Source organism: Hoplias malabaricus, chromosome 8 (assembly GCF_029633855.1).
Source record: "Hoplias malabaricus isolate fHopMal1 chromosome 8, fHopMal1.hap1, whole genome shotgun sequence".
Lineage (NCBI taxonomy): Eukaryota > Metazoa > Chordata > Actinopteri > Characiformes > Erythrinidae > Hoplias > Hoplias malabaricus.
In genome coordinates, this window is record NC_089807.1 from 30,616,622 (window position 1) to 30,760,800 (window position 144,179).

The 144,179-nt window shown below is 41.0% G+C and overlaps 1 protein-coding gene and 1 long non-coding RNA gene across 3 annotated transcripts; both read right to left on the reverse strand.

The window, feature by feature from the left end:
- Nucleotides 1-21,791: 21,791 nt before the first annotated feature.
- Nucleotides 21,792-26,950, reverse strand: LOC136706136 (uncharacterized). Its single transcript, XR_010804123.1, has 3 exons — nt 26,875-26,950; nt 22,671-22,722; nt 21,792-21,898 (listed from the first exon to the last, which is right to left on the reverse strand). It is a non-coding gene; the product is annotated as an uncharacterized lncRNA (long non-coding RNA).
- Nucleotides 26,951-50,865: 23,915 nt separating this feature from the next.
- meis1b (Meis homeobox 1 b) lies at nt 50,866-120,967 on the reverse strand. 2 transcript variants are annotated; one of them, XM_066678540.1, is made up of 13 exons: nt 120,229-120,964; nt 117,822-118,042; nt 116,162-116,303; nt 115,929-115,979; nt 115,483-115,533; nt 114,274-114,420; nt 106,984-107,095; nt 89,505-89,650; nt 71,357-71,433; nt 57,729-57,787; nt 56,472-56,561; nt 55,812-55,905; nt 51,553-51,693 (listed from the first exon to the last, which is right to left on the reverse strand). In XM_066678540.1, exons 1-12 carry the CDS (start codon nt 120,238-120,240, stop codon nt 55,847-55,849), a joined length of 1,167 nt encoding a protein of 388 aa, XP_066534637.1. In that variant the 5' UTR covers nt 120,241-120,964; the 3' UTR covers nt 51,553-51,693; nt 55,812-55,846. The 2 variants fall into 2 exon arrangements, with proteins under 2 accessions (XP_066534636.1, XP_066534637.1); XM_066678539.1 differs by lacking the exon at nt 55,812-55,905 and having other exon boundaries at nt 50,866-51,693; nt 120,229-120,967.
- Between the last annotated feature and the right edge of the window lie 23,212 nt (nt 120,968-144,179).

A 144,179-nucleotide genomic window follows, 5' to 3' on the forward strand; every position in this document is an offset into this window, starting at 1 on the left:
CTGTTCGTACAGATTTCTGCACTGTGCTTGTAGTATTCACTATGGGACATGTGCCATTTATATTATTGTCTTAGAGACAGGAGCAACTCAAATTCCCAGACCATAACCTAAACTGCTGTATGAAGAATTTAAACTGAGGCACCTTACTACTTGGTTACATTACTATTTCTTAACACTTTGCTACAGCTAGAAGCAATCACATTCATGCTGCACATTACTTTGTGTGCCCTAATCCCCCAACACTGTGTCTAGAAGATTTCCTTTCTTCAGTTTGTGTAGTGTACTTTGTCAGTGGCTGTTTTAAGCACGGCATGGGACTTGCCTCTTACCTCTTCTCCCAGATCTGTGCCTTTGTTCGTGCTTGGCGGGACAGCACGGCTACAGCTGTAATACAGCCCAGAGCGATCGCAAGGCCTTTGTGCAGTGTGTTTGTAGCACATAGTGTAAGGAAGCTATTATTACAATCAAGGTGCTCTCGTCTTCCTCAGTGGAACAGACAAAACGACATATTACTCCATGCCCACGGAGCCATACAAAAAGGGCATTATAAGAGAATGTTATAAGATATGAAAATGTGTTTGTGTTGTGTTGTGTTTTTCCCCCTTTGCTTTCCTCTAAATGCTACAGCCTGAACTTAAGAGGCTGTTTTAGGTGTCTGTGAAATCAGCTTATCTGATGGGACTGAGTCAAGAAGTAGCAGTGCACTGTTTCTCTCTCTCTCTCTCTCTCTCTCTCTCTCTCTCTCTCTCTCTCTCTCTCTCTCAGAGAGAGACAGATGGTAGGGTTGATGACCTCCCCCTGATCTGCTCAGGTAGCTCTGGGTGTAAATGAGCCTGCTTGCTTCTCCTTCACGTGGCTGGGTGTTGCTAGTGCAGTCACACAATATACAACAACACTATAACACAGAAAAGGATCCGCACACACACACACACATGCACTCTGACACAGTACGTGCCAACATTAGCCCGCAGATCATTAACTCCAGCTCTCTCTCTCCTCGCTAATTACCATAGTCATGCTAACCTTGGCTATTGTTTTAATTAGCCTTTAAAGATCCAATTGTTATTAAGGATTCCAATTAAAAGTGCAAGCACATTGTGAAGGAGGTGTTACTCCATGCTCTCTAATGCATCCCCCAGTTTCATTATGCTCTCATGTAATAATAGTGTAGCACGTCACAGCAAAGAACCATGTCACAATACAATATCAGACCCAAGGAACAGGAACTCTCTCTTATTTGGTGGCTTGTTTTTTAACCTTGAGAATTCAAAAGCAAGTAGATAGTAATGTATTGTTGTAATATTATACTATTTTTTCCACTGGAAATAATTCTGTTGATATGATGGATTTTCTACTTTGTGTGGGATTTATGTTTGAAAAAGACATGAGATTGATTTTAGATTAATGAAAGGTTATTGGGCTGACATGTCTTGTTGTAGACATGTTTTATATATTATTTGCCACCCCTGCATACACTGTGTGAAAAATTCACAATAAATAGACTAATACAAAAGGTCCAGAATTATTTGGAAATAATCTCATGTAAGCATGCATATTAAGTTTTCATTTTGAAGATACAAGGTTTGATGATATTCATCACACAAGGATCTTCATATTACAGATTCAAAGCCTCAGAGGTGTTGAAGCACAATGTGTGATAATTTGATGCAGGACTGTCATTCTATTACTAACTGGGTAATGTACTGATTATTTCGATGATTAAGAATAAAAAGTAAAGGCCATACAAATTGACTTACCTGGATTTAAACAACTAGCACTGGAAAAAGTTGTCTATATTTGAAAATGATGATAATGTATGAAAATGATAACATGACAAGTTTCTTTTCTACATCTGTCTAGTAAACTACCAGAGAAATGACCTGAGAAATGAAAGTAGGACAAGAACTTCTTAAAAGAAATACCCCACTCTTCTTCAACATGAACGCCCACAGCTCAAAGGTCCTTTGGTGATGTTGTGCACTAATATGAAGAGTGGGGAAAAGTGGCTAGCGAAATTTTACTTGTAAATTTTTACATGATTAAACCTCACTGTGTTTATTCCTCCATCTAGCTAGGATTATTTAGCATAACTCTGTGAGCCACCCCGGTGCGATTAAACCTCGTTCACTGCATAAACTTGTAAAGCTGTATATTGTGTTAGTGCTGGTATGATAGAATGTGTTAACAATCAGCCATAATTACAACCTTTTGCCGGAAATTTCAGAGACATTATTTTCCTAAAAATCAAAAAAAATAAAAAAATAAAAAAAGAAAAGAAATGATTAGGAAGCTTTCAGTAAGAACATTAAAGGTGTTGTTCATGACTGCAATCATAAAACACTTTTTATTAAATTCAGATGATAATTCCTCACCATTTGCTAACTCTCAGATTTGTTTGCATGCTGTAAATGGTCTAATGTGTTTATGAAGCCACAGTGTCAGTAAATGCCTAAAAAACAAACGGTCCAGTATGCTAGGATCTCTCTCGCTCTCTGCTAACACCAGTGAAAATATATCAATTTATTAAACAACAGATCGATGTTTAAAATGTTGAAAAGCATGAACCAAAATGAGGATATTGCTCTATTCCTGCACCATAGGTGAGTAATTTTAACTTATTTGTGCTATTTCAGATTACTTAAAGTGGAAAAATCTCAAAATTCAGGGGACAGCTAACTGCATGAATGTAAACAGATCAAAAGTACAACAAAACTAAACAACTGATATTCTGTGGTATTTCAAACAGTGACTAAAGACAAGTTAAACTTCATCCATGTACAAACAATAGCAATTTTATTTCCCTCAAAAATATCATTCCACATTAAAATACATGGTCCTTCTGAATGTAAACAAACCAGAGAGAACATTCCCATTTAAGCTCTGAAATGATCTGACTGTTTCTGTCCATGCTTCCATTGTAAGGGAGCTCGGTGCTAAGGGTCTGAATGATATGAGTGCAATGGTCAAAAAGTTGTTACTGAGAAAAAGGGAAATGGACCAAATACATTTTTAATAAACTCTCAGCACTGAATGTGTTTGGAATGAATGAAAAACAGAAAATGCTAACTATTTCTAAGAGTGAACTTTGAGGGTGTGGAAAAATATAAAAATGAAATGAACATCTTGTACTTAATGGTACAATAAATGTATTGGAAATTAAATAAATGAAGGGTACATTACTTGTGCACAGGAGTGTGTGTGTGTGTGTGTGTGTGTGTGTGTGTGTCCATCCATCAGGCTGTTTTTTAAACTGTAAAAGAAAGCATTTGTGTTATCATCATTCAGAGTGTCAAGTAATCAGTGTGGATTAATCGAGTAACCGGGACAACCCTGATTTGTTGACAGCGCATCAGTAGGTGAATGCCCAGTCTGCAGCTGTCGGATCTTCCTCTCCACAGAGCTGCAGAGTTAAATCTGGGCAGTGAAAGGTCAGAGAAGGCATGTGGGGGGGCAGTTTGACAACAGTGTTAAAGTGGTGCGCTCCTGACCGCTGTGTTCAGTGAGAGGGGGCTGTTAGGAGCCTCAGGGCCCCGTGCCGAGTGGGCAGCCGCCAGAGAAGGAGGTCACATACATATTCATCACATTGGACACGCACATGTAAACTGCTTTTAATAGGCCATGACAGCAGAGGTTTGGGCTGAGCCAAGTGAGGCAGCGAGAGAGAAAGCTGGCCACACGTGTGTGTGTGTGTGTGTGTGTGTGTGTGTTTGTTTCTTTCTATGTTTGGGGTTTTGCTGAGGTCTTCTCACTATGGTTTATCCATGGATTTGGCGGCCCACTTTACCACACACTGTTCTTGCGCATACACACATACTCTGTCTCACACTCACATTCAGACCAGACCTTAGTGCCCAGTGGACACATCTCATAACAGGCCGCTCAATGCTGGACTATTTTAGTATATTGTGACTGTCCAAAACATATTTAAAATTTTGTTCCAAGAAAAGAAACCCTTAATACCTTAAACATGTACTACCCCTTTTCATTGAGCTTGAGCCCTACATGCTAACAGGATTGGTTCCTTAGGTTTGTGATGTCAGAAACCCTGGCTGTCTAAATCCGCCCACTCGTTTTTGTGACACTGTAGAATCAAAGCTGAAATGCTCTGAATATTTTAGTATATAAAACACACCACAGAGACATGTTTAGAAACAGCTTGATTTTCACAGCAGACTGGCTTTAAATAATGTTTTGATGTCATACAAAATGAAAAACATCTAATGGTTAATCTTTTAAACTCTAGGCAATATGAAATTTGCATTCTTTAATGGTCATATAAAAATTCATAATTTGTTTATCCTTAGTTATAAATTTTGAGGTTAAATGTGTTGGCCTTTTTTCATGTTTGTTTTGGTCCCATATTAAGCACAATTCATTATGTATATAATCATCATATCAAATGCAACACTGTAAAAAATGCCTATGAATTTTACGGTTGAAATTTGTAAAACCATAACAGTAAATGACTGTAAACTCTAAAAAGGTTGAAAACAGTTTCTGCAACAGTGAAATACCATAAATACTTTTAGCAGCCAAAATATAAACTTTTTACACATCTTTACTGTAAAAAATACATTATTTCACTGTTAAACGCACAAACCATTAGGGGCGGTACAAGTGTCCAGGTACTGGGAGGAGCTGAGACTCATCAGGGAGCTCCCAGCATGCCTTGTTTCTCCATATTTTCTGTGATTTTCAGAGTTTCTTTGTTTTTTTCTATCTTTGAGACTTTTTGATTTTGGGCTGCACTGGGGTGATTGTGTTTTTGTTTTTTATTTACAGTGTATAGCTGTTTTTAACAGAAAAGTACTGTAAACAAAACAGTTCTTAAATGTAAAATTAATGATTGCCAAAAACGTGACCGTATATTTTACGGTGAAATTCTGGCAACCACAGCTATGAACATAGTTTGTCTTTGGGAGAAAAAAGCTGAGCAACCTAAATAAAAAGTTAATTATCTTAGATAATATTTCAGTCAGAAATATTATGCCAGGATAGGAAAATGCATTATTGTTTCTGATTCATGTTGACTTAAATTTTAATTGTAATTATTATATTATATAATTGTAATTATATATATATATAGTTAGATTAGTTTTGGTTTACACTGCATCAGCTCACCCCAAATGTAATTGATGGTGCTCTGTCAATCCAGAGTTCCACTGCTCCATAGCCCGGTGCTTCAGGGGCTTTTACCACTGTAGACAAAGCTCAGCATTGGGGTATGGAGGACTTAGTCTCATGTGCAGCTGCTTGAGTGCATCACATGCTGTTGGTCAATACTTTTCTATGGAGATTAAACATGTTGTGTGTTAAGAGATGAGGGCCAGTGTCACAAGCAGTGCTTAAAGTGGCAGAAATCACTCGTTTGAAAGAGAACAAACATGACATTCTCTAAAAGCATGTTATCTGTTATTGTCTGTGTTTATGCTGAACTTGTTTTCACTTGTTCTGCAGGATGAGCAGAGGCCTCTGCACAGGCCTCCCTCCCTCCAAACACACAAAACAACACTGGCATTAAAGTGAAAGGAGTATAAACACTGTGGTAATCGGATCAGATGAGACAGATAATCAAAGTGTTTTGTTTCTGCTCTTTCTCTGTGGCTTCTCTGAAAGAGCAGTTTATCTTTTGTATGGTCCCGGGCGATCGGCATTTCAAAGATCTGGGGGACGGAGGGGAAGAAAACAGAAGGGAGCCCCGAGCGTCAGCTGCCTGCATCCACAATAGCCGTGCTCCCTCTGTCTGGACGTCATAAAGCAGTTTGTTGATGGGCTACCTGCCCCTGTCTGAGTGTCTGGTGCAAGGCTCTGACACCTGATCCTGTCCTATTCAGGGGAGGGTAGTGCACCCCGGGGCTCTGCACTGTGCCCTTAATTATGACAATAGCAGGAGATTGGACTCCGATTGCACATCAGCAGCCTTCCTTCAGATCGCTAATTATGATATCGGTTTTCCCTCTGCCCTCTTTGGAAAGAGAGGAGATTCCAGGCTGGGCCTATGGAGTCCAAGGGAAGTTTATCATCTCCAGCAGAGTTGGAGAGCTGCAAATTCCCCCACCATTCCCCATAACCTGTATTTGCCACTAGCTGTAGGGAGTAGTGCTCAATCACCATAAGAAGCACTCCAGCACCATCATATTTTAGCTGCAGCTCATGTGGACCACGCTACACTAAGCTGCCTGAAACTAAGTGAGGCAGTGTGTAATTCTAGTGCTCAATCGCCCTTTGACTATGTAACCAATGTTGTTCTAAGACACCCCCCCCCCAAAAAAAAAAAAATCCCCCACTTCTCCCGACCACCAGCAGCAGGAAAAAAATGATTTAATCATTTTTCTCTTTCTCACTTATTTTCCCAGCATGGGAGCCTAGCAGCATTCCAAAACAGTGAGGGAAAGACATTACAGCAGACATTTCCTGAGAGCAGGGGGAGGAAAGCTCTTACAAGGCACTTCTTAATAGGATCTCGGAGCACTGAGACCTTAAGCAGACTACTCGTCTCCAAACATCTTCAAGCACTAAAATACGGCCTGCTTTTCCTGTTGGGAGCCAAAATACTTACAAAAAGACAGGCAAATTCATTTGAGGAGTTTCCTTACATAAAGAGGTGCCCTGCATTTGTGTGTTTTGGCTTTATCCATTTTTTTTTCAATTATTATGATATGATGTATAATAAGAAACACAATATTATTTCTTTACCAAAGGTGGCAATAATCAGAACATAATGTAGTGCTGGTATTTCTGGTATTCCCCTATAAGCAGCTGCATATAAAAGGAGAATCCACCAAAGTTTAAGTCTTGTAATCAAACAAAGTCCCCTGCTGCATCAAGAAATGCAACCTCAAGCCCAATTCAATGAGGAAAAAGCCATGAACCTCATAAGTTCTCTGCGCCTGAGCTCACCTCAGATGTGTCAAGAGAAATTTGTGCTGTGGTCATATAAGTCTTGTATCAAGCTGTATTGAAACATAGAGGAACACACACGTATACCATCTCTACTGCACAGCCCACATGTGAACATTTTATGATGAATGTTCTACAGAAATGTTTCAAAATTACTTGGAATAAAATCTCCTTTTTAAACTGACTTTCACTGAAAGTTAAGGAGGTTTTTTCCTTCTCCTGTTAAGTTACTATTCTGGAGTTACATGTGTTTCTTTGGACAGTGACGATCTATTAAACACCATTAATTTTTTCATTAAATGTGTGGGAGTGGATTATTTGTAGATAATATATTAACTAATTTTCACTTCAGAAATATAACACGTCAAATGAGTTATGACATTAAATGATCTATTATGTATTTTTTTATTAAAGCCATTTCACTCACTGAATCCAAACATTTGAGAGGTTACTTAGAGTTATTACTGCTTTACTGTACACTGGCTCACACTGCTTTATAATCAAAGGCACATTACAATAAAATGTCCTTGTGATGAGCAGAGTCATGTAGTGAAATAAAGACAGACATTTACTGTAAAATTTCAGAAGGTATTCTCCCGTGCCCATTGTCCTGAACTCTCCATAGACGCAGAGTCTCCTCGCTGATAGCCTTTGGTAAATGGAGAGTAACAGAGAAAAAGAGAGAGAGAAGAGCAGCTCAGGGAACGTACTCAAAAGATCCTGCGTCCCTCTGGACATGAGGGGCAGCCCTCGAGGTCCACTCTTCCTGAAGCACACATTGTCCTGCCATCCAACCGCCATCAATGGCTGACATCCACTTGAGATCTTTGAAGTAGTGTGTACATACGGCACAAGTGGTATTAATGTTACAGCGGATCGTCTTACGCCAGCCCCATTACTTATAGTTTGACATGGCTTCACCAGAGGTTGAGTGGCATGTTGACTTGTGGAGCTCACTGTGATCAGACAGCTTCAGAAAGCCAGCGGTAATTATACATGCCACAGAGACGGGGGATTAGACACTGATGTTTAAATGCAGGATGAATTGCTGGAGCAAATTAACACCACTCTAATTGCGTCGCCCTTATAATAACTAGGGCTCCGACCCTGACCCACACGACTCCACGCCATAAAACCCCACACTGATTCAATCACACCAGCCTTAATGACCACTATTTTTAGAGCAGTGTAAAGTCACCGCCTGGAGAGAGTTCACCTGCAGTAGCTCACACTCCGAGAGAAAGAGAGAGAGAGTCTCTGATACAAGTGCTGATTGATGGACAACCGTGTCCACTCTGAAGGGCAAAACCACAAAACGGTAAACGCTGCTGTATTTCCATCGCCTTTCTCTGGCAGTTTTAGAAATGCCAAATTTATTTCTCTATGATTTAAGATAATGGCAAGTATATTGACTTATTTCTTGACTGCCCAAGTTCATTCAGCCCTACCTGGGCTGCTGCAATCTGATTTGTCCAGGCCCAGGTATTGATCTGAGTGCTGGGTGCATTTAGAAATAAATGGTGACTGATATAATCTCGCTTGGTGGAATTAATCACAGTATGAATCTAAATGTCATCACTGTCCAAAAAAATCCAAAATGGGTTTTTCTGCATTGATTTTTCATGTGTGATTTGAATGCAGCAGCTATGTGGAATATTCATTAGGATGGGGCAATAGTAATGCTCCATAATGAACTGGAATACAACCCTTTAACGCTTACTTTCACTGTTCCTCGTTTTTTTTAATCAGCTCTAAAATTTAAGAAAACTTTTGCATTCTCCTGAAAACTTTTTACATTTTTTTATCATTATTGACACAGCAGCAAATCTGTGAAGATCACACTTTTGAAAATCACATTTTGCAGCATGTCACAAAATCATTCCACAACTGTCCTGTCTTTACATAAGTCCCGACACAGGCAACGTGATAATTCCACAGAACATCATTTATGTAAATGTAATTAGAGGAGAAACATGATAGTGAGATGCAGGGTGCCAGAGGAAATTTATTACTCTGAGGGGGTCGGCTCTAAACATTCAATTAAAATATTGAGTTTCTGCAGATTTAATCTAAACGTAATAAATTACAAAGGGCAAATGGTCTTGGGTAGAGGGGCTGGTGGGTGACTCTTGTGCTGTGAGTTTTTGTGTAGCCAGTGAGGGCTGAAATAAGGAGAGGAGCGGCTCTGTGCAGAGCTTTGGGCCAGTGCCATGCAGACTGGGGCGAGCGCCAGGGGAGTAAGCCAACACTCAGCGAGGTAGACACAGATGTACAACAGTGGGAACCTCTGGACCCAGACGAACATCAAAGGCAAGGCCCAGGCTTAGGTTTCAGCCTCTCCGCTCTCTAGGCCTGTTCAGCAGCCTTGCTTTCAGCTGGCAGCCTCAAAGCCTGAACACTTGTTTTATGGTGCTCAGCCTCGCTGCTTAATTTCGCACTATTTATCCAGTTTGGACGTGAGCTAAATTTTCACATTCAAAATTGGCTTCATTTCTTCGGAGCATAGAGTGAGCCTCTGTTGAGGAACACAGGCTGTACGCTGGTGAAGGATCATCTCAAAACAAACCCAGAGGTGGGTATAGCAGCTTAAATCAATAGTCACCCAAGTGTTGTTGCTTAGTATAATTAATTCATTGTCTGTAACAGCTTATCCAGTTCAGGGTCGTGGTGGGTTCGGAGCCTACCCGGAACCATTGGGCGCAAGGTGGGAGCACACCCTGGAGGGGGCACCAGTCCTTCACAGGGCATCACACACTCACACATTCACTCACACAAACACCTACGGACACTATTTTTGAGTCACCAATCCACCTATCAACATGTGTTTTTGGACCGTGTGAGGAAACCTGAGCACCCGGAGGAAACCCACATGGACACTGAGAGAACACATTAAACTCCTGCTTGATATAATAATAATTCAAATTATAATAATAACACAAATATATTTAAATGCCCCCAACTTCCCCCAAAAAACACTTGAGTAGTAGTATAACAGTAGTAGCTGGACAGAGTATACTACTTTAATACGGTAAATCTATTGTCACTGGTATTAAGTGAATGACCCAGCAAAAAGACCCTCGCAAAAAGAGAGTAGAGGACCAAAAGAAGTAGTTCAAGAACTACTTAAGTGCTGAGTAACTCATAGAACTGTGGTGGAATCTGAGGTGTATAAGGTTTTCTTTTGCTTTTTTTTTTGTTGACACATTTATTTTAAATAAAATTATATTCTGAGGTGTTAGCCAATCACAAAACACTACACCAAAAGATCATAAGGAAACACAAGTCATTAAATGTGACTGAGTAGAAGTAGGTTACTGAATACAAGTATAGGTGGGTATAGTATTATAATATGAGCTGAAAATACTCAGGAAAGTACAAATCCATCAATATTTTTAGCACATGTTCTCAAGTAAAAGTTTTTAGCTATTACCCACTTCAGCTGTTCGACTATACAATCATTTACCTACAGCACTGTAGTGGTACCCTGAAAGGCACATATCCAGTACTTTTATTTAGAGAACAAAATGGTACTATATTCTATAATAATATAGAATTTATTAATATAGATGAATATAGATACTAATATAGATTTTATATGCTCCAATTCATCCCCAGGAATTATATCTTATTTTACATTACAATGTAAAGTACCTTTAGTGAACACAACTGGACTTTAATAATGTACCTGTAGTGTACCTATCTTCTGAGACTGTAGCAATGTTTTATTTTTTATGTTTTATCATCGTCTTGCATTATTTGAGACTAATTTACCCTCAAAAGTAAGTACTTTTTGTATGTACAGGGCACAGATTATTAATTCAAGAAGCTACAGAGATAGTATTTTCTTATGACAGCAGTGATATTGGTTAAGCACTTTATTCTTCCTTGATCTTTTTTCCTCTAAGATCATCAGTATAAATAAGTGGGCCAGTCGACATTCTGGCAGTAATAGATGAACAAAGGAGACACGTTTATTTACCATTTTTATACACATATTTTAACACGTTCTGGATGCTTCACACACTACACTCTGTGCTTACAGATGTGTTTCCAAGGTGATAAACTTTTCACTTTGCCTGTGACATGTGGTTGGAGCTGTGCTTGGTGATATCTCTGAGGCAGAGACCTGAGTGGGTGGAGGCCACCCCCAATCAATTTAGTGTCACAGCCCAGAGAGAGACAGAGAAAGAGAGTGAGAGCTGAACCATGGCACCTTTTTAATTACAATAGCTGTATTTTCATAGCGCCAGCGAACCCACACTCTGTCAGGTGATGAAACAACAGCAATGTGAGAAGAAAAAAACAATTTATCAACTCACCTCCTCATCAGGAGCTCCCATATGTGCCTCTGGCTTTAAGACTAGGGTTTTGGTGAGTTATAGTTTAATTATTGTGGAACGGCTCAAATGCTGTATTCTTATATTACACACTTTTATGTGCTTTGAGCTTCTGAGGAAATAGTTTAGTGTTGCTTCATGTTCCAAACCTAATTACACACATTTGTTGGCATACCTCAATATGTTTTAATTGTGTTGCTTTATTTGGTAATTTTTTTTTCTATTGTAACCTTTCTCAGGCATGCAGGTTAATGAGCATGAAATTCGCTCGGAGCATGAGTTGGTTTAAATCAGCAAAAGTAACAGATTCGTTAGGCAACGCCTTTAGTGTCATTATGCCTTTAATAATTCAAATTTATTGTTAATTTTCTGCATGCTAGATAATTAATAGCCTCTCACATGATCTTTATTTTGTTTGTTTATCTTCTAAAATACAACACTCATGCTTTTCTTTCTTTGAAATTAAAGTCCCCTGCTGGAGATAATGAGCACTCTGTCCCAATTTCTTCAAATCTTATTTGAATTTCATCTCAAAGGACAATTCAGCTGGCGTGTAAAAAATGAATATGTCTTATGAATAATGTTGTACCAGTTGTGAGTCAGTTTGCAGTTTCCCCTCCTTTACATTATGTGCATAATCTAAAAACATGACCCCATTCCTGCAGCTTGTATCTGCCTTGCCTGTGGTGGTCTCCAGAGTTTCTCTGAATGTAGCACAGAGCACACAGCACACCCTCCTCCCCCACCTCCTCCCAACAAAAAATTTAAATCTCATGTAAATAATAAATCCAAGAGCTTTATGAGAATGCAGTTGATGCAGGACATCTTGTACCCTTTACATCCCCAAACCACTTATGCAGCTTTTCCAGTGCAAAGTACATGCTCTACTCGACTATACATGTTGGTACCTGGTTGATTCTCCACTATAAAGCCACCCACCCCAAAATGTAGCCTGTGACATCGCAAAGGCCTTTTGAATCTACAGCAATGTCAGTAGTAACGTTAAGCCCTGTTTACATATCTTGTATGTTGTTTTTTGTGATTGAACACAGCTCCGCACACGAGATTATACAGAGCAGTGGATTTTTCTGTTCGTTGTTGTTATATCCAGCTCTTGTTGGAGTTTTTCATCGGCCACCAATCCAAGGAGTGTTTAAACCTCTTCAAAACACCACGGCGTAATTTTACAAGTCAGATAAAAACCAATGTGATCTCTACTGTGGCTTGGAGATTTCACAAGCAGCTAGTTTGTGCTGGATGTCTGCAGTTTGACATGTACGCAAGTCTCTTTGGCCAATCAGAGCTCTGCAACATCACACTTAGTCCCTACTTCACTTGCTTGTAACTGCGAACAAGCAAAGACTAGAAAGAGCACCCGTTACCAGATTTGCCTAGTGGAAAAGTAAAAAAGCCAAGCTGAGTGGGTACTTTGCAGTGGGAAAACGCTATTACTGTGACTGTCCAGGTCTAGAATGAGATCTGAAATGTCATTTCTGGACAGGAAAGAGAACATTACAAACTGCTGTCAATGAGTACTTTAGTATATTAATGTATGCAAGTCTCAGGTTTAAGACGTTAAATTGATTTGGATTTCAATACATGTTTTTAAAGCCAGAGGTCTTTACTTTAGGACTGGATACATTTATTATTCCTACTAAACTGTTCTGATGTTTGTTTTTTAAGCCGAACTGAAGATAGTCTGAGGTTAATCCATGCTTCTCTGACTGGATATTCAGTATGGTCATTCAGTCAGCTTCCTGTTTTGTTACAGCACTGCGTTCTTCTGTGTAAAGCCATCGTTTTCTCATTAATGGCTTCTGACTTCCTGTGGGTTATATCCCTGTCTAGTTCAGAGTAATCTGAGCACTTTGGAATAACCTTGATGTGCAACTCACTGTGTGTGTGTGTGGATCCCCTGACGGCCACCTGATCCCAACACACTGCTACTGATAGCGCTACCATGTTTTATTCATCTCCAATTAACCGCTGCTCATTAGAAATCCTGAAACTATAGACTGGGGCTTTATGTGAGAAATTACCCACTCCAAATTCTGGGAAAACTTAGTATGACACTTTTGAAATAAACTTTTTAATCTTTTCACATGTAGCTTTAGTGGTCTGAAGGGTAGTTTAATTTTATCTAGTGGCTAGGCTAAGTTAGCATTAATGCCTCGGATGTGTTGTAAAGTTGGTTGGGAATCACACAAGGAACGTTGACTGTAGCATTCCCAAATGTGAGCATTATTTCTTCAGCACAGCATAATATTATGGATTATAATTAATTATTACTTTATTCATTCATTCATTCATTATCTGTAACCATTTATCCAGTTCATGGTCGCGGTGGGTCTAGAGCCTACCCGGAATCTTTGGGCGCAGGGCAGGAACACACCTGGAGGGGGCGCCAGTCCTTCACAGGACAACACACACATCCACTCACATGCTCACACCTATGGACACTTTTGAGTCGCCAAACTACTTACCAACAAGGTTGAGGAAACTGGAGCACATTAATTATTACTGCTTCATTAAAATATATATTCTAATCAAATATGATATTAATTTATAAAACTACTAATCAAACTGTGTAAGTTGTAGGGAAAATAAATGAGCTTTGAGTCTGCACAAATAATATAAATATATTAATCTTTATATATTCTATACATTTCAAAGTTACTCTTTCTTATATATATTTTATTGAAGACAAATTTTTACAATCATATTTTAATTCGAATAAATCAAATGCTCAGATTGTTGACACATTTAATCCCCGTGGTGTGTGTGTGTGTGTGTGTGTGTGTGTGTGTGTGCATGTGCGCTTGCTCTCTCTGAGCTATCTTGCTCATTAATGTCTGTGCGCACAATATCAATATTATGGAAATGAGAGCCATCCATCAGGCTCATTGAGTGTGATCTGACAGTGCAGGGCTTCGGTGAAGCAGCAGGAGGTCTACTGCCCATCTCCATCTCCACACACAGCCTAATTGCTCTGTCTCCACTAATTAATGTCCATTTTATTCTCACCACCAAGGCCATAATAAGGTGCCTTTTATTTCTTTTAGTCTTACTATATTTCATGCACCTGGAGTAGGAGCCTGGGACCTGCTGCATGTATTTGGGCCTGTATGTGTAGAGAACAGAGTGAGGAATACTGATGTAGGATCACACTCATTATCGATAATAATGACAGATTTACAGGAATAATTCCAAGAGGAGATAAATGGTTTGTGACTTGCAGACATGGTCTATAGACCACTGAAGCTGTGTGACCATTCTGCAGTCTCATGACCATATTAGGAACTCTGGGTCTGAGCTGGATTTCTCTGAAACACAAACAAAAACACTTGCCACTATCACACAGAGTTAAAAAAAATGTTCCAACCCTGATACATTTTGATGTTTGCTCATTTTTTCTGAAGAATGAGGGCATTAAGGAGAAATAGAAAAGTCTGCTACATTAGCTACATGAGTAGGATGTTATGGGAGTGTTTTGTTTTGTTTTGAATTGCTCCATTGTAAAGTGTCCTTAGGTGTGTAAAAGGTGCTATGTAAGTGTAACTTAATTATTATTATTATTAGTGTTTATGTTAAACGGTACAATTACGTCTGTGTTACTTCAGTTCAGTATGTAAGAGAACACTATGTACATCTGTGTGTAAATTTTAACCCCAAACAACCTTAAAATTCTGTGCAAAAATTTTCCATTCATTTTACTTATGGATATATCCAGCCTGGTCCCAGTATTCCTAATATGGCCATCACACACACTACACTATGATGACACAACCTTAGTGGTCTGTACTTAATGTACAGTGATTGGGTGGTGGGTACGTTAACTGCATTCAGACCTGCCGCATGTTTTGTTAGCGGTGAGGACACACCAACTTCCTGTTTTTAGCGACCTGCTTCACAGCACAGCAGGGGAAAGTGCACACATACTTCATCCAGCACTCTTTCATCACACACACACACACACACACCTCCCCATACGCACCCATAAATCATTAGCAAGTATGCTCTTAATACAGCTTGGGTAAAGACAGCCTCTCAGCGAAAAAAGTGCACAAAACACCTTAAATCTGTGTTTTAGCTATGCATGTTAACATGCACCTTGTGCACTTGCTGCTGGAATAAATGAATGGGTAATTGTGCTGCTCTGCGTGTCACAGCAGGTCGATGGAAGCGCAGAAACGTCAATATTGTCACGGACGGTGCCGCTCTCCATACAATGGCATTGCTTTTGCCTGCCAGAGCTGTCTTCACCTGCCCTCACTATAGCACATTTCTCAATGTGTCAGTACCACAGTGCCAACGCAACCACTAATCACATGCTAACTCAATCTCTCATTTCCTGTTTGCCGTTGTTTGGAACTTTAATTGCGCTTTAACTCCCCACAAAGCACACCAAAGCAACAGTGTTACTTTGTTGTTAAGTCTTCCTTTCACTGTGTGAATCATGTTCTTGCCTGGCGACCGTTTGTCATACTTTTCATTTCAGCACAGGACACTGTGTTACATATGAAACCAGCAGAAGTATAGATACAGTGTGTTTTTGAAACAAAATGAAATGTCAAATTTATTAAAATGTTTTTAAATGGATCATTTAAGAAAAAAAATATATATATATATATATATATATATATATATATATATATATATTTGTTATGGTTAATTTAAATGAGGTCCAATGAAAATGCAGCCTAGTGAATGCTTTAGCCCTTAAAAAAAGGTTTTCTCAGGACACTTAAAATGTGAATTTGTATTATAATGTTCTTGTCATTTTTACCATGTAATCACACAGTTACATTATTGATTACAAAGTTGTGTCATTAATAAAAATATGCATTAATTTTACATCCTATATCAACAAGTTCAAGTATATCCTTATGGTTGTTTCAAGTTTGGATTTTAAATGAATAAGTATAATAAACTAAAACTGTTCATAATATCTGTCATTTATATTTAACCCAGTCCTACTTATGAACACAAATGGGTCATAGAATGGCAATTGATCAAAAACATTTTTTTAATTAAAAATGTAACTATTATAGTTTTGCTTTTTCCTGGTGATAACTGTAACTTGTAAAATTGAAGTGACTTTTATTTAATATTATAGATAAACTGTAAAATGTAAGATTCATTCTTGCTTAATGATTAAATGAGTTCTTGTTAGTGGTCTTAATCTTTCAGGAGCCTAGTGCAGGAGCTGACAACAGTCTGACCAGCAGTGGGCAGCTTGTTGGATATGACCACACACTTTCAGACAGTCACACACTCTGCTTCCCTCACTGACACTGCCAGGTCTTATATGCAGTAGCGTGGTATTAGTCTGCTCTCCACTAATAGCCAAATAAGGGCATGGGGCTTGGCAGGGCATTCATAGGGCTTCTGTTTACTTCTGATCTGCAGATGGAGTTACCTGCGTCCAGCTCATTTGTGCTACTCCATCCTGAACCTCCACTTCAAAGTGGTGATGATGGCTCCACAGCCAGGAGGCCACTGAGTGAGTTATGGCAGGCTTATTAAAGCAGCTCTGCTATAAACACTGTAGCCGTTGTTCTCTGGTGCCATTAAAAAAAAAAAAAAGAAAACCATGGCTGCTGTTTCCACACTGTAGGTGCTATGCTATATAATGAACCAGTTAAGATGAGTAATTGAGTCTTCGCCCAAGCTTTACTGCACACTGTGAATATAAGACATCTTTACTTATTCTCAGATTCCAACTTGTAGATTTGGTTATGAAATGGCCACATTTCTCAGAATTCAGCTGGACTACCTTGAGTAATGGTTTTATCAGCTTAAGATGTGTTGGGTGGTTTTGTAGTGTGGTTCTCCTGCATGTGCATGTATGTGTATTTACAGTGTGTCTGACATTCTTTCCCACTGAGCCAACGTTAGCAGGGCCGCAAAGTGCCAAAAGGGGTTCTTGCTCCAAGCCAAAAGTGCAAGGGTGCTGTCAGCTTAGCTTGGGTTGGACTTCAATTAAAACTCCGGAGAGCTGGCGAGAAAGCTGTTGCTCTCTGGCCAGTGGGGGGAAATGGGCGAACGAGCCAGAAAATGACTGAAATGTGCAAGACTCTAACCTTTCATGCCCTTGTGCTTTTAATTCACTGAATTGTTGATAACAGTTGAGAGATATATGGTAAGTTCAGTGTTTGTCTAAGGACATCAAGACAGCTCAATGGACAAATTTTCAGCACTCCAGCAGCCCTCACGGCCACAATAACAAACCGTGATTACCACAATCGATATGATGAAGGCTATTTCGCCGACCTTTTCCCCTCCGTGTCGTATTTCACATTTGTTATTTGTACACTCTGCCCTCCAAACACACACTCCGCTCCACTAAACATGAGACTCTACAGATGTGTGGGACATGTGAAAAGAAAAGCAAAGCCTTCTTCACACGGCAGTCGTGTTTGTGTAGGTCTGGAACTCTCTGTCTTTGTGAGAGGAGCGAAGTCATGATAGCAAGCTTATTTAAAGCTCTGCACTTTCTTTCTCACTCCCATTTTCTCACCAAGTTTCACATTTTCACTCAAATATATTTTATCAAACATCCCTGGCCACTGCTTTTTCTTTTGCTTTCTGCGCTTAACTAATGGAACCCATTTAATCTTTGGCTTATTAGATTTATATGTATAATGTCCCTTTCGTCGTTATGGAAACCACACACTACAGACAAGCACTATTTTTCTGAATGTTTTCAGAAATGCTATTATAATTTTTTAGTGGGTATATTCAATTAGAAGCACTTAAAACCCTGGGAACCCCTTATGAACATGCTGGTAAAGTTCAGCCATCTTGAAGACTGACAATTAAATTGTAGTTTCTCCACAGGACATTCATTAATCTCAACTTGTCATCTTTGTTTAGGCTGGTTATCTTGGTGGGTGGAAGCATGTGTGCGCGCCTGTGTGTGCTTTTCACTGCTTCTGCCACCACACAGCCTTTTGGCATCATTAAGGCATTACCTCATATGTCCTTGGGATATTTTCGGAATTACTAAGAAGTTTAAGATGGAACAGCCATGACTTCCATAATTATACTGTAATACAGTATAATCGTTACTATTTTAAAAAAGATCACATTAAGTACAATTCAGATTGAGCCTTTGTGTGACATTCCCCAGGAGGAAGAGGGTTCTCCTATTCCAGATGTGTCTGAGGTGTTTCTCAGTTTTTTCCACTTACTCCAAATTCAGAAATATTTTCCATCCTCTATCAGACATCATATCTATGGGTCGATATCTGGTGGTCAATCAGCCAGAGGCTGTGAGATTAGAGGATGATAACCATGTAGGTGGTGACCTGCTCCATCACCCACTCCTAGAGGCTGCTGGGTAATTATCCACCGTCCTCCCACATCCTTTCTCAGGAGGCAGCTCTCCTTCATTCACATGCCAGGTAGTCTTCAAATTAATCATGTCCTCCTCTCCTTTCTCTTTCTCCTCCAAGATGGCTTCTTTTCATGCTAATGGGCGCTCCCCGTGGCCAGGGGCCGGCTGAATGGCCTGGACTCTGCAGGACAGACTCTGTGGGGCTGACATGCTGCCAGTGTCTGAGACGGATCTTCGGCGGTGACCCTCGCAGCAGGAGGGGAGCATCCGTCACTGCGAGCCGGCCCAGCGCTCCAGGGCTGCCGCATGCTAATTCCACTCATTGTTTCAGGGTGACTGCTTTCTCAGTGCCTCTGAACAAAAGGCCTTTGCGTGGGGCTCTGTTTCGCCTTGTTTAATATTTACATTTGAATATTAGCTCAGGTCTGCCATGCCAATATCAAAGCTGCATGTGAGAAAGGAATTTCTACTTTTTGTTGGCAAGGGTTTTTGAAGAAGGATTTGTGTCTGTGCTCTGCATGCTTTGGCACTTTCCATTCTTGATGAAGACTGGTAACAGTGAACAGAATTTAACAGCTGATAAAGTCCAGCTCATAAATCAGAATATGTAGGAAATTACTGTTCCTTTCATGCGCTTGTGGTGGTTTTCTTAGGGCATTGATGTTAATTTATTAAGGATTAACAATATTTTTTATTTAATATTTTGCATGTGCTAGATTCAAACTCATATAAAATATTTCATTTTAAAACATAACATTTGGAGAGACTTCAAAATATACAAAACTATGAATTCTTCATGAATGTATTTCAGACACTAAAACATTGACCCTTGTCTTAATAAACATAGCTTACTGTAAAATACAACAGTTTGCCACAGGAACAGTCTGTTTGTACTTATTTTTTATAAATTTAATTACTGAGTATTCAATTTAAATGTAGTATGCTTGAATTTTTTTAATCATTATATAATTTCCAGTTAGTGTGTTGCTAGGCATGGAAAATGCTTTTTCTGTCTATGTTATATGCCTAATCCTAGACATTACAATCCGACATACATATTTTTTATCTAGCAATAAATATCTAGGGTTTTTTCCTCAGAGAAATGCACTGCTGCTTAGCTTGTCTTGTATGCAAATGAAGCTCCTTGGAGAAGAGAGATCTTGCACATGATGCATCCCACTGGCCATCAATGGGCCGCAACTTAGTTACCCACAGAGGGTCATCCTCATCGGCCAAACAAGTCTGATCATAATTAATGAGAACTCTATGCAGAGTGTCAAACTGACACACTGACCTGGTGAGAACTGGGGCAGCGTGTAGTTCAGTGGAGAGTGAACAGAGGGAAGCTTTAGCAGTTTAAGAGCACTCTGCTGTAGCTCTGGCTGCAGCTCTGCTGTCTGATTGGTTTATGTATGTGTGTGTGTGTGTGTGTGTGTGTGTGTGTGTGAGAGAGAGAGAGAGAGTGAGTGAGTGAGTGGGTGCTGAGGCTTCACTGAAGCTCCTCTGTCATTTCTGGAACATGTCCTGAGTAGACAGATTCACGGCGGGAAGCAGCTCGGTAATTGGAGATTCCCGGAGTGATTAAAATTCATTTTTTTTTTAAAGGCTCCTCTCTCTCATCTGCATAGCCACAGGAGAGCCCTGGAGCCATGAGGGTCTGCAAGTTTGGGATACGTCTGAAGGATGGGTCACTAGCTAACTCCTCTTCTCCTCCCTCCTTTTTTTTTCTCTCCTGAATGAGGAGAGCGAGACCAGACTCGCCATTTCACCCCAGGGTGGCAGCGGGGTCAAAGGTCACTTGTAATGGCTTTTGCTGTGCATCTGCAGAGCTGCAAAGGCACACAGGGTGCCGATCCACTCCACTAAACCCTGTTCTTCACTCCACTGCCTAAACCACCCGGGCTGGACCCACACTTGCTAATGAGGGGGTGTGAAAGTGTTTTGATGTTTTACTTTTTTTTCTGAATTATTCTTGTCTCTGTACTACTCATTGTATTAAACCAATTGAAGTCATTTTGGCAGTGTGTTCTTAGCAGTGATTTGTCTCTTTCTGTTTGGTTTCAGTTGGTTTAAACCATTAAGATTTCACCTTTAGTTAAAATGTTTTGCGCTAGCTAAGGTAATTATATTCACAATGTGTTATTCAGTTATAAAGATGTAAAACAATGTAATTAAGTGTGTTTGCACATAATATACTCCATTCTAGACAAACTTGCAGAGTAAAAAATATTTGCAGCAGTGGTGATATAAACTAGATATGCCTGATGCTTCTAAAATGCTATATTATAATGTATTTCAGGAGAAATTAATGCTAACTCTACCATAGCTAAACAGTACCAAAAGAAGCCACATTTTATCATCATCATATACAAACTCAAAAGCCATGTAGCTTCACTGGTGGTTTGAGTAATATATTGACTTATATATATTGAAAATATTGAATTAATTATGCATTATGTACATTATATACATGTATTTTTATTTCTATATCTTTCTTTTAAGTGCCATCATCCACCTAGGTGAAGAAAAACAATGGATAAGAACTAGGGAAAGCAAAGGCCCTGTTAGCACTGTATTAACTGCATAATTCTTAATTGGTGAAGTGGTTTTCATCTATTATAGAATCATTAACATTTTGGAAATTTGGGCTAGTTTTGATGACTATAGTTAAACAAATATTTTGAATATCTCTTTTTGCCTGTGGTGAAAATCCTAATTTTACGTTAATTTATATTTATGATTTTTGCTTTATAAGTAATTCATATTTATGATTTCTGTATTAGTTATTTTTGTATGTTTAAACTATTTTATTACATCAAATAATTAAAATTAATTATTAAAAAGGCTGTGATTAATTACTTCAGCACTGGAAGCTTGTATGGCCTGACAAAACATCATATGCGTTATACATGCTTTCAGTTTTCATTCCCTGTGTATCTCTCACCCTAAGCAATCCCCAACTTGACTAGACTCCTACGGAATATCAAACCTAGCTATTTCAAAACGAGATCCGATATACGGCACAGATGCAGGGCTTTTTTTAATGAATCGATCTTCGCTTGACTTACACTATTGACAGCATCCATCATGGCTTCATGTGGCTCGGTGGTAGGTGGTGCTGAGGGCGAATCTCGAGGCTGACTGTATGTATGTGTGTGCCTGCGTGTGTGTTGTCAGTTGCGGATGTATGGGCTGTCATACAGCGAGGCTGTGGTGTGCTGTGACCGTTGCTGGGTCTTTCCTCTACGGAAGCAGCTCCTCCTCCAGCTTTTGGAGAAGACGACATGCACAGGGTCTTACCCTGAGAAATAGCCTCCCAGCTCTGTCACACGGAAAAAAAAAAGCACTTAACACAATTTATTTGAAGGGAAGTCCAGCTCAACAAAACTGATAGCAGTAATACTTCATATCTAATTTCAAAACCTATATTACAAAATAAAAGTGAGAATTCAGCAAAATCACTAATTTGTAGTTTTTCAAATCACACTGTATACTATTAATATGGAAGCAACATTCAGGCCTTCACACACACACACACTATATATATATATATATCGAGACAAGTGTGAGATTTTGAGAATGAATGTACTTGATATTTAATTAATTAAACTGGGTACATTGAATTTTTCGGTGAACTATTTTAGGCTAAACACAGCAGGGTGTTTAAAAAAATAAAAATATACCATTACCAGTGACTACTTTGCTTTGTGATTATTACTGAAATTCTTATTGTATTTTATTCACATTCCTCATATAAGAGATGGCCCTACTCATGTTTATTTTGGTCAGCATGTAGTTAAACTAAACATAAGCTGAAATATAAACTATAATTAGTACAAATTGAAAATGACCCCATTGGTGAGGCTATATGTGTAAAGACTTCATGTAACACAGTAATGGTAAGGCTGTAGCACTTTGAAATGTGTTCAGCAACAGCAGACTGCAGACCCTTCTTACACAGGGCCACGGCGAGAGCGCCTCAGTGTTTATGTGACTGGGTTCAGTGGCAGAGGATGTGTGTTGGGGAAAGTGATCTTCTCTGTGCTGTTTTATTTCCCTGAACAGACAATGACTGCAGCCCCAGCGATGCATACCTTCTGTCTCCCGGACAGGAGCAGACTTGAATTCTGAATGCAGTGTCAGGCCCTGATAAAAGAAAAAGAGGAAATTTAAATCTACAATTACATGTTAATCCCTGTGTAATTTACTAAAATTTCAAAGGGCACCAAAATCATTGGCACTGTCTGCTAACTGCCCTTTAATGCAGTGGTCAGAGATACAACTGGTCAGTATGTATAGTCATATAGTAATTATTAGAAATACCAATGTGGTGGCTAAGAATAGCAAATAATTATAAACATGTTGTCTATTGTCTAATTTAAATAAAATGTTAAAAAAATCTGCATTTCTTAGTAGATATAGTAAACCGCAATATAATAACATAATTGGAATAACAACATAATATCATGTACAGTATTCAAATACACAAAAATGCCTCATGGGAACACAGTGAAATAATGTGGGTTTGCATTTACATGAGTAAAATGAATGATTTATTCCTTGTGCATGAATGAAATGCATAAATTCAACACAGTTCTTGCAGTTAGTTGGGAAGACAATTAAGGCAACCTACACAATATACTGATTTCCAAAATGGGGGGAAAAATCCAGTCTGAGATCAATGTAAATAAATAAACTCAAACAAATCTATGTGAATGGAATAGAACAGCCTCTTTGAGAAGGATCAGTAATTTATTTTGCCTCTAACTACACAAATTAGTTGTAACTTGTCTCCTCTTCTCCTAAATAGACTTCACTCAGCTGATAAGGTGATTTAAGCTTAAGGTACAGATTCAAGGTCTTAAGCATGGCACAGTCTAAGCAATTACTTTTCGACTGTCACTCTCCTTTTCCGCCTCTTCTTTTTTCCCAGTACAAACCGGTGACCTTGCTAATTGTGTGAATACAATGAATTCTAATGAGCACATTAGAGTCACCCCAGCTTTTAAATAGATGGGTGTTTATAGATCTTTTTTTATCTTTAAATGACCACAGAGGTACTGTGTCACATAGAGGGCTGCTTATTTACATGCCTGCGGTTCAGGTTCTACTGACTGTATGCTATCATAATTTTTATTTATTTATTTTTTTTTTGCTTTATATCTATGTACAAAGATGAGGTACACAGTCTTATATGAAGCAGGGCAGTGTAAATGAAAGTGTATCAGTTAGTGATCTAGTGGCTGTGCTTCTGTAGGGGGCAGCAGGGGTCCTGAATTATTCCCTGCAGCAGAAGCTCTCTGTAGAGATGTCAGATCTGTGTTTTTGTGCCCCCCGAGGAATCATGGACATGCTCGGGGAGAATATGAGATAATGCAGCCATGCACTATAAACACTCAAATAGCATCTAAAGCACTGATAGAACAACAACACAGGTGTTACTTTCATGATAAAAGAAAAACAAACCAAATATTGAAATATAAATATTTTTATATAAAAATAACGGCACTGTGTAGAAGATTATATATTACTCTTTTTCATTTGGTGTAACATTAATCACTCAAGCTATTCATTTTTGACTACCTAGAATAGAAATCTATGGTTTTAATTACATATATATATAAGGGGTCCTGTTATCGTTTGCAAAAACAGAGAAATACGCTTTGTAAAACACTGGATGTGCATACTATTGAGTCTAAAGTGAATATCCTTAAAAAAAATCAAATAAAAAAACATTTACAAACATTTTGGGGAAATCAAATGAACAAAAAATAAATTAAACAATTTGTCAAAAAGTGAAGAGAGAAGAAAAGAAATACAATTAAATATAAAAACAATTATTCCAATATGTGGATTCATAACTTAAAATCTGAGGAAAAAAATCTATTGTTTTACCAAATTAAAGCATAAAAAGTTAATTACATTTGTTTATTGTGAGTATTACCTGTGTTTCTGTAATGATAGATTTTGGCAAATGTACAAAGTACAGCCTGCAATCAGGCTAGAATTGTCAAAACATGTCTAAGAAGCAGAGGCTGCCAAAGCCTCGGCAAGCACATTATTAATTATGACAAAACGTTTTTTTTTCCATCCATTCATTCTAGCACATGTGCCCTTGAGAAAACACAGGGAATAATTGAAGATGTTCGGGTTTTTACTTGACAGATAAATATGTTAAAAAGGACAAAAGGCTGCCTGGAAGCAACTTCGAAATTTCACTGCGAATGGAGAAAAATGTGACTTGTGTCTGCAGCACAATAAACTTCACACCTCACAAAAAGGAGGAATAGGAGGCCTGGTGGTGCACTATGCAGGAAAAGCAACGTAACTCAATATTGGCCTTGTTTTATCTGAAAATCCACAGAAAGCAAAGAGAGGCCGTCACCCGCCGTCTCATGTGTCCTTCCAGACATGACTGATTTCTATGTGAAGAGAGGACAAGTAAAACAGTGTTTGAATGAAGCTTCGGCCATGGGCTGTGGTCTGAGATATAGTACTGAGGTCTGATCTTTTTGAGAGAAGGAGAAAGAGTGGGAGAGAGAGTGAGAGAGTGTGTGTGTATGTGTTGCGTTGTAATGGCAGTGTATAAGGACAGCAGGCTCTGCTCAGCGAGATTTATGGGTTCGGGTCTCTGCCTGTATATTTACAGTCTCATGACCTGAGCACGGCACCCATGGTTCAAGAGCAGGGCTCCACACACAAACATACACACATACACTACACATATATTCTCTAGTTACAAAGTGCATTCATAAAAAACAGGGCCACGGTGAAAAGCTGAACCAGCATCGATACAGAAGTAAAACCGTTTGGTATCATAGCAGCTCTTTTAAAACAAAAGACATAAAATCCTTAATGTGTAGTAGATTGTGTGCATCCATTGCATTGAAGAGACAAACCACAGTCAAGAGAACAGTATAATATCACTATGTTAGTCCAGAAACATATGATTATATTTATTCTATAATAATATTATACACAAATTATACTGTACATACGCTGAATATGTTCGGCTCACACTAAACCCAATGGGCTTAAGTGAAATTTAAAACTAATGCAACTAAGTGCATTGCCTATAGCAAAACGTAACTAACTCATTTTTAAACAAAAGTAATTGTTTTATCTCATTTAAGATAATAATAATATGACTTTTCTGTATTAATATACTAATAACTGCATACTTATAGCAATGTGTTATCTATTATTGTGTGTCAAGCATATATATGCTTATATATATCGTTTATTTTTATTTTGTAAATGTTTTGAACACAATAACAGCCCTTTACACTGTGTACATTTCATGACAAAATATTTAATCAAAGGGAGAGCTACAATTTTTTTATGACTGTGATAATAATGGAAATATTTTGTAAGGCAAATGCCTAATTTAAACTATACTGTTGTGCATTATTTAATTAGCTAAGAGGACTGAAAATCCACTTTACAGAAACAACTCATTTGTAACAGAATATATAATGTCATTGTGAGTAATAATTAATGAGGAAATGTTTGTTCTGTTATTATATTGATAATTCTGTGCATAGACTAATATGCAATCTTTTTCTTTTAGGCGGTTAATTAGGGGAATATTTCCTAAGAGAACGTTTATTTTAAATATCCACACTGTTCTGTATTTTCTACTTTAATGAAAAACCATGATGTTGACTATGACCAAATGAGCCAACTAATTGGTACAAAAGTATATAATCTCATTGTGTACCCCAACCAAAGCTTCACAAATGTAAGCAGTGGCAGTGGGCTTGGACATTAGCTTCTCTGTGACCCTGTGGCTTAATAATCCCCTAAAACACACAATCTGGAACAAAGCAATCCTGTGGAGAGATCCAGCTTAATGCCAGCTTACACCTTTCTCTCTCACTCAGTGATGGAGCGCTGTGATGTTCTGCTGAGGGGAGGGAACACCTCTGGTGGAGCACAACCACAGCAGAGAGAAGTAGATGAGATGGAGCGAGCATTAAATAAAACAACAGATGCCTGTTTATTTATCTAGCCCTGAGGCCAGCTCGACTGGTGAGTGAATCAACACCAGGGCCATTTTCATTGGAGCAAATGGCGCATGTCATGGGGTGGAGCAAACAAGAATATGGCTGAGAGGGTTTTTAATCAAGAGACAATGCTGCACTTTTTTTCCTCTCTCTCTCTTCAAACCCCCCACTTTCATTCATGCTGTGCTGGTGACTATGCACTTTGCATCTGAAAGGCAGAGAGTGAGAGAAAGTTTTTTTTTTTTTTACAGTGTGTGTGTGTGTGTGTGTGTGTATGACTCTCTCTGCTTACCCATCATGCAGCTGCATTCACAGTTCTCCCCTTTCTCTCCTCTCTCTGGTCCTGATGGAGTTCCAGCAGAGGCCTCGGTGAACGGCTTTTCACTCTGCAGACAAAAAGAGGCGTCGCCGCCACCGCCAGGAATAATGCAGTCAGGGAAAAAAAGAAAGAGAAAAAACTACGCTGAGAGGAATCGCTGTGTTTTATGAGCCATTAAAATTTTTATTCATCTCTCCACTGAACCAGGTTTTGGCCAGGGGTCGTCACGCTTTAAATAAACCCCCCCGCCTCATTCCACCACTCCAACCAATATCAGCATTTATCCTTGCCTTGAGATTTAATGGACTGTTTATTGTTTGATGTGAAGCTGAGGGTTCAGGACTGATTTTTTTGTGCTCCTGTGTATATGCGAGGGGGGTGAGCGAGAAAGAGTATATGTAATGGTGCTGTGGAGGTCAGGGCTATGGAAATTTTTAACACCTACTTGCCATTCCACCCCCTCCTTCTTCTGTTTCACTGGCTCATAACTAACCTGAAGTAGATAAAGAGGAGTTCCAAGTTTTTTTTTTTTACTCAAAATATTTTTAAATTCTTTTGATTTTAAAAGGTGAAATAAGTGATTCATTGTGGATTGATAGGAACTGGTAGGTTGTAGTGAAACAACACCATCTGACTTTTTACAGTGACATACTGCTTTCTTTACATTGGTCAGGAAAGGACCTAGGGTCTGTGATGACTACATCACAAAGAAGCTCATTTTATTTATTAACAAGAATGAACTGTGAACCTAAATGTGTCTTCTGAGTTTTACATGTAAATGTGATAATGGAAAAATAGAGGTAAATTCTTCATATACTTGTATGCTTTACAATGCCCAAATACATAATATCTACCTTTATTTAGGGAATATAATTGTACCTTTTTCTATTATAACTTTTATAAACACATTTTCATCTCCAGGTCTCTTATGTTCTTTTATTTCACACAGTAATGAAAACTTACAAATATTTACCTCTCCTTCTGGACAAGAACATTTAATGTACCTTTAAGGAAAACAACTGGACCACTCTTATACCTTTAAAGGAACATTTACATTGTTTGTACCTTTAGTGGCCAATAATGTTCATTTACTGTGCCTTTTGTCTGAGAGTGTTTGTACATCTTTGCCAGTAAGATATTTTTCAGAAAACACAATCTTAACACTGAGGCAGTGTAAAAAAAAAGTCTCTGGTATGAAATGAGGTATTTGTAATTATTCAATGTTACAGTTTTCTCTGAATGTGTCTTTAGAATCCTTCAGTGCTCTGGACCACTATGAACAATCCTGTCTTAGTAATATTTTCCAGAATGAAGCATTTCACATTAGACCACTTTATATACTTTTAATAAATGATGTAAACAAATATATTCGAAACACGGATTTCCACTTTTAGAAATCCCAGACATGGCTCTTGGGCAGCACTGCCCACTTAGAGATAAGTATCCAGTATGTGGCTGGACGCCCGTGTTGTGTTGAAGTCTGACCTGCAGCTCAACTCTGACTCCTGACCTTCGAGGTATCCATCACCACAGGAGGCTGCTTAACTACAAAATGGCGCCCGGGTCCAGAGGAGACCTGAAAATACAAACAAAACAAAAACACGACATAAACATGTACACACGTCTTTTTCTATCGACTCTTTTTCCTTTCCTCCTTATGTTCAGCTTCAGAGAGAGTACTGATTGTGTTTTGTATCCATTTCTCGTCTCCTGTCTCCTCCTTGCTTCTCTTTTTCTCCAGTTTTGCTCCTCGGCAGGTAACGTTGCTGAGGGATGTTTAGCGGAGGCCATGCTGAGCCTTGAGTTCAACTTTAATTTATGCAAATAAGATGCGCAACCAAAGAAAGGGAGCGTGGATTGCTGTGGGCGGGGGCTGGCAGGTGATTGACGGGAGATAAGCTGATAGGCCCCGCCCACCGCACAGGCTTACAAAAGCAAATTCTCCTTCAGAGCAGGAGAAAACGAGCCGAACAGCTTTTGTTCTCTTACAACCAGAAGAGTTTTAGTTAAGCGAGGAGTTAAAACGTATTAATGTGTTTAACCTCTTTTTATTTAAGCTATAGCATATATGTATAGGAAGATACGTTACTATTTAGATATTTCATTTTATTCACCCTCTTATCTTATCAACATATGAACAAAGTGTGAAAATGATCGTTTGATGTAATAATAATAATAATAATAATAATAATTGTGAACACATGGAATCTAACTGCTGATAATTGTGTGTACTAATTTATAAATATATATAACCGCCTAATTTAACAGATTTTTTATGTATATGTTAGAGAGTTGTTGTAGCATTTATTTGAGCAGTTTTGAGTAGTTGTTAAAAATTCCACACCTGATTAAAAGCAAATACGTGTTAATATAGAGACATGGGTTCGGACAATAAGCTACAAACTGAAATAAAACAATGGCCTATTGCGGGATAGAAATGGGCTCAATTTCCTCTCAGAAATTTATTTCTACATTAAATAGATTTTTATGGGAAATTTGTAATGAGATTTTATGTATTTTAATAAACATTTATGTATTTATACCAGAGCAAAATTGTATTTTAGTTTTGTTCTAAACATGCGAACTAATATATATATATATATCACGGAGGGGGTTTTGTTTTGTTTTCACTTTCATTCAAATACGCACTTTTGAGCTTTGTTTGATTTAAACGATTAGTTTTGACCGGTCGATTATCTGATATTGGAGGTAAAAATGAGGACGTTCTGTTGACTGCGGTTAATAACAGCCTTTTCAGACAAAAACAGTGAGCCGGGATTTTAAAAAAGAGCCTTTTCATTCATTCTACAGAGATATCTCCACTCAGGCAAAAGAACACACTTTCTCTCCGTCTCGAGCGCGTGCCCGTGTGTGTGTGTGTGTGTGTTTGTGTGTGACAGCACCTGAGCGCGTGCACTGGGACTCGGTGTTAATTGCAGCTCGCTTCTCCTCATTAGAGATTTTCACTTTCTGCTGCTGCTGCTGCAGGGCACACAGCACAGTCTCTGACCGTGTAACACACACGCGCGCACACACACACACACACACACGCACACACACACACACACACACGAGCGACATGACCAAACTGATATAGAAGAACATAGAAATATCTGTTTCTAAATAATGAAGTGCTCTCGATACCCATGGCTGATTACAATTAAGCATACTACAATTAAGTAAATGTACGGATGGTTTTATTAGACTATTTATAGTTATGTTTTTATTTGAATTGATAAGTTATGTCGAACAAATTTGCCTGAAGGTTATTTTAAATTCTCTAAATTTCGACTTTACTTACATAAGCGTTAGTAGATGAATTCCTCAGCCAACACTGGAGAATCTGATTCACCTCAAGCTTCTATAGAGGTATGATGTCGTCAAGGAGCTGGAAAAAACTGCCTGAGGATTATTTAAATCGTCTCTAAAAAAGTATACGTGCTTTAGAAATGATGCTGCATTGGTGTTGTACTAACTGCAGTCCTTCTATAAAACCGTGAACGTTCAAAGATCCTTTAGAATGTTTTTTCAGTGATGGACGGCCAGCTGTAATGAATTATTCTTTTGGACAAGGCGTCATTTTAAACTGTATATATTTAAATGTTCAGGTTAACACCCGAAGGTCGTTTAAACTATTGTTATTTGTGAAACGTGATATAGATTATACAAACCCTAATTCTGTAAGAACATTTTCGTTAATATAGCATTTAGCATACATTTAGCTAAGTGTTATTTCATTTGTCAAGCACTCATTGTGTTTTATGAGTTGACGTTTATGGGTTTTGATCTGGTAATCTTCTTTTTGTGATTTTAATCCAGGTTTTTAACTTTATAGCTTTTTATATCTGGCATAGTGTACTGAAAAAAAATATGTGAAATTCATTTTAAAATCTTTATATAAAAATATTTTTGCCATTTTCATATCTTTTCAAATTTGCATATATATTTTTTTATTCCACGTGTTGTATGTGTGTGTGTGTGTGTGTGTGTGTGTGTGTGTTTAGGAGTTCAGTTTTATTTGGTTATGGCCAGGTTGGTATGTTTGCTGATCTCATGTGCCCTCCCCAGCCTGCCCTCATTTAGCATGTTGCAGCTGAAACATGCATTAGATTGGGGCTTGTTCCTCTTCTAAATTACTTGTTACCTGCTGGCATTTATTTATATGGTGGTGGATTATAAAGCTTTGTTATTGCTCTGCCTTGGGTGAATTGTTTATGACACCACTAATGGGAGTAATTGTTATTGTTGAAATTACCTGTCAGCTGGCCCTTGCTGCAGACCTCGTCCCACTGACAGATAGTGACAGCGGAGAGGGCCCGGCACCATCCCTCTGATGACTTCTCCGCTGATAATAAGGAGCACTGGGCCCCTGATAATTCGCCTGTCAATGCAAGCCGCCACATCCCAGCCCCTCCACCAAACTGGTGTCATTCATTTTGACAAAGACAGCACCAAAAAAAAAAAACTGAAATGAGAGAAGAGAGAGAGAGAGAGAGAGAGAGAGAGAGAGAGAGAGATATTATCAAAATAAATGAATTCGTTCACACATCCCACTGGCTGCTATAAGCCAGGCCTTGACTCTGAAATTGTGGCTTGCCCTCAACTTCCACATATTCAGCCACTGGAGTTTGGAGTTTCAATTGGCTTTCAAATCTTTCAGGTTGTTTTTCCTTAAATATACCCCACACAAAAATTGGCGGCCTTGTCAAAAAACTCTGCAGTTTCAGTAATCTGCCCAAGCTTTAGGAAGCAGAACTCCGACCAGAGCCTGGTAATGTTTCCATCCACAGACTTCTTATTTCAGGTCTGTGGCATTAACAGGTTGCTTTGGCTGCACAGGCAGCAGATCTATTTCTTAAAGGCAGGAAATCATAATCAGTGTCATCACTGTGGGATCATATCATGAGTGAGGGGTGGGGGGTGGCAACATGATGCATTAGGATTTTAGAATTTCCTCAAAAGCTACTTTTCTATTCATCCTTACTAAGGTTCTTCTGTTTAACAAGTTTAGATTTGCATGCTCACTGAACACTGGACTGCCAATAAAAATAAAATATCAATTTCTTTTAAAAGGGGACATTTAGACACTATTACACTTGTTGAAGTTGTGGCTGCAGTGAATAGTTTGATATTCAGGCTGAAGTAAAAGCCGGAGTTCTTCTGAATGAGTTCTAAGAGAACATTATTCACCTCTGCCTCGTGATTAGGCTGTAAGCCATACTGGACCAAGCTATTTCCTAAAGGCTGTAGACATAATGTTGGTCGAATTGCATCTTTTAAAATGATTATAATTTATTGGCTGCCGAATGTTGGGCACAAAAATAAAAACCTAATATGTTTAAACACATGGATCATAATGAGAAGGGATACAAAAGCTGCTACTGAGAAAACACAACTATATTAGTACATTACGTTGTCTTGATAATTTGAGTTCTCTCCATGTCTCAAAGCACACTTCCAGCCCCTGATCATTCACACATTCATGGACACACTTCATTTACTGGTTTAACCCACTGCATCCCTGTGCTTAATTATCATTTGCTTATACAATCCCCTATTTGAGAAACAGTACAATGGTCTAACCATGTCTCTTTATAGCAAGTTAGAGAGGAAAACAGAGTCACTGCTTGATCTGTTAAGTGCTCTGGGCAGCTACAATTACTGTATTCCAAAGGAGAATGCATTTAATATAACCTTATTGATCTGGACCCAGCCCATTTCAATGTTTTCTATTGATTTGTTAGTTTGTTAAGTACAGCTCCCTCTTTTATCTGAACTTAAAGGACACTGTAATTCATTGTTAATCCCAAATGTAACCCACTGCAAAACCGGTGACAGGCATTCAATTAATTTTTTTTTTAAACCAAATAGTATATGGTGGGCTTTTAGGTTAGAAATAAACCTCAGGCTACAACTGAATGTAAATGCAATTAGCAGATTATGGGATATGACTCTCATGTCTAAACTGGCAGGCAATTAACAGCGCTGTAATAATGATGGTTTGCCTGAAAGCCTTTGCTTGAATCTTGGATGGCTGTGACGGCTATGATCACGCTCTATTTTTAGCCTATTGCATTAAATCCTTGTATCTCTCGTGGCTCTTATTTACACATGCATTTCAAACATTTCAAAGCAGGCTTAAGATGACCATAAACAGAGTGGGAATATGCACCAAAGAGAAACAGCCTGTGCCCCAGCTCTGTCCTATAATAATATCACTTTCTGCTTTCATTTTTTATTCAAATAATACAATTACTCCTATGGTCATTTATCATGCGTGCATGCAAAAAAAAGTAGATCAGATTTTAAACAATGCCATTAATTATCATTTCCAGATGTAGCACACAGCAAAGTTGATTATGGTGATTTGAATATAAGACAAAGCCCCACAGATGGGTGGACATTAGGAAGGAGAGGCCCATTTGAATAGGTTAGCAGACATTAACGGCAATAATGATTTATCTCTCCAGCCTGCGTTTTAATGATATTGTTATTCTGCCGAGTTATGTGCATCCTCCTGAGCCCCGTACCGTGCAGAAAAATAAATGCTGGCGCATATTATTTGGTCTCTAGGCGGTGAAATGATTTGTAAAATTATTATTGTGCCTTCCACTTTATATGCCATGCACTTCTAGATTTGGGAGATAAAAGGTAATTGATTTTACCTGTGAGGCATTAACCTTTAAAGGCACACTAAGTAGAAATTCCTATTACAGTCTGCTGAAATAATAAGGAGAAATGGATGTTATTTAAAGGCTGTAGGTGTGGAATGTTACAAGGAGATCAGACTGGGGGTCTGTGGGAAGATACTGGATTCTGGAGGTTTCTTCCGTGACCAGACATAATCTAATAATCGCAAGCAAAAAAAAGTGAAGGAGAAATTTGGGAATTATTCTGAAATAACAACGATTATAATAATAATAATAAGAAGAATAAGAAGATGTAATACAACAGTGGCTCCTATAAGCAGAGTTGCCTATAACAGTTTTACATGAATGTGCAAAATTTTAAGTGTAAGTCTAAAAAATATTAAAATTGTATAAAAAAAAAGCACTGTTTTTCTATGCAATGCACTCATAAGTCGACAAACACAAACACGTTTAATATAATAAGTGTTGATTTTATGTGTCAGTGCTACAGCTCACAACATGTCACTTATGTGTTTTGATTACATTTTTTTATTTTGTTAATGATTTCCCAATTTTTCACATTTCATGTTTTTGTTTTCACCCCATTTTTTATTTTATTTCTTACTTTTTTGGATACTTCATGTTATTTTTACAAGCAGAAAACCCACTTGTCCAGATAAATCTGCTTAAAAGAAAAGCATGCGTTAGTTGTTATGGAATAAATGTAAAGTACATTTAAAGTACATTCCAAACTTATGTTAAACCTCTACGCAGATATGTTCTTTTCACACTTCTCAGTTACGATTCCTGAGTGTTCATGAAGAGCTCTGTGTGGACATGTGCTTCTTATTAATAACACCATTTTACAGGGGAGCCACACCATGAGGCAGGAGAGAACTGAGTAGGTGAGTTTCATCTTCTGATGAGGCACAGGGTAAAACACACACACACACACACACATATGTATACACCTTCTGCTCAGGCCCCCCTCTATGTTTAGTGCCCTCACTCCACACACTCTCTCTCTCTCTCTCTCTCATTCCCTCCCTCTCTCTCTCTCTCTCTCTCTCTCTCTCTCTCTTCTTCCTCACACAGATATTGACTGTCTATCATGCAAATAATATGTACTGCAAAAATATATGGTCATAAAATATAATCCATTATTTTTATTATTAACGTTTTTATGCACTTTGTTTAATCACAGAATGAAATAAAGTGATCTGAAAAGTGATATAATTAAAGTTTATTTATGGAACTAACCCTACACGTCTATGCATTAAATTCTGACATATTCATTATTTTTTCAACATTTTTACAAGTAATACATTCACTTCTTTGTGAACATCACTGAAGAAAGTAATCACAATGACATCTTAGTTATTCATATATTTACTGATGGTTTATTGTTTTATTTCAAACTGCTTTGTTATTAGACCACGCTGATAGATGATGGATGTGCTGAAAAGTGTCATTACACTCATATTAGAAACATTTAAGTTAGTAACAAAGTTGTCCAGGGACCTTTTAATTAGCTAACAGCTTATAATTAGACATTCACCCAACTCAAAATTTTAAGACAACTAACATTGAACATGGACTTGAATTTTGTATTTGGAACAGTTCTTATATTTATATTGTCTTTTGGGTATGATTTATTTACATGACACTTGTTTTGTTTTAAATGAATAATAAATCTACCATATAATCCATAAAGACATTTAATTTACATTTTGTAGCATGTAGGACCTTGAAATTTATAGAAGCTGTTTAGTGATAGAGGCGTGGGCTGATCTCTGGGTGGGGGTAACAGAGCAACAATGTTTACCTGTCCTATCTGTGGATATGGGCTGCTCCAGGTGCTGCAGATGAGCTGTTTCTCTCAGGAAAGCTGGGTTATGATATCTCAAAGCTCCCACAGATTTCCAAATGAGGCTTGCATGCCCTTGGTTGACCCCTGCTCTGAAACTCATCAGTGGCAGTAGGTTCTGGGGGAGGGATGAAGAGAAGAGAAGAGAAGAGAAGAGGAGCAGAGCTTTAGAGACAGTGCTGGCAAAGCCCGGTGTGAGAGCAGGTGCCAGCCGAGAGGATAATAAAGCCCAAATGCAGGACAAGATGGCTTCTCTCTCCAAATAATATCTTTTGGCCATGGCTGGGTCATCGGCCTAATGATGCCGCATGGCCGTAACGACGCTCGTGTCGGCCAGCCATCAGGGGCCTCTCTTTTCTTGGCTTTCGAATTGGTCTTTCCTTTTAACCCCTTCAAATCTGGCCTGCCCGCAGCTTACGACTTCAAGTTCCTTGTTTTCATAATTACATTCTTTTTTAGATTCATTTATAGTAAGATTGTTTTAAAGAGGCTGTGCCATACAATTTATTTTTCTGCCATTTTCCCCTAAAGTGCCCTTAAATTTTTTTGGTGAATTTATGCACCAACTTCTCTTGATCTCTTACAATCATTTAACCTTTTAGCTTCATGAATGCACACAGCTAATCAGCTGTGAAATACTGTAGTGTAGTATTGTGTTTTTAAAATGGGTTTTTATAAGTGTTTTTTTTCTTGCTTTAGCTTATTGTCCATATACGGTTTGTATAAACTGGGCAGTGAAGGGTCATTATTTCTATAACAGTGTTTACATAGTACATCAGCCATATTATAAACATGTGAGAAACATACAGTTTTCCATAATATGAGCCCTTTAAGTGTTTAAAGGAATACTCTTAACATTTGTCAGTGTAATCTCTACCTGTTGTATATATTAAATTACCTCAGAATATCAAACACAGTTACTAAAGAAGACAGTGGGCTGCTGCTTCTATCAGTTCTGTTAAGTTCTGAGTAAACAAGGCTTTTTTTCCCAAAATACAGGGAAACCAGTTTTCTAAGAATCTGAGCGTACATTAATTAAAGGCAGCAGAGAGAGATTAGATTGAAAATGTGGAAGTATCTCCCATCTCTGCTCTTCCTCAGCCCTCTCACCTTGCCTTGTCTTTTTCCCCATTCCTGACCTGCACACCCCTATATCTCTCGCTCTTGCTCTCTCTCTCCCTCACTCGCCAGTCGGGATCTTAATCAGCACCAGATGGACATGGTGTCGAAATTGTCCAAAAGGCTCGGAGAACGCGGGGCGCTGTCAGGCCTGCGGAGAGAGTGGAATTCTTCAGCAATAAAAGCAGGATTTATTGCCTCTCTACCACAGTCGTAGGCCCCGTCGCCCAGTGCTCTGATAAAGGGGAAAAAACACCCCCTCCTCCTTTCTGATAGAGGCCACTGTCCGTTCCCTTCAGCCACAGCCTGGACACTAGCAGCCTGACAGCGAGCGGCCATCAGAGACGGAGCGTTAAAACGAGGGCCTTCGCCTCCCCTACCGAGCCAAATGAACCTGCTAAAATAGCTGCTCTCCACAATAGGCCTGGTAATTGAAACCAGAATGTGGAGGATTTGATAAATAGCTTGACCCTGAAGGAATGTTAAAGCCATAAATTTTAAGTGCATTTTGGCCCTGTGTTTTGGGTAAATGCATGTCTGTGCATGTGTCTCAGTCCACACACGTGTGTGTACGTGTGTGTGCATGTGTATACATGTGTGTGTGTGTGCAGGTCTGTGTTTTTATTATTTTTAATAATAACGGGGTTTCTTTGTCGTCGTTTCAGTGGTGCATTCACAGACACACACACACACACACACACGCACACACACCAAAACCTTTGTGGGCCTTAAAGCACCTTTCCAGTCTGAGATCAAATGGACCATAAATCTTCCCAACTCACGGACTTCTTTCACTTACTTGCTGGTTTACATTAAAGATTTTTGCCTGTGCGAACCATGAGATGCATTCAGCAGCATCAAACACTCACTGCTGCTCATAGTCACTTATCAGAAATTACACACCCCACATGATGATGTGAGAACACAACTGAAGCTAATGAATAGCACCTGAACTCCAAAATGTGTTATTAACCTCTCAAATATACTATCAGCATCAAATGACCCTTAAACATGCCAGAGTGAGGCGATATATCCATCATAAAATAAATTAAAAAGTACAGTATGCAACAAGTTGTAACCACAGTGAAAGAGAATGAGTACAAAGTGAGGATCTTACATTGAGTGCAAAATGTACCAGGTTTGTTTTTTATTGTTGTGTGACAGAAATGTAATCCTTTAATTTAATCCTTAATCAGACTCATAAGTATATGAGATTATAGATTTTGACACCGCTGATCAAATAACACAATTAATAAAAAAATATTAAAATATTATCATTTTATTCCTCCAAATAATTAAGAATACCATATAAATCAAGTTTCCTAGTTTCTGTTTAGAACAAATACCATTTGCGTTTGTTTGCTGTGTTTCCTGTAGAGCATAAGACAAAATTACTAAAACAATAACAAATACAATTCACGGAATTCTAACATTTGCAAGATTGTATAACGCTCATATGCATTTTATAAATAAAGTTTAGGCCAAACTTTCCATAAGTATTTTCAAATTCGTTTTGTGGGGTTATTAACAAATATTAAATACTTCTTATGAATTACCAAACAATAATAAAAACAAACACACTATAGTTTTAATGACTATTTCGTGAATGCTGTGATTTGTTTGTGTAGTTGAGTCTCGGATGTTAGTGTGGAGTTGGTGCAGGAGGTTTCTCTGGTGCGACGGTCAGTAAAGGCTCAGGCCTGGTCCTGCGTTGGGTAAACAGAGCACCCACCACGATTTATGAAGCCTGCCAGAGCTAAAACCAGGGGCCTGTGTATTTTCACAATCATAATTGCTTTTTGCAGCTTTTCAATCATTGGGAGTCCTTCATATTTTGCTTTGTTTTTCTCCCTCTCCTAAGGGCCTGAGTCTTTGTAGAGGTGCCGGAGCAGGAGGGGTAGGGTTCTCACCTCATCCTTAAAAACGCTTTAATTTACTATTTTTTTCCTTTGTCCCTTCTCTTCTGTGTTAATGGTGCAGGCGAGCTAAAAGAAAGTGTGCCACACATGAGAATGCACTGCACACCAGGTACGGCAGGGTTTCTCACTTGTTGACAGTTGTTACCTGTGCCCCTGTCGCCCCCCCTGGCTGGGGAATAAAACGGACTCTATCATGGGCCAGACACATAAATATTTCCCTTTCTATTTTCCAAAATAGCTTTTAATTTAACAAGTTTTATGGCTCTAATATTAAGTGCATGTGTTTTACAAGACGCCGTGTCCTCTGAGTCACCCCCTTCAGGTTTGGAGGGGATTTTTTTTTTAACCTTGTGGAGGAAAGGAAGAGAGGGAAGGGGGAATGTTTGACTGGGCCTCTTTCAGATACACTCCTCCACATCCCCTCACCCCTCGCCTCCCTTTTTCACCGTGAGTTAGGGTTTTTTTGTGGGGGACGGGTAACTCCCTGTTTCTGCTGGCCGTCTAACCTCTCCCATGTGGTTAGGAGTCCAAGAATCTCCATCTTCATGACGAAGAGGGCCCTACGCAATCGCTATTCCATGTGTTGAGAAAATGGTAAAGCCAACTTGTTCCAAGTCCAAGATAAAATGGTGCGATTGTGTAATCCATGTGCAAAGGATCTGCCATCAGGCCTGATGTCTTAAGTCCTCGCTCTCTCTCTGAGGAGTCACTCGGTAGAAGACATAAGTTACGACAAACCACACGGCTCCCTGACTATGAATTTATCACATAGTTTTGAATGGAAGGGGGAAGTGGGCTTTGTGTGTGTGTAATTGTGTGTGTATGTGTGAGTGAAAGGAGGGGACTTGAGGCTTAAGCCAATCCCAGAGTACTCCAGATCTTCTCCCCCTGGGGACAAATTGATGTCAAGTTGTGCTGTCTGTCAAGATCGAGTGTCTGTTTGCTGTCTGTTCACATGCAACCGGAGCACAATGCGGTTCAAGTTGCTTCGCTGTTTCTGAACAAAGCGCCTTAACGTGCCCTGCGTTGAAGGCGGAAAAAGAAGAAACAATTAGAAGAAAATCTTTAATCTCAAAGCACGCTTGCTTTCTCCCCTCCCAGCCTCTCGGGCTTCCATTAAAGACATGGCTGAATTGAGGGGCTTTACTGGTCATCCTTTACAACGGCATTATCAAAGGGACAGATCCAACAGCTTTGTTTTCTTGGCCAAGGCTTGTTTTTCCCTCTAATCCTCCGGACTGAGCTCCAGCTCTTCCCCCCTCTCCTCTCTGCTCCACTCAAGACCCGGGATTGAGTTCTCAGTGTTATGCTACATGTCACAGGCCTCAGCTGTTAGAATGCAGCCATAGCAAGGGCTATAATGCAAGAGCCTCATTCAAACACAGGAGATCTATAACTGTGAACGTAGAGGTTGGCGATACTATCCTCCACAATATAGGAGTATACTATGGGTATCATCAGTAATTTAAGAACACTGAACATCTCCGTGTTTCATTACAGAATAAAATGAAACCCGGTTTGTTTAAATGCAGAAGATTATGTAAATAAATAGCTACTGTCGTATATATTTTTAAACCCTACAACTCCATTTTTTTCTGTCCCTAAAAACACATTGTATTACTATATTTACTGCAACATTATGGTATATCAGTTCGCATTGGTAGAAAGTGTTGGGAACCCAATAACAATTCAAAAGTCTTCTCAAAATAACATCACATAATTGTCATTTCTTTAGTTTGAGCTACAAGGCTAAAGTTGCTATAAAGAAGCATAATTCAGACTGCATACCTAGAACATCACACAGTTCTCTCAGACCATCATAGCTAAACCATCACTGACCTTCCCGAAATTCTACTGCATGACTGTACTGTTCACAAAACAGCTGGACAAAAGGAAGTCATATAGCGGAAAACAATAGTGGCAGCCATCTTTATTCCTGAACCTTTGTCCATGTTTACAGATAACAGTATATCATACAGTACCAGAAAACACACCAGTCTGTCTGAGATTTTAAGATACTTAAAACTGTATGGAAGATGAGGCAAGTGAGTATTGATTTAGGCCTGAAGTTTGCTGTTTATAATTTTTATTACTTATTAACTTCTTTGCTCCAGTCCAAATTTGAAGAAGCCTATGGACAGTGTAATGTAAAATTACCAGATTATACATTTAAATACAATAAACAGAAGAGATGATTACTTTAAGAGCTACACAGGACTGTGTACAATATATTACTCACTCCCTTGCAGTTTAGGATTTGGTCTATATGGGAATACGTCTATTGTTGGGCTGTAGCGTGACCCAAAGCCGAGCAAATAAGCGATAAACAGTAATGGTATTCTTTTAAAGAAACACAAACGCTCTCTCTTTCACACATACGTCTCCACACTGTTTTCTTTTTTCAACCCCTGAAATTCAACATGTCATAAATCTAGGCCTGTGAAAAGGTCTGGCATGTTTTAAGGTTGCTGTGTCCATAATACCATATAACATAAGCACATTGCAGTTGATTGGTAGACATAAACATTGACGGCAGCTCGGACGCAGTTTAGCACTCGGCTACAATTCATCTGTAAACCGAACGCCTGCCGTAAGAGGAAAAAAATCAAGGTCCACTGTCCCAGGAGCAGCACAGTCTCTTTCCCAGAGAGAGAGAGAGAGAGAGAGAGAGAGAGAGAGAGATTAGACAAGGCCTTTACTGTGCATCTCTAGCGTAACCAATGAAATAACTTTATTAGTCACAAAGCTATATTTGTTAAAGGAATTATATGGTATTGTTACTATATATAAGTATTTAGAGTATCACTTTCATTACTGTGCTAAAAACTACTCAGAACTGAAAAGCTTTCCCCAGAAATCTGTAATAAATCTGTAATTTGAAATAGGTTTTTAGGAAAATGTTCAGGTAAATTATGAAATGTGAGCTTTGGTCTGTTCTGAAGGTTACATAGAGTATACATAGGGAATAATTATTGAAATCACATCATCATCTGTGAAATGTTAACGTCATTCATTAAAATGGGGGTATATGTCATGTAAAATACAATAAGTTAATTTAATATCCAAATTAAAATAAACTATTTTAACTATAACTATAAGCTATTTTAGAATCAAGATATTGTTAATAGTGTGGGTATATACTTAGACTCAAGTGGCTTTATATATATATATATACTTTTGTCAATGACTGAAACAGTTAGGACAGTTAGGATTCTGATCATCTTCCTTGGGCTTCATATTCCAAAGGCCAGGTTCTATACGGAATATATATATATTCCTAGAGTCCTAACTGTGCACCCTCTCCCCCACTTCTGAGTCCCAGTGCCCCCTCTGAGGTCCACTCAAGTTACTCACAAATTTAAGTGCTTATTATTTACCTTGAAATTGTGTTTCGGTCATTGACATCCAATTTAGCGCTGGTGACCCTGCTTACACAAACTCTAATAAATTCAAAGGTGTTATAGTGGCTAACACTAACATTCTCCAACTTAATCCATCACAGGGGCCTAACAATGGCCCTCCTCAGCCGGACCCCGGCTTTGCTAAAAGCTTTTCATGTGAAACGTGCAGCCATGTCGGGGCTGAAGTGGAAAAGGGCTGTTTGAATGGCTTATCAGATGGATTTGTTTCCTTTATATCTAAGTGGGCTGGGGATTTATCTCAAAGATAAACAGTTAGAGGGGCGCAAGGACAAAGGTGGCACATCTCTGAATCGCTTTAAATATTGGGGTGTCCTGTTTTGAATCTTTTCACACTTGGGAAAAATGCTTTTAGAGATCTTGGACTTGTGTTGAGGAAAGGATTTGACAGGCTTCAAAATCAGGATTAAAAATGAAGGTTCCAAAAGTGGTTTGTTGGAGAAATGCTATAGGACTGTGGTGTCTGAACGTTTGGTAAAAAAAACAGCCAGTTCCGACTGAATCAGTATCTGAGGGCTGGCCACTTTTACCAAAATATTATCCATAAATAATATTAAAAATTCAATGTTTGCGATGAAAAAACACATGGTTACAGAGCAAGTAATGCATATTGGATTACTGATTTGGATTTTTTTAAAGTTGCTGTAAGTCCCAGGTAGAGTTCAACTTCTGTAGTATCCTTTTACTATTTTTGACCATTTACCAGATTCTTTTAGCCAAAGAGACATTTTTGAAATAAGGCTACAGAGACTGGCCAAAGTAGTGTTGGGATCCTTAACCAACAACTGTTTACTGAGGCATGGTGGTTGTTCTAAAGGCAGAAATCTAACTCCTTTCTGCTATATGAAGAGCAACTACTTGATCCACCGACACCTACTGCCTACAACAAGAGAGCAGTTTCTCTACTTCTCCTGAATATTTCTTGTAATGTCCACATAAGGTATGGTTAATTTATTACAGACTCTTCTTGACTTGTGGCTCTTGATGAACATGTCTCTTTTGAAACTGGCAGTTGTCAATGTCACTTTTGTGCTGATTGGTTTTTGACAGAATGTCAATCAGTAAATTAATTTGCACATGTGTGTTTATTACTGTTTAGCTAACATCATTAACACTGTGTTTTGCAACATACAGTTTTTTACGCTATTGCTGCCACCATCAATTGAAAAGAAAAATTGTAACGTATCATCCAGAAGGCTTCTTAAGAATGCAATTTATGAGGGATGCCATGAGCCGCTTAATATTTGAACACCCTCTCTGAGAAAGAACCACTTTTGGTTCTCTTTATTAATTTGAAGGACCTCCACTCTGTACTAAATATTGTTTTGTTCTCTAGAGCCATCAAAAGTCCTTGAGAAACCTTTAAGGCTGAATTAGTACAGTCAAGAATGACACACCGATTTTAAAAAAATGGATCTGAGTACAGTTTCTGAAGACAATTCTTCATTATTTAATACAGTAGTCTCCCTTGAGGTCCACTTCAGGCCTGAATGCTAAAATTTTGTCTTCTGCTCTGTACTGTCAAATTACTCGTAATATAGCATCGTCTCTTCTGAGGGAGCTGGAGGGAGACAAGAGGACTTTCCAGTTTTTAATTCTTGCTTCTAAATGATAGGTGCTTGGTGGGCTTCCAAATGTTCTACTTCAATGCGAAAACAGCTCTATCATCCTGAGTACGTTTCCAAATTTGATCTTCCTGCTCAGAATGTTCCCCTGTAGTCAATCAGCCAGCCGTTCTGATGAATTACATAGCTTCCTTTAAACTGTCTATGGTTCATAAATTCTACAGTAGAAAGCACGTCTGCTGAGGATTAAGACTCAGATGATGAGTGTTTTTATCTTGTCCAACTATGACTGTGTCCCTGATTGAGACATATCTTCACGTTTCTTCATAGAAGGTTACCCTACACTAACTGCAGAATCTGTCGTTTTGTTTTTCTCAAATGGAATGTGTGCTGCTTGGAAGTTGTATTCTTTACAGGTTGCTGTCCATGTGCCAACATATTACAACATGACACCACAACAGGAGCTCATCTGACACCTTTACCTGTCACACTTTCTTCAGATATTTCTAAATCTATTTACTGCAACTCAAATACAGTGCTGTTTAAAACAGCCATTTATTTAATCTACAGTTAATATATATATATATATATATATATATATATATATATATATATATATATATATATATATATATATATTGAAAGTTATTCAAGCCTCTGTTCAAATAATAAAACAGATTTAAAGGAAGAGTAGCCTTAAGTGTAACTAAGTTAATGTATCCTTTGATTTTACTACAGCTTTCCATCTTTCCTCTTAGGAGTTGGGTGTGGCTTCTGCTTTATGCAATGCTAGTAATACCATACACATCCTGTTCTGTGCTTGGTTTGCAGATTGTTTTTATTTATTTATTTATTTATTTTTGTCTGGTTTCTGTTCACAATAACAGGTTCTTGACAGATCCATGTTCTTTCAGACCCACTGGGCTTAGTCATTTCCTCAGAGTAGACGAGAGAAATAAACAACTGATTTGATTGAAGTATATCTTGCTGTTTTTTCCCCGTCTGTAAAGTGCAGGTCTTCGAGGGGAATCCCATTTCCACTTCTTTAAAACATTGACATTTTTCTTCTTTGTGTCTGATATCTAATATCACAAACATGTTGGGGATAAATAAATAAATTCTATCCTACTCAACAGCCATTTATTCTGGAAATGATACAAAGTGGGGGTTGTTCGTTGACAGTGAAATGTTTAAATACTGAGCTGCTGCCTTTTGAACAGATACGATACAGATTTAAACAAACTTTCCGGCGCAACAGATTTCAGCAACTTTCAGTGCTATAACACGCGTATTGCCCTCACCCCCACACCCCAGACCCTCCACGAAAACCTCCCCTGCGATGCGTCACTAAAACAGAAAGGTGATAATTACTCCCGCTGACGGAGAGCATAAAAACCGCGAGACACCGACTCAGCCTCAGCTCCAGTCTGAAGACTAGTGTACTGTGAAAATAACTTCGAAAACTATTCAGTGCTCTTGAGCCGATAACGCGCCTAGACCTTACGATAACACACACACACACACACACACACACACACACAAAACAAAAACAACAAGGAAGAGATAGGCTCGTCGTTTAATAACAAATGTTTTGGCTGAAGTGTAGAAGCGAAGACGCTTTTGAAGAAGTGAGAACTCTTCTCCTCATCTCTTTGCCATCTCTAACCCTGTCTACACACACACACACACACACACACACACTGTGCACATTTAAAGCAGCTCCCGCTGCGAGAATAAACAGCTGCTTCATCTGCACCTTCAGCTTTACAGAGCCCCCTGATCAACACACACACACACACACACACACAGCTGATAGCAGTTAAGTTCATTTGCACACAATCACATTCCGTGATTTTTATTGTCTTTAACAAAGACGACACGCAGTCAGTAAACAGGCTGAATATAAAGCACAAATAACCACAGAACCTGCTCTAATGTGAGTTAAATACCGCTGCTACCACATCAGAGAAAGTGTCGTTCTGGACTGAGAGAGACACAAGATGATAAAGCTCCAGCACGCTTTAGATACCAGCTGACCATCTCTGGACCAACCACGTGTTTTGTTTATTTTCGCACTGATCTGATTTTGGAGTCATTTAGTAAACGTGCCACCAGTTTAGGCCAATTCTCCTTTTCTGTTCCTCCTTACACAAGGTTTTAAATAAAACAAATAACCAGTAATTATTAACAATCTTCAAGAAAAACGTACTTAATTTCACATAAACTATTGTTTTGCACACAACTCAAGTATATGTATTTATATATGTGTGTGTGTGTGTGTTTCCGGTTTATTTATAAAAGAATTAGTTTATTATACGCACGTATGTATGTGTGAATAGGAGGCAGAGTTGTAATGTCAGCGCGCTTTGGTGTAGGAATAAATAAATGAGGAGGTCAGAGGTTTATCACTCTTCTGCTCTGCCAGTGGAATTTGTGACTGTGTCTTGTCTCAGCTTGCAGCTCACATATTTACCTTAAAGAGTCACGACCTTCCCCCTACTGTCACACACACACACACACACACACACACTGAGCTGATCAGAGGTTCAGTTCCGAAATCAGAGTTAAACTCCTTCTGTTTATTCACTCGTTGTGAATTCAATCTGAGCGCTAGGTTTTTTGCACGGATTTTTTGGAACCCGCGTGAAAGTTAAAGCGCGTGACAGATGCAGTCAGCGCGCGATGATTATTATTAACACGCTCATAATTTATTCGTTGTAAACGCTCCAGCCAAATTAACTCACGCAACACGATCATACTGTAAACAGCCACGAGAATTTATTTTAAAAATGTGTTGATGTATTAACTCTCCATTGCTACGTATTTTCATTTGTCAAAAATATATTATGTACTATATTGGAATATATTATTATTATTATTGTTGTTGTTGTTGTTGTTGTTGTTGATATCCTGCTGTATTTAGCTAGTAAGGTCCTTAAATAGCTGTATTAGGCAATAGCTGTCTACCTATCTACTCAAACCAAATGATTTAGAGCAGAAAAAGAGCTGGAGATGAGACATGTATCTGAGTCTCTCTCTCATTAAAGATAAACCCAACACGAGCAGTGGAAAGATCTCTGCAGGTGAAGAGAGAGCAGCTGATATCTGAGGCTCCTCCAACAGCATGACCTTCAGAGAGAGAGAGAGAGAGAGAGAGAGAGAGAGAGAGAGAGAGAGAGAGAGAGAGAGAGAGAGAGAGAGAGGTCAGGTGGTTTTGTTGATCTTTTTAGCAGAATAACGGACTCATTAAATCGCGAGCGTAGTGAGGTGCTGTAGCGCTTAAACAAATAGGTACCGTACAGCATTCTGGGATATTCTCTTTTTACAAATGTAGACTTATATATTAGAGAGGTGCCCCCCAGCCCCTCACACACACACACACACACACACAAATGATTTCACATGTGAATATCACGATTCAGACACCTCACATGTTACTGTTGTCACCATAAAAGCTGTGACTACGTACCGTTTCAGGGCATAACCCGTCACGTGACCACATATCACTCGCGTGATATTATATGTGCTTACATGTATGGACGACTCTGGGCAAGAAGCACCCATATTTCTTTTTTCTGGAAATAATTTGTGGTCATGACCGCTGGTCCAGGAAAGTGTCTACAGTGAGCATTTCGAATTTAAACCAACCATCCTGGACGACTCTGGTGACATTTCAAGGCTTGGGAATTAAAACACCATCAATGTATCTCCCTTCTACGTTAAATATCCAGAAAAAACATTCCACTCTACCGCCACAGAACAACCAATTTCCTTCATTTCTCCACTAACTTTGCTCACACGTTCTCTGAGTGCTGCAGATTAAAGCTTCATTAGGTTTGCAGTAAAATCCAGTGTGAGAGAGTGTGCTGTGCTGGTGGATATTGTGAGTTCTGGCCCAGCAGTCTGCTCTCATTGATCACCTCCCTTATGAGCTAATGCAATTACAAACATCAATAAGGAGCTGCGAGGGGCATCATTTGTGTGGTGACAGTGATAAATGGAGGCGCAGGGGATGGTGGGTACACTCTCTCTCTCTCTCTCTCTCTCTCTCTCTCTCTCACACACACACACACACACACACACACACAGCCACAAAGCCTGGGGCTCACAGAAGACCCCAATCAGCAAACAAGAAACCATACCAAACAAAATGATCACAGAAAAATGTAACCCGTCAGTGATTGCTCTCCTTTCGAAATAAGCTGTCAACGGACAGTGATGTCCATAGCTGTAATATTCATTCAGGTTACTAACAAGATTACGGCTGTATGGACTGCACCATTTTACTGCATCATGAAAATGCTTCAGCAGACAATATTACAGCGCTGTTCTGCAGGTAAAGAAAAAGTGCAGGTTCTCACTGACACCCATTTTCTTCATTCCAGGAAACCTGTTACTGTGGTGGTACCTTTTGCTGTCACTGTGGTGATACCCTCAGGGATACATTCAGTAGCTTTAATTAGGGAACATAATAGTACCTTATCCTATAATAATTTTAGATTTTATAATTGTGTTTATTTCAACGCCCCATTTCATCTCCAGGTCCTTTATTGTGCTCTTTTAATTTACACAGTTCTATGATGGAAGATTATAAATATTCACCTGTCCTTCTGAAGAAGAGAATTTAACGTATCTTTAAACGTATCTTTAAAGGTACACTGCTTGTAGCTTCAGTGACAATAATGTACCATCGTACCTTTTTTCTGAGGGTGTTGGACAGATTTTCCACATGGTCCACTTTAGGGATCCTTTCTATTTGAGGACTGATGTGGTTAAATTAGGATTAACTGACCCGGGCTCAGCTCACGTGCTGCAAGAACAGTGTGGACAGGGTGTGAAGATGAACACATTACTTCATGCAGCGCTGTGCAATACTTCTGTGTCAAATCATAAGTAATTCAGTGCTGTTGCATTTTTCCACATGAACTGAACATAAAATAAAGTACAAACGGTATAAATGTGCTCTAAGCCTGTGTTGTATTTCACCTAGAACAGTCATAAATTTCATCACACACCTCCATCATCACCATCTCATGTATTTCAAATGTGATTTGTGAGTTGGCCTCGTACTTTCAAAAATAAAGTTAAAATAAAGTTAAACAGAAAAAAAACATTCATACTGGTTTGTCAGTTACTGGGATTTGTAAAGTATAAACTAGGAATATTTATTTATATCCATAAAATATACTTTGAGCGATGCGTTGGGATGTTTTTTCTTGTAACATAATCTGCGTCATTGAAATTCTCCAAACATCCTTTGAATGTTGCAGTTACAACATTATTTCTTAGTCAATATTTAACCTTTCGGGAACATTATTTCATATATAATTTGAAACGGTAAATCTTTACAAAACATTCGATTTTTTTAAAATTAGCGATTAAGATTAGTTCAAATCAGATTAAAATATTTTAAATATCATATAATCCTCTAGTTAACGTTAGCCAATGTTGTGGTAACGTTTCCTGCTAGTTGGATATTTGCAGTATAAGATTAAAACGCAATATTTCTACTTACTATTCGTACTGCCAAAATAATAATAATAATAATAATAATAATAATAATAATAATAATAATAATAATATCACACTATAGTAGTATTACTATTATACATTAATTGCAACAATAGAAATGTGATAATAAAAAAGAGTAAAAATAAATTAATAAATCACGGTGTTAATTATCGTTCTTATAATAATTATTAGTAGCAATCCAAATGTTTTAGTGATCATTAATAAACGGTTTGTTAATATGCTTCACTGTACTTTCTCTTTAAACTCTTTTAGTTTGGTCAGACTCTGTGTTAAAACAGAGAGAGACATTACTTTTCTAATCTATCTCTCTGTGGAGCTTTTAGAGATGAACCAAAAAGGATCGGATAACAGCTGCTCAAACACAAACCGAGCTTAAAATAAAACAGACTCCAAATATCTCTCGCTCTCTTGGTTCAGTTTGAGTTCAAAGGCGCTGCTTTCTTTGGGAAAGTCAGGGGCGTCGCCGTCGCGATTAGATTTACGAATGAAACAATAACTGAAACAACATTTTCACTGCATAAAGATCCGTTAATATGTTGACAGCAACGTCGATAAAAACACACACTGTAAATTGTGTGTGAAAAAAGTTATTCGAGTTTACTGGGACTAAATAAGGCAGAATAATACGGCTTTTATTTTCTTCAGCGTACGAAGTAAAAAAAACATCGGACCCTTTGCCGAATTAATAAAATGCAGGCACAAATACATAACATACAATACACTTTCTTCAAAATTGTATTAACCAGAAACTCTGCCTGGTTTAATTATCACGCGTATGGACATCTAATCTTCCATCTAAAGCAATTAATATAACTGTCGCTAAATTCTGGATTTACAAGAACTGACCCTTTTTTTTTCTTTCGTGAAGATTTCTGAATTAAATTGCGCTGTTTTTCCCTGAGCGTTTACCGCGGTTCCCTGAAGGACAGTTTTCCAGATCCCCTAAAGATGGCAGTCAAACATGGGATTTATCTCCAGCTCCGTCTCCGGAGCAGCGCGCTGAGAGAGTCTCAGGAATTCACACACATACACACACACACACACACACACACACAACATACAGTGATTAAAACCTCCACTGCGCACACACACACAATGAAACATTCAGAAACAAAGAGCAGAAAGCCATAACACACAGAATCCGGGCTGTTAGCCGTTAGCTCTGGAGCTGGTGGTGAACAGCAGCTCGTTGATATGTCATTGGAGTTTGGTTTACACCAGCTCATCCGAGGACATTTAACTCCTTTGCTTACAGGACCTCAACGTTCAACTTGTTAAAAGCGCGTTCTTTATTTTAAAGTATTTTTTTTTACATCGAGGAACTCAACGCTGTCAGATGTAGGCTCCAACATCCGGGATACGACACCATCGTTCTTGCACGCAGCCTCAACCGCTCACACCGAGCCACTTGGGGGTCATTTTAAAGCTGTGTGTAGGCCTGCTGTGGCAGAGACCAGTTTTACTTACCTTGCATACTGGTCATGCACTCCGTAAGCAAAATGTTTTCCTCAGTCCTCAGCGAAAAGGAGCAAATAACAAAGTTTACAGAAATATACTTCTACATACGGGTCTATTACTGTTAATGAGTGGAGTGACATGTAGTTAAAGAAGCAGAACCAAATGACATAATCTGAAGTAAGAAAGCACCGTTAGCCAGATTGAAGATTATTTAAAATATATATTTTTAAAAATCTAATTAAATGGTTGTTTTTTTATTAATTAGACGTCTATCTAATTATACTTAATTAGGCCTCACCTCTGTACAACTTAGATATATTGTACATAAACAAACCAAGATTTAAATTAAAACATTTTATACACAGTATACCAGTGCCCTGGTCAGTAAATATATATGTTATATGTCATATCCCCAAGTGTCTTAATTATCAACCCTGTCTTAGCAGAAGAAAAAGAAAATACTCTAGTAAGTAAACGCTTCAACCAATTATTGATTTATTCACATATGTTTTTTTTTCTTTCTGAACGCAAGGTGAATTAGGGAAGAGGTCAAAAGTCTATGGAGATGGCACACACATAGTGTGGAAAGAAAAAATGTTCATATCCTTTTTTAAAAAATCTATTAGAAACAACATAATATGCAGAACAATACGATAGCATTTACAATACTTAATTCCCAGTTCTCATATGAGTCCAAATGTAATTTTACAACAGTATACAGATTCTTTTCCTCCCTCCCCCATAGGAGCTGATATAGTAATAATTTCAATCTTTCTCTTTCTCTTGGTTTGACTCTTTGCGAAGGGCACATCCTCGGTAAGTGTCCCATAGTCTGCAGACGCTGGCTCCTTTCTTAAACCCTGTCCATGCTGAAGAATGAAGAGCTCCTCAGTTTCTGCAGCAAGTCAGCATGTAATAATTTCTGTGTGAGCACCAGAAACAAACCAATCGCAGTTCCCAGTCTCAAGCGCGGCTGTTTCAAGGATCCATTTGGAGCAAACTACTGGGCATGGATGTCCATGACTTGTCCGCCCATGGTGGGGTCTCCGGGGGGAAGCATGGGGGGGCTGGAGGCTGACATGGGCATGGCAGGATGGGGTGGTCCTCCATGCATCAACATCGCTGAGTGCTGGGGGTGTCCAGGAATGTAGGAACGCATGGGAGGCCCAGGTTGCAGCTGGCCAGAGTGGTGGGGGAGTTGGGGACCACCGTAGGCTGGCTGGCCCATGCCCATGGCCGCTGGGCTGCTGTGAGACAGGAAGTCCCCTGGCATGCCCTGCAGTCCTACAGGAAGCACAGAGGGATCAGTTTGGCAAGCTCAGTTTCAAAGACTCAAATAAGGCACTGTGAAACATCAATGCTACACATGCACTCAAAACTACACCCATTGCAAAAATAACACCAATCATACCTTGTTTTGTGTGACACCTAGTGTTAACACACTATGTGGTAAGACCTAGAACTTGAGTATAGTGCTGATTTAAAGGAACACTAGATAGTAATTTTACTTTAAAAATGACAGATTCAGAATCATTGTGATGCCTCAGTGACGTATAATAGGGAGAACAGAGCCTCTGTCATTGTTCAGCTGGGCTTAGAACTACAGAAACTGCACTACGTAACTTTTGGAGGAGGGTAGGAAAGCAACCCACCTCCCTCCCCTGCGATTTCATGATAGTGATGTAGAATAACTACATTCTGGAACTGTAGGGGGAGCCCAGGAGCAAAAATTCCATATCTTACCTAGTGTTCCTTACATATTAGTTTTACAGTTATAAAGTTATATAATATATATATCCTTCAAAAGTGAGAAGTATATCTTAAGTTGTATTTACATAATAATTTTTTGGTTGTGCAATAAATTAGTTCTGCGTTCAGATTTTACAGAATTGAGAGTAGTGACAGGTTATAGTGTTCACATATGATTTTTTATTATTATTTTTTTAGCTGTGTCTCAGTGTGGCAAATAGTAATGAAGGCTGTCCTCTTTCTCAAAAAAAAAAAGAGGCAGTGGAATGAGAGGGTTCATGCAATGGGTGTGGGTCTGTCTCCAGGGACTGGCTTTGTGGTTTTAGCACAGCACTCTGCTGCTGCTCCCTTTACCAGTGAGCCATCCTCAGTGCAGTATCTAGCCGGCCTGGCCTCAGCCACAATCACACAAGCCCAGTCAACCAGAAGATTGCCCTTCACTAAGGTCAGTGTGAAGGATAGTGCATACCCTGATCTGATTGTTCATCCTGATCTGTTAATTTATATTCAGATCAAATCCACACAATTAGTGTAAACATATGGAATATATAGTGAATATTAGAGTTTGACTGAAAAAAAAAGTTGTTTTCTGCTAAAATAATTTGAATCGAGTGCAATGAGTGTAGTTTTTTATAATATCTTTCTATCAATATATGCTAAATTATTCAGAGATGAGGTGATAGCATCCCACTCAAACAAACTAATAACATACTAATAAATTATAAATACACCTCAGGATTCAAGTTAGACTGGACTTCACAGGAACACACATTAACACATTTCTGTTTCACTGATGCATGAGCCAAGTCTTTAGAGGCCAAGCCAGAGGAGTTTATAACAATGACAAATGGAGTAAAATAAGCCACCCCTTTATGCCCTGCACAGACTCCACTTATCTCTCTTTAAACACAATAGGCAAAGGTCTGCAGCTCATGCTGAAACTGCCACTGAGAAACAGAGCCATTGTGCTCAAATTAAAGACGAAAGGTGAAAATCAACAATGGTGCCACTCGAGAGGCCTCACCTTGGTGTGCATGAGTGTGCCACTTGCATGAAAGCTACTGGCCCTATGGCAGCCATGCAGAACCCACAGCCCATATAATAGAGCGCTAAGGGTAACTCAACGCTGCTCACTTAACAGCTTTTGGATGGCCGCGTATTTGCCCTCATCTGTAAACATGTGCTGAGCAGAGCTATTTGGTCCTTACAAGGATGACCTGAGCTTATTTGGGGTCATCAATTGAATTTGATTCCAATCTTTAAAGAGTGTTTGGTGAATATCACAGGGATGGAAAACATCCAGTCTACCGCAAATAAAGCAACAGCTTGGGTCAAGGAAAAGGGCATGGTGGCAAATTGCATTTTTTACTCTTAATAAGCCAATCAATATATTGAGTCCTTCACTGGTACATTTTCCGAAGTGCCACGGGACTGAATAAACGGATATTTGCACAGACAATGCAAGAAAAGTAAAATTTCAGGCCGGTGGAGGGTGAGTGGAGGGAATCTTGACCCTGTGGAAGGTTAACAAACTTCTGCTTAATAATTGGAAGGAATGAAATCGCAGACAAAAGACCTCCAGCAGAGTTAGGGTTACCAGGCGAGCTCACCAAAGCATACCAGCGGCATCTGGACTCAGGAAGGGGGAAGGGGAATTCAACATTTTTTGTCTACGTGCCCATAATTAATGCTTCCTCTGATCACCATTGTCTTGAAAATATAATTTCCAAATATGGGCCACCCTTGGCTAATTTGGTTGAAGGACCACAAAGAGCAGCGTTAGGGGGAATGGACATAAAACAGCAGTTCCTTCAGTTATCAAAGACTCCCACTCTTCTGCTTGAGTAGCCAGATTGGATCTGCACTGACAGGTGCATTGTTTCCAAGACCCATAAGCTCTATAATCAGGAGTAGAAGGCATAACGCTCTCACTAAGTAGATTTAATTGGCTTTGGTTTTAAGTAATGTTGCAGTGTGACTGCTAGGAACACCTTAATTTCAGGTCTTGGGACTCCCTGGCAAATAAGTGCCTAATCTTGCCTTAAGGAAAATCTCGCCAACTAATGAAAATTGCTTATAAAAAATAATGAACCCTTGGTCTCTTAATCAAATAAGATAACGTTTTTTTTGTAATAACCTATTAATTTAATTGGTCATGAAGTATAAAACACATCACTTACATTTAATTGACCTAGAAACTAAAGTAACAATATTTAAATTAGACAAGCCTGGAAATTTTAGTGATGAAGCCATAAAGACCAGGCATTCCCAACCACTGCGACATATTTCTGTCACACTCTGCTTCACTTTCTATTCCCATATTCAGTTTCTTTCTCTCTCTCTCTCTCTCTCTCTCTCTCTCTCTCTCTCTCTCTCTCTCAACCCATCTCTCCCCTCAACCCATCTCATCTACGATTCCACACGCGGCCCAATTACAGAATTCAGCAAGCAAATTGAGGCTGTTTAAAGCAGGTTGCTCGCCAGTCTTTTGGGAACTATGGCAGCTGCTGGAACGCTGGCGTTTGGACACGAGGAAACACTCTTCATATTTAGACACACACACACACACACACACACACACAGAGAGAGAGAGCCTCATGCACATACACTCAAAATGACAACAAGCAGAGATGGATAGGAGCCTTTAAATAGCAAGGGCTGTATTACCATAATGTTTCTCTTGGTTCAGAACAGTGGAGTGTAAGAAGCAGGAATATTTTGGACAACAGAAGCATTCTGTGCATGGCTGCATTAATGGTCTCTATTTTCGCATACTGAATAAGTCAAATCCATTTGTCACAGTGCTTGTGATGGCATATTTAATTTGGATATAGTCAATTAGGCTGGGCTAAGCTGCGTACCCTGCTGTGCACACCTCCATTTTGCACTCTTTCACTTCCCCTCCCTTTGCCATAGGTAATCCTATTAGGACAGGCAGAGAGGAAAACGGTAGACCAAGTCAGGATCGATGAAAACACCTCCACCTTTAAAAATGGCCCATGCTAATAACATCAGTGAATGACTTCCATGGATCTGGCAGCAGGGTTTGGCTGAGGGGCTCACAAGTGTGTGTCAGTGTGCTGCCATACAGGTTAGTGTATTAATGGAACTCATGCATCAGCTGCAGAGAGGCAGATTTATGACACGTTGGGGACATGCACTTTCCTCTCACTGCACTGCTGCAGCCTGCTTACATTTTGCCAATCAGTCTGTTGCTATGGTGACGTCCCACCAACCCCCCACCTCCACCCCCGCCTTCGTCCAAAACCTCAACCTCAATCCCTCTACCCTCAACTCGCCACTGCTTGAATCAGTCTCCCTCCCTCTTTCACTCTCTCTCTCTCTCTCTCCTTTCACCCATTTTTCCATCCAGTGTGATTCTATACACTGTTTAGTCGTGGCCAATAAATTGAGCAAGAGTGAAAGGCCGGAAAGGCTACAGTTCTGCGCAGACACATACACATAGGCTTGATCAAAGACTCCTATCAGACTGGAAGGCTGACTTTTTAATTGCACCAGCAGAAACGCTAGCACTGTTAAAGTGATACACATTAAGCACCAATGCAAAATGAAGTACTGTGTGTGTTTCCACAGTGAGGCACAGAGAGTATAGATGTCAAAAAAAAGATTTAGAGACCCTGTTGTGTACTTACTTCCCCCATTGCTTTGCGATTGGTTAACTAGAAGGTTACATGTAGTGCCACTGTCCCTCCATGCCCATATTCATGCCCATCCCACTCATAGGCCCTGGAAGGAGAGAAAACAATCGAAGAAGAATGCCAGAAGGTGAGAAATTCAGACAGGAAAGCAGGACAGGTATCAGAAGTACAATTCCCATAGTTACGAAGAGAAGTTGAGGAAATACAAGACTAAACAGCAAAGAAGAGACAAAGAATTTGCACTCTAAAGTAAACAATAAGATCAGTGGCTGGGTTGGAAAGTAGTCTGGCTTTGGGCAAATCCCATGGCTTAAGAGAGGAGGTGGAGTGACCAGTGGGGGGAAGGAAAAGGAGAGTTAGATACAGAGATGATGACCAGGAACATAGGAGGGAGTAGAAGGGGCTTAGGAACATGGAGGGGTAGGAATTCTGAGAAAAAGGGAAGAGACACTCGAGAAGGTAGCCTCAGACTGACAGGGCTTAGAAAGGGGGAAGGAGAATGGGAAAGGGGTGTTATGTGAGGGGCTACACCTGTGCTACTATCAGAGGCTGGCCTCTCCTGGCTAGACTGGAGAGATTGGTGGTAGTGAGGCAAGAGGAGGGGGTGCGAAGGTGGGAGATGGCAGAGGAGAAGGAGACACGCCAAAGTCTTACCAGGTGGTCTGATTCCCATGTGCTGCTGGCCGTCCATCACAAAGCCTCCCATGGGCTGACCATCTGGGTTGTAGGGAGCTCCTTGACTTACTGCAGGAAAACGGGGGAGGGCACAGGACACTGGTCAATTAGTGCTTTTAATTAAGTGTCCATTGCTTAACATCATCTGGTAACGGACGCACAAACTAATGCTTCTTAGCTGTCTCACTGTCTTAAGCAATTACGCTTCATACGTTTCAGATCAAACTAAGATTAGAACTAAACATGGAAGTAATTCCAACAGAAATATAACAGATGACTTTTGATCATCTGTGTAGCTTTCCAGAGCACTGGAATACACATTCATTTAGATCAGTATTGTTTTGCATGGTTAAAAACCCTGTATACGTCTTTCCTGAATAAATATGACTGTACTTACCACAGGTATATTTTATTTTTAGGGCACTGCATAAGGCACTTATTCAATCGAAAACAACAGCTGAGCTTTGTGTGACTGCCTTTGAACTTTTCTGAGTCCCCCACTGCAACCCTGCCCTCTGAACCCCATCACAGGTAATAAACTTTAAAAGCAGTTCACAACAAGCCATCCACCAGGGGATCGGTTAAGCGCAAAAAACAAAACAAACCTAATTCAGAAAAACTATGTACTATACCCTACTCTTTTATGAACAAATCTTATTTTCAGTTTCAACAGAAGTAGCTGTATTTTAGAACATTAGAACATTTAAGTAATTCTCAGCCATAGTTATGATTTCAAAAGTTAAAGGAACACTATGTAGTATTTTTGCCGTACGATTACAGCTTCAGAAGCACTGTGATCGTTCACCGGCCTGTAATAGGGAGAATAGAGCTTCTGATGTTGCTTCTCCAGGCCCAGCACTGCAGAACACGCACTAAATAACTTCTGAAAGTGGGCCGGAATACACTCCCTCCTCCCTCCTGACTTGAGAACAGTGTTGTAAAAGTGAATTACACTCTACAACTGTAGTGGGAGCCCAGGAGCAACAATACCAAATCTTATATAGTGTTCCTTTAAATTGATCATATATACTAGTTTCTTTTTCTTCTAAGGGCGTAATACAGTGACTGTGAGTCACTGTGATTAGTGCCTTGGGTTAATTGGATAGATTTTAGTGGTCAATCACTCCTAACATCCAGGCTGGGCAGTGTATTTACCGGCCGGCGAGCCTCCTAGTGCATGGCTGGGGGAAGGCTTTCGCCTGCGTGACTTGAACACTGTTACTCTAGGGGACTTGCCTGCTCGGTTGGACTGGTCGATCATTGGCTGCACTATTCTCCTTCTTGCATTAATGAACCTAGAACAGAAATACAGAAACAAAATAATACAGTTAGTTTGTTTAGAGTCCTTCAAAAACAGTAAGGCTAGTACATGCCAAGCCCGCAGGGGGTCTGCAAATGTAGCTTGTGCTTTTGACACTCTCAAACATATTGTGGAAAGCCCAACCTAAAACTGTTCAGACCAGCCCGGGCTGCTAATCAGGGAACCTAAAGAACAAGGGATTATTTTCATTTTCCTTTAAGTCCTCGGGTAGGAGAGAAGGGAGTGTCACGGTGAAATCACCACCAACAGAGAAATGTATACTGAACTCACAAAGCTAAGCGGCTTGTACAAACTTGCACAGCTTCAACATACGCCACCTCTGAAAAGCAAATACAGCTAATCCACCAAATGGCACTTTTTTTCCCCTCTCTCTCTCTCTCTGCAAGTTTCAGAGACATGTCATGTTTTTTTTTCTTCCACTTGCTGTCACTACTTTACAGTGGAATGGTTCGTGCGTTCAGGCCTAGTTGGCATGTGTCACAGTGTGTGAGTGTATGTGAGAAATATTCTGGCAGAAGAATGACACATCATTAAAGAGCAAACATAAGGCAGATTCTTTTTTTTCCACCCACTTCTCAACAGAGAAAACAAATCATGAATGTAGATTAACTGAAGAGTTTTGGAATGGTTTTGCCTTTTCTTCCCTGTATTCTTGCCAAGTGTAGCATTTTTAAAAAAATAATAATAGTAAAAAAAAAATTAAACCAAACAACACAGAAACAAAGCAAAACAAAACAAAGTACAATTCTTGCACCCAGTGACTACTCCCCAATCTTGCCACTCCAGTACCCAGCACCACTGCTGCCTGCTCAGCTTAAACCTTCTGGGTTGACCCCCTGACCCCAGTGACCTCCAGGAGAGCAAGCTCTGGGGTTTCTACTTGATTTATGTCCCCCTGCTGTTGCCACAGTTGGACACTTCCATTTCATCCTTTGAGCGGGAATTAGTAGACTTTTAAGGAAACAATAGCCAGGCCACTCTTTTCAGCATGGCAAGGGGTGGAGAAAGAGAAAGAGGAGATAAAGATAAAGAGAGGATAAGAAGAGCAAAGATGTAGAATTTATAGAAGAGCAAAAAGATACAGATTTAAAGACCAAAAACAAAAAAAAAAAGTCGGGGTCTGCTATGCAGTATTTGCATTAAACAGGTTTTTGAAGGGTTTTATAGTACGCACTGTTTAAGTATAGGATATTGTTCTTTTTAATATTAGTAACTTTTATGTAATTTTTAATGTAATTTTATAATTAAGACGTCTTCAACAGTAACTATAAAAATGACAATAATGGAAAGAACAATAAAAAAATATTCATGAAGATGAAGTAGTACCAGATGAAAGAGCACTTTTATGGTACTATAAAGAATGCTTTTTCGCCAGCGAGGAGCTTGGACATCTTTAGAATCCTCCCCTTTTTTAATTAATTAATTTATTTAGTTAGTTACAGTTATCACCAGTATCACTCACTGACATCAAACACTGTCCTATGAAAAAGTGTGCAGGGGAGGAATGTAGCAACATGGCAGTGCACCATCAAATGAGGGAATGTCTGGAGTTTTATCGTCAGCAGCAGCAGCGCAGAGCAGGGGGAGTCGTGGCCTAGGCATTCCTTTTATTGCCTTCTCCTCTCTGCCTCAATCTCTGGCTCTGGGGTCAGAGGCGGGTCACCACTGTCTATCTGCTGACCTCTGCCGTTTGCATTTTACTTGCTTCTGCCTCCCTCCCTCTCTATCTTTTTCTCTTCTCCCTCCTCGCTCTCTTGCTCGTTCTCTATGAGGAAATAACTTCTGCTGTTCATTTTTCTTTCATTTACATTTTTTAAAAGATATCTAACGCTCATCTCCAAACCTTCACCATATCTAAGGCCAGATGCACCAGAAGACTGGAACAAAGGACAAGTGCTACACAATACCAAGTAGGGAGAGGAGGGGGGGGGGGGAGAGACCGAGAGAGAGAGAGAGAGAGAGAGCACAAGGGAACGAGGGCGGGTAAGGGAAAGGAGGGAAGTTGGGGAGGGGGTGGTCTGTAGAAGTTGTGAAGAAAAAGAGCGGTCATGCTCTGCTCTATACGCTAGGCAAACGGTTAAAAAAAGGGGGCTGAGGGAGAGACAGCCAGTGCGCTAAAGCCGCCCGCCATTACCCCATTAGGAGTAAAAAGTTCACCTCCGCGCGACCCCACAGCGCCATAGTCCCGCGTTTACGGCCTGTTCAGTTTCAACTTCCCATCGGCACACAATGAAGGCCGCTATTCAGCCCAGGCTACGGACAATGGGGGCCTATTTTGGAGCAAAACGCCACCGGTGGCACCTCTGAAGTCGGGTGAAAAGAGTAGAGGGTGAAGGGGGAGGAAGAAAAAGACAGAGCTTAGAAAAATGACTGAATTAAAGCCACTTATGAGTCAAATGAGGCACGAAAGAAGCCCAGCCTTTTCTCCCTCCCCCTGCAGCTCAACTCCTGCTTCTCCAAAAGTGTGTGTTTGTTCATACTTTTCCGTTCGCTCCCTTTACTCTTTCACAGAGAGAGTGGAACTGATTGCTGTCTCGTCTGCCGGGGCCCTCATAATATCCCATTCTCATTACAAACGCCCAGGTGTAGCCCAAACGGCACGTGAAATGGCCAATTAAAAGCAAGAAATTGTCTTTTTCATCAGCTGCCTTTGTTGCGTGACCAATTAGGGGATAATTTAATAACCGTTGCTGGAAAGATCCAGATTGGAGATACAAAAGGTTACATTGCGGCGTGTCTATCTAAATGCATATGAAGTAGGCCATTTTCCTCAGCAAGCCTTCTTTATTTGCCTCGCTGTGCTCTCTCTCTCTCTCTCTCTCTCTCTCTCTCTCTCTCTCTCTCTCTCTCTCTCTCTCTCTCTCTCTCTCTCAAAACCTAACCTGAGTGCAGTGTGAGTATGCATGACTACAGACTACTAAATTCACTCATGAAATCACATTTCAACCTACTCAGCTACATTTCCATGTATATTAAAATTCCACACAAGGGCACATCAGTTATGCTGGAGAAGAAGGGGAATGATGAATCGGCTGTACATTGGTCATCACAACAATATCCAGCCCAACCAAACGAACAGGAGATAGAGCTTGAATTTGTAATGTAATTATCACCAGATTGATCCCTCATTGATACAAGGGTGAGGACTTTCTAATTAGGGAGCAGTGCTGCAAGATCATTGGCAGTTCAAGCATAGGCACAATTGTACACTACCCATACACCTCCCCCTACATCACACCCTTCTGGTGAAGCCAACTTTATCATCCATGTCTCAAGCACAGATCCATTTACTTAAGTAATTAGTTACTGTAGTCTTCAGTCACATGTTGACATGCCTGCAGGCCGAACGGAGAAATAAGAGCATCACTCCTTCTATTCTAATCCGGCTCAAAGTCATAATAAAAAAAAAAAAACAAAAAGAAAAAAAAAAGCTCCATGGCTTCCCCCTCCCCCCTCCCTGAGTCAAACCGGGGTCAGTCTCTCAGCCCTGCTTGTGTTTAAATAAACCCGTCCAGCTGTTTGCTGCACAAATTCCATTTACACTCCTGCCACCCTTCTCTCTCTCTCTCTCTCTCTCTCTCTCTCTCTCTCTCTCTCTCTCTCTCTCTCTCTCTCTCTCTCTCTCTCTCTCTCTCTCTCTCTCTCGCCTACACTTGCCCTCTCGGCACACATACAGAAACACATGCATACACACATACACTTTTGTCAACACATGGACTTATAGCAGCAGCCTTAAACAGGCTTGACAGCATTTATAACAAATACACCTCAGAAAGCAAGCAGAAGCTGCAGCACACTTCGTGTAGCACAGTCCAACTTAAGTAAAACTGAATTTGAAGTATATTTATTTCACAGATACTGCAGTTATTACATGTTTGAAATTATGTACAGTATTATGAAAGTATTAAAGGAACGCAACGTAATATTATTACCTTAGAAATGCAGCTTCAAAATCACTGTGATGTTTCATTGACCTGTAATAGGGAGAAAAGAGCCTCTGTGGTTGCTACTCTGGCCTCAGCACTGCGGAAACTACACTGTGTAACATTACGAGGTGGGTTGGAAACTACTCCCACCCGTTTTCAGGACAGTGCTGTAAATGTGATTGGCACTCTGCAAAAGTAGAGGGAGGCCAGGAGCAAAAGTACCAAATGTTAGCTAGTGTTCCTTAAACTACTGTCTTATTGTTGAGTTACGTTTCTCTCATCATCTTCTCTTTAAAAATTGTTTGTCCATACCCTCCAAAGTTCAGTCTAAGAAGTGGGTTGCACTTTCTGCTTCTCAGAATCCAAGTAATCCCAGATGTACTCAACCATGCTGAAGTGGGCTCTGGTGTAGCTAGTGCTATATCCTTTTCTCTGAATCAGTTTCTTGACGGCTACACACCCTTTCAGAGGCACAGTTTTAAGATTTTTTTCCCTTTGAAAAGATTACAGAAACACCTAGGGGTATTTCTCAGAACAGAAGCAAGGGTGGAGTACGATATTATTTTGTGTCTCCAGAAATATCTCTTTAAAATAATAATCATTTAAAAAATCCTCTAAATTGTGTGAATGTTCCATGAAGAATGCAGCTACGCAGTAAATCATACAGAAATTGTTCTCACTCCATTAGCATTTCATTAGCTCCAATTGCACTGGCCTCTAACTGCACCCAGCCACCTTTCACTGAGTCGAGAGCCAGACAGTCCATCTCTCGCCTCTGCTGCTTGCCCATGAAAGTGGGATTTTGGCTCCCCTGTGCCTGGGGTGGGGGGGTGGGGGGGTGGGCCCTAATTCCCACAAACATTACAGGGATTACCTGGCTCCACTCTGAGGCAACTCTAACTCTGTCCAAAGAAAACAGTGCAGATGTAGAAGGAGCCCGGCCTAATCTCTGCTGTTTCAGTGGGCTGCTGTTACTTCATCACCCCCGACCTACCCCACCTCCCCCAAATTCTCCACCACTACCAGCACCAGCTCAACTCCTCTCACCAAACACAGTTAAAGCCTTTCCATTAACAGAGCTGTGAAGCTGCCACTAAAGCTGGTTTTTACAGTGCTGGGGCCAATGCCTGGGGCCCCTGGGACACACTTTATAAACACACGGCCTACAGGGTAGAGGAGAGAGAGAGAGAGAGAGAGAGAGAGAGAGAGAGAGAGAGAGAGAGAGAGAGAGAGAGAATTATATATAAATATATATTATATTTGTCATTTGTTATTGTACGTATTGTTAATGTTATAGATTCACACCAATAAAAGAGAGAGAGAAAATAGAAAGAGGGATCAGGAGACATGAAGAAAGAAAGAAAGAAAGTAAGAAAGAAAGAAAGAAAGAAAGATAGAAAGAAAGAAAGAAAGAAAGAGGAGGTCCTGCAAAACTATGAGGTCATTCTTGGCCGTACGTGGTCTGCTAACTCTCCCCTGCCTCTCCACCCATCCGAGAGAGAGAGAGAGAGAGAGAGAGAGAGGTAGCACAAATCAGGGATAAAACAACTTAGGGATATTTTCAACTCTACCTCCTCTGTCTTGCTTCTGTCTCTGAGGTTTTTTTTTTATTATTATTATTATTTGATGCAGCCCAATGCCCCAGGCCATGGTTCAGGCCAGGGGCCACTCCTTCTCTCTTCACTCACACACACACACACACACACACACACACACACACACAGGACTATGACTGGCAGAGTTGTGTGTGTGTGTGGCAGCACAAAGCCCATTAGAGGCGAGTGTGAAGGAGAGGAAATGACTGCATGGCAGAGTGTTTTATGCCTCTGTGCAAACTTGACGCTGCGGTGGTCTCCACCAGGTTCTTTAGCACCCGTCCTGGCACCGCCATCTCTGCCTCTCACACCAGGCACACAAGGCCCCGCCTGGCAGTCCACTCACACCTCCCTTTCCAACTCATACATTCATGCATTAAAGGTACCTCTTCCTCACTGACACTGAAGATTAACCAACGACAGCAATGACTGCAAAACCCAGCAGGACGGTCTGAAAGTTATGTATGTAGAATAACCGGTTAGACATGGGTTAACATCTATTTTTCTTTACATTCTAAATGTTAGCCCCCCCTTGCAGTATTCTTTCATTCTCTTAAAGCTTGTCATATATGTATGAATATTATAATGTAGTTTAATCCTAAAGAGAGGCCAAGGAATTAACATTAACTGCTGCCCCCTCAGAACTGTGAGGGTGTGTCTGATTGCACAATGATCAATACCAGCATCGCCATGGCAATGCAAACAATCCGCCATCTGTAGAGGTATTGAGCAATACCACCAAAAATCTAACTAAATATGACACAGGTATCTAGGAGCCCTTTTCCAACAAACAAACTCTAGATCGTGAACTTGTTCTATTTAGGATTGTTTGCCCCAGTTTTGATGGGAACCAAGGCTGCTAATCATCACAGACCTGTTGTCTGTTTTAATCAGGACAGTGCCAGAGAAATAGATCAAGGGATAGAGTCAGAAAAGGGTCATGGTTTATTCACTGTTTACACTGGGTTCAGATCAGAGTCGTGCCGACCACAGCCCCTGAAAACACACAGACGGAGCATTTTCCTGTTTTTATTTCCTCACGATTTGCTTTTTTGTTTTCAAATAAGAGAACAGATATAACTGGTCCACTGGCAAATTACCCTTTCACTATAACCCTTCAGTCTCTTTGGCTTTACATGACAACATTTGTCACCACGGTTCAGGATAACAGACCTACTATGCTTGAGTTCCAGCTGAGAGCAAACAGAACCTGTTTATGTTGATGGAAATGTGCCTAACAGTTCAAAATGTTGTGCTCGACTGGATAAGAACTGGTTGAAAAAGGGCTATAACCTAATCAGTGTTGTTCAAACATAAACTCTGGTAACTCTCATTGGTTCTTTGGTAGACCTGACATCATGTAAGTCAAAAATAGCCATGCCCAACTCAATTCCAACAGAATAAAACGTCTCAGCAGAAAAAAAGCCTGCATTATTGCATTGATTCTACTGTTATCACAAAATGCAGAGATAATTAATTGAGGAAATTAATTTTTATAGCTAAAGATTTTATAAATCTTAGTTTCAGTTATAGGTTTGGAGAAGGAAAATCTGACTAAAGGAGGGAGACCTGAAAAGACCTGCACTGAGTCTTCCTTTAAGTCACGTTTACAACAGCCACGCAATTACTGTGATACCAACCCCTAATGAAAATGAAATAAGGATTCAGTGGCTAATGTGAAGTCCAGTCAGAGGAACAGAAGTCCAAACGTAGCTGCCGTTTTCAAATGCAGCCCTGCATATCCACCCTCGTTTTTCATGTGTAGATTCTTCCACAAAAGAGGGGATAAAAAGAGAAGGAGAGAAATGCAGAAAAATGTAGGCTGTGCCTGGGGCTCAATGTGATGTAAGACAGAGTGAGGGGGGGTGTGTGGGGTGGGAGGGTTGTACCCTTGTATGGTTCACAGACTCTGCACAAATGCACACGCGCACTCGCACACACACACACATACTTACACACGCACACATACATATCCTCCCACAAGTTACTGCCACAGAGTCGCCCATGCACATACAATACATCCCCAAGCTCAGAAACAGTCTTCCTGTAACAAAAGAACAATTCTGACTGCATCCCCATTCAACAACATGCAGAAACACACACACAAACAATAGCATCGCACATAGTAAAGTATTGCTGCATAAACAAGCAAACCTCCTCAGCAGTAACATATGTGAACAGACACAGCCCACACAAACAGATTCATTCATGATCATACAGTACAGTACTACAGGAACACACAGACAGGGTTGTTTTTATAATGACAGCATGAGTCATTTCTGTCTCGTATAAAACATACTTGGGACATATGAGTCATGTATACATATATATAGTGATCAGTATACGGTTAGCACACTGCTTACCTTGCATTCAACTTATATTGAAGTAAAAACGGGATCTATTGAACTTGATCCTGGTTCTATATCTAACTTTTGCAATAATCATAACCCTAACATTAGCCAGGTATCCATGCAGCTGTTGAATGGGATCCAAGTAAATAATTAAAAATTCTCAAAAAAAAAACAAAAAAAAACAGAAATATGTTTCCATCAGCTCTGAAGAGCAGAACACTCTGTTAAAGCACTTCTGGGAAACACAGAGTTTACACAGAAATAGTCAAGATGTAGCAGATTCTTGTTGCTGTTTTGTTTTATATTTTGGAGACAGAAGGCAAACTCAGTAGCTCAGGAAATGTCTATTTATACGTGTAGACCTCTTCTGCCTGACTACAATCCACCTCCACAATAATGTTTTTTTTTATTATTACTATTATCTTTATTATTATTATTTATATTATTGTTATTATTATTGTTTAATAAGACAGAGATGTTTTTGTTTCCTCGTTAATTTAATGAGACCTGCCTTATTCTGTCACTATCCAGAGTTACCATTATTTAATTCTATGCATTTTTACTTTATTTACACCTGAAAAAAAAACGTAAAGTTAAGGATGTTCTTGCTTTTCTTCATTTTCTTAACATTTTTGAAGGCACAGAAACTTCTGACAACAACATGTATCCTTTATAAACAAGTCTCTGTATGTAAAATTAAAATGAACCTAAACATAACTCTAACCTCTGTGACCCATTTCTTTCCCCCATCAAAAAAAAACAAAAAAAAAAACAAAAACAAAAACAAACAAACAAAAAAAAAACAAATAAACAAAAAATCCTGAAACATGTTGTTCGCTGATTTCAGGACACATTAAAAAAAAAAACAAGGCGCTCATACACAGACTCTGAAACAGATGCATGCACACACACAAACTCAATCACATGAACAAACGCACACACACACACACACACACACACACATATGCACAGAACCACTCCAACTTGTCTGATGTTGACATAACGCAGATAGAGATCAGGTCTGAGCAAGTGCTGAAATTCCAGTATGGCATTGTTAGCAAACACTCCAGAACTGACTGAACTCAACTGCGCAGAAGACAAACAATAATAATACCCGCGCTCATCAATCTGTGCTGACTGAAGTTTCCAGCAGCTTTTTGGGCTGTTAGGGGTGTGTGTGTGTGGGGGGGGGGGGTGTTTGACGGTGTTCAGGAGGAGCAGTGTGGGCCAGTTTGTCTGTGTGGAGCCACAGTAAATATGGCTTTTGTTGGGTAGGGTGACCCCGGGGTGAGATGGTATTTCGTCGAAAGGCCACAGAGATTCATGCTAAAGCACCTTGACAGCGCCGCTGTGTGAAAGCTGCTGCAGGGCACAGGCTGCAGCGCGCCTAACACACACACACACACACACACACACACTTACACACACATTCACAGAGAGAAAGAGAGACCTGTGTATGTTCTTGTGGACCTCTGTCAAATGTGCATGCACAGACACACATTTACACATTCACACACACATTTATACACAGACACACCCCTCCCTCTCAGAAGCGTAGTGAGTAAAATATGTTAAAAGGGAAATTCCACCATTTTTTTTATTGATGTATAATTCAATTATTCAGATGCAAATACAAAAGTGAATTAAAGATCATTTTTGAGCTAATATTTTCCATTCAGAGCAGAGGTGGAGGGGGTTGGAAGGCAAAATAGTACCTGAACAAACTATTTCTGATCATCACCATCATATAAACAAGGCATATAAAAACTATAGCACTATCAGCCTCATTGTGAAGAATAGCTGGGTTTCTCTAAAATACACATCAAATCTCTCTGAACTGCTTACATTTTGAGAAATGAGCCTATGTTTGTCTATGAATTACCGATAAACATGTAGCAAAATACTTTAAATAAATAAAATGCATATTTGGTCCTTGCACAATACATCCTAAGAATTTCTGTGTTTTCTCTAAAACACTGGAACCAAACTTCATCAGGTGTGTGTGTGTGTGTGTGTGTGTGTGTTCAGGGTAAATATTAATATATGCAGAATCAGTGTTTGGAACACCTGCTGAAGTAAAATCTACACACACATTCACTCTGGCTCTAGCTAAAGCCACAAAGTAGTGTATCACCTCTTTGAGATACCCAGTGGGTCAGAGGTCACACTCTCTCTAAGCCTGCCAAAGAATACACACTCGGAGCATGAAGCAATCAGCCACAGCTCACTCAGAACAAGTTTCAACTGCTTTAGAATGGGCGGGCCTGGCTGTCAAAGAGTTGAAGCATGCCAGTCATCCTCTCCCTCTCCCTCCCTCTCTTTCTCTCTCTATCTCTTCATATATGCCATATGTATGTCACATGAAAATAATGTTTAAAAACATATCATTCTAAAGATGTACGATTAATGAGTGTGTTTCAGTTTGATGTCAACTTTCTGTTTCACTCTTTCATTTTTTTTCTGGTTTTTACCTCCTCCCCTCTCTCACATGCACTGTTAATTCTTGATTTCCCTCTCTCTTTTTCCTTTGCTCCTTTTTATTTTGCTCTCTGTTGTGCCTTCTCAAGTTCTCTCTCTCTCTCTCTCTCTCTCTCTCTCTCTCTCTCTCTCCCTCCCTCTCTCTCTCTCTCTCTCTCTCTCTCTCTCTCACTCTCAGGCCGAGAAATCGGATCCGGGGTTTGTGTGGACACTGTTTCTCTAAAGTAGCCCCGCCACACTTCTCTCCATGCTTTTAAGACTTTCATAAAAGCCGCCTTATTGACAAAACAATCCATCCCTGAGGTTTAAACACCATCTTTAAGGGCATTATTAAATTCCGCCAGGAAGGGAGGACTGGACACGGCGAAACCCGATGACCCGCCCATTGATTTCACATCAGCGCTCTTTATGGAGCATTCTGAGAGCAAACACTCGCTCTCTTATCATCAGAGACTAAACCTCCCTCTCTCCATTGCTCACTCCCTCTTCTCTCTCTCAGCTTTGTTTTCCTCCGCTGAAAGAGTTACTGTAGTGGCTGCAGTCTGTACCTTCCATATCGAAACAGTGCATCTCAGTAAATCAACCTCATCGCAGTTGCTGAAAATAGATCTCGTAGTCAATCCACATTCTCCGCTCACTGTTGGAGCGTCTTCAGCAACGTGCGCTCATGCGTGCTCTCCATGAGTGTGTGTGGATGGTTCTGTGCTCATATAAGCATAAGAGTGTGCACATGGGTGTGACTAAAACTGTCTACCCATGTGTTCTTATGTATATGTTTATTATATATATATATATATATATATATATATATATATTTTTTTTTTTTTTTTTTTTTTTTTTTTTCTTTTTTTTTTTCAGATTTCAAACACCTATAGCACAAAACAACCCAATTCTTTCATGGTGCTTTAACAATGCTTGTGAGTGCAGATTCTTTTCCTTTTCTTTGAATATGAAAATCCAGATTGGATGCGTTCCCTCACGCTGTGTTTCGTGCCAATAATTCATGAGCGATCTGCACCCCACGTGCCCTTTAGCATTTTTATTTAATCTCCAGCCCACCAAATTGCGGGGCTCTCATCAATAATAAAGGCCTACATGTGTGTTAACAAGTCGGCAGGAGCATGGGTTTATAAGAATGATCGTCATTTCCCAGATGACCCCTTCTTTATCTCCGTGTTCTTTAGAATTAGTCTTCAATTTATGATTTAACAGAGAAACAACCTGAATGACTCGGCAGGCGAAAATGCGTTTTGTATTATAGTCGACTGACATAGACTTATTAATATGTATTACGTGACTTACGTTTCCAAATTGTGCACACTGAAAGATAAGTCAATAAAATGCACGTGTTTGTGCAGGAGAGGTATCATTGGTTTTATCTGGAGAGGCTGCCATTGCTTGCTCTATTTGATGAATTTCATCACTCTGTTTTCTGCTCCTCCAAGCCGTGTTGGCCCTGTGTTTTGACTTGCCTGATAAATAGAATCACAGCTCAGGATATTGCCTCTTAAAATCAGTGGGTCAGGAGGTAACATCGCCAAGGGTTGCCATGGAGACACCCAATGGTGAACGTCCAACGGAGCACAGCAGGCCTATGAAGCAACAGATCTGCTGTGCTAACCCATGATGTGTCTCTCACTACCTCTCTCTCTCTCCCTCCCTCCCTCGTCGGACACTATCCACGTTCCCTTGGATGCACGCATGCAGACACACACATACACGGCGTGGAACACAATATGTGAGGGGGCAGAAAGAGCTCAGCATGCAGGGTTTAGTAGCTAATACCCCTTAGATTAACCACCCCCGACTCATCATTCACACACACGCGTGGAAAGGCACACACACTTGGTTTGATCCGCTATTGTTTTACCGTCAGCCAAACCTTTCCTCAAAGGCGCAGCGGCATAGGGATAGGGTTAAAACGGGGCGCGTGGTCATGTGACTGCCCGTGCGTCCTGCCTGCTCTGGTGCCTAATGTGGCCGAAAGAATCGATCTCCCATGGGTAGCTGTGAGGTCACAGAAATTGATAACCCCAACAATTCTCCCTTGTGTTGTTCCAACTGCGCCCTGCCGATAGAGTACTTGTGTAAATTAATCCTCCAAAGGCAAATATATTGTGAACGGCCCATTTTCTCCAAGGAACCAAATTGAACAATGGCAGGGATTATGTTGTCAGAAATTACATTTGGAGTAATGGCCGTTAATACATCTCCCATCTCTCCGGCCAAAGCTCTGGTGTCCACAGCACGAGAGGGTTTGTTCCATGTAGGCACAGCCTACATCAAGGCCCAATTTGTTCAGCAAAACGAATTAGGGCATGTAATCAGAACCTCCGCAATATTAATCTCTGACACTTATAAAATCAAGACTGAAAGTATTCACACAGGCTGGGGCAGAGACTTTCATGTTGGTCCCTGGCAACCTCGTGGAAAATAAATGTGTGGCATAGGTTTTTACAAGGCTGACATCAAAAGCACTGCCTGGACTCGGTTTCAATGGTCTACCCCCGTCTCTCTCAGGCCATTCATTAGACACGGCTAATAACGGTAAGTACGTGCTGATAGCAGTCTAGGCTAACATGCGAACCGAGGGCAAAAGCTCACCCCAAACTTTACGGCACTGCAGCAGTGGGAACCAGGAAAATCAAAGGAGCTAGTTAGCAAAAAAAAAAAGAAAAAACCAAGCGCTCCGCACGTCATGTGATAGCACGAAGAGTGAAGAAGGCTGTAATGCTCACAGGCTACACATGTACAGCAATGGTTTTGTCTATTATCTGATGGATATTATGGTGTTGGTCTTTGATGTTTGTGGAGTACTGCTTTGGCAAACTAGTTAGAGTAAAAGTATGCCTCTTCGGACAGAGCTTAAGTTTGCAAATGATGATTTAAAGAGGCGCATAAGACTCATTTCTCTCATGGGAATTCCTATGAGATACATACTGTGGCTGGAAAAATCCTAGAGGCACTTTGGGCGGATTGATTTGGAGGCAGATGAGGCGGTAAGTGGCCGAGGAAAGGGAGGGGAGGTCAGGCGACAGTGTTTTTTTTTTTTTTTTTTTGGTGCATGTCTGTGTGTGTGTGTGTGTGTGTGGCAAAGGGGGTTTAGCAGTGTATTCATTCAAATCATTAGAAGCTACTTGCCACAGGCAAAGCTATTGATTGTATGTAAACACAAAAGGTACAATTGACTTACCAGTTGTTCACTTGTAGTATGGTAAGGCCAGTGTCTTGTGCCAGTTGTTTTTTCTGTTCTTCTGATGGGTAGGGGTGCTGCGGAAAAAAAGGGAAACACAAAAGCGGAAAATATCGTAAATAAATCAATTAATGATGAATGTGTTTGCTGGCAAGAGGCTGAGATGCAGGAGGGAGGCACCGCTCACACATTTGAGAAGCAAAAGTGGCAAAGCAGTTGTTAATTAGTGCGAAAAAGCGAGGTGTGTCTCTTTCTTAGAGTCATTAATGGAATATGAAATCGTGTAATTAATGGCAGCGAAAAAGGCAAGCCAATTATAAAGTTAAGTGAAGTGGAGAAACAGAAACATTAATTAGAGTGCTGTGCCGTACAAGCCTGCTCCAATTTATTCCAGCCGCCTCCCCCCAGCTGTGCTGCCGTGAATACGTGATGGAGGAGGGATGCCATTTTTGCCCTGAAATACAGACCAGCCACTCTCAAATCTCACTTCGTTATCAGTGCATTACATGTCTATCTGTGCACACCGACATACAGCACTGAGCTCTCCTCACTGGATGGAAACAATCTCTTAGTAACATCAACAAAGTGGACGGAAGTCCGAATGAGCGTGGGTTGTGCTGGGAAATGAAGACAGGCTTGAGGTGGTAAGAGTTTGAGATGATTTATATTAAAGTGTGGCAGCAGTTGTTATGGATCCTGGTGGCTGCAAGGCTAAACAAGGTGCAGGTCATGAATAAGGGAAGACTCTGAGACTGAGAGCCAGAGAGTCTTGTACAGCAGTTGAAATAGAGGAAAGGGAGAGGGAGAGAGAGAGAGAGAGAGAGAGACTCCAGTCACATTTACAGCACCACCACTGTAGTACCTCTATCCTTCCTTTGATATAGGCGCTTTAACTAATCAACTCATTTGCATATTACAACTAATAGGTGTATTACAGTAGAGAAAATGATCAAATCTACAGGGCTGGGGGATCTCCAGGACCAGGATTTAAGAACCATTGACCTACCGAAAGCAGGGCACAGGGATGACCCTCACTGCATTCATGTGCCCCACTGCTTCCCCCCCCTCCCATTCTGCTCCACTGACACAATGAGAGAAGTGGGCTCGGAGACCTCTACCCTATGAGCGGGTCAGTGGGCAGCCCCATGCTGTGCTGGCAGATCCACTTCTTCTAAAACCATTACACAGGGCCCGAGCTTGCCATGGATTAACCCACAGTGAGAGCTTAGAACCAGGCAGAAGATGTGCAGTCATCAGCTCAGACAAGAAGACCCCAAGCACAACAAAGACCACAGCGCACCACTGGCCAAACAGAGCACACTAACCACACTGTGCTGTTCTTAATTATCCCACTGCTCAATTAAAATTAAACTTATGACACGTGATAAACTGATTATACTGACAAAAATAATAATAATAATTAAAAAAACGCAGGGATATAATAATGATAGACTCACTGCATTATAGAAGGTTCTAGAGAACAAAAGTCACCCATGTAAAGGAGCTTGAAGGGCTGAAGCTGATAATTAAGTGCTCTGATGAAGAAATGAAAACATATAGAAACATTCTGGCACCGCAGCTTGTGAATATATTTAGTTGGAATGCCTTTTATGGCATGCCATGTTGATCTGTATTTGTTTACTGAGAATCCAAGAGAAAGGGCGCTGTATTTTTATTGCTCTCTGTCATTTCCATGTGATCTGGTTGTAGGTAATTGGAACAAACTGTGGCTAATTTCATGCAGAAAGTTATAATTGCAGCATGGCCCCCAGCCACTTTTTGGAGTGTCTTTTTTTTTTTTTTTTTTTTTTTATCCGGGGACCTGCCTAATTCTATCAGATCACAATACTGAGCTCTGTCTTAAACTCTGGCCTGGGCAGAGAATGTGGAAAAAAAACACAGTAGTCATCCAGTCATCTGATCTCTAATGCTCCAAAAGGAGGATATCCACTCTCTGACACCAACATAACCTTGTGGTGTATCACAAAGGTTGTGAATTTTTATCTGATGTCCAGGTTGAAGCTGAGACTTTGTTTAGTCCGACTCAAGAGGGAAGAAATTTGTGTGCCATTAAAGAGCTGTGGTCTGCGGGTGGGTCAGCACCATTGTCTGTGGGGGCAGAACTGTACTGCAGGCAGGGGACAGCGGTGGGAGTGAGGGGCCTCGTGACCGAGCTTGGGGAAGGCCACGCCAGGGGCTAAATGACAGCACAAATGCAGCCTGTTCTACAGCTGGCTGGCCCACACAGGCTCCTGCTCCGGAGCTGATCTGGCGCCATTACCACAGACAGCCCATATCTCAGACTGAGAGATGACACTCCTTCTTCAGGGGAGACACTGTGATCAGGTTGTTATGATCAGAACTGGCAACACTTAATTGGTGCTGAACTGAAACTGAAGTTATAGAGTTTTTTTTAGGATGCTTAGCTTGTGCTTATGTCTTTAGTAAAGCCACCAACTCTGAAGCTACATCCTATGAGTCAGTTGCAGTGTGGTCCAGTGAAAGGTGTGTGGGAGAATCTGGGTCAGTCGCATTATAAGAGAACACACGGGTGACTTCAGGAGATACTGACTGGAAGAAGGAGTGGGATTTTAGGGTTTTAGGAGGGAAAACAATGGATGTCAGTTAATGTCACATAACACGGCTCTATGCTGGAGGGGGGGGGGGGGGGGTAAATCCTAAAGGAAGCTACGAGATTAACTAAGCCCCGGCCTTTATATCAACACTTCTTAAGCTGATCAAGCATCAGCTTCATCCGCAAATAGCGTCTGCATGGTTTGGCACGGTCATAAATATCTCACACTGTGACAGTTTTCCCTACTCTTCATGAGAGCTTAACAGGTCACATAAAACAGCTTTCATTGACATCCTGAGTGCCTCACCTTTGTTGGCACAATGACTGCCAGGTGACCACACCTACAGGGACATAGTACTTGAGCTAGAAGCCTCAGCCAGTTGGGAGGTCTAAAGGAGGGGAGGGACTGCACTGCATGACACAATAACACTGCTCATTAGGCCCTGATTACCCTTTTTATCCCTTAGTGATTCCACACTTGTGTTACAAACAGGCAGTACTTGCGGCTAACACCTCTAGATTTCCCTCTCCACTTATTGCACCCTCAGAGTCCTCCACCACCCAGCTCCCTACGCACATTCGATTTCATGCCCACTGACATATTATATTATATCAAAGCATTCCTGGAGTATGGGTGCATTTGTTCAGAAAGAGTTTTGTGGCTAGTTTATGGCTAGTTGTCAAAAGCAGCGTGATTTAACTTCTGGTTAAACAGAGACAAAAAAAAAATAATTAATTAAATAAATAAATATATTGTTTTATTATTACATCTTGAGAAAAGCTGGGTATTTTTAATCCTCTTGGCAAGCACAGCTGAGTGAGAAGTGTTTTCTCAGGCCTTGCTGTTGTTTTTTGTGAGAATGCAATAATAGCCGCCAAAAAACAGATGGAAAATTTCAACGCATCCTCCCTACTTTTCCTTCGACTATCTAAATGATATGTCTTGTCCAAATATACTACTGCTTTCATCAGAGTTTCCAGCCGGTCTGCAGCCACACATGCCAGCAAAGCCATGTCCTCCCTGCGCGTTTTTGTACTGTCATGAATCTTATCTCTCTCTCTGTGTGTGTGTGAAAGAGAGAGAGAGAAGAAGAGGAAGTGTATGTGTGTGTGTGTGTGAGAGAGAGAGACAGAGAGAGAGATAGATAGAGAGAGAGAGAGAGAGAGAGAGAGAGAGAGAGAGAGAGAGAGAGAGAGAGAGAGAGAGAGAAAGTAGTAGAGCACCGAAAGCACTCTCAAATTCAGTTTCCTCTTTTCCGGCCTCTTCATCCAGGGCATGCTAGGGCGGAGTGGAGAGTCCAGGCTCTATCAGAGAGATAAGAAACCAACCACCTCCCCTTCTACAGCTCCCCACAGAACTCAGATATAAATCCTGCTCCCCTGTAACCCCAGTCTGCTCCCAGGCCCCCCTACCCACAATTCTGTGCTGCACAATAAAGTACAGTTCTGAATATAGGTCAGATATGAAGTGGAGCAATGGGAAGCCAACTACTAGAATGCTAAATACTGACCACATTTAAGAGATGACAGGATCAGGGAAACAATCACAGATAACTCTTTGTTTTGCATCTAAACAGACATAGTTGGGTAGAGATGTGTGTGCTAGAAAACAGGCAAACAGAATCCTCCAGTTCTGTCCCAGGGACTGATTTCGGAAGTTTCTTTTATCCCTGAATTCTCCTCCACTGTCAAGGTTGAGTATTTCAACACTCTGATTTGCCTGAGTCTAGTAGAATGAAGACATCCTCTTTAGAGTCAATGGTGGACATCTCTTTTGTGTCCCATTTAACCAGTTAATTACAATCGGTGAACGCACCCAGCCCCCCTTTCCCAGTGCTTGACTTCAGGCTTCATTAAACGCATTAGTGTTATTATCATTTTTCTATTTAAGGGAACTCTTTTCTGTATCTTCTATGATTTGGATTAAAAAGGCTTTCCACACAAAATTAACTTTAGTAAAATTGAATGTACACTGACATCACTGTTCATGAAGAAAAGAGGCAAGTGTCTACAACCACATCTCTTACCCAGAGGTCCTTTAACACATACATGGTAACCAAGAAATTTTTCAGACTATATGTAGGATAGTTGTGTGTGAACACAAATGCCTATATGATTTTTAATAGACATTAAACAGGACATCACTGTGCCAGCCTTCTAAACTCCGGCTGACATCTGAGTGAGTGCATTTGTGAACAGAGCCGCTAGTGTTCCGGAGTATCATGCTATTCCTCATAGTCTCCACTACACATGCGCTGTCCCATGCCTAATGCCCCGGAACATTTCCAGCTGTAAGGACATGTCTGACGCTGAATATTTGGTGTGTAAAAGGACAACATTTCCAGACTTTTTCCAGCGTTCATATGTGAAAATGGCTCAGAAGAAAATAAGCTGATATCCGCCTGCTTATGAATCCAGTCTCCAATCTGTTGGGTGTTGCTTGAGATGGAGTTCCGTCATCTCCATTAATCATCTGTGGTGTCAACAAACTGCATAGTATGTAATGTCGAACTGTTTCCAGTCAGGCACTTTGTAGACAGCCAAGGTCACGGATAAAAAAAAAAAAGTCTGTGCAATGGGTTCGCTTCAGCTGGATCTCCTGCTGCTGGCTCACCTCTATATTCCATGGGCCTAATCCCCATGGAAACCGAGCTGCCCCTCAGGAATGCCCGAGGCAGGATCCGCGGGCCTTTTTGGCCAGGGTGTCCTCAGAGTATCATATCAACAGACCATCTTGGAGGCGGTCCCTCTCCAGGAAAAAGCACAGGCTCCCTCCTGCCTGTGGTGTGGGCTCCTGAATAAACAGGATTAGGGCTGAAGTTTACTGTCCCTGCACAAGCAACTCAGCCGGAGCTGCCGATAGCACCACCTACAACACCCTGGCCAGGAGGAGTGGAGCTTACCTGCAACATCTGCATACTCCATCATCACTGCATCTCCTGGAGATGGTGTTGCATGGTGTCTTTACTCTACCGTCAAGTCTTCCACCATCAGAGAAGTGATACTGAGTTAGAAACAAGTATTTCGAGATATCCCTCCGAGACCAAAGCCACCGCAAATTCCTTTTTGTGTAGGTGGCATAAATGCACAGTCCTGGCCCTCGTTAGAAAGCAACAAAACAGGCTTTGAAGAGGGGGAGGTGAGAGAGAGGAGGGGAGAGAGAGAGAGAAAGAGAGAGGAAAGTAAGAAGAAAGAAAATAACAGCACAAAGCTTTTTTAACCCAATTTCTTCCTAAGATCCTGGTACGAATGGAAAACAACAAAAGTGTGTGTATGTGTGTGTGTGCGCGCGGTGAGCAGGGGGGGTTGGATATCTTACATTCAGAAAACAACTGGAGGCTAGGGTTTAAGATGCCCTGGTGGGGCGGTGCGCGCTGCCTGGCTGGCTCATATCAAGCGGGAATGTTGAAGACTATCTTTCATAGGAGAGCGACACTAGGTTCACAACCAGCTAAATCAACACAAAGCCGGCACATGAATAATTCACAGCCACTGTTTTTAGAAAGCCTTGTTCTACAACCAGAAAAAGCTGTAGAAATTTCACCCATGGAAGCCTTTTTTTTTGTCATTTAATCTGTTCTGAAGATTAAAAGAGGGAGATGTGTCAACTCTAGACTTCAGAGCTTCAATTAGTTCCTTTGTGTTAAAAAACATCTTTTGTTGGTTTAAGAGCAGTTGTGGAGGTGGGGGGCGGGGTGTAGCATATAGTGCAGTACAGTCAAAATCTAGTGCATATATTCCCTCCCCAACTTAAATCAAAAGCTCTCCACTAGAATTTGACTTCACTTGCTGGGAAACTGTGTTCATAATTAAACCAATGGTAATTTACATATTTTTGTTTTTCTCAGTCCAATAGTGACCCTGAGGGATTTAAAAACTCTAACAACACTGCTGTGTCTGATCCACTCATATCAGCACAACACAAACTAACACGTCAGAAACAGGTAGACTACAGTCTTTCAGTGTTGAATTGTTCCAGATTAAACCATGTGGGACTGGATGAACCAGGGGGAAAATGCTACAACATCAAATACAGACGTGCAATAAGGGCCCATACAAAATGCAAAATATTACAGGTAAAAAATAACAAAGGATTATATCAGCAGGAGAGCTAAAGACCACCTCATTTGGAGGCGGTAGGGAACATTTGAATGCTTTTACATATCGCTGAGCAGACGTATATTTTGCAAGGTGCTTGCTCTGTGAATCCCCACGCTGGTTATAAGGGATGTGTGCTGAAATTTGGCACTGACATGAGATCAGACTAAACTAACCATGAGGGCCTGCCTCATGGTTATTTATTTATTTTTTTTATTTTTTTTAGTGTCATTACATCTCAGTGGTGGGGCACAAAGCCTGTGTTTAAGGGGGATGCGTGTTGCTCCACACCTGCTGCTCACAGTCACGGGCTAATAAGAGGTGGGTGAAGGGGGGGGGGGTGCCATGCTGCAAACACCAACTGAGAGGTTGCTGGACTGCGGCTGATGAGCCTGGGCTAATTCAGGGGTGATTATGTAGTTTACTGGACCACTAAACCTCTTTAAGCTCGTAATTACAGGCTATTTGAGAAGGGGGTTACATTCAGAAGCAGTTCAGGCAGCCCAAACCGCAACTGGAGGTGGGCTGCCGGATGCTAATGTGAGGGTCGCAGGAGATCCACACCCAGTGAAAACAGGTAGGGCTAAAAGGTGGAGTGCAGCCGCCCAACTATGGTCAGTCTTATGGCTCTGGAAAGAAAAAGTGTCGGGAGGGGGGGGGGGTAGCGCCGCCACAGAGCCCTCTATCTGAATATGCAAAATTCAGACCTGCATTCTCTCATGGTGAGGAAAAACAAATTGTAGTTTTGGTTATTGTCAAGAGGACCAACAAAGAAATGCAAAGCAGCACTACAAAGGTCTATTAAGGCATGGTCGGGTGCACAGAAGCTGGTCTCTCTCTGCCAAAATCAGGCTTGGAGTAGAGAGCAGGGGAGGACCGCTGAGGTGCAGGAACTCATGGTGCGTTAAATGGTAACAGAATTGGGTTACCGTATTGCACCTTGACCAGGGAGTCTATTCCAGTGCTTTACTTTCAAGGAAATTAATCTTTAGCTAATGCCTCTGAAATGAGATACCCAAAAAAAGAAAGCATCTTTCTTTTTTTGGAGGGAGTGTGGGGGGTGGGGGGGGGGCAAATCCTAATAACCCACATGATATTATGTTATTATCATAATTATCCTTTTGCCCTCGCCATTTTAATTAATGCTCACAGGAGAGCCTGCAGGGGAGGGGAAGCCTGGTCAAAGCTGAAGTTAAAAATAGTTAAAGGCATTGCAGCCATATGCCCATCCACTTTAAGGTTAAATGGAAAAAAAAAACCCACAACCAGGGTGGGGAGGCAGTACCTGAAAACAGCAGTGTTTCTTTTATGTTATATTGCTCTTTCTCTTTTTCTGGTGCTTTCCCTGCCTATATTTCCATCCCCCACCACCATCTCTTTCCTTCTCCCTGTCTACCTCTCTAGAAACTGGAGAGAAGACCTTCCCCATCAGTGCACAGCTTTTACAAATCGATGACTTAATCTGTTGTAACAAACAAGTGAGCATCGCCTTGCCTCTGTGCTCTTCCTCTTCCACTGCTGCTAAAACACTCTGCCAATAACATTGAAGGGAAGAATTAAAAAAAGAGCCGTCTGACCGTCATCTCTTTCTCTCTCATACACACAAAAGAGTATCGCCTGCTAGTATTTTAACCCTTGTTAAAATTTAGCCTGTGTGTGGACTTAATCAGATGGACGCACATGGCATGGACGAATCCTTCTGCCACTGCCTACAGCTCTATGGAGATGACATGGATCAGCAGGTGTTCTCATCCTGAGCCCCATGCAGTTATGCTGTATATATATCTCCCTTATTGTGTCATTTGCAGTACTTCAAAAAGATCCAATATGTTCCGTTAAAGAGAGAACCCTTCCCAAAAGCCTTGATGTGTTCCAGCTCTTTGGCAAAGCTAGGAGCAATGTAGCAAATCTGACAGTGTAAAGTATCTTAGAATGCTTCCCTTCATTGTTCTCTTCCTTGAGAAATCAATGTCTGCAAAGGCACAGGCGGTTTTAAAAGGGGTCTCGGCTCCGACGCTCAGGCCATGCTGGGTCCATTAAACAATTTATGCACTTACAGACGATGGCATAAAATCATTTAATTTATCTCTCAGCCAAGATAGCATGGCTAACGACCAACCTATAAAATTCTCGGCACTGACTTCAGCTGACCACTTGTTCGGAGGCTGGATAGCACTGGTCTGGGTGTGCCTGATATCGCCTGAAGTGAGTGCACAAGCTTTATTTGTTATTTATTTATTAATTTTTTGACAAACTGCCAATTCTGCCAATTACACCACCAATGTTTTTTTGGTGAGAAAGAGAGAGGGGGGATAGATGGCAGTGGCTCCTCCTGAAGTGCTGCTTGTTTGTAGATGGAAAGCACAATGAGTTCACAGCAGCATGCATGAGTGCGATTACAAGAAGGAGGAACTGAATTGATGAATTAGTTCAGCAAATGTGCGAACTGATTACCGCATCTCTGCCGCCATTTAATCCAGCAGACGCAGGCGCACATACATAGCGAGATCTGAGTGTATCTGGGGCAAGCTGCTGGAGCGGTGCTCTGTGGGGGAATGAGCTGCAGCTGCTGTAAGTAAAAGGTATTGAACTGCTGACTACAGGCGGAAAGATCCCCATAGCACTCTAGGCTGCTGTTCAGACCATGCGAAAGGGCCTATGTGAAGTGAGTCTGTCTGTGATCATACCATCTACTGGACACTGCCCTGAATACATGAATAAGCTTAAAACAAGCAGCTCTTACGTGCCAAAATAGTGACGTCTATCTCTAAAGCAGAGGTTTCCCAACATAGTCATGTAGTTACTCAACCCACAGGGCTGGTTTCCAAGAGAGGGATTAAGCCTAGTCCTGGACTACACAGCATTTTGTATTGTGATTTCCCACTGAAAGGGGGATATAGTCCAGGACTAGACTTAATCCCTGTCTTGGAAACAACCCCAGATACATCAAATGTAGAAATAACAGTACAGCTGCATGTAATATGACTGTATTCTTTGATTTTATTTGCCTCACATGTAAGTTCTATCAAATGTTAATGTATAGGACCAGGATTTATAAAGAATGTTTGGGTTTTATTTTATTTTTTTGTCTCAACCCCTTCTTTTTATGCTTTTTCCTGATGCATCGTGTCCTTATTTACCCCTTAAATGAGGCTCCATAAATAACCTGCCATAATCTGTGATTACCAATGCCCCTTAAACCAGTTTCAATGACAACTCTTCACTCCATTGTTTGTTTTCACTTCTCAAACATGCCTAATAAACCTCCTAGTTCACCTCTTAAACTCAATGGTGGGTCCAGATTTTCTTTCCTCACAACCACAGACCTTACATAATCCTGGTAGTTACCAAATTCCAGAATAATTTATTGGAGGAATGAGGGAGAGGCTTGTGTGAGAGTGTGTGTGTACGGTGTGTGTGTGCATGGTGTAAGAAAGAATATGTGTAGATAGCAGGTTTCTGTATGTTTTTTTTTTTTTTTTGTATTTGTTGTGGTGTATTCGTGCATCATTTTTTATTGAATTTTCCTGCTGGCTTAGGAGTTTTTCCAGGACCCGCAGATATTTTCCAACATGCTACTGTAGTTTGACTTGGCTTTAGCTGGAGATTTTCTCACTATGGCAGCGGAGCTGACCAGCCACAAGCCAGGGACTTTCTCACAGGAGCAGAGGAGTTGATAGCTGTGAGCTGGGGACAGACCAGCAATGTCTGACTGGGGAACAGTACAGCATGGTCTCAGCCAGTTGGAGAACTGTGCTGGTTTGTGTGAGTTTGCTGCAGAGTTTCACTTCAGAGTTTGAGAAAACACAATACAAATGAATCTTTTTCTTATTTTTCTTGTTCTTTTTTCTTCTTCTTATTAAGTGTACAAATAATTTTTAAAACCTTTTTGTGTAAAGTATAATTGCAATTCAAAACTCAAACATTCTCCCACTCGTCATTTTATGATAACTTTTGTATTGTATTAAAACAACCATTGTCATTCTATTAATAAAAAAAACACTTTAATACCCTACATTCACAATTGCTAACTTTGAAATCACTGTTTTTAAATCAACAGAACCAAAGTTCTCATGTGTTTTTGAAAACAACTTTATCGCCATGAACAAAACAAATCCACACACTTGCTTTTGCAGCACTTTTTCTTTGAATGAACTCATAATGAATGCAGAGAGAAATAAATTTTTTTCGCTTAATATTTTCAAACTACTTTTAATTTTATGTGTAACTGTCATATTTAATACTTCACAACACTTGCCATAAAATAACAAATGAGCTGGAGAATGTTTCAGTTATGAATTACAATTATACCCTACACATTAAACACTTTAAAACATATTTGTACACTTAATACCAATTTTTTTTCAGTGAAAATATAAAAACAAGTAAGACTTTTAAGAAAATCATCAAACTATGCAGGACCAGAGTTGGGTTTGTTGGTCTGGAGCACACCTCTCATATAACACATTAAGATTGGCAGGATCCAGGATGGCTACACACCATCTCAGCGGGGTGTGTTGTGCTGGCTCTGGTGAGTTGAGGGGGAACTCCACACCTGGCCTCTCAGTCACCCCTGGGGAGCACATGCTGACTGGGCCTTTCATTGCATTCTGCAAAGAAACCAGAACTGACCAGCACGGGGTGAGCCAGAGCAGTCTCCAGCGCTCGACCTGGCCTGTTCGGTATGCTCGGAACAAGCCAAGTGAGGTTACTCCGATCTTACATGCTAAAGCCACTCGCCGCCCTCTCGGCCCCACTGACTTTTCACACGTCTCCGATAATGAAACCCAATAGCAGGCCCAACGGAGAACATTAACAAGCTGAAAGGCTGGAATAGAGTGAAGGCCACCTGGACAGTCATGAGAAATAGAGTGGAGGAAAACTAGCCTCTCGCTGTTTCTTGGCAGTAATGGTGACCGACCCTTTCTACATTATAAAGTTGTCAGGTTTTGAGGACTGCAGAGACAGGTCGGTTAAGGAACAGCTTCAGACACCACACTTTTGTCTGGGCCAGCTGTTCTCCAGTGGTTCAGAGGTTATGTGAATTCAAACCTAACTGTCCTTTAGGGATGCTCAAGACAAAGTAGGTTGAGAAGGAGAGGGAAATACATGGGAAAGGCTACAAGGCAAAGACAAACATCGAGAGGGGTCAACGCAGCAATCCCGTTTTGATCATCGGCCTGATTGTGTTTAATGTTTAGGTGCAGCTGACGTTTGGGCCACTGCAGAGACGAGCCTCGGCAGTATCCCGCTCATCAATCATGGCACAGATGGCCAGAGAAAAGCCCTCGTCACTGGTGACAGAGAGGCGTCCGTCGGCTGCCTCTGGCCCATGCGGGGCCTGCCAATTCAGCCCATTCTTCAAAAGACACACCAATGCCTTCAGCTTGTCAGCCTGGAAGGCTTGCCAGTGATGGATACGCACAGTTTTCCCGCTCTCTCTTTCTCTCCGGGGGGGTTGGGAGGAGGAAGGGGTATCCATCCACAAAGGACAGCCCAAAAGAATTGCCTGCCCCACATCCCAGGGGCCTGTCAGTGGGGTAATTGATGATGTTTTCATTACAAGGTATGGGAGGTGGGGGCACTCATCCTCAGTGGGCTGCCCTAGCTGCAAAGAAGTTGCTTCTACTTTGACTTTAACTTTTATAACAAGCATCAAGTCATTGTTTCCACGAAAATAATAAAATAAGAAAGGAGGCAAAAGAGGCTCAGTCAGCTGCAACAAACACTAAAAACACAGGCCGTAAAAAAAAGTCACGCAGAAGTGAGGTGGTGAGCAGGGGAAAGAAATCATAAAACACAGAATGAAGAAGGCACATTGTCAATCCATTCCTTCCTGTCTGTGAAATCCCTTAAAGCTTTTAATTTGGTGGCGCCTCCAGTACTGACTGGATGCTTAGATAAAATTAAGAAATAAACGGAGACCTTAGGCTGGTAAATTCAATTTACAAATATTTATCAAATTAGACTTATTGCTCTTCTTATAAACAAATGCATAAAAAAAACACATGCACACAACTCCAATTTTAGAACTTTTCTTTCTTTTTTTTTTGCATTCTTTTTTCTGAGGACATGGGACACAGGGGTAAGAGAGAGAGAGAGAGAGAAGTGTGAGTGAGAGAGAAAACACTCCCCACCGGGCCAGAGGCCGTATGGCGTGCCGGGGTTGCCATGGGTGACCAGAGCGCTGACATCTTTGGGCTCCAGCAATAAACAACCAGTGACTAATGGCATCTGAGGCCTGGTTGATCCCTGACCCTTAATGGCTGGGGTAGTTTCTTTTTGTTTTTTGGACAAGGCCACTTGGAGGAGTCTTTGGCTAACTGCTCCCATGCCTGAACTCTGTTTATGGGGGCTGCAGTCTTCCTGACATAGTGGAGCCAGTCAGGAGCCTTGATGCCTGGGACATTAGCAGGAGAATATTTGAGGCAACTATATTGTATGGAGGCAGGCAGGAGTAGGTAGTTTTAGTTTCCAGAGCAGTGGTTTAATTAATTGTCAATCTTTTACTTTACAAAAAAATCACACTCTTGGTTACTTATAGCAACAAACAAATTCTGCAAAGTACCATACATTCATACATACATACATATACATAATCATTTTTTACAGGACACTTAAGAGAAAATGAAGAAGGACTGGAGGTAGGAAATTTTACACCTCTGTGCCCAACCGACTCTCTGCTAATGTTGTTTTAAGGCAGGCCTTTTCAAAAACCCTACTGTACTTTCCAAGGCTTAATTCTCAGGGAGGTCATATGCTGAACATCTGTAATTCTGCCCAGAAAACGTAGGAAATCATCACCAGGCAGGGTGCAAACCCTGTCCAGCCATGAGCCCAAGGCCCTCCACAAAGCTTTGGTTCAGCCACTGCAGAGATGAATTATAGCACTTTTCACACCTGGTTCTGGTCAAAAACATAGTGCTGTTAAGGTTTTTTTTTCTTTTGGCTAATGTGCTTTAGGCCAGAGAATAAAGACCCTACCTCCACCAGTATTGTTTCATGTGTGTTCACAGGGTGCTAAATTAGGACCTAATTGCATTAACAGGGACGGATTATTTTTTTCCAGCTTCATTTCTACCATGAGCAAGTGTTAAAACATTGGGAGGAGAGGAGCATGTGTGTTGCGCTGCGGTTTGGCTTTTTTACGAGCTGTGATAGAGGCTCCCTCCTGTTCGCCAGCTCTGTGTACAAATAAGTGGAAGCTCAGAGTGCCAGCCTTACTCGGCCTGTGTTCGGAGCCAGCTTTTTGCTGCGCCTGCGTGGCAACCATCTGAAGCCTGACTTCCATCTAATTACTCTATCACATAATTTCGCAAATTGCCTTTTCATTGGGGAGGCTGAGTGCAAAACCGCAGGCGCTCTGGGATTTTGAGCCGGCAGCTCCCATTTGCTGCTCGTTTCGGGTTAAATCAAACAGAAAGTATAGTTTGCAAAAAGAAGTGGGAACCAAGAAGCAATGTAGGAGGAGCAGGAGGAGGAGGTACAGGAAGAGGAAGGCACGACCGAGTGGCTGGCTTTTCTCCCCAGGACGTCTGGCACGATCGATAAACAGAAGGGGAAAAAAAATTGGAGAATGGACAAAACAGCAGTGGAGGAGTTTTAAAGCTTTTTGTTTTGCTTTCTTAGCCGCAAAGTTTACTGGAATGTGTTCACACTTGGACTTTACGGTGTAATAAAACACTCAAAACAGAACAGAAATTAGATTAGATGGTTTTGTTTGGTTTTTTCTTGAATCGATACTGCTTTCCTTAAAAGTTCTGACTGAAAACCGTAATGATTAAAGTGGCAGTTTAGTGGAAAATATTAAATGTAGAAAATTGTAGACAAAGAAAACAGCCATGTAATAGGTGCCTGAAGTTTGTTTTAGCTCTCTTTATAACCCACCAATAATCAAAGTACAGCTGCACATTGACCCAAAATACTTTATAGAAATTCCGAGAATGCTTCCACACCGCTTGCTAGCTCTCTAATCTGTTTGTGCAATGGAAAAAGCTCAGGTTGTTGGAGCACAGTCCTAGCTCGGTAAATAGGGCTCAGTCCGAAATGGCTCAGGATTTCTCTCTCTGCTTTACTAGCTCAGCCATAAGGAATGGCATCTGGAGGCTTTTGGATTGTGGAGAGGCCTATGAACATGGAAAGGTTTGGGAGAGGAGATGTCACTCTATTTCTGTTCCATAGGTAGGTAATATTGACGTTACATATTACTTCTTGTGAGACTGATTCCAAATATGGGAGAGCTAACTGCTAACAAAAACTTAACAGTTTGAGTTACAAATGAGATTCTGTGGTAATTCAAAAATAAGTTATACTTCAACCACAAACAGGCTACAGTGGGTTTCTTACTCAAACACACTGTTCCACCTTTAAAAGAAAAAAAATCTTTTAAACGGTTATTCATAGAAATAAACATAGATAAGATATGTGACATATTTCTTGCTCCTCGGTGTCAGTCTCTTGGCTCACTGATTATATTTGCGGTAAAAGGTATGTATGTTTTTTTTTTCTTTTATTGAACAACATGTTTGAATCTGATCCCTTACCCAGAGGTGAACCTTTCTATCAGTGCCCAGTATTCTTTCTCCATGGCTTTTCTCTTTCTTTTGTCTTTTCCTTTCATCTTTCTCTGAATCATCAGCTCCACAGCCTGGCAGAATAATCTTGTCCAACCACCCACCTCACGTTTCCGGCTCCAAACAACAGCTTCACTGCTAGACTCGTGTAAAACAGAGAATGCCTTCTCATTGCTGTGGAAATGGGGGGTGTCAGTACACTGGATATCTACAGTACCGGCTTGAGGATGTCTCTTCTGGCTTCCTGATCTCTCTGCTCAGTATGTCCATAAATTGGGCTCTACCTCATAGGGCTGCATTGTTTGTAAGGCCTGCTAATTGCCACTGGCTTTATCTCCAAGAACCAGACCCTTTCACACTCTGAGTCAGAGTCAGTGGAATTAGATGCTCAACTTCAGCTTGCATAGGAGCATTTGCTCACTCTCTCTCTCTCTCTCTCATCTCCTGTTGAGACTGCTAATATCCCCCTCACTGGAAGAAGACAAGGACAGAAGGCAAGTGGACTGCATTGTCCGCTGGCTCAGTCAACCATACATAGCACACATGCAGCTTGTTGTGAAGCTGGCCACACAATCGCTGAGCTTTCAGTGAGAAAAGATATATATATATATATATATATTTTTTTTTTTTTTTGCTTGTGTGTGAGCTGAAATGTGCCATGCAGGTCTGTTTACAGTGCTGTTGGTTCTCCTTTCTGCTTCAGTCCAACCTACCGCCCCCTCGCTCTCTCTGCACAGTCACCCTTTTGGCAGGCGAAGCTGTTCCAGCTTACTGGGTCCTCTTTCCGTTTTTTTTCCTCCCTCCACTGTTCCTACTCTTTCTCTTTCTCTTTCTCTCTGGGCTGGGTGCTCTGTAGGCCTCCTGTGGCTGAGGGGGCTGCTGTTGGCAGAAACACAGCATCCCTGCCAGCAGCTCTGCATTTAGCTGCACTGCCCCTTTGCCAAACCAGCCAGAGAGCACACAAAGACACTAGGCGAGTTCAATAACTCAGCACGGTTCTCAGTGCCAGGGAAACCAGGACAAACTGGACAGTAGACTCTTACCAATCACTTACAGCCCTAATGTGTATGTGTGTGACTAAGTGCACTGCGTGTGAACTAGCAAATGGCATTCTTTTCACACACCTTTCTCTTGGGGCCTCTAAAGGTGACGGCTATGGGGGGGGAGGGTGCATGTGTGTTTTTGTGTGCGAGGGTAAATGGGAGGAGGGGGGGAGAAGGGGCAGATGAAGGTTCTTAAGCCCCTGAGGTAGTTTCTGTGGCACAGATGTGAGAATGGAGGTGAACATGTGGGTGCTTTTTTGGAAATGATCAAATGGATCCCCTTTTGACTTCCAGTTTGGTTGGAAACACATTGCTTTTCAACACCTTCAAAACAAAGAACGTTGGTTTTAATAAGGGGACCTGTCTGGCAATGATGAAGTCATTTGTTTAGTTTTTAATATAGAAAAAAGGGGAGGGAAGATGCTGAGAGTTGTGTAATATTGGCTGCTAGGGCCGTGATTGGTGTGTTGAGTCAGTGGTGTTGATGTTGATGATAAGTACCTTTCTCATAACACTCAGATTAACTTGTGGTGACTGAAATAGAGGAACTGAAGTTTATCAAAGTGAGGGGAAGAAGAGACCACATCAATGAAGCGCGCTTTCCTAACACTTCTCTATTGCAGGTGCGGACAACCACAGACAGCTAACCACTGAGGCTAAAACACCAACAATGGCTGCCACACAAACACACATGCATACACACACACAAATACATGCACAAGCATAAACACACAAACTCCTATCAAAGTATCTGGCCATGTGGACCACTCCACACTACCTAACAGTTATTAACTTATAGTAGCTCAATACATTTCCTTATATATTAAATAGTGAGTATTGTTTGATACAATATTTCTTATTTTATTAAAAGAAATTTAAGTTTCAAAGTTTTAAATGAGCCATTTTTAAATTCAGAATATGTTTCCTCACCATTTTTTTAGCTCTCTGATGGTTTGTGTGCTGGAAAAATCTCATGTGATTGTACACAGCCCTGACTCTGTAAACGGGGGAAAAAACTAGGGTTCTCAGTGCAAAATGGCTCAGGATTTTGCTCCCTGCTTCGCTGGCTCAGCCACAAGCAACAGCATCTGCGTTTGGATTGTGTACAGACCTCCAAATGTTGAAAAGCATAAAAAGAGAAGTCCTGCTCCATTACTGGGTAACTAATTTTTGCTCTTTCAGATTAATTAAGGTAGATGCCAAATTCGGGAGCCCGCTAACTGCATAAATGTAAACACAGAGCGAAGGTGCTACAAAACGAAATTCCTCGAGTTGCTAATGAGGTTCTGTGGGAACTCAAACAGTGAATAAAAACTTACAGATAAATTAAACTTCAGCCACGTACAAGCTACAGTCCTTTACTTGAGTTTCTTATGCACCAAGCTTTGTATTCCTGTGAGAACAGTAGTTCTCCAGAAATGCTGAGGTTGCCTTTAAGACAAGCATTTAAATGTAGGCTTTCATGCTCCAACTCTATAACCCTCCAATAAGAAATATGCAGCTAGCAACAGTTCAAAACCCAATGTACAGATCCATCTAACCATCCGCCCCAGACATCATGACTAATCATGTGTATTACACTGTCATGTGTGCCCTCATACTCTCTACACATGCACACACAAACACAAAAACACACACATGAAAACTCCCATCTTGGAAAGCAACACTTTCCATTAAGTCATACTCTGTGAGAAAACTGAGGGTTTTTTTAATGATGTTCATCTTTGCTATCTCTAGCTGGAGGCCATTTTTCTTCTTAACTTCAAAACCAAGCCAAGCATGCTGAAGCAAGATGGGGGAGATAAGAGAATTGTAGTGGACCAAGCAAAGACCCAGACAGAGAATTGCAGTCTACTCACCGTCAAGTGCTGGAAGAGCCATGCTCGCATGATGTTGGTTGCTACTTTGGGGAAAATGCCTCGTTTTTTATTCCTCTTCTTCTCCTTGTCTGGGTCATCGTCGTCGCCAGTACTGGGGGACGCCACGCTGTTGTCCAGTCCGTCACCTGTCAAAACACACACACACAGTGTCAAAGGAGCCATTTTTTCCCCCTCAGCTGCCAGTCACAAACACAGGGGTGTTCTTTTCCTCTGTAAAATGGGGCAGACAAGCACCAATTTCACATCAGTAGGACTTCGAGGCTGCACCTCCGAACACATTCATTTTTAATACTTTTATAAATAACCCCACATCCCCACACAAGGCTCACGAGAATCACAGCTCAGACAGAGAGAGGGAGAGAGACTGAGAGAGAGAAAAGGACAGAAAGAACAGTGAGCACACAAAGGGCTTGTAAGGTCGCAGCATTTCTTTGCTGCCATAAGACGCTGGCAGTTAGAGAGGAATCGGCCCAGACAGAGAGATTTAGTCTTTATCATCCTGGGGAAAAATTTACCCCAGTGCTTCATCCATTCATTTATTTATTTATTCATTTATTTTTCAGGTGAGGGAGACTTACACGCCAGTACAAAAGCAAGAGAGAGAAATGTAGCTGCCTGCACAGCCTTTTCAAAGCCCAGCATTTTAATAACAATGCAGCATTGGTGCTGACAGCAACCTGTGGGTTCTCGATAAGGCCTCCATTAAGGCCAGTTAAACAGGACACGGGCCTAGAGAGGCTGCTTCAGAGCTCTACATCGCTCGCCGTCTGATGAATATGGAGCTTGTGCGCTCGCCGTGCTTTTATTCAGAAGCACAATTATTGTATGTCTTCTATGTGGCAGGAAAAGAGGAAGATCTTCCCCTCTCTCCACTGCTGAGGCGACTTTTCATAATTGTTATTATCATTATTCAAAAATGGAGGGGGGGCGTGGATGCGAATCCGAGGATTCCACCATTTTAAATAATAAATAATACATCATAAAAGAAACATGAGGGAGGTAAACAACCTTAGAGAGCGGCAGATTTCAGTAGCTGAGCTCGCTTTTGTGAAGACGGAGCTTACGAAAGCAGGCACGGAACCGGAATCAGTTATTTATTAATTACGCAGAAAGCGCTCCCTAACGCACCAGCTCTTTCCTGCTGAAGCTGTTCGACAGGTGACAGCACTGGGTTAACCCTTTTCCTGCTGGCGCTGCTAAGCACCAGCCCGGACCGGCTCATTGATAATTAATGGAAATGTCCGCGGTAATGCGGCTGGAGATAGCTTTCTTTCCAGCTTTGCGCATCTGCGGAATAATCAAGGGCCTAAAACAGCCTTTGCTCCCCATTACCTCGGGCAAAAGAATTCCTGAAAGCATGCCTTGCGGGCATCTGAATTATATACGCCATTAGGAGAGCGCAGGCCTTTCTTGGCTCCTTCTAAAAACCGCCAAGCCAGCCCCTCTTCGGCTGCCCTGACTGCAGGAGAGAGAGAGAGAGAGAGAGAGAGAGAGAGAGAGAGAGAGAGAGAGAGAGAGAGAGAGAGAGAGAGAGGCTGGGGTTGCTTAAGTGGAGACTTATGTAGATACAATGGTGCTGCCTTTTTTTACACAAGGGCACTATTCCCCCCTCAGCTGCTTCCTGAGAGTCACCAGAGCTTCAAGACCCACCCCCACAGAGAAAAGAACATAAGCTATCACAGACACACACACACACACACAGAGAAACACACAAGCTTCGATTACATCATTAAGCAACGGCAAAAACAGTCTGGCCTAAGCTGCAGTTTGTCCTCCCTACTGGTTTTAGGCAAATAGGACTTCCTTGCTCTCGTCTGGGAAGAGAATCTGAGCCGCTGCTCTGTAATCTAAGACAAGATTTTCATTGGAAGCAAATGCTCTCAATCCGGTGTAAAGACCGGTTCGTGTTCAGCAAAGCTTAAAATAATAAACCCAGGGCTTGCCCCATGTGACTAAGTAAAACAGAAGCAAGGGCCGGTTATCTGGATAAAGTCTGGAAAAGAAGAGAGGGGTGTAGAGAGACAGACAGAGGAGAAAGGAAAAAAGAAGAGATAGAGATTTAGAGAAAAGGAGGATGGAGTGAGAAGGTGAGACAGACACTGTGCTGTGTTTATGTTCTCTAGAGTCTTCTTCCTCCTCCTCCTCCTCCTCCTCTTCTCCGCCCCCTTCTGTATTATGAATTGTTTAACCTCTTTCCCCCAATATTTTTACTTAAGCCCGACCTCTGTGGGCCAAGGCCTTCAAGGCAGAAAGTGAGGGAAAGGGAAAAAAAGAAAGAAACAAAGCCAGGGCTGTCAATTTTATTGGCATTTCCATTTTCACTGCAATTTGATGCTGATTCACCTCGGCCAGGTCTGGGGCTAATTTTCTCTCTCCTTTCTTGAACATCAAGGCGTGAGCCACACATACAGCGGCTGTAGGCCATGTACCCCACAACCCCACCCCCCCACCCCTACACACACTCTCACAAATGTGTCAGTGGCTGCTGCTGTTGAAGCTTCCTCTTCCACCTCCCAAAGCTAGAAGAAGGCACAAGGACGGGCGGTGAGTCCGAAAAGGTGGAAATAATCATAAAAATGATGCGGGTCCATAAACAAGCTCATAGCCTCATTAGACCGGCAGCAGGCTCCAGTGGCAGATTTATTCGCCTTTTCGCTGATGCTATGAGGAAATGCCACAGGCTAACTTTGGCCAACTGCTAATGGATTATGACAGCGTCTTAGCAACTAGCGTTGAGGGGGGGGGGGGGGGGGGGGGCGGAGACTCGCCCAGTGACAGTGAGGGGAAAAATGTCATCTCATCTGCCCATGTGTGGTGGAGTCTATGTGGCAATTAGGGAGCAGGCCAATGACTGGAGCAGGCCAGAGGCTGAGGAGGATGCCCCGCGGCTAACCAAGGAGAGAATTTTTTATGATCCCCTCTCTCTCTCTCTCTCTCTCTCTCTTTATCTCTCTCTCTCTCTCTCTCTCTCTCTCTCTCTCTCTCTGTCTCTCACACACACACACACACACACACACACACAAATACGCACATTCACACAGCTGACGTCGCTCTCCCTGCCTGCCACACAAATCAGGTTAACACTTCCCCCTCAACCCGCCTTTGTCAGCCAACTCCAGTGAAAGGCTCACCCCACTATTCTCAATCTCGCCTTGTCTTCTTTATGTGCTCTCTCTCTCTCTCTCTCTCTCTCTCTCTATATATATATATATATATATATATATATATATATATATATATATATTGTACTGCATCTCTCTTTGTTTCCCTCAATTCTTTCACTGTCTCTGTTTAAGTCTCTCTCAAACTGCCTCAGAGTCCAGTATGCTAGGCTCTCTCTCTCTCTCTCTCTCTCTCTCTCTCTCTCTCTCAGGGCATTTCCTGACATTATCAGAGGAATCTAGGGTAATCTGTTATGATCCGATTACTTAAAAAGGCCACTTTAAGGCCACTTTAATTGGCACTACCTGTCCCTTTGCAGGCTCAAGACAGCTCAAAGGCGTCAGTCGTTTTTCTGCCGATTTACAAATGAGCGAAATGGCACTTCCCATCCATCAAGCGCATTCGCATTCACCTAAGACACCATTTAAATAAGATTACACATGTGTCATTTCTCTCACAAAGAAGATTTTCACTGAGCAAATTCTAGTTACCATTGTCAGTCTGCAAGCCAGGAGTTATAAGTCAATCTGTCATAGCACAGAGCACAGCTGCTTGCCCTTTCAAATCATTTTAAGAAGTGTTTTGACTAAATTTTATAGGCCATGCTCTGGTGGACTTAGCCAAGCTATCTTCTTTTTTTTCTTCTTGAAACCACATTTAGTCCATGGACGATTTTTGGCTCACCTCTGGCCTGCGATTCTCCTTTACACACTACTACTAGCACATATACACACACACACACACACACACAGGTGTTGTAAGACTCAAGAAGGGTCTAACAAAACATGCATTATACTAGATGTGGTTGCTCAATATAGCCATTTATATTAGTCATGCCGAAATAACTGCTACAACAACAAATAAATAACTGGTAGTACTTTTTCCGTCAGTGTTAATGTATTAGCATAACCATGTCCAATCCTCCTTTCGAGGAAGCCCACCATTTACAACTAAACAAAACAAGTGCACCAAGAAGTCAGGAAACAAACCTGTGTTCTTGGTTATAAACATCATGTTCATTTGTATGTATTCAACTCTTACAGTGTTCTACTGGCAAAACTCAGACACACTGCTGGGCAATAGTTTAAACACTGTACAAACACCACATACTCCAAAGTTTGCTAATACCTGCCTTCCACTGACCTTTAATGCACACCTACTGCTGTGAGAAGTGTTCATCTGTGGGCACAAACCCATAAAAACTGACCCAAAGTATAAGATGACCTAGAGAAGCAGCACATGTTTAAACTTGGCTAGACCTGGCCCTGGCCCTGAATCAGCTTGTTATAGGTTTTGGTCTTGACATGGTTTTATCTCTAATGGCTTTGACTACAACATTAACTCAAACATACACTGCACACACTCATGTGACCAAGCTCCGGATTCTCCAGCCCCAAGCTGAAACCTTAAAGGCCACTATCTTCCCCTTTTAGGCAAACACACATTCACACACTCCTGTCTTTCTCTCAAACACACACAGGACCGCAGAAAGAGAAAGCAAAAGAAGAGATAAAGAGTCATAGACAAATAGAGAGAGAGAAAGAGGTGGTGGTGGGTGGGGGGTAAAGCAGTGCTTATTGTATTCAGGCCATTCACATGGTTAGAATGGGCTAGGGGGTGTGTATGTGGGGGGCTTTTGCATGGGTCACAAGCACCTCCCACCTCAAAATATTCAGAACATGCAGGAATTCCTGCGGCAGAATTTCCAACAAGAGACACTCACAGTTTCAAAGGAGGCTGCTGCACTCCAAGGGCCTCAGCATGCATTTTTCAGCAGTGTGCTCAAACAAGTCGGCCACTAACTGCTTGTCAGTAACTTATCTGTCACTGGGCTTTTCCACGTAAATTAGTGTTGGACAGCTCAACACAAAACTAGTACCGATTCCTCACTCATTTGGACCATGTCGGGTTCTCAGTCAATGTCCATTTGTCATGAAATATCTTGCTTTTTGAAAACATGTCCAGTACTTGATATTAGAAGATCTTCTAGTCTGTGCTGAAGATGATTTAAAACTACTGCACGTGTAACAATGTATTTCTATAATGCCCATCCAGCTGAACGTAGCTCCAAGTTCATTTTTTAACTTGTATGTATTGGAACCTGTATTGCCTGCAAGTACATGACGTATAACAAATATCAGCCTGGTCTACGTTACCCATATTAATACAACACTAGTAAAAATGTACACTTTTGTGCTTATTTGTACTATTCCCGGTGACAGGTGACATTGTGTTTTGACCGACTTGTCCCTTTTGTGGTGTTTGTTCTGCCATTAAAGGAACACTAAGTAGTATTTTTACCTTCAAAATCATTGTGATGCTTCACTGATCTGTAATAAGGTCAGCTGCTACTCCAGGTTCAGCACCGCATAAACAGCACTATGTAACTTTTGAAGCAAAATTACAGAATGTGAATTACACTCTGTAACTGTAAGGGGAGCCCAGACCAAATAAAGACCAAATCTTACCTAGTGTTCCTTTAAGACCTTGTTAAAAGCCTGTATTTGAAAATCTTAACAGCTGGGATACTGTGATATATCTGCAAAAATAATTGTGTAAAATAGATAAATGATAATAGGTTCTTTTATTCCCCTTTTAAAATGATAAAAAAGTACACTAATCTGTTATGGGTTGTTAAGACAATTAAGAAATCTCTAATAACATGGTCAATATTTTCCTAAAGTAAAATCTCTAATGTGTTGAGAATTTCCTGTCCTTCTCTTCTTTCCTTCGTGATGCTGGTACCTGATCCAAAAAGTGTGTGTAATGTATCTCACATTAAGCGCCGCTCCCTCGCTCATTACCCACAGTGGCTGAGCTATGAGCCCTTCATGCATATTCCCAGGTCTCTGGGATCAGGCGCCTGACATACCCATAGGTGATGGCAAAAATGTCATTGCAAATGTTACGGTTTTCTGTCGTCCGTGTCTGTGTAAGGGTCACTTCCAGTGGAGCCCCCGACACGTTGGAAAACGCACCGGGGCCTTGGGGCACAAACACAGCATTAACTCTGCCGGGGTCCCCCTCCCACCAACACCCCTCTTTCTCTCTCTCTCTCTCTGTCCCTCTCTCTCTCTCCATCCAGCTCCAGCTCCAGCTCCTCCTCCTCTCTCTCCTTTCTTTCCTCTTTCACTCCCTGTGTCAAGAGGAGGGGGGAATGGTCGAATGGCAGAGCCGGGCTGTGAGTTTACCCTTTCATGTTGAGCACTTTTACTGTGTAACTATTGATTTTTTCCCCTTTGTAATTTTTTTTTTAATCTGAAGATATAAGGCGGGAGAAAAGGCAGGCCGCAGAGGTTCAAACGGGAACGCTTTAAGAGTCCTTGGGTTCCACTGAGACGTGCACGCACACACATACACTGCTCATACACCCTCTATCCACTCCCTCTGTCTTAGACAGATTTTGACACCTTCTCTAGACCAGTTTTATTTGATATCAGTCCAGGCCGTTTTGCCAAGAGCAGAACATTTAAAGAAAACAAAGCAATAAAAAAAGAAACAACAACAACAATATTTCAAAAACCTATCCTGAATCAAACTAAACCCTGCTCTGCAACACCCTGCTTTCTAGAGTGTGGAATCTTAAAGAATACCCATATGGTTCCATAAGGCAATGTAAACCTCCTTGCTCTGAAAAAGGGATGTTGAATATGTATGATGAATGAATTGTCTGCAATACATTTTTCAGACTTCAGCTTAGCCCCCTCTCAGTTTTGCAATATCAGAAGCAGGCCAAAGACTATCGTTCAGAAACAAAAGTCTTTCTCTGCATCGTTCCATCACTCTTTTTTTTTGGCAAGGAATGAAACAGAACGGAGAGGCCCTGTGGTTGGTTGAAGCAGCCTTTATTATTGGCTTCTGGCAGATAATTTTCCACATGGTGGCTATCTAAATGACACTGGCCAAGATAAGTGCTCTAATAGGCAGGGATTTTCCCCTTTTGCAGCGTATCGCTCTCCACTGGGCTGGAGTACAGTTGATAATACAGGAACGTTGTTGCTGCTAATAATAGGCTACTTGGCTGCACTTGAAATTGTGCACTGAAATGAATGGAGTTAACATGGAGGGCCCACTGTAAGGAGGAATTACATCTAATCAGCCCCTGTTATGTGGATGGTTGTGTGGGGGTGAAGGGATAGTAAAATAAATTTAAAAAAGTTAAAATTGGTTAAGCGATAACAGGAAAAATGGCTATTAAGATCTCTTTATTTTTATTGTTATTATTATTATATAAAATGAGTTTTGTCTTCTGCTTTGATTGACTGCTTTTCAGTCAAGAAGTGTAAACTTTGGCTCTGTGCATGCCACATTAATTTTAATGAAGGCACATCCCCCACCTCGTATCAGAGCGCACTTGCTGTAGTCAAAGGATGTGGAGCAGAGAGGGGATGTGAGGGAATTGTAGTTCTATCAGCTGGGGGTGAGCTGAGAAGATAAGCTCTGGTCTGAAAGAGGAGGAAACAGAGGCAGCCCAAGTGCCTGCTTCCTGACCACAGCTCGGCATGGTCTGGCTGGACACTAGTGATACCGTTACAATACACACCTCCACCCCTCCACACACACACACACACACACAGACTTGGCACAAAGAGCAGAGAAAGCTCCAGGGACCCTTGTGTCTCCACTGGTCACAACCTTTACATTTCTTAGGTTATCAACCTGGGAATCTCTCCCATTCCTGCTTTTCTTTGACTCATTCAAGCTTCCAGCGCTGGGCAATGATCGGGTTACAACTCAGAGTGTATGTTTCGTAAACAAAGCCAGCTAAAAGCACTGACTCTCTCTCTCTCTCTCTCTCTCTCTCTCTCTCTCTCTCTCTCTCTCTCTCTAGCGCACATTAAAGTAAACATACCCCTTCCACATACTCCCCCTCCCCACAACCACACACACTTTTGTTTGTTTGTTATCTTTTTTTCACTCCCTAAAATCTTAAGAAAAAAAATAAAAGACTTGAAGAGGCCTTTATCTCTTCCTTCTAAATCCCCTCAACAGGTATCCATGTCAAAAGACTGGCCTGGAGCTCTGGAGGTGGAGTTGTTTAGCAGGAAGGGTCAGACCTGGGTCAAGCTTTTGCCTAGTTGTTAACAATGTATGACTTCTCTGTCAAAAAAAAAAAAAAAAAACATTACTGCCATCCCACTGGTGCTCTATCTGCGAAAGGCTACTCTCTCCACTTTAAAAATAATTAATTAAAATAAATAAAAAAATTATAAACTGCTACATTTGTTCAAAAACATCCCAGTTCCTGACTCTCACAGTTACACTTAACTTCATGATTCCACAGTTAAACTAACTTACACATGAGTTTTTCAGTAAGTTCATAGCAGGTACTAAGAAGGTGCTGCAGGGATGACCAAACCCATGGAGGGCTAGAGACAAAGCCCAGTCAAATGAGTGAGTGCTCTACTATCAGTGAGAACAATTTGGACATTTATCATACACTATCCTTGCCTTATCTTTCATTAAATGTTCATATGGTCTTTCTAACAAGCTCAGGACCTCACGCACAAGGCTATCAGCAGGAAAATATTCCTCGCGCAGCATTATCGGCAGGGCAGCATATGGCAAACAAGCAGCAGGCTATTCATCCTCATCCTCTTTGGAGGTTAAAATTAGCACAATACAGTTTGTGGCTTAAAGCTGGACTCCAACCACTCTGATACTGCTAATAAAAAAAGCCTGCTGGCCGACTCCTCAGAGAGGGGGCAGAGAGAGGGAGAGAGAGTGTTCGTACACAGATCACTGTAGGATTATCTTGCTGGGTTAATGTTTTTCCCTGCAACGGCTGCTGAAAGACTAATACGTTTTAATCTCGTTTTATTTGGAAACAACCTCTCAGATGTTCCTTCGGCCTCGCACCAGGCCTGTACCTCTCATAAAGGTTGATGAGGCCAATGTTTTTAAGAGAATGAGCTCAGCTAAGCGCCATCTCTCCTTGGCACAGGAGGACCTGGCTAATCTCTTATCAAAGCTCTAAATAAACCACGTGCCACGCTGCCAAACAAGAACGTCTGAGTAATGAAGAAAGTGTTAGAGCTTGTTGGTTAACTGTCACTCCCAGGTCCTCCCTCAGTTTACCGTCTTTCTCTGCCGTCTGCTCTTTTTTTTGCTGTCAGCCTATAGAAAGAGTGATAGCGTTTCTGTCCTGGTGATGTCAGCTTTATTTTTTTTTTCCTGGAGAGCTGAGTAACATGTAAAGGAGGTCTACCATGCCCGCCTGTCCTCATGGGCCTTGCTGAGTAATGTTCACTCAGGACTTTCTGTAGCCAGACCTAATACGCTGTGACACGTCAGTGATGAGATGCCCTGATTTCTGTCAGATTCCTACAAAAGCCAAGTGCAGAGATCACCAAAGAGGTGAAAGAGGAGCTGAAGGCAATGACCAAGGGCTTTCCTGGTTAGCTGGAGCAAATCCCAGACACACACACACAAACCTAGTGCCCCATATCTGCTTCTTCCTAATACCGATTCTATACCATGATTCTCCATTTTGTTTTTTTGTTTTGTTTTTTTCTTTCAGTAAAAAAGAATCAAATTCGTTTGTTTATTCCAAAAATCCATGCATAAACTCAACTGATTTTAGAATCATTCTGATGACAGTTGTGTAAGGCTCAGTTTGTTTACAGGAATGTCTCTTTACAGCTTTGTGATTGAGGCCTGAAGGACCACCAGATGAGCAAAGTGGGCGTCTGTGGAGGCAGCATTTTGCAAACACCAGCAATTTGGTCTTGGCTAAAGAAGAAGCGCTCGGTTTAGAGTTTTGGAACAGGACTTCCTGTAAACACTGAGGGAGATACAAAGTGTCTACATCATTAACACACCACAATTATAGCATGTGGGCTAAATATAACGTTTGCTTCCCCTCTCAAGCTGAACATCCCATGGCAAATGAGTTTTGTCTTCCATGGAGCAGAAATCCTCTCACAGCAGACATGCCAGAACGTTTAAGCATTAAGAGACGGTAAATGGTGGAATCAGAAAAAAAAAAACAGTAGAAATGAAAGGTATTAAAGGCAACGTAGGCGATTCCCAAGAACGGCTGTTCTCACTGCAAAGCAAAAACCCCTCTCTTGTTTGTGTACATTCAGAAGCTCTGTATCATTTAAGGTGGAATGGTGTGTTTGAGTAAAAACCGATTATAGCTTGTTCATAGCTGAAGTTGAACTTTTCTGTAGGTTTTTATTCACTGTAGGAATTGCAACCAAAACTCATTTGTGTTGTAGCACTTTCTGTCTTTGTTTACTTTTATGGAGTTAGTGGTCTCGTCAGTTCCACCTTAAGTAATATAACTCTAACAGCAAAAATAAGGCAGTGTTACCCACCTATGGAGCAGAAATAGAGCAAAATCCTCATCTATGTTCATGCTTTTCAAAGTTTGGTCTCTCCACCATCCAAAAGTGCTCATGCCTGAATGGACAACCTGGGGAGAGGCCCCTGTGCTAGTTTGGACTGTGACACTTCATTTGTTTCCCATTCACTGAGCCAGGGCTGCGTATAAACATCAGACCATTTTCCACCATGCAAACAGAGCAATGGCTAGTAATAGTGGGAAAATATTTTATAAAAAGTTTAAAAATTTTAGTTTTAATATTTAATTCATTAAAACATCATCATTAAAATGATGAACTTTGCCTGTAAGGATAGCGAGTAAAAATAGGAAAGGAGGTCTCTATGCTGACTCAATGGCCTTTGCATTTCCAGGGTTCATATGGCCATACTGTGGGTTAAAAGAGGAGGAGGCAGTCCTAAAGCCACAGCTAAATCTCAGAGCAAACACCACACTGACAGTGTATCATTGAAGCTTTATGATCATTATCTGCCATGAGACAAGGTGCTCAAGCAGTCCTATAAAAGAGAAAATGACTGGAGTTAAACAGAATGACTGGGTAGAGGATTGATATATAGTGGTGTGGTGAGGGGGGGGACTTTGTTTGCTTGCCTTCTCTCACTTTCCCTTTTTAATTCCCACACAGCAGAGGGCCCTAAGCCTAATCCCAAAGTCAAACTGTCCTGTTCTGTGGGAACCAGCCGTGTTTCCCCTTTTTCTGCATGAAAGCACAGGGACTGCTCTTGGCCTTATCAGCAACAAGGGCCATAAAGCCATTGGCAGCAATAACTTTCAGCAGAAGCAAGCGACTGCTTGTCAGATGATGCATTGCTACCTAGATTTTGCAGGGGCTGTAAAGTCTGTTGGCAGTTTAACAGGTGAGTGGGAGGTCGAGATTGGACACAGCACCGATCCTCCAGGTAACCGAGCACTTTTGCTGGAGATCTCTCTGCACACAGTGTCACCAAGAAAACCAATAAACAAATAACTGTGGCGTTGCTGGCTTCTGACATCACCTAGCATCATCCTTCCATGAGCTTTCAAAGCTAAGTTTAGCTCTTTGTATTGAATGTGCGAAAATCATGAAACCGTTAGAAGATCTGAAACCAGAAGAGTGCACTCCACTTGACAGAAACACTCCTTGATGTTCTTGTTTGTGCAGTGCATGTGTTCATTCCATGCAGCCTCCTTGTGCTTAGTCACAATTGCATCTAAATCTCTCCTCTCTCTCTTTTTTTCTAATAGCTTTCTTTTCTGCTCTGGGATTGTGTATGTATGTGTTTGATATCCACGCGTGAGGTCGAAGCAGCAGGAGCTGCTCAGATTGTCTGCTGCCTGTCTCAGATCCCAGCCCTATCAAAAACCACACACCTTTTATCAGCCATTAGGCCCTGATTTAACTAGATTACTGTGCTGTGGCAGTGCAGCCGGCTCATGCAGAGAAGGAAGTTCGTCCAGCTTCAGCTCCCAGCACAACACGCATCTGCATGCACCACGGAAAGCATGGCAGGCAGACAGGAATGACCCCGGCCACCTTCTTTGAATGAAAATGGTGAGCCTTCAGAGAAGCCATGGCACTCTGAAGCAGCGGGCTTGCACATACAATTAGAGTGGGAAAGAGTAGAAGTGATACAGAAAGATCGAGGCGGATGCTAAACAGGCAAAAATCTACATCTACTACACCATTTGAACATAGCAGATGCACATTTTTTTTGATGAATGGACCAATAATAATGCTCCTAAATTACAGGGAATAAAATCTGACGTCCATTGAAAGTTACATTTTTTTCCATCTCCTGTATACTTACTATTTTTGAGATACATGTTTTTCTTTGGACAGTGATGATATATAAAACCCAGAGCATGAAAGAACTTGGTCACTTTTGGTGCATTTGAAAATGAGTAACAATTTTATACAGTGGTAAAAAAAAAAGCTTATTTATAGAATTAGCTTCAAGAGCACAGCCCTAATACAGAAGACAAAAGTAAACTTTAGACACTAAATACATGGCTGATCAACTGCATTTAGTGTAAGCAGAAAATTAGATTTTCAATGACTGCAGGAAGCTGTGACCCAGGGCTTGAGAAGTAACCCAGACCCAGAGGGAGGAGATGGAAGATGGCGAGCAAACCAGAGAGGCTGGACCCTTCCGCTCTGCTGGACAATCGTTTTAATTAACGAGTGACTTTGACGAGAACGCACAGCGAGGGTGTGGAGGGTGGGACTTGCAGAGCAGTGCTACTGATTGACATCCTGCTCAGGACCGCTTCCACTGGACAGCTCCAAAATTAGGCCAATCCCTGAGCAGGGGAGGTGGCTCAGGGCCAATCAGGACTCTCACGCAGACTGACCTTCACCGGGGCTCGTGGCAAACTGGCCAGTGAGTCGATAGGAGCGGTCGACAACAGCACTTGCTTGCTGGGAATCAAACTGGCAAAATAATGATCGGATGCATGTGGCTCTAGCACTTTTCTCTGTTCATAAACAAGTGTCACACAAGGTATAAAACAGAACGCCTCTCCAACAGATGGAGAAAGTTAATGTCTCCTAGTACTTGAATCTGAGTCTGAATCTTCTGCTCTTTTGACCAAGTATTTACAGTACCTCAGTCATGACGAAACAGCTGCTAAGTTCATCCATAATCACTGCAGCTGAAGTTGGTTTTCCTAGATCATGTGAGCTTCTCTCTCTCTAGTTTAAGTCTGCAGCTCCGCATGTAAATTTATGCAGACAATAACAAGAGCCTCCCAGGAACTATTTGCCTTGGCACGCTTAGTTGGGGGGGCCTTCTACAAATCGGTCCTGGTAATCGCTGATACGTATCAGACTCCTGTAGTCATCACCTTGGCCCTGCTCTCTGAAGAGGCAGAGGAAACCCTAAGCTTTTCAAAACACTCAGCATGCTCTGTCTGAGGGTGTATGAGTGTGTGTATGTCCTTACTATGAGACCTGGACCTTCCAAGTAGGGTTAAAATTCTTATCCCTCCTCTCCTCACTGCGGCCCAAGGGTGTTCTTTTTAATCTGGGCGGGCGCTGGCCTTGCTGAGAACCCTTGCTGCTCTATGGTCGGGAAATAGGAGGCCCGTAATAATGATTTGTTTTCTTTTGCCCTCTAAGGCTCTCAAACGCTCACTAAAATAAGTGGGATCCCAGATACAATACCACAACAAGTCCCCTGAGAGGGCAGCAGTCAAACAAAGGCGGACATGTATGCGCTATGAAGAGCCGTCTGCACTAATAGACAGACTCTAATTAAAGAAGGAGTGGTTGGGGTCTCGACTGGACTCCTTTAAATAGAAGGGACCCTTGCTAGTAGAGGCATGAAACCAAGAAATAAAAAAAATAATAATAAATAATAAAAATACTAGGTATGTAAAAAGATGCATCTCTCTCTCTCTCTCTCCCTCTCCCTGTTTCTTCTCCATGTGGACAGAGCAAGTACTAGGATCCTGGAACTATGGAGTGGTAATTATGCCATAAACACATAATGATATGTAATAATAAGTAGTCATTCAGGATCAATAAGTATCTCTCTCTCTATGCCAACAACATGTTTAAACGCACAGTATGACTAGTTACCACATCAATATTTTATGGCTACACTTAAAGGGATCATCTACGATTGTGGGCAATTGCAGTTCTCTCTGGTTGTTTACATTCCGAAGCCAAGTGTCTTTTAAGGTGGAATGGTGTGTCTGAGGGGAAACAAAACGACTGTTGTTTGTACGCGGCTGAAGTTTGAATTACCACTCAAACTCATTTGTAACTTGAGTTGTTTAGTTTTGTAGCACTTTCTGTAATGCAGTTAGCTGTCTCGCAACCTTAAGTGATTCGAAACAGCTAAAATAAGTCGATATTACCGATTACAGAGCAGGAATAGAGTAATATCCACATCTCAGTTCATGCATTTCAATGTTTAGAGTCCTTTCTGTTGCCTAAAACACTCCAGATGCCTCTGATTAGCAGAGATAGATAGATAGATAGATAGATAGATAGAGAGAGAGAGAGAGAGAGAGAGAGAGAGAGAGAGAGAGAGAGAGAGAGAGCCTAGCATACTGGACTGAGACAGTTTGTTTATTTACTCATTTACAGACACTAGGGCTTCACAGACACAGCAGAAACATTTTCTGAATTTTATAAAAAAGTGTTCTTTGACTACAATTATTAACATCACCTTTAAAATGTTAAAAGTGACTCTTTGATTGGATGTGGTGTTCTTTAATTAGAAGAATATTATATTCATATGTTTTCAACATTAACATTTTATTTTGTAAGCACCATAAATAAGCCAACGTTGTGTTATAAGGTGTACAAATATGTTTTAAAACATTTATTGTGTAAAGTTAGTGCTCTGCAGTATGACCGCAATTCAATATCATGATTAATTGAAAATATTACCTAATGAATAATACATTTGTTTTTGTTATTTGCCCTTGTAGTTCATTGACAAAGCTTGTACTGTAAAAATGCTATTAAAATGTGGTTTATGGGGCAGTACATGAGGTCTGAATGGCAAATTCTATTAATTACCCAGCCCTAGTTACAGTTACGAAATTTAGAATTCTAATTTTAAATTCAGCTCTTTTGGCATATTAAGGCAACTGTTGCGCAATAATAAAAATGACAACCGTAATTTTATTCAACATATATTTCCTATAAATTAAATACCTGAAAAAAAGGCAAGCAAGAAGAATTTATCCATCACTGCATTCAATATGAGTTCCTTCAAAAAACAAGAGCTGCAAAAGCATGTGTATTGCTTTGTTCTGTTTTTGGAGATAATACGGTATCCAAAGATATGTGTGAGGTTTTGTTTACACTATTTAAAGATGGTGATTTCTATGTTAGCTCATTAATACTTCAATTTTAGTGTTTTTCTTTTTAAACACTAACACAAAACACAAAACCACATTAAAACATATTTGTACACCTAATACATCACTCCCAATAACTCCTAACGGCAACTTTATTTAAATATGGACCATGAATAACCATATTAATATCCTCTTGGTTATGTCAAGTTGTTTCTGAAGCACTCTGCTGATCCTGTTCAGCTAAATATTTGACATATGTATCGGCATGTGTAACTTTGGAATGCTGGAGAACTGGTTCAAGGGCTTCTTTAGCCTCTGCTGCTTTGGAAGGTGGACATGAAGATGTTTATTAGGTGCACACAGGCACAGAGAGAAGAGAAACTCACTGACGTGTGCAGTGAATGGATGCAGGAGAGCAGGGAGAGTCAGAAAAGGTCAGTGAGGAAACAATCTATGTGAGAGAGAGACAGAGAGAGAGAGTGGGGAAAGAGGGCGGGAGAGAGGGAGGGAAAGAGAGGCCATTTGGGACAGGGAGAAAGAGTGAGCCTGAGTGTTTCAGCCAAAAGGATAATAATGCGCTTATTGGGATTATGAAGTGACTCCTTACAGAACATGCTAATACGTTTAATACAACTGCTTTCCACAATCAGTAATTAACCCACATTAGCATAATGCCCCCCACACAAGAGCTCTAAGAGACACATACGCAGTGCCACACTGCTTGAGCAATGCTTCCTTTAAATTAACATGAAAAGCTGCCAAAACCCATATACACAATGGTGTTATATCTGGCTCTGGTCGAGCCCCTCACCAACCCCCATCTAGAAAATAACCAAACAAACACACAGCCACAAAAGTAATGTAGGTGGAGGGATTGGAGCATGTTGGAGACAGCGGGGTGACATTAAAGGCCCAGCTATAATTGGAAGTATGTGAAAAATGAAGTGTCAGTTTGGTCAATAAAGAGCAAAGGTCAGCGGAGAGCGGGAGCTCCAAGTCCGCACAAAATGTGCTCATTAAGCGGCCCAATCAGAGCATGGTGTGCCGCCCGGACCATTAGTCATCGGCCATCTGACCGCCACTCTCCTCTTATCGCCCTCCTTCTCCAGCCAGGGGTGGAGGAGGAGGGGAAAAAAAAGAAGAAGAAAAGAAAAGCCCAAGCCAAGGCTGGTATAGAAATCGCTGCTCAGTCATCTGGAACCTAATGTGGCCCTTTCTGCTTCCCGTCCTACTCTGCCTGCCGGCTGCTCAGGCCTTCGGACAGACGCTTCAATAATAAATGAAGTTGCTTTTTTGCCTACAGTTGGTTTGAAACCAGCCTCTCTGCTCCTTACTCAGACCCCAGACCCCTCTCACCCACACGGACCACAGTGGGGTGTTTACTACCTATTTATTCATTTTTCATTTAGAGATCTAAACTAATTCTACAGTAAATACTATTTTAGTTGGTAATGGCTACATTGCAACTAATATGTGGGGATAAAAGGCAACGAAATATGGACTGATATACCGCCTTTTACATTTTTAAGGGATTTAACCCTAAGTTTTCCAACCACCGCTAATTAAATCACCATAATTTTGCATGCCACTTACATACATTGTGTGTTACACTGATGCATAAAAGGAAATCCAGCTCTCCCTCAGCTTCAAATTCAAACTGCAAACCAAAAACTGGCGAACCGAAAGGCAAAGAGATCTGCTGTGGCTCTAACTGCTTTTCATATTGTCGCTGCCTGGACAGAGCAACTCCAAAGGCTCCAACTGGAATAAAAACAGGGAGTACATAAAAAGCCTGTAATTGAGGAGCTCTTCGCTCGTACTGTCATCGCCAGCAGTGCCGTCGGATGTCTTGTCCGTCCGCCCCATGACTCAAGGCCTGGAAGAAGCCTCATTAGCACATGCACACTTATCACAACCAGCTGATAGGCCCAGACCAAGCCCCCTACAACACGAAGTGACCCTGCTTTTCTCTGCCACATCTGCTTCAGCTCTCTGTCAAAAAGCTCAGGTCCTGTTTCAGCACCAGAACAAGGGAAAAGCTATAGAGCTGTAGTTGTTGTGGTGTTTGTGTAATGTTTGTGTGTGTGTGTTTAAGCATATGTACAGTATGTACATTCACATTCAACGGCACAGAGACTTTTTGGAGAATCTTACCTTGTTCGCTGCTGTTGTCACCACTGTGTGATGTGTGTCCACCACTGGAGGGTCCCGGTGTGCCCCCGGAGCGCGTGGACGCTGTGTCATCATGGTCTCTGTTCCATGAAGTCTGCACACAGTGTGTGTGAGAGAGAGAGAGAGAGAGAGAGAGAGAGAGAGAGAGAGAGAGAGAGAGAGAGAAGAGCGTACAGTTAGGCATCAGTTCCACTGGGACTCAGCGCATAGATAAGAGCTGCACTCCCACATCACAAAGACAGCCAGCACTATCAGATGTTCTTCATTTAGCTGTTTTTTGGAAAGGAAAACTCTTCCCATGCCCTGCCTAAAACCCAGCACCACTCAATACAACCGTCGCTAAGACCCTAAAAACTCAAATTCCTAACACAAGCCTCATCTATGTAGTTTCCTTTCATCCCATTATAATAAATAATGTACCCACAGCAGTTTTCCGAATCTGATTTCACAATCCTAACTTGTCTTTAACATAAAGTGTGTGTGTGTGTGTGTGTATAATTCTCAGGTTACGTTCCTTTGTAATGAGCGATTGCCCATCATATCACATCTGAAAAATTATTTGTGTCTCATAAAAGTATGATCTCTCTGTTGAATTCATAAGAAAATCCTTTGGACAAACATAATAATAATTCTACACACCGATCCAAATGACCACTATCACTACACGCACAAAAACACACACACACACACACACACACACACACACATACACACACAAATAACACAACTAACTAAACCTTAAATAAATAAATAAATAAATATATAAGTAAGCATTTCAATCCTATGATCCTTACACACAAAAAAAAAGAGTTAAACTAAAAACGATGAACAACATTTACCAAAGGCAGGAGATCCATAATCGCAAATGGAAAAAACAAGGCAAAGCCAAATGAAGAAGGGAAGCAGTGCAGCTGACTCAGTGGTCTCTCCTTGGCTTAAGCTGCACCTCCAAACACACTGACCTACAGAGCAACTGTGAGCGAGAAAACAGCTAGCCAGTCACTTCTCTTATATCTCAAGCAGTGTGTGTGTGTGTGTATGTGTGTGTGTGTGTGTGTATGTGTGTGTGTCTGTCAAGGCCTTCTGAATCTGAACCGAATCAAATAAGAGCCTCTGCTGTCCTTGTAAGACAGAATAGCAGGGAGGGGAAAAAAAGAAAAGATGAAGAAATCTTATTGACAATTCCGCTTAGGTGTATAATGGGTGAGGAGTGTCAGCTGTTGGGCGGATGCGATGTGGCAAATGGAAGAGACACCAGGATAAAGAGCAAGAGGCCTGGACAATGGAGAGTTGGGGGCCTGCGAGCCCTCAGCCCCATGCAGGGCTTCCTCGCCCCATACAACACACAACAGATGTTGCCTCTTATCACCGGCAGCTTCGACTAGGAGCAACATGGGTTTAGGATGAAAACAAGCTCAGAGGAAACGGACACAGAGAAGATATCTTCTGTGGGACGTAGGGCGAATTGTCTACGAACCTTATGCTACCAATAAAAACACTACTATGTTGTGCAAACACATGTTGTAATGTCCAGGAGGCCGATGACTGCACGATGGTGAGTTCAAAACGTACAGTGATGTTACGTATAGCGTGAACGTCTAATGAAAGTGCATGCCTAGATTCATAGACATGATAGAGATGTTGCAAATATAACTGACTGAACTGTAACTCAACAGATGTCATGCTGCTAATGATGCTAATGGGTTTGTTTCGTCATATTACGAAATTGAAAAACGTGAGAAACACGTTTAGATTAAAAGAGCGTTTCCACAAACGTGCTAAAAGAAACTACAGAACAGCTCTGATCACTTCATTTTCCCCCCTACACTCTGACTCCCTGCAAAATTCGCAATGTAAATACTACTCCTCCATCTCCAATAAAGTCGATGCTCATGCCAGGCTCACCATGTATTAGCACGGAGAGAAAATGCTGTACAGAAAAAAAAAAGTCAAAAGAAAAAATGGTGTATTCTGCAGCATACCAAAAGTATGCTGTAAGAGGTAATTTAGAACATATGCTACGAGAGCAAACTGTTAAAGCAGAAATTGCCCACTTCTACAACTCCGGCTTTTCAAAAGAGAGAGAGAGTGAGAGAGAGAGAGAGAGAGAGAGAGAGAGAGAGAGAGAGAGAGAAAGAGAATGAGAGGAGGGGAGATGGGGAAAAAAAATGCAGGGAACTTGTTTATTCAGAGCTTTGTGGAAAAGAATGGTACAGCACCCTGGGGATGGAGAATGCCAGGCTCCGAAACCCCAGCGCCTCACCATGTAAAAGGATGTTTTTTTTTTATGCGCAACAAATCCCACTTGAAAATATAATTAGAAGGAGAAAATGGCAAACTATTGCATTAACTGTAATTGAACAAAAGAGCAGTGGGGCTTGCGGGAGGTTTGCCATGGGGGCCCCTGGGAACGGGGGGAGGGGCTTAGCTGAGGGTGAGTGACATCTCCAGGGTACACTCCAGTCTATTTATAACTGGTCGCCACTCCTGGCCACCACTGATCTAACAGCTAATTAATAGAAAACGCCCAGATCACAGAGCAGCAAAACGTACGGCGCTCTGCAGCAGGCCACACAGGACAAACGCGGCAAGTGCTGTAGGTACAGTGCGCTGTATGTTTGTGCGTCCACAAAATCATTTCCAATAGTTGCCAAGAATGTACAGCTACTGCAAAGAACAACACCTTTGATACATCCACTGCCCTTCCAATGAGCTGGATAGGATTTAGTCTGGCTTCTTTCATTCCCCTCCCTCTCAACACTCCTTCCTTTTCTCTCTTTCTCTCTCTCTCTCCTGGATGTAGATTAATTCAATGCTTAATTGTTTAGTAAATTCAATTTTCCACATTCTATTCTGCGTAGCTTTAGCTAAAGTTCTTAAATCTGCAGCGCATAGCCAAGGGAGCAGTGTTTGTCATCTGTGCCTGCCTCTTTCTTTCTTTTTTTTTTTTTTCATTACCATTTTCTTCCTCCGCCACTTAATTCGCCATGAAAAGATTTTCCTTGCTGGAAATTCTGATTCCGCTATGATCGGTGAGGCATTCCAATTCATTGCATTTTCATTGTGTTGGGACTTAGACAGCAGGGCTGCCTTTTCTCACAGTGCACCCCGCATTTATACCACCACTCAAGCAAAGAATGCTCGGGATCCTGATTCATTTATTACAATAAAGAAAATACTGGATGCTCTCTTGCTTGTATATTTACATGTGACTTCATAGGGTTCAAAAAAATGCAAAAATGCATGTGTTTACATTGCGATGCATTCTTAGCAGATTAAGCTGCAGAGCACTAGAGTATTTTTTTTTCTTCTATCCAGTCTTTGCAACACAATACAACAGACTTCACTAATGAAGATTTTTTTTCGCTCCTCAAAATAAAGCACCAAAAGAGATTTGCAAGGGTGCTTGAGCAAACTGAGAAACACTGGCTCCCCTTTGAGTCCCTTCTGAGGCTTGGGATTCACACATACGCTGAATGGACGGCGACCAAGAAAGCAAATCCGTGCTAGATGCTTGCTTGTTTGTTTATTTGTTTATTCCTGCATGGTGATAAGAGCAGGATCTTGTGAGCTGATAGCAGGAGCATGTGACTGCTAGTGCGGGCCTGGCGCTAACTCGCCACATGCTGAAATATTAGAAGACCTTTGGAAATAAAAGGATTTTGATAATGGTATGCACAGCCACTGAAAAAAAAGAGAGAGAGAGAGAGAGAGAGAGAGAGAGAGAGAGAGAGAGAGGGCTAGAACAATCCCCTCCCCCGTACACCTACTCCTTCCCCAAATCTCACAATGCAAAAGAGAGAAAGAAGGGGAGAGGGAGAGGGAGGGGACAAAAAGGGGGAAAACTTGATAATTGCTGAAGAAATCTGGTTGGTTTCGGTCTCTGGAGAGAGAAAAATATCTCTGCATGGCCTGTGGGTGATATCTAGTTTTAGAACAAGTAGAGTCACTCTTAATGGCACCAGAGGATAATCACACGTCTTGCTTAATTACAATAGCTTTCACGTCCCTACACAAGCAGGCGTTGCTTGAGGAATCCGAAAGCTTCCTTTCTCTAAAACATCTACATAACTATATACAGGAGGCTTAGGTTGTACAAGAAAAAAGATTGATTGCACTAAATATGTAAATGTTTGACAAGAATATATGTGTGAGTGTGTGTGTGGGTGTGTGTGTGTACATATATGTGACTCATTGAAATTCCCATATTAATTTCCAGAGGAGGCACACATACTGACACACACACACACACAAAGTCACGTGGGTATCTCTTTGTATCACTTGTTGAATCCTCGACAGCGACCTACATTTGTCCACAGAAAGAGAGAGGGATCGCAACCTCTAATTTCTGCCACAAAGCCTATGATTATTCACAATCACTGTAATGGTTCAAGCATTGTACAACATCCATAAAAGCAACAAGGCACGGCACCTCACCGTGTGTTCGTCCAACCGCACTACAAGATTCACTAGAAATATGTAGATGAGAATGTTAAAGTATTTCTGGCCTGAGGAACATTCTGAAACTAAACTGAACTTTTTCACATGAAGCAAACCCCTGACATAAACAAGGCTCACCATTTCAAAACATTCAAAACCTTCTTCGGCTTTCCTGGAACAGCCCAGAGAGCAATGGATCAGGTGCTGAAGTTGTAAGGACCTATTGCCACACTCTGGAGTCTGTTTTGAAAGCTTTGAGTTCATTAGCAAATGGCGGCACTGCTCCTTGTGCTCCGTGCAATTAAAGGCAACTGTGCAAACGCTGCAACCCATGCAAATGTCTTCACAGTCTTTACTTAACCTTCCCAGAGTAAGCATCAGAACTGAGCAAATGGCCTGCACTGTAAACACATTACCAAGAGCCACCATTCGAAGACTGACGCAAAAAACAACACTTCATGGTATGACAACACAGATAAGAGCAGAACAAGCTACCGTATGTTGTAAGGGTTCATACCATGGTCAAGTAATCACTGACATCATTTAGGTCTAGTTTCCCCAAGAAATAAGCCCTGCATTAGAAGTAAGCATAAACAAGTTAAGTTAAGCTTGCTTGGATGCCTAAGAGAGAAAGGGGCTTCAGGAGTTTTTTTCTGTTTTTCTTTTTTTCTAAGCAGACCCTCCGCTCACACAGCACCTGAGGGGGCCCGTGCCTTTATCAGTGGGGTCTGAAGTGCAGAACGTAAATTCCAAAACTGGCTCAGCAGCATTCACAAGAAGAGAGGATCTGACTTCTTCACCTCTGAGCTCGGCTCTGTTCTTTCTCCTTTTTGTTGGGAGGCGCCTGTCTTCTTTCACCAGTCTTTCACTACTCACGGGGCGTACAAAACAATGGCGAGCCGGAGCTGAAGACATTATTGATACAATGCTTGGGTGCACAGAAAACGAAAAAAGCCAGCCAAGAGCCGGACCAAAGAGTTTAATAAATTCTATGTATATTCCTGAAACATTTTCCCCCTCTCTCTCTCTCTCTCGCTCCCTTCTGCTAGAGTCTTCTCGCTGGAATAAATTGGTTTATGAATAAATGAGCCAGCCGCCCTTCTCCCTCTTGTTAACATTTGTGGAGAATTTGCACAAAGACTATTTTTTTTTTCCAGTCCAATTCAACTTTATGCCCGAGGGCATATATTAAAAATACATATGGAACAAGATAATGCACACAATGCAAATTTGTTAAGGATGTCCGTGGCTAACAAACGTGGACTGAAGTTGCACAAAAACATGTAGGGTAAAAGAAAAAAAAAAAAAACAGAACTACATTCGACTCATCGCTGGAGTTCATGCTTGTGCAGTGCCAGCTGTCAACCCAAAGTGCCTTCACATCCTATTGGCATGTGGGCACTACAGTAATACCACATGTTAAAAGACATGTCAATAACTCACACAGGCCTAAGTGGGGAAATTAGTCTTTAACTTTGGGGAATTGGGTATTTCATTAAAAAAAGGAAAAAATGTAAACACAATACCAGCCTTGATATTTAGTGAAGAACTATCATAGAAGAGAATATAGGACATGTCTTCATCCTAAAGTCAATTAAAGATCCAAATCCGTGGCCCCAAGCACAGTGTAAATTGCTCTTATCAAGTTATATACCTAGATGCCCATGGGGCTTCATATAGGCCTCAGCTATTTCTATCACTGAAATTCATCATCTCTCAAACACTTATCAGCTCAAGACTCTTGACAATCAGGCCCCCCCTACCACCCCCCACCTTCCTCCCTACACATTTTTGTTCAACAGAAACAGTCAAAAGCACAATTGGTATTAGCTTATTTAATTCTCCCTTTGAATTACATGAAGTATTATGTGTGCGAATGTGCTCATTAACATAATCACTAATAGAGCTGAGATGGAGCTGCAGCCAGAGGTCGTTTCATCCCCGGTAATGAATGGCACAGTTCAACAGGGCTTTCTCTCACATAAAGAAGCTCGGGACCGGCGGGCTCGTCCGAGGAGCTACGACTGGTCAGGGTTTTTATCCGAGCACTCGGCCATATGGGAGTTCATGGATTTGAATCATTCAGTCTAATCGCTTCATTACGTGTAACGTTAGGGAAGGCCGTGAATCCGGCGCCTTATGGACATTTACCTTCCCTTATCTAGGGCCTCTCTCCTGGGCCACGTTTATTACCGTAACTGCGGGTTTTTTGCGCGCGTAAACGAGAGGCCAGCCCGAGTCATGTGTGAAGAAGTTTCAGTAACGGTAACACTGTATGTAATTACGTGCCGGGCCCCGCGAACCGAGGCCACGTGACTACATTTATTAAAGCAAAGCAGTCTCCCAGTTTGTAAACGCCTCCCAAAGAAGAGCCGCGAGCTCACGTCTGCGACAAGCCGGCTAATGGAGCGCGAATGGCGGCTGCAAATCCAAAACACCTCGGCGCACCTCGGTACTGAATGGCACTAACGTTCTCTGGAGACTCCGTCTCTCTCTCACACACACACACCACTATGTTATGCGATAATAGATAATAGATGTGAATGCCGTTAAACAAAAAGAAAGAAAGACAAGGGAATATGAGAGAAAAGCGCGATGGGATAGGACTAAATTAAAATGGACACGAAGCAGGTCAAGTTTATGGCAGCGCTCACGCAGGCTTAATCTCCTCGGGTCGAATCCGGGATCAGCCCCTTAATGAAGCGCTAATGGCTACATTATTCCAAAAAAACATTTTCATTCCCGCGGAAGCTGAAGGCCTTTAATCGTATGGAAATAAGTGTCAGGGTCCAGGAGGAGGAGGGGGGGGGGGGGTGAGAGGGAAGCGCGTACCTGGTCGAGCGGCCCTGAGGATCTGCTGATCTCCTCGCTGTCTGATTTGGAACCTCCTTCTCTCTCGTCGATGACCAGGTCGATGGGCATCTTGCCTTTCAAACAGCTGATGTAGCGGTGGCAGAAATTGTCGCAGAGTTCGTGTACCTACAGTATCCACAGAAGAATAAGAAAGTAAATAAGAAACTGAGTGAATAAATAAACACAAAAATAACAAGAAATGTGTTTGTGTGTGGGGGGGGGGGGGTGTTTTGACGTGAGGAGAAAAACGGTGGATAACTTTATGCAGTGACAATATAGAGAGGTCGCCCACAATTGAAAATGACGGGCGGAGTCACGAGCTACACCGTCATCTGCAGCCGTGTTAAATCCACACACACATTCACGGCCTACAGCCCCAGCGTACACTTCTCCAGCTTCACTAGTTCTTTCACTCGAGCCTCACTCTGGGTCAGCTACAGGCCCGTACTAAACAAAGGAATCGTCAATAAACTAGCTGAAGTTTTAGTGTGTACTACACGGTCGGGTGCAGTAGTTTGAACACCCCATAGTTAAATAAGTTAACACATCATCTGCAGGGATCAAAAATAAATACAACATTTAGTAATTCTATTGGATTAACATAAATATTTTAAATAATCTAAAGATATACAGAGACAATATGTATAATATGACAATGTTACCACATTTTATTACATTTTCCTAAATAAATTAAATAAAATATAAACTAACACTAACACACTAAATATGTATTATCAGTTGAATTGTACAGACATTTTCTGTAGAAGTTTTCTGCAGAAGAGTTAATTTCACTTCATATTTCATCCAGTTATTCACGCAGATGTGTTCGTACTTTTGCTACGTCTGTGTCGATCTCGGAGGAAGGCGTCTCGAGCTGAGAGTCCAGTGAACGGACTCTCCTTTTGGCCCAGGTCTAAAACTAGAACACTTGTGTGGTTTTTCTGTCTGAGTTTTAATGACAATGTTAACACCACGTGATAACAGAGCCTCAGATTGGGCTGCTGTTGAAAAGAGGGCTGTCGGTTGTAGTCGCCTGCGTTGTAATTAAACTCACAAGAAAAACGGGCAACACGAATGATTCTGACACTAATTGCAAGGGGAGACAGGAGAGTATATATATTTATGCAAATAAAGCCCAAAGGTCTTTTGAAAAATTCGAATAGAACAAAAACTACAAGTTTGCGTTACCTTCTCCAGTTCCAAAAGATGAAAACGTAAAACTTGAATGGCTTGAATCATCTGAAAAATAAATAAATAAATAAATAAATAAATAACAACAATACATGGACATGAGATATAAGAAAAGCAACATGTCAAACGACAGGAAAATAACGAATGACACCTTATTTCTCTCAAGTGCAGTTTACAGCAAATTAAGTAAACAATGTGTTTAACAATACTGTTCATCTTAAACCCTGAGAAAATCTTAAACAGAAGTTGTGCTGAAGCCTAACAAAGGTTGGTGCTCAAAATGATGACACTAACATAGAGTACTTCAAACAAGCTTTTCATTTATGAAATTATAAAACATAAAAGTTTATGAGGAAATTTGGGAAAATTGAGATTTCAGTCTCAGGGACTTTGAAATGACATGAAAATACAACTTTATATATATACAACATGTTTGCACTTACCAAATTATCCAGCTCGGGATTTGATGAAAATAATGGCTTTTCTGCTCTGATCTGAAGTGAAATAAAAATGTATGAGTTGCAGTGGCGTAAAACGGAGCCTAAAACAAATCACGGTTCATCATTAAGCAGAAAAAGTGATATACGAGCTACGGGTTGCAAAATCGCTAATGTAGCGAGAATATGGCGTAATTAGGCAGAATGCAGGTAATGCAGCTTTTCTTCTGGTGGCTGACCTGTTTTGCAAACACTGCTATGTCTTCATTGAAGGACTCAGAGGAGCACACGTCTCCTCCCGCTACGCCCGGCTCTCTGGGGGTGCACGTCGCTAATTCACATTTCTCAAAAATCAGTGCTAGCAGTGGAAACAGTGGGTGCCTGGAACAACACAAATAAAACAGTAATACAATCAAAATGTCACCCGGGATAAGATAAATAAATAAATAAATAAATCAAGTACAGTGTTCATATAAGTTACACCTAGTTTACTGTGTGTGAAGGGTTAATTCTCTCATGTTGAACTCACTAAAACAACCCTACACAACAGTCAACATACATTCACTGCGAAGCAAACACACACACACACACACACACACAGCTCTGCACATTGCAGATGATGGTCATTAACCGTGACTGTAAGCTTTAATACATCCCGCTGCTTTAGCGAACAAAACTTAACTGTTAACTAACGTAGTATAACGTCAAAAGTCAAACAGCGCACAAAGTTAAGTTACCTGTTCAAGAGCCAACCACAGACAGAAAAAACCAGAACCACAAGGTCGAGAGCATAGACAACATCCAGGCCTTTCTCTACAGCCTTATAAATGTGTAATTAGCATTAAAATAAATATTATCATGGTATTATCCTATTATGTGTGTATGTAGTGTTGAATTCGGTCTTAATTAACACCATTCTGTCAAAAATAAATAAAGAAAATTAGAGCCTAAAATGATTTACAAGTTTCACTAATTAGTTTGACTATGTACATTTCACATGAGATGTTTACGTTCACACAATCAGTGTCGCGCCCAAGTGAATGCAGAATACCGTAGCAGCACTATAAAGCCTGGCCCGTTCACAACTATACTGGTTAACTTCAGCTGAAATAATCCTGAAGTAAACAAACAAGCTCTGATTTAAAAACAGGAGCTGAAAATATATTTAAGGTTCCCTCCACTCAGTAAGTCACAGCGCGTAATTCAGAACAAGAGACAAAACAAACGAGGCCTAAAACCGACACAACAGAGACAGACAAAACAAGCAACAAGTTTCAAAAACTGAGCGGCGAGGTAAAAAGGAGCTGGATACAACCAAAACGAGCAGAATAAATATACAGCCAGCGTACTTAGACATCAATGGGGAGGTTAAGATGTTTAGTGAGGAAGCATCAGCGGGCTCGTTTCAGCCTCGGGACACAAAACAAGGGCGGACTGGTGCTGTGTGTGTGTGCGACTGAACTTCGTGGCTGTGTGTGTGTGTGTGTGTGTGAAAGAGAGAGAGAGGGAGATATTCAGGCTGGTTGCATGCAAAAAAAACACTCTTGTTTAGGATGATATTCTATGTGAGAATGTAACAAACTTAATATGACACGTTTCTGCCAATTTCGTCGCACAACTCCTGTTTATACGCCGTGTTTAAAACACTGGACACGGTAAGATATAAAACGTGACCCAACTTTTGCCCCAGCAACCGTTTTCCTTGTATTATATTTCATTTATTTCCAGCATTTTTTTAATTCAGCAAAGAACCCGTTATTATAATAACGTGCAGATGTTATATGTATATTTTTTATGAAATGTAAAATAACAAAACCCTGTGAGTTGACCGGTGGAGAGGAGGTATTTTCGTCTGAGTTGGTAACTGTGTGTTTATGTATATATACATGAGTGTTGTACCCGTAAATGGCGTCCTTGTCCCTCTTGAGAGCGTCGTTTACGGAGCTGCTCATGGTCGGCGCCATGGCGTTTGCATGAGCCGCGTGCGCGTACTGGTGCGCGTGGAGCTGTGCGCCGTGGTTCAGGTGCACCGCCTGCATCGAACGCGCGCCGTGTGGGTCCCCGTACATTGTGGTGGGCATCCCTACCCCATCCATACCATAGTGGGGCAGGTCTTCATACTGTACACAGTACAACACAAACACACACACAGAGCCGTTATTAAATTCAGCTCAACTGTTATTGCCATGAAAAAGAATACACAACCGTTTAAAACAGATCAAAGGACATTAATTAGACTTAAAAGAGCATCCAAATAACAGTTTAAAAAGATCAGCACGCAGCTTTAGAAGGCTAAAAGACACCAGTAAGACTTCACCGGCCACGCCATAACAGTGTAAAAATAAATAAATAAAAGTGCATCAACACAACAGTTTAAGATGACAAAACACTATTTTTGAGCCAGACACGAGGCTCAATAAATAAAATAACTTTAACACAAACGTTTGGAAAAATTAAACACCATAGTAATTTTGAGTCAACACAAAAAAGCAAAAGGAAAATAATAATAATAATAAAAACAATTAGTTTTAAAAAGAAAAACACACATCACTGTGCCTTGAGGATTATTAACACAAGCGATTAAAACAGAAAAAAAGACATTAACGTGACATCAGGCGACACAACTCTTAAAGCACACGAGTGATCCTCAGTTTTCCAAATACATCTCGGTAAGACTCGCACTGTATCAGCACAAGTGTTAAAAAGGCAGAGAACGATAGTAAAATGTACGCGGTTTCAGGTGAAATATTCCCGTCAAAACTGAATTCGAAAAATATCACCAAGACCATGTTTTGGGAAGAAAAATCCCAACACATTTAACTCACTGACTACATATTTACTTCCCACGGCCGTTTCACGGTGTAGTAAAGAGTTTACTAATAGTGTGCGTTTGAAAGTCTGGAGTTTGGAGCCGGAGCTGATGACAATGTAGCGCTTAATGTGTTTCTACGGAATATTACAATTTAGTTTAATTTATGACGTAAATACTCAAACACGTACGCTCACAACCGGCCTGTAGCACTGTGTTTATATCAAAACTAATCAGTGTTACTACCATTATTGCAGTGAACTGTAGCCCACTTATTGTGCCAAATGTAAAACAAAATATAAATGTAATTATATTTTGTAATGCGAAATATATAAATACAATTTAAAAACTTGCCAAAGAAATAGATGCCTATGATTCAGTTGAAATACCGTGTATACCATTAAAAATACTATCAACCCAAAACTACAAAAATAAAAATATATTTCAAGTGGATTTGAGGCCTGTTGAATTTAGCGACTTTATGAGCAAGTCTAGCGTTAATTATTTATGCTGTTAGCTGAGAGTGACAGGCTAAAAGCAGAGAAAGTGGGCCGAATGGGGCTGAACACATCCACAGCCTGAACTAGGAGAAGTGCAAGCAGACAGACAGCAAGCTGCTGACCCAGCACCACGTTTCAACCTGGCGCAGAGTGGAAGGGCTCTGCTTTTTAATACTTAACTCTTTGATTCTAAACGTGCAGCAGAACTATCATAAAACATGTGCGTTTAAAATCTGCAATAAAAAAGTAAACAAATAAAAATAAATAAAAAATAAACCAGGATCCCAGTTCAGTGCTGAGAGTTCAGTGACATTCAGATGCAAAACAGTTCTCTGTCACTACCTTCGCTCTTCATTAGTTCTTCTAATTCTTTTATTGTGTTCTAATGAAATGTGTTTTTTTTATGAAACTTAATATAAAACTACAGCCTCAGTAAAACCTCCAAACCCTGGCCCCGTGAAGAAACATATAGGGGAGAATCAGCAGGTTTCACAGGTCTTTCCAGTGATTTATTTTTTTTCATACCGATGTTTGCAAATATTTTAGTGTCCTGATTTTAATCTTGTGGCCGCTTGCACGGGATATTTCAAGTTTTTGTCCTGGGTTGAACGTCTCAGGTATACATTTAAAGCCGTTCGTTTCAGTGTTACAACTGTCAAAAACTAACTGCCGAAGTATATCCCTAAAGTTCTAAAGCGATTTTACGCAGCTCAGTTTAGGTAAAAGGACAATTTAAGGCCAACTTATTCAAGGGTTCACTGCACGTTAAAGCGAGACCAGTGTGAGTGTGTGTGTGTGTGTGTGTGTGTGTGTGTGCGTGTGTGTGTATAAACTACAGAAAGCAAAAGCTGGAAAGCAAACGCTAACGCGAGGAAAGTTCTGGCCGAGTACGACTGTCATCGGCCACGTTTCAGTCTCCGAGTTTGGAGAACTTTTCTTAAGTGTGTGTGCGTGTGTATGTGTGTGAGAGCGAGAAAGAGAGAGCGGCTGTACGTACCCTCTGCGCCATCGCCCTCCACGCTCCCTCACACTCGATCAAGGCGAGATATATTCCCTAAGAGGCCAGCGTGGAGAAAAGCACGGGACACGCCAATTCCAAACGCGCGAGGTTGCTCGCTTCGAAAACAACACGGAGAAGACGAAGACGACGAAGGAGGAGGTAGGAGGAGGAGGAAAGGAGAAGAAGGGAAAATCCAAAAGCGCGATGAAACCAGTCCTTGCCGCTCAACTTCGGCGAATAGCTCCTCGTCTCCTTCTCTCTTTCTCCCAAACCGGCGCGATGTGGTAACGGAGCCTCAAAGAAAACTAGCGAGTCCCATGGCTTTCTTTTCTCTCTCTGTTTCTCTCACACTCTCCCTCTCTCTACTCCGACTGTCAGTCAAAAAGGCGAAGCTTGTCAAAGTGCTGAATGAATGATGATCCTCCGCTGCTGCGCCTCCGCCGGTTCGCACACGCCGCGCGAGAACCGCTCAAATGCTCACGAGCACGACGCGCTCACCGCCTCCCTCCCTCGCTCTCTCTCTTTCTCTCTCTCTCTCGAGTTGATCTCTCTCTCTCTCTCTCCCTCTCTCTCTCCCCCCTCTCTTTTCTTCTTTATGCAAAAAAGAGAGAAGAAAAAAGGCGTCTAAATGAGCTCGAGAGCAGGAGGTGGGGTGATAATTCTGGCTTAGTTTTTCTTAAAGGAGCCACGATCGATGCTGCGAGCGTGCAGCCTGCGCGCGAGTGAGTGAGTGAGCGACCGAGCGAGTGTGCGTGCGTGTGTGTGTGTATATGTGTGTCAATGTGTGTGTGTGTGTTGAAGGCTCTGAAGCGCACTGCTGAAACCCGGAAGTAGTGGTGGCCATAACAGGTCGCGTCTTACACAACGCAGCGGGCCGCAGCAAGTCTCCCTCAGAGAGAGGGGGGTGGGCGCGAGACCACCGTCCACTACGTTTAACACCGTACACACACACACGGGGTTATCTGAGACCACCACACCGACTTAGACACGTTTACTCAACCAAGAGCGCTTCGGCATTTCCTGAAATATAAAATAGAGACAACAACACGGAGGCTGCAGACACCGACTAACTTCAGATTGGTGATGCTATCGTTACACTGAAACCCAACATAAATGAACAGGGCTTCGATAATAGCCTCAAAGAGGATAATAATACTCAACCAAGAGACTCGTTCATTTTCAGAACTGCTGTGTACATCTAGTTCAGATTAATTGACGTTAAATATATTTCAGAAGTTTCTCATTCAATAACTATGAGCCCATGACTACATGGGAGTTTTGCTCCTTGGGCTCCTCCTAGTGTAATTAATTTTTACAGCACTGTGCTGAAATCAGTGGGGAGGGGCATGGCCTCCTACCATCCTCCAAAAGTTACATAGTGCAGGTTCTACAGTGCTGAACCCATAGTAGCAACGGCAGAGTCTCTTTTCTGCTTAATACAAATCAGTGAATTATCTCAACGAATTTGAAGCTGTAATTTTAATGTGAAAATATTACGTAGTGTTCCTTTAAACAGCAGAGCAAAAAACACAAAGAGTTATCTGTAGAACACTACATGAGTTTAAATTTATTCAACTGATAACAGTTAATGATTGTCAGACATCTAACATTCAGGCAACAATATCGCATATAACTTCTGACCTGCGCTAGTTCAACACTGAAACCCAATATTAGCAAACAATGATTAAAAAACGAGCTCAAATCAATCTAACATGCTATAAAGATTATTTGTTCCCAGTTTTAAATGTAAATACTTAACTAAATTCCATTAAAAACATAGTTTTAGCATATGTTAGTTTCAGTCATAGCCATTATTTACAAGTTTAGGCCTTTGCTACAATCACGTGACCTGGGTGGACGTGTTAATTAGAGCAAGCAGAAATGAAAGGCATTCATTCATGTTTAGATGGTTATATTTGGATAAGCAGCATTGTCGGCCTATTTAACATTGGTCAAGCTGCATGGTGTTGCAACAGAAGGTAAAACAGACAGGGCTGCTTGCTCTCAAGCTCTAATGAAAAACCCCCCTCCGCCTGAGAATGGGCTCATCCAACCAGTAGAGGATCTCGCAGTTTGGTAAAGCGACCAATGAGAGAGAGAGGGAGACAGCGCTCCTCTATTGGTCCCCGAAATGATCTATCAGTAAGTGATCGGGACTGTGAGGCCAAATCTATATAAAAGAGAAAAAAGGAACATAACAAACTCAGGGAAACGCATAGTCTTCGTGTTTTCTTGATCAAATTCCTCCATCTCTCGCTATTTATTTCTTTCTCTCGCTCTTCTACTCTCTCTAACTCTCTCTCTCACACACACACACACCAGCTGATCACGATTTATATAAACATAATAAATCTGTCTATTCAATAGTTATTTGCAATTTGAAAAAAAAGTAATTGTTAGTAAAAATAATTATTATTAAAATAGTAGTCCTCACAAATTAAAAAGTGTATATAGTTTAATTACATCCACAGAATGTCATGGTTGTTATAAAAGCGTAGAATTAAGTGTCCTCGAGTAGTCTGTTTAAAAGCAAATAATGTTCTGTGGCAAACACAGGAGCGATGAAACTAACACAGGCGATGCCTCTCCGCTGTTCATTGACACGGGTTTAAATCTAAACTCTATGTATTATTACAGTACCCGTATGCTGCTGATTGTTTTTGGTTCTCGCGTGTATAAAAATAATAAATATATATAAACGTGTGTATGTGTGTGTATTTTTCCATGTAAAATGCTCAACTATGTGAATTAGAAGACAGAGTGCTGAGAGTTGACAGTCCTGTGCTGTGCTTGTTATGTGGGAGTGCATATACGAGCTGTAGGAGCAAATCTGTCATCGATCAGCCGCGGCTTGTGGAGCAGCTCAGAGCGAGCAGGTTCAGAGCGGAGAGACGTGCAGCCCGCCGCCTCCGTACTTCAGCGCTCCGGCGGGGAGGCGAATCCCAGCGGTCGGGGATAGTTTGTGACGGAGGACTGCCGGAGCACAGCCGCTGGAGCCTCGGCGGGACACGGGCAGAGTTCAAGAGCCCGAGAGCTTTCGTCAACACAATTCAGTACCAACCGGACTCCGTTTGTGCGGGTGTGAGTAAATGCCCACTATATATTTTTAACTGTTATTTTTATGTATGTATTTATTTATTTTTGCTTTGCTTGGAGATTTCTGAGCATGTCTGAATTATTAGACAGCCGCTTAGTGAGCTTTTACAAATGTGACATGCCCAAGTTTTAACCTGTAGTTTCCCTAAATTACACAGTATTTAAGGTCTTAATTTCCCTGATATTTGACTGTTTTTTTTACCGGTGCGAAATATAAGGCGGTGTCCACTCTTAAGTGTACCATTAAAACCGCGTTAGCCGAACCCTCCGCCGCTCTCACCCGGCCCCGAAATAGCATTATACAGTAATTAAGCTGCTTCAATTAGCGTGTCTCTAAAAGGAGTCTGAGGAGCACAATGGAGGCCAGGACTTTCACTCTAACTTTTCTTTTTACTGAGGGTCAGCAGATTGCCGCACGCCTCACTGACTAAATACCGTCATTTAACTTGAATTGGTGTTTCGAGGAAGTTTAGGACTGAGTGAGCAGTGACAATACGAGCTGCAAAAACTCCGAGTGTGCTAAAACTGCAGGTGATAAATTTACCACAGACGGAGGTTGTGTGTTTGTGTTTGGGCGCTTGGGCTACAGCTAAGTCTGGTCAGTTAGTTGACTTGTAACGTGCTGCCCCCCAAACGTACATTTCTGTCTATTTTTTTTATCCTTTTCCCCCAAACAGATACATTTATGAAGCGAAGTGCTAATGAGCTACGCCGTTTATTAGTTTAAACAGCCCGAGGGAGAATTCAGATGATGTTGTTCCTTTGCGTATTAACAAGACACATGCAGTTCTGCTTCGTAAATCTCTGCAGCTTTATTAAGAGGCTTCATTTAATTTATTTTTGTATTGTATGGATAGAAGTCTGGTTTTATATTTCCAGCAGCTCTGAGAGAGTTTAAAGCCTTTGTGCTTCACGAGTCAAACGGAGGTCAGCGTGGAGAGTTCAGGAGGGACCTGTGGAAAAGTGGTAAAACTAAACGTACACATTTACTGAGCACCTTCACCAAGGTTTTGTCAAGTTTAATATCTGCACTCGACTGTGCGCCGTCTTGGCGAAGTTATCTACTGCTGAAATGACGGAGACTTTATAATGTGGAGTCCACCTTCTTAAAAGGCCGTTTACTGTATTCTCTAAAAGGATAAAACAAACCGCAATGTTAACTGACATTTAAGACACCTACATTTAATCGTAAATATTTGTAAATCGTTTTAATTTAGTTTAGTCAGTAAATAGAGTATGAATGAGTGGAGAACAATAATGTTTAAAGTTAACTATGACTTCAATAGAATGTCTAAACCTAAATATGAATAAACTGGGCGCAACTAGGCGAACCCTTAAAACCTTCCAAATCAAACTTGAATGAAAGCGGTACGTCGCCTGTCAGTGTTTTCACTACCTGCGGGTGACATTAACTGTCATAAGGCTAAAAATAACGAATCATTAGTGGGCTTTTTTGTTTTGTTAATATTAATTTTTACAGAATACGAAATGAAACGAAGTCGGGATTGCACAAGAAATAACAGTTTTAATAAAAAGCGATTACATTTGCAGAGGAGAGTAAACAAGAAAGAAAGTAAGAGAGAGAGAGAGAGAGAGGGAGAGGAGAAAAGAAGAGAAGCGAAGCGCTGGATCAGTGCAGCCTCCTACTGGACACGAACGGAACTGCAGCTTAAAAATACACAAAGAGTAAAGCAAATATATATATTAAAAACGACTTTTAAAACACTGGACACATTAGTTATAAATACAGCATTAATATTAATCCAAGAATTATAATTGAAATAGATTACAGAGTAACAGATGAATTCCAAACACAGCAGGAACATTTTTCTTACCAAGACTTTCCAGATCATATTCCTTTTTCAGTCATCAGTTCACTACCACCTGTTAAAATAAATAGTGATAAAATTTGCTTGTACATGTGAACTATATTGAACCCTGCTTTGAAGTATTTTCTATCATCCCAAGGTATATCTGACTCACCATTTGTAATAAGATTATTATTACGATTTTTTACAGTTAACCAATTTCTTTAGTAGGAAAAAAATAATCTGTATGAAGATCAAATAAAAATACAGCTTAGACAGGAGTGTCTTTCTTACCGTGTTCAGTCTCAGTAACTGTACACATATCAAAGCCTTAATTAAACGGTGGATTTTCCTTTATGCATGTTGCAATTTGTATGCCCTCCAACACCACTGTGTGAGAAATGCTTTTGTTACTGTATGTGTATATTTTGTGTTCATGAAATGTATTGAATTTATATTTATTGTGATTGTTTTTTCTGTGTTTTAATTATTCATGTTCAATGCTACGTATGTTCTCTTTCTTCTAGAATTATTTTTAAATGCTGTATGTCACAATACACACTGTACAGCACAGTCTGCTGTAGTCCCAGTTCACAGTTTAAATCTACACATCTTAGAAAAACAGTTCAAAAGTTCAAAAAGTCAATGTATACAAAATGTGTTTAAACGATGAATAAAATAAACACACAAACAAATCAACAAATACTTCCATTCTTTCTCTTTCTTTCCATGGCCATAACTACCATTTTTGCATAGCAACACTGAGCGCACTACTAAATTGAAGGTTTACAGTGCTTGTAATGTAATTGCGAGTTGAAAATAGTTAAATCTCTGGGTGCCTTGTATGCCTTGTCTCTCTCTCTGTCTATCAGGTATAAGCGCCAAAACATTTGTCACTTGAGGTATTATTTCAGGTGTGCTAATGGGATCACAGCCACAAGAGAGTAAAAAGACAGAGAGGAGACAGAGAGAAAGAGGGAGTGAGAGAGAGAATGAGAGAATATGTTGGATTAGTGTGAGTTCATACGACCTGGCTGCATATGTGGTGTGCAAAAGTGCAGACTGGGAAGAGGTGAAAAGAAGAGAGCATTGCCCTGGATAACAGAGAGAGAGAAAAGAGGTGGGTGGGTGGTTGGGTGTGTAAGGGGGGGGCGTCTCTGACAGCACCACAGAGGGCTAGCGACGCCTAGGCCAATCACAAAGTGCAGGGACGAGTCTCACACCTCCCAAGGAGGCTGTGAATTGATCAGCACCTTAGAGAGTGGCAGAGAAGAAGAGAAGGCGGAGGGAAAGGAAGAGAGTGAGAGAGAAAGAGAGAGCAGAAGTGAGCACGAGAACGAAGAAGCAAAAGAACCCTTTTGCGCTGGATGTGTGAAGACCCCACATTTCCTCACAAGGACACAAGAAGCGACTCATTAAAGATCCCAGCCAACACATCTCGAACACCATCGACTGCTGCCTGACCACGCCCCCTGTCCATCAAAGTCACAGGTCTACCCTCTGCAGAGCCCATTGCATAAAACACTGTAAATATTTATATTTTAAGATAAATACACGAGGGATCATTTTACCTCAGCTAAGGGCCACACTTCATTGTGTTGAATTAACACAAACTTAAAGGTTATATTTTATAAGTGGTTTACAGGATGGTCTATTTCTGCATCTGCCAAAACATAGGCTTAAGATTTATAGCCTTTGCTTTTAAAGGGGACGTCTACGATTGTGGGGAAATGCAGTTTTCTAAGGTTTGTTTACATTCAGAAGCTCTGTGACGTTTAAGGAGGAATGGTATGTTGGAGGAGAAAACCAACCCTTGTTTGTGCATGGCTGAAGTTTAACTTGTCTGTAACTTTTTATTTAGCACAGAAACTACAGTAACTCGAGTAACTTTAGTTTTTTAGCACTTTCAAAACGTTTACATTCATGCAGTTGGCCGTCTCCTGAATTTGGAAACTTTTCCACCTTAAGTGATCCAAAACAGCAAAACTAATTAAATATTACCCACCTATGGAGCAGGAATAAAGCTATATCCTCATCTCAGGTCATCTTTTGAATGTTCAGAGACAGATGCCTTTTCCCTGCCATGAGTATTGTATGAGAGTGAAAAAAATAAACAGCCGAGCTGTTGGACTGAGACATGTTTTTATTTACCCATTAGGGCTTTGTAAACACATTAGAACAGTTTCCAGCGCACACACAGACTGCAGTGCTAGCAAATGGTGAGGCAACATCTGAATTATATAAAAGTGTGAATGTCGCTTTTAAGGACTATTTTGTGACTTTCTATTTAAGTATTTAACTAAAGTCGTCTTACTAGGATGACTTTACAATTTAAAAACGTAATTTACTGATTTTTAAATAATAATGTTGAGTATTTATTTACTTAATAATAATAATAATAATAATAATAATAAATTTGGGTGCTTCTAGGTACTTTATTTAACCGAAGTAACAGTTCGGTTAAATAACAGTACTTTTACTGGAGTGTGAGTTTAGGCTACACTCACCTCTGCTAAAGTTAAAAGACGCACAAGTGAAAATGTCAAGTCAAACTTCATTTTTAATGCAACAAACAGGTCACTGGCCCCTCCTACGGTAGGCCTTGTGAGTCATGGTCCTGCATTATAAAAGTAGAGGTTGGTTCCAAAACAAACGTCAGCTCCACTGACACCTGCTCGTGGAGCAAATGACCTGGCGGGGGCTGAATGCTCTGCTTCTGTCACCAAAAGCTGGGAGTGCCATTCTAACGCCCCCAAATAAACACTCAGAGGGAGGGTTAATAAAGCAATGAGAATGTGGCTTAATTTACCAGGAGGTGTGAGTTAAAAAGGATACTCAGTCCAAACGATCCCCCTGCCACCTCTATGAGAACAACAGGGGAGCTGTCATATACATGTAGTGCCTGTCAATAGTTTGGGGACGTCTAGGTTTTCAAAATGTTTTGAATAAAAAATAGAAAATTTCCTTCATCTGCAGATACTTAAGCTAAAGCAGGTGAATGTCACATATTCCGCAAATTATTTTATAACCTGATGGTAAACACTAAAATGGGGACGACACACACATATGTGTGTGTGTGTGTGTGTAAATGTAAAATGTTCAGGCAAAACCTTATTTTATTTTCAATAAGACACAGATAAACACAAACTCAAGTGTTCTGAATATTCCTAAAATATCAATAAATGTTAATATGTACCTTTTTAAAAATATTTCCTTACTTTACTGAAACTGACGCTGATGTCACTAACTCAGATTCCACAAGAAAGTGAGATGTCTCCAATATTTATTTAAATGAATACTAGAATATACATCAGATAATCAAATTACTTATGCAAGGACACATAGGCTGCGTTCAGGCTTTAGCTTCTTCCTACATATCTTCTTTTTCTCTCTCTGACCTGCAAACATCTTTGGAGATGCCATCTTGCTCACTTTTCCCAGGAGTGAAGTACACGAGAGAGGATGCTTCAAAACACCTGCCAGAGCGGATTCACACTGAAGTGAGTTAAATATATTCTTAACATGAGCAGAGCTATACAGTCTTCATTTATGCCCTTTAGTGGAATTAATCGTATTTTAAAGGGCAGAACCACTGTAGCCCATGGTTCTAAAGCACTGAATAGCACTTATAGGTGGAGCAGTTCCCAAATGTGTATGAAAGTGAGTGAGTGACTGACTGAATGTCAGTGAGTTACAAGCCAGTTCAATGAGGTGATTCACGTCATAAACAAATGCCTCAGAAAAATATTTATATCCCCAAAAAACCCCAAACACCTTTACCTTCAAAAGCTGGACATCTATGAGGACATCAGTCATACCCATAGAAGTGCGACTGAATAGTGGGGGCAGCAGTGCAGTGGTGTGGGGGGCTGCATGGTCGACGTCCCCTGGGGGCTGTGCTGCTGCCCTGGGGTAGGCCACAATCACAGGACTCCTGACCCAAACACTCCACACTTTGATTACGGTCCCTCACGATTAACAATGGCCTGAATGGGATCTGACGCTGAGGGTCTCATTGAGTCCCTAAAGGAAACTTAAACCAAAAAAAAAAAAAAAAATAAAAGAGGAGAGAGGGGCTTCTATCAAAGAAGAAGGTCAGTGGGACACATTTAGATTTGACTACTCTCTCTCTCTCTCTCTCTCTCTCTCTCTCTCTCTCTCTCTCTCTAATCATATCCACTACAGTAATTGTGGTACATTCTTTGAAAATCATTAAAAGTGTTGTTAAATGTAGTTGATTTCACACAAATGCATAAGGCACTACACTGTCAAATCACAGTATTAAATCACTTTGGCCTTTTTTACTATGAGGGCTAAGTTTGAAGCCTAGTATCTGTTTAATTCCAATTTCTTGTCACTACACAAAAATCCTACAGTAACAATAACAAAGTTTTTAGACAACAAATAAATCTTAAGAGAAATGGAATTTACACCCTCCAATCTACGGGAAAGCAGGCTCACTTCATGAGACAAATGGTTCTGGCGGCTGGAGGCTATAGCATGGTGCTGAAGCAGTACTTTACACTAAGACCATTAGAGGGTTGAACACCAAAGGCACTAGTTGAAGCCTGTTAAATCAGTTAAAAGCTAACAATGCAATGAAAAGGCCATCAGATCAGGTGATAACAAAGACATGGTAATGCCATGACACCCTCCCAAAAAAAAAAAAAAAAAAAAAAAAACCCACACTCTGGGCAAAGAGGCCGAGATCCTTTTGATAGTTGGGTTGAAATAACAAACAAAGGCCATAGTTTCCAATACACATCTCTCCTAGCGATTCAAAGCAGCTGGCCATTCAATATTTGAAGCACCATGTCATATGCCATTGTGTAAGTACATCTAGATAGCACAGTGGATCACTTCTGAGTGGGGCTGGAACCAGCACCAGTTCAGGAGCAGGGCACCGGCCCATGTATGACTCAATTTAATTACTGACTTCTCAGTGGAGAGGCATCGCTTACCCAGCACTGCCTCTATCTATCTTCTCCGCAGAGTCAGGAAAGGCTAAGGGCATCTGAAGGTCAGGTTTTATGGGGATCTTCCATTGTCTCTCAGCAGTAATAAACAAGACCAGCATGAAACTTCAGGATTATCAGCTTCACTTAATGCACTCTGGTTTGTGTCCCTATCGTGGCCCAGATTTTTATCTTCTTCTACTCAGGGTTGCTCATACACCAGCCGCACCCAGCGCACGTGTTCAGAACGCATTCTAAAATACACTGATCATAAATTCCTCCACCTAGGTTCATCAATTATTTGGTAAGAATAAGACTACACCCATATAAACCAAGGTTTATAATCAAATTAACAATTATTAATAACACATAGATAGAAAGTGTAAAAGTGACCTGTTATTTGCCAAATAGTGAACCCATCCATCTACACTCTTAGACCTCGGATCTTGCCGGATACTCACCTTACTTCGTCTTCTCCATCAGCCTGCATTAAGCCTGCCAACCTCGTCCCATATTTGTTAACAAATGTAACAATTTAACCACAAAGTTTAATCAATAAACCACAGATAGAATGACTATTTAGATATTAATGATAATTAAATCTGACATCTTTGGTACTAGAAAAAAAAGGTCACTGTTGTCCTTTTCTATCTTTGTGTTAAAAATGATTATTCATGACCTTTAAAGTGTTTATGACCTAATTATTAATAAACAGATTTTAAATCATTTATAGACCTTTATAAATGTAGTCTTATTTTAAAGTGGTGCCAACAAATTGTATTCCAATATCCACTATTCAAACAGACTAATGACTTCAGGTGTGCCGCCGTCAGTGAAGCTCGTTCCTTTTTCTTTCCTCTTGTATTCCTTCCTTTCATGCTAACACCTGGTCTCGAGAAGCACAATGCACTGGTGTCCTTGCGCTCGGCTAATTGAACTGTAAACCCATGCGCCTCTGTTCATTTGGCCCTGGCTCCCAGCAGTAGATTTATCGGTTGTGGGGGGGGTACGGCTGTGCGCATCAGCTAAAAGCCATCCTGTAAATCACAGGCCTTCTCCTTCAACGCTTTCATCACTTCATTAATTTAAGATATCATTGCGGCCACTGGTGACATAACTCTGAACAATGGTACACGCTTAAGATATTAATCTGCACCCTGTAACAAAGAGCCCCTCTGTCTCGGGCTGCTTGAGTCGCTTGCTTAGTTCCCAACACTGATTTACATTACGAGAGCGGGGCTTCCCTTGATTTAGGACTTGCTGTTTAAAAGATAACAGGCTGTCACACTTTTACACCCTCTGCTGTGCCTCAGTGACGTTAGGCTCTATTTACACTTTACGCCACAGATATGGCCCTATACGTTAGCATGAGAAACAGAATATTACTTTAGCATACTGTTTAAAGAATTCCCAGATTTTGCCATACAGATTTTCCTTCACGGTGTCTGTATTGAGACATATTTGCGACTGATGAGGGAAAGTTATTTTAAATCCAATAAATGTAACCATCCCGAGCAGATGCGCAAATATTGTTAAGGTCCCATCACATGCACATACCTATATTTCTGAAGGGAAAGGCTATGACCTGCTAGCCGCAGCCCTATTTATATAAAAGAAAAGCCAGAACGTCATTTGCTATGGCAGTTTATAATCATCTAAAATCGAATAATGACCCCTCATTTCTGCCCACATTCTCGGTAATTTCAGGCAAAGTGGTCGAGCCGTAACTGCTCGGCAAACTGCAGGGGCAGCCACGGTTGATCTTGACCATCAGAGACAGTGTTTCATAAACACGCTCCAGCGCTCCCTCAGAGTTCAAGCCTGAGACAACAATAATACACATTTGGAGTCGTTTTAAGATTCGGGGTTCAGACCCAAGTTAGTCCAGGGGGGTTGACGTGGCAGGACAGAGAATAAACATTTTAGAGATTGACCCCTGACCCCTGGGTGCTGGCGTAATGCCCGGAGTGGCTCTGTGACTCTGAGGCTCAGAGGGACTCTGTGTCCTGATCTCCAAACCGACAACCCTGCAACCCGAGATCACTCAATAAAGACTCTTACCTGCATTTATGGCACGGTTAAGCTACGGCCTTGTTGTCCTACCAATTTACTGCACAGTAATTGCACTTGAACTGCACATGTTTTTCATTTGGTTTCCCAACAAACATGAAAGCAAAATCTCATAGACCTGCTTTTATATTAGGGGATAGGTGTAGGTGGGAGCATGTGAAAGATGTGATCAAGTCTGAGCAAGCATACATGTGAGCATGTTGAGTAGGTTTAAAATGCATAAATAAATCTTGTGATTATAGTGTTTAAAAACAAGAATGGCATTACCTCACTGCATGTTTACAGGAGCTTAAACTGGAGAGAACACCTTATACGGATGATATCAACCAACAGACTGGATCCACAAGATATTCCTTAGAAAATCTTACATTTTTTACTAAAATTACAAAGAAATGAAAAGAATTAAGACACAAATTACGTCTTCTCCACTTCTTAAGCAACTTTCCTCAAGTTTTAAACTGGCTTGAGTTCTTTGCTAAATATAAACAAGTTTCTTTACTAAATTTCTTGTAATATTAAAAGAACACTAGGTAGTATATTTTACCTTAAAATTACAGCTTCAAAATAATTGAGATGCTTCATTCACAAGTAACCTGGGGAACAGAGCCTCTTTTGTTGGTAACCCGGAATCAGCACTGCAGAATCTGCACATTGTAACTATGTTTACTATGAGGCGGGTATGAAGCCACGCCCTCGTGATTTCAGGATAGTGCTGGAAAAGTGAATTACACCCTGCAGCTGTAGGTGGAGCCCAGGAGCAAAAACACCAAATCTTACCAAGTATTTCTTTAAAGACCACCAGCAAACTGCTCAAAATTCTTGCCTTCCCGAATTGTGTGATTTAAAAATAATGACTTTTCATGTTTCAAATAATTTTATGTATAAACACTGTTATTGTATATTTGCATTTCATCGCTGTATAATCAAAGACACGTATCTCCCAAAATAGTAACTTTACAGGAGAAGGAAAAATCCTTCTTAACTTTCAATGGAAGTGGATGTAAAAGGTTTTATTCCAAGTCATTTTGGAGCATTTCTGAGCTTTTTTTAATTGGATCATTTTGCAATTTTGCAATTGAAGGACAGCTATAGTGTTCAAATTTTATAGTAAACAAAAATCGACAGGTTTGGAGATACATGTTTTTAATCGGACAGAGATAATATACAGATTAAACAAATATGGATGATGCCATTTTAATTTTGATGCTCCTAAAATCCATGAAAAATAATATACTCATTATCCAGCTGTTAAAAACATAAGCATTCAGCATGGGTAAGTGTGCCAGCGTGTACAATAGACTATCTCTGGGACTCGAGTGTCTCAGCGGTCTAAGCACTGGCTGCATCATTGGAAGATCCTCTGCCATTTGAGGTAGAGAGTCCTAGGAGAGTCCAACTGGCTTCACTGTCTGGGTGGGTTAGTGTTATAGCCCACTTCCTCCCATCATTGCACGACACAATGTTGTTATAGACCAAGACAGTGGGTGCTCTCCTCTGACATTTTGGGATGTGGGGTGGTGTTGCATTAGCAGCAGTAAGAAGGCAGTGGTTATCACGCGCTTGTCCTCACTCTTACAGTGTTTGCAAAAACTGGGGTATTAAAGTGTTTATCGTCACCATCCAAATACAAACATCAACACAATTACTGCATCATTTGCAGATTGTGTGAAAATTCTATGATAAATGGATCAATATGAATTCTCCAGAATTACTAGGAACTAAAACTCTTTACATTGACTTCCATTTGAAGTTAAGGTTTGTTCCTTCTTCTGTAAAGTTACTATTTTGGAGATATATGTTTTGCTTTGGACAGTGAAGATATATATAAAAATGACACATTTGAGGAGTTTTTTCTTCATTATTAAACACATTATTGAGGACCTCTCCATTGTATTATATATATCACAAAATATCTTTCATCTTCATCATATTGTTTCTAAGTCAAGTAAAGGATATTCACTCACTTTACACTGGTTGACAGCCTGTGTATCTCTGAGATGAAGTCTTCTATGTCTTTATGAAAGTTTATGCTGGTTTTAGATCTAGATCTCATAGACTTGTCATTCAGTTGAAATATACCCCTGGCAAGAAGTAGCCCACATTACCATAGATGACACGTCCATCTTCCATCACAGGTCCTGCCAATAAGCCCTGAAACATGCTTCTCCCTGCTCTCTGAATTAAAATAGCAAGGCCCATTGAGCAATGCTCCTTAATAGCCCCATCCTTCAAAGCTCTCACGGCAAGAGAAGTCGTCTTCAAGCATGTGCTGTGATTAAAGCTGAACATGTCTTAATGATGACGAAGCAACAACGCTAAACTGGAAGCAGGAGTTTGGACAACACGTGGCGGTTAAATGGTAAAGAGCAGACTGGGGCCAATATGGCAGGAAGGAAAAGATTAATTAATAGCACTTCATTATAGGTTTGGAAAGGGTTCAGCTCGATGGAGAATGGGGAGCAGAGGGGGTGAAGAAAGGATGAGAGGCTCTCTTTCGGACTCTCTTGACCAAAACTTAGCCGTGTCTATTCGGGATCAACAAAGGCCGTTTTAGGGAATCTGGACTCAGGCACCACGACTTCAGATTAGGTAGAGTGATAGGATTAGTCTTTAATGACTTGGACTTTGAAGACAAAGGGAGTCTCAGCAAAGAGGCTTAGATATGGAAGAATTAACAGTGCCCTCTCCACTGCTCTCCTCCTCCTCCTTTCACTCTTTCTTTTTTTTGCCCCTCATCCTTTTACTTATCTTTTGCTGTGCTTTTAAGAAGGGCAGGTATAGGTCAGGGGGGCAAAGAGGGTCCAAATTAAAAACTACAGAAATTATATTACAAATATTCTGTTTTGTTTCTGACATATGGAGCATATTTCAATATATTTCATTATTTTCATATGGTAGATCTATTCCCTGCTGCAACAACAACAATGTCTGCTAACCTAACACAAACATGTCGAAGAGAAGGCACTGCATGATTTAATTTGAAATATCAGAGAGTACATTCTGGTTTAAGCTTTAAATGCACAGGTGTTTCGCTATACTTGGATCCTAGACATATCACAATTAGATTAGATTATTTATGTGGTCTTTATCTAAGAAGCAGACAGACTGTCTACCAGTGTCCACTGAGTAAAGGTCATTTACTTGATTTAGTAATGGCATAATGGAGATTTTGTGTAATAAATATTATGGAGAGGAGATTCTTGCCAATGTTTTGATTTTGATTCATGGAGCAACATACAATTATAAATGGACTCTTTATGAAACTTTACTTTTCACTGCTGTAGGCTGTTATGATTTGTTTTTCAGGTTTGTTCACACTACATTTGAATATATCCTATATCCGTTACCTACATCTGTAAATTTAGACTTTTATGCTTTAACATTCGTTGGAATACAACCCTAAATAAAGTAATATTTAACTGTAAAGGACTCCATGTTCCTGGCTTGAAACTCATACTGACTCAGTCCTGTTTCAATTTTGACTCATGGAGCAAACATAAAATTATAAATGTACCCTTTATACATCCTTATTTTGATAGCTTTAGTCTATGTTATGATTTTTTTCCCTGTGTTTGTGCACATGAGGCAGTACGTTTTAAAAATTAGAATACAGACTATATATTCACATATTGTCACATAATATAACATTTTGCTACCATGAAAGAAACATGAGGCTAACTCATCTATATATACATATATATGAATATATTAGGAATGTGTGAGGAGCCTCCTCATTGGAATAGTAAAAACAAGAGAGCAATAGGGTGGAGATGGGGCATAGGTAGAAGCGAGTTTGGCCATTGCGGAAATTCTGTGTGTTTGGAGGGTATATATAGGGTTGAAGGGAGTTCAGGGGTGGTCCAATTCCCAAGATTTTGTTATTACACTACACCAATGAAGGTTTTCTGTAATTGTTTAGCAGCATCAATCACCGTTTCTGATTTATACCAATATGTAAAGTCCATTGATAACGTAATGTTCAAGGATTCAGAAACTTTTCAGAGAAAATACTTTGTCACAAACATAACACATAACTTTTGTGTTCCAAGGCCATCAAGCACTAATTTATCTACTAAAATGTCATGATATTTGAAAAGAATAGATAAAGACAATTATATAAAAAATATCAAAATATTCATTTACAATAACAGAAAACATAGTATATTTTATATTAAAACCAAACAGAAGGAAATAATAAATGAGTGAAAATAAATCCAGGGGCCACTAATGATCTGCTGCATTTAAAAGGTGAAAGAACTACATTAGTAGACCTGCTCCCTTTACTGCTGAGAATCAAAACAGCACAAACATCCACCATCTTGAGCTAGGATTGCCCTTGGTGCCAGGTAGAAGCATTTCAATTACAGATGGGTTTGAGACGAGCTGAAGAATGCTGAAAATGATTCTTCCCGCAGCTTTCTGTCTGCAGAACATTTGGCATTATAAAGTAATATTCTGTCCAGGAAATGTAAGACTTGTGCCAGTCCATAACTCCACATCTCATCATTTACCACTTTATTTCATCTCATCTGACTATACCCAAGATTAGTTATTGATTAGAGTGTATATAAATTATTCTAAAGTGAAAGCCTGACAACACGGTCATTATGGATCGGCCATTGACCAGGCACAATATATCATTCCATTTGCCCGGCTGCATGATGGCCTAGGAAAGAGCAATGCTCAAATAATGAGATGAAGGCTGTTTATGACTTCCACACTCTCTCGCTGACCTTTCAGCTAACTAAAATATATAATAAACACATTGATTGCAAACCGTCTCCATTTCAAGACCAAATGAAGAATCATTGCCGATGATAGTGGATGGAAACTGGACTTCAGTGTACTTTTCAAAAGTACAGAGCTTACTGCTGCCTTGTGTAGACTGTCTGCAATGCTGCACTGTCTATCATCCTCTGTGGGATATGCTAGTGATGCTATAATTATGGAGTAAATGTTAAAAAAAATATATATGCATTCTCCAGAGGAAAAAAGTGGAAAGTATTAAGTTACAAAACATGGCTGGTCATCCCTTCTTCTGAAGTTACTGCGGATAGTGCGTGTATTTCTCTTTTTTTAATAGGGCAAGAGCAGCAGGGCTGAGTTAAGGGTTTTAGCAGCTGCTGTGGCAGTGAGCCTCGGGTGAATTTAGCAAAGTGTAAAATGCTTAAACCACCAGGGCAACACAATCCCTAGTGCTTAGCGTATAAATCACCATATATTCTTATTTAGGGGGGCTAGGCCTAACCCCTTGTTATGAGTAAATACATCCGGCGGCAGTGATTGTATCTTGGTTCATGGGAGACTAAGAAGAGTGGAAAGCATGGGGTTTGTGTGTGTGTGTGTGTTGGGGAGGGGTGCATGTATGTAAAAAAAACATTCAGAGGAAAGGATCAGGGTAACAAGAGAAGTTGAACACAATGCAGCTTAAGAGTTTATGTAAACAGTGAAACATGCCTCATTCGGTTATAAAAAGCACAATCGCTGTTTCCCCTTTAAGTAATTATCCTAATCTGAGTAATCAGATTCTCCAGTGTGAAACAAAACAAGTTATGGCTACAGCTGTTTATGATTTCCTTAACACTGAAACATTTTAATATCAATCCGTGCATGGGTTCTCCAGAAAAGGTTCAAACTCCACTTTAAGCACTCTATAAAGCTAACAAAAAGGGTTAGTTTTTATTTCAAATTCAATTATTTGTTGCTGGCCATTGAGTCCATTTCATGGATTATTGGAATCAGTGGTTGGGGGACGGCATGGGGAGGAGGAGGGGGTGCAGATACATATTTCCTAAAACCTCAAACTTTTGGTCAACATAGCAAAAGGGAAGTTGGCCTTAATTCCATCTCATGCTGAAGACTTTGCATTTTAACTATAGTCAGCTTGGCTGGCTGAAGTCCTTGTGCCCGTAAATTGGATATTAGAGGACAATATAAAAGGGGCTATGTGTGCGCTTCTAGCAGGGAATTATTGCATCCAATATCCCATCCGCCTGAGTACAGCCTCATCTAATAACGGCACAACTATATTGGTCCTCAACTTTATGAAGCTCCATATTCACACGCGCTCAATGGGATTTGCCTAGGTCTCTCAGGCGAGAGGACTATGACAATGCAGATACCGCTTGCATTCTTCTGGCCTCTAAAACCCCTCCACTTCCAATCTGCATACAAGCATCATTTCTTCTTTTACTGCATGTTTCCAGCTCTGCAGAGAGATCCCAAACAGCTCTCTGACTCTCTGCCTTTGCATCCGAAAGACTTCAGCGCCCTCCCCCTCTTCTCTCTCTCTCTCACACACACACACGCACAGTCCAGCCTCGGTAATCCTGAGAGGGGGCAACACCATCAGAGAGTGTGAAATTAAATACATTACAGCATTAGGGATTAAAGTGTTTTATAGGCAGTTGCTCATCCACATCAAACTTTAGCTTTTTAAACCCTAACATTTGATCTGGGTTAGGAACCAATGGCTGAGAAAGGGATTGGGCCATTTGCAGGCCCCACTGAGAAGAGAGGGAGGAGGAGGAGGAATGAGGGGTGAAAAAGAGAGGTGGCGGGGGGGGGGGGGGGGGGGGGGGGGGGGAGAAGCCATGCACACTCTTGGAAGGAGGAGAGTATTTAGAGCTGATCCCATTGCTGGTGGAAAACGGCAAAACTGACAGAATCTCTCACAAGAGGCCGGTCCTGGTTAAGAGGTGCTCTGTGTGAATAATGCTGGGGATAAAGAAGCTCTCTGGAGTTTTAGAGAAATGCAAAGAAATGCAGCAATGGTTAATTCAAGTAACTGAAAATCACTAACGGAAAAAGTACACACAGAGCAGTTTCTGTACTATTTTTTATTTTTTATTTTTGCTATAAATTGTCACTGTCCATAGAAAAACATGCATCTCAGTTTTGGTAACTTTTTAGTTCACTAAATCATGTGAACACAGCAGTTTGAAATTGTGTGAAACTTTCATAATGAATGAACCAATAGAAATGCTCCAAAATCACTTGGAATAAAGTCTTTTTACATTCACTTCCATCAAAAGTTAACTATGTTTTATTCCTTCTCCTGTAAAGTTACTATTTTGGAGTTGCATGTTTTTCTATAGACAGCCACAAAATATTATGGGGTCAGCCAAGTAACTCTTTTAGTTTCAAAACCTCTACAGTCTTTAACAGATTGACATCGCCCTAAATGAAAACCAAATCATGGCCTGTTTAGTTTAATTAGCTGTGTTGCAAACTTCACTTATGAATGTCAACAGTTCTTGCAGAGTGCAGTAATGGCAAGGAGAAGATCAGGGCTGTGTTTAAGACAGTTTTGGAAGGTAACCAGAAATTCAGTTAATCAGCCTTTCTCCATCTACTCTATCACTTTATCACGAAAAATATTTTCTGCCAACACTGTAATCTATGCCTCCGAGTCTGAATCTCTAAATTACAGTGTAACAAAATTTCAGGCCTTGCCACAACATACCCTCCTACACTCAGCAGCCCCAAAAACCACTTCCAGCTTCCTGTCTCCTAGAAGGACACCCCACTCCTAGCAGCTCTGACAGTACTCATCAAATCCTGTTCCCTCCCAAACGACCACTGTCGAATTACCGCCAATCATGTATATTCCCCAGGAAGGATGACATTTGTCTCTGACACAACCGCAAAGACAAAGTATGGGGAGAGTGTTTACATTACCTTGGCCATTTGGATGACTGTGTAATGGCCACTAAACACCTAAAGTAATACTTTACAAACTCTTTGAATGTCTCATCACAAGCACATTTTAGTGCCAATGAATTGACATGGTTTGTTTTAGATGATGAAACAGACTGGAGGACTAGCCGTTGTGTTAGAAGTGCCAGATATCTTGAGGGGGCTGAGAAGAACCCAGAAGAGAGGAAAGGCAGAGCAGCTGCTGCTGGAGTTTCTACAGCCCCTTAATGAAGCTCTCGGGACTCAGTTCTTAACTCCATTAATTACAGTTGGCATTCTCAGCTCAAAAGACTTGTTTCAGAGGCCTGCACGAATGGTCACATTGTTTACTTTGATCATCAATGTCAATTTACAAAGCCTACACCATGAAATCAACTCACTAACAGGCAGAGCATACTGTTTGGCAGTAGCATCTTCAGTGTGCACATGCTGTCCATAATGTAAAATAAGACAAACTGATTATAAGAGAAAACTTTTTTAAAAATTAATAAGAATAATATTTCTAATTTTGCTTGTTTTTGACAAACTAGCAGTGAAATGGTTTGATAAAACAGTAAAAAAACAGTGAACATACTGTATATATATACAGACCAAATATATACCAAAATAGACAGTGAAAATGAGCAGTTGGTGGTGATTTCCTACCCTCATCCAAAAGCTACCCAGTGCATTTTCTGCATTGCTGAGCCTGGAGTAGCAATGATAGAGGCCCTTTTCTCTCTATTACAGGGCAGTAAAGCATCACATTTTTGAAGCTTTTTTGATTTTGAAGCCGTAATTTTGAGGTAAAAATACAACCTTGTGTTACTTTAACTGGATATTGATAAAAACATCATTTGTGTCTTTCACTCAAATTCTAAGTTTTTTCAAATATTTCAAGGCAGCCCAGTAGATGATGAATGACAAAACCTAGTTTATACACTTTATCGTGTAATTCAGTCAGTAGGATGTAATGCAACAACAATGGCAACACTGCAGTCAGTGACCACAAACACAAAGCATCTGTGTACACTTTTACAAAAGTTACAGCTGGCTCCATCAGTCCGCTGAAGGAAAATGGGTCACCTGTGCCATAACCTATAATTCTTAATGTGTGGGTTTACGTGAAAAATGTTGCATATCATTTTTTACTGACTTAAACTCTAACTCTGCCCAGAAAAAAAAAACCCAAAACAAACCAACAACAACAAGAACTATATTTTAAATGATCTGATTGCAGTTGAACAAATTCTCATCCATAGTGGCTTAGATAGAAAAGGAGAATGAGATGGACCTTTCATCATTGCTCGCTAGACTTCAGTCATGCACTTCTGTCTCCAACAACAGTATTTAATTTCACCTCCAGCAGACGAAAGAGGGGTCTCAGCCCCTGTATGTGCAGAAGCCAGGGCCCAGAAGGAGGCCCACCCACTCGACTAGAAAGGCTTTGGGAAATTGCGTAGCAGGGAAGGCTTGGATACCTATCCCTCAGGAGGACTGTGGGCCAGTGGAAAAGGCCTTGGCTGAGGGACTAAATCTGGTTGGAGCCAAGCCCAGGCTTGTGGTGCAGAGTAAAGGATGAATGATCCACCAAGAGTCCATGTCGTGTGAACTTAAACCACTCAGCTCCTCTCTCCTCCCCTTTCGCCTGGCCACAGACACAGACATATTTTGCTTTGGACCTGACTCTGGGTTTTTACAGTTGAGTCTGTGACAGTGCACCGACTTAGATTAAGACAAGACATGAGTGACTGTAATAGTGAAGTCATGAGATGGCAGAAAGAACAAGACCTACTTCCAGTCCTGAGTGTTCTAACCGGTGCTGGTCAGTGTTGTATGGAGAACAGTAAAACAAGAGATAAAGTGCAGGTTCGAGAGGGTCTTCTCCTCTAAAAGCTTATGGAAGAAAGTGCAAACAGGGTGAGTCCCTGAGGATTAGCCCGATTCTCCAGCTGAACAGGATTATGGCAGGGTCGCTCCAGCGTTTTACAGCTTTCACCTGACTGATGCAGAAACCCAGTGGCATGCACATACATTGCCAAGCACCTCTGCAGACAGCATCTCGCAGGCTTAAACCTATAAGCAGGTTTCTGCAGGTGACAAGTCAATTATTCTCCTTGACTGTAAAAGGAGGCGACAGAGCGAGCTGACACACACTCATAATTGAACATGTCAGGTATGCTAACAACAACACAAAAAGCAGATAAATAAAACATCAACAAACAAGAAGAAGAGCGGCCCTTGGCAGAAGCTGCTGGCGAATTGGAAAAGAGACTGTATAATGTGGGCCTTCATGGGCTTCATCCATAGCCTTCCCCTTCACGTCCCCTTTCTTCCTGTTCAAATTGAGGGATTATGGGGAGGAAGTGCTTTGATTAAACACAATGGGCATCTATCCACTGTTGATTTGAGGGATTCGGAAAGCAAATCCCTGACAAAACCCGATACAGAGACCGAAAAGTGGCGGAGAAAGGAGGAGGATGAAGTGTATAGGGGGCTTCAGCTGAGTTAAGATGCTCATTTAAGATGCACTCGCTCCTTTGGCTGGGTCTTGGTACAGACAAGAGATAGAGAGAGAGAGAGAGAGAGAGAGAGAGAGAGAGAGAGAGAGAGAGAATCCCATTCCGTCCTCCCTTTGGACTTAAACCGACACATACTCAAGTGCCAAGTGGACTTAATTAGGTAATTTCCCCAGATGAACGTTAAATCTTGGATTGATTTAGCTATCGGAGATATAATTGGAAACAAACGGATGTATTTCCGTGCGCAAACCTGTTCTAGGGAATTATGATGCTTTTGATTACGTCTTCAGAGGGTCAGTGATGCAGATTTGGGGAAATAATCTAACCGCTGAAAAATGCCTTGTTTCTGTGTTGGGAAGGACTAAAAGCAAAGTGTTTCCCAGAAGGAATGTGGTGCATAAATAATTGTAGGGATTGTGCAGAGACGATTATTTAAACAGCACTACTATGTTAGGAATATAATGTTTTGGCCAAATTGCTCCACAAGTCTGTGCTGGCCTCCATGAAAATATGTACATATCTGCGTGTAGGAGGACAAAATCATGCTCTGAAAATGCAGCTTATGACTTGTTCAAAAAATGTTTACAAGAATATGAGTACATTTGGTTTGGAGAGATGTTAGTTTTGGCCATTTTCACCTTATTTATTTCTTTTCTGTCATCCTTTGGAAGTAACACCGGAAAAAGCACTTCAGCCGACCACCCATCTTTTTCCACACCCTCTCTCTCTCAGCCTAGTCAAGGAGGAGGTAAATAACGGGAATAAAAGCCAATTATTTCATACCGGTTACCTCATGTCCTCATTAAAGCACTCTGAGGTGGCTCATTTTTTTTTTTTTTTTTTTTTGCCCTCTCAAGCTCAGGTTACCAACTTTTCAAACAGTGACCCGGGCCCTGCCTTGTCAAGCCCCTTTATCCCAAATGAATCATGAGGTCTTGTAAACAGTGCTGTGATCCACTTTCTGGAGGGAGCAGAGCTGTAAAGAGGAAGAAAGCGGGGGGGTGGGTGCTGAGGATTTGCAGTGGATTTACACATATACAGTTTCACTTAAGTTCCCCAAGGTCGGTCCTTGAGACCTTCACCCGTCAGTGCCTCAAACAAGGTTTTGCCATCCAGCATTGAGGCAGGCCGCGGTGCATTTGGCGGGCCAGGAAGAGGGGGTGGTGGTAAGGTGGTGGTGGTGGGGGGCAGCTCGGGACATCAAACGCAAGCTCTAATTTAAATTCCTCCGCGCGGGCCATGGGATTTCATTTAATGAGCTGAGAAGCGCTGGGAGACAGCTGACTCCTGCGCCGTCCGCCCAGAGAGAGACACAGGCAGACGTCTCCTGCCTTGGAGGCTCTACCAGACGCACGGGAACACACACACACACACGCTCACACAGACACACATATGTACATGCATGCACAGGTACAGAGAAGCAATGTGAGGAACACATCAAGGCAGGAGCATGCATTTATTTTCGCGGGCAAGTATCAAACAGGAAGATCTAAATCCACTAGGCTAGATAAGTAGAGGGATGCACATGTTAGACACATTGAGTCTCATATCGGTAAATGGAGACCATCTCTAGAGGACATTCAGTGTATGTCTCTCGGCAGGGATCTGCCTCTGATGTGTTTAGAGCAATGTTTCTCAACCCCTGGGACGTACTAGCCAGTCCAGGTTGTTGCTCTATCCCAGATCCTAACACATCTTGACAGAGCCAGTGACAAAACTAGTTGGTATGGGGTTACTGGAACCTTGGAATGTTTGAGCAAAAATGTGGACTGTCCAATGGTTTAGAAATGTACAATGCTAGCTGGACTAGCTGGTTAGTT

What these genes read in the sequence shown, in the direction of transcription:
- meis1b (XM_066678539.1), bottom strand. An exon ending in GACAAGGACGCCATTTACGG is followed by an intron (nt 116,304 to 117,821) that starts GTACAACACTCA and finishes GTGTTGTTCCAG; the next exon opens with GCACCCACTGTTTCCACTGC. An exon ending in ATCTTTTGGAACTGGAGAAG is followed by an intron (nt 114,421 to 115,482) that starts GTAACGCAAACT and finishes TGGATACTGTAG; the next exon opens with GTACACGAACTCTGCGACAA.